General features: G+C 42.6%; 2 protein-coding genes across 5 annotated transcripts; one reads left to right on the forward strand and one right to left on the reverse strand.

Moving 5' to 3' along the window:
- The first annotated feature begins 792 nt into the window (after positions 1 to 792).
- On the forward strand, positions 793 to 62909 carry ncoa1 (nuclear receptor coactivator 1). Of its 4 annotated transcripts, none has more exons than XM_061707457.1 (22): positions 793 to 1295; positions 12443 to 12664; positions 23945 to 24050; positions 28523 to 28689; positions 29523 to 29629; positions 29745 to 29922; positions 32777 to 32956; positions 35164 to 35256; positions 36251 to 36391; positions 37030 to 37177; positions 38483 to 39464; positions 40211 to 40438; positions 44204 to 44552; positions 45608 to 45799; positions 46150 to 46264; positions 46345 to 46513; positions 47850 to 48167; positions 49249 to 49350; positions 50920 to 51325; positions 52008 to 52170; positions 52291 to 52480; positions 55706 to 62909. In XM_061707457.1, the coding sequence occupies exons 3-22, from the start codon at positions 23962 to 23964 to the stop codon at positions 55883 to 55885; spliced, it is 4497 nt and encodes a 1498-aa protein (XP_061563441.1). In that variant the 5' UTR covers positions 793 to 1295; positions 12443 to 12664; positions 23945 to 23961; the 3' UTR covers positions 55886 to 62909. The 4 variants fall into 4 exon arrangements, with proteins under 4 accessions (XP_061563441.1, XP_061563442.1, XP_061563443.1 ...); XM_061707458.1 differs by having other exon boundaries at positions 50923 to 51325; XM_061707459.1 differs by having other exon boundaries at positions 45608 to 45784.
- An 11076-nt stretch (positions 62910 to 73985) lies between these two features.
- Positions 73986 to 88215, reverse strand: unc93a (unc-93 homolog A). The gene is made up of 8 exons (XM_061746734.1): positions 87899 to 88215; positions 86017 to 86198; positions 84939 to 85168; positions 83102 to 83227; positions 82776 to 82987; positions 79583 to 79718; positions 79340 to 79471; positions 73986 to 74438 (listed from the first exon to the last, which is right to left on the reverse strand). Exons 1-8 carry the CDS (start codon positions 87986 to 87988, stop codon positions 74149 to 74151), a joined length of 1398 nt encoding a protein of 465 aa, XP_061602718.1. The 5' UTR covers positions 87989 to 88215; the 3' UTR covers positions 73986 to 74148.
- Positions 88216 to 120641: the final 32426 nt, after the last annotated feature.

Genomic DNA, 120641 nt, shown 5'->3' on the forward strand with positions numbered 1-120641 from the left:
TTCATGCATGCATCAGTGTAGATTCATGCATGCATCGGTGTAGATTAATGCATGCATCAGTGTAGATTCATGCATGCATCAGTTTAGATTCATGCATGCATCAGTGTAGATTCATGCATGCATCGGTGTAGATTCATGCATGCATCGGTGTAGATTAATGCATGCATCGGTGTAGATTCATGCATGCATCGGTGTAGATTCATGCATGCATCGGTGTAGATTAATGCATGCATCAGTGTAGATTAATGCATGCATCAGTGTAGATTCATGCATGCATCAGTGTAGATTCATGCATGCATCAGTGTAGATTCATGCATGCATCGGTGTAGATTCATGCATGCATCGGTGTAGATTCATGCATGCATCGGTGTAGATTCATGCATGCATCGGTGTAGATTCATGCATGCATCAGTGTAGATTCATGCATGCATCAGTGTAGATTCATGCATGCATCAGTGTAGATTCATGCATGTATCAGTGTAGATTCATGCATGCATCAGTGTGGATTCATGCATGCATCCGTGTGTAGGGAAGGGGGATTGTGCGCGTGTGCGCCGCGCGTGTGCTCGTCTGCTGCTCCACTTGCTCCCTATGGCGTCGTCAAAACATGTTGTTTCAGCGCGGATCGGCCTCCTGTGCGCGCACACGTCTCATTAAACACGTGCAGCAGTGAGTCAGATCTTCTTTCCATCAGCGCGGCCCGGGCCCGCCTCGGGGGCGCGCCCCCCGCGGGAGCGCGCCGCGGGAGCGCGCCCAGCCCTGTTTGTTTGTGTTGCGAGGTTTGGAAATGGCGGCGAGCAGGAGCAGAAACTAGAGCAGAACCGCAGCTCCGCCACGCAGGGGAGCAGCACCACGTCCCGGTCCCGGCCCGGTCTGCGGGACTGCTGCCCACGGACACCACTCACGCACGCGTGCGCGGGTGGGGGGGCAGAGCTCGGGTTAGCGGGCTAAGCTAGCGGTGCGGGGAGTGCGGGAGTGAGTGCGGGGCTGCAGCACGCTTGTTTGTCAACACCAGCGGACGGAAGTGCAGGACCGAGCTGGTCCCGACCAGGACCGACCAGGACCGACCAGCACCGAGCTGGTCCCGCGGGGCGGTGCGTGCTGGCGGGCATGAAGTCTGGCCCCAGTCCGGGGGGGTGAGGGAGCTGGGCCGAGCCAGGACCGACCAGGACCGACCAGGACCGACCAGCCGGGGACCCGAGCTCCTGCATGGGAGTCGCTCCTCCGCGGACCCGCGCCCAGCCGAGCACCAGAACCAGAACCAGAACCAGGACCAGAACCTGGACCACCGACAGGTAAGAGTCTGCAGACCCATGTCCGAGGGGGCGGGGAGGCCTGAGACCCAACACCGTCCTATCCGGGTAAACACGGGGCCGAGAGGGGGGGGGGACTCGGAGACTTGGAGACCCGGAGACTTGGAGACCCAGAGACCCAGAGACTTGGAGACCCGGATCAGGAGACTTGGAGACTTGGAGACCCGGATCAGGAGACTTGGAGACCTGGAGACTTGGAGACTTGGAGACTTGGAGACTTGGAGACTTGGAGACCCGGAGACTTGGAGACCCAGAGACTTGGAGACCCGGATCAGGAGACTTGGAGACTTGGAGACCTGGAGACTTGGAGACCCGGATCAGGAGACTTGGAGACCTGGAGACTTGGAGACCCGGATCAGGAGACTTGGAGACCCGGAGACCCGGAGACTTGGAGACCCGGAGACTTGGAGACTTGGAGACTTGGAGACCTGGAGACTTGGAGACCCGGATCAGGAGACTTGGAGACTTGGAGACCCGGAGACTTGGAGACCTGGAGACTTGGAGACCCGGATCAGGAGACTTGGAGACTTGGAGACTTGGAGACCCGGAGACTTGGAGACCCGGAGACTTGGAGACCCGGAGACTTGGAGACCCGGAGACTTGGAGACCCGGGGCAGGAGACCCGGATGAGGAGACCCAGATCAGGAGACCCGGATCAGGAGACTCGGATCAGGAGACCCGGAGACCCGGGGCAGGAGACCCGGGGCAGGAGACCCGGGGCAGGAGACCCGGGGGTGTGGAGCTTGTTTACCTGATCCATGTCTCTACAGCCGAGGGGGAGCAGGATGGGACTGGGCACATGTCACTACTCAGGACACAAACCTGCGTGTATAAACAGCAGCAGCAGAGACTCCAGCTGCAGCTGCTCATCAACAGCAGCGTTGCCCAATCCCCTCCTGGGGGGAGTTGGGCAACAGGCATGTGCAGATCTGGACCTGAGGGGGATCCGTGCATTCAGATCATCATAAACCCCCCCCGGGACTGGCGTGGTTCACCTGTGATCTAAACTGCAAATATGACATCTTTGCAATGCAAATGCCAGAGAATCAGCGTTGCCCCCTCCAGTCATTTGAATGGTTGTTGTTGGAGCTGTTTTATCTAAAACATGCAGGACAGTGGGTCCTGAGGACCGGGGCGGACCTACCCTGCTGTCAATAATACCACCAGATACAAACGTAAACAAGCAATGGCACTTTTTCACTAGTACCTACTCGACTCAACTTGGCCTGGTTTCTTTTCCATAACAATTCAGCCCCTGGAGCAGAAGTAGGAGGTTGGAGTGAAGCTGCTGTGATGTACTTGATTGTGTGATGTAAACGAAGAAGACAACAACACTAAAGATGTAGAACCTGGAGGAGATGCTGCTGGGTCTGTGGCTTGTGTTTGATATGAAGTTAAAAAATGAGAGTGAGAAGCTTCAAGCGGCAACGCTTTTTAATGTTTTTTAGCTTGTCTAGGCGCTGCTGAAAAGTCCGTTGGTAGCAGAGCAGCTATGAAGTGACAGAGCTGGTGGATCTGGTCGTTCCTTATCGCCCGTTTTACATCCCTTTTTAATTCTCTCCTCAGCCACCAGGTTTATGAACATCTGCACCTCAGAGTTGGATCATGAAACAGACTTTTGTGCTGGTGGAATAAAATGAACCAGAAGCCGCCGTCACAGTCGCTCTTTCGCTGATGTCACATCCTGACTCAGACGTCTGACGGCCCCGCCCCCTGGGCCTGTAGTGTGATGGCGTCAGATGCAGCCGACTCAGCCGCTTAGAACCATCTACTCGGCCCGTTAGACCCCTAGTGGACAAGCCCCAAACCAAGTCGAGTCGGGCTGAGTAGGTACTAGTGGAAAAGCTCCACAATTGTCCCTCTGAAGGAAGGTTATTCTTAGTTCAGTTTTTACTCCAACGTACTCGCTCAGATAGGTGGTTTACGAAGGTATCAAACTACTCAAAAAGCCTTGTTTCACTTGTTTGTTGATTGTTTTGTCATGCTACGAGACGGATCGCTCTTCAAGGCGAAGCCCGGGTCTGAAGTAAGAAGTTGAAGAGCTGCACAGACCCAAGGTGCTTTTCAAGGCAGCACAAATTAATTTCTGCAATATTTAGCTCCTGTCAGATGGGGAGGTTAACAGATTCACTTTTGATTGGCCTTTTGTTCAGTCTCATATTTCCCCCTCCTTGCTTCGTCTGTCATTACTCTTTTGAGTCTCTTAGTTGCCGTTGCCGCGGTGTCCATTGTGGCTCTTTTGGCGAGCTGCATCCTAAAGCCATTGTTGATGATGTCATCGTGTCGCCGTAAAGTGCTGATATCCAGTTGTTGTGATTGATGACAGGGACAGCGCTTCAAAGTTACTTTAGCTGGTTTCTTGAAACAGACGGCAGGACCAGGAGACTATGAGAGCTTTGCTAAACAACAATCAATCATTCCTTCATATGAAACTTAGAGTTTAAGATAGAACATCATGGGGAATGTTTGTATGATGAAGATCCCTGCTGAACTGTAGTTTTCATGAAGTGACACACTGAAACATGACTGCAGTGTTTACTGTGGGGCTTCACATGGAGGGCAATGAGCATGATTCATAATAGCCACCGTGACAGTTATACAGTTACAAAAGCAGTCCACATCTGTACAGTTTGATGCAGTAAAACCCCCAAAAAGTTAGAGGTGAAATCAGATTTGCGTCATGAAATTTGATGCTCCGGCTGTGGAGATGTCTATTGCAACATGTCCTCGACCAATAGTGGCTCTCGTCTGCTCTCGTCCGTGCAGCCAGCATATGGCAATATTTTGCCACAAGTTTTTGAGCATGAGAGTCATTACAGACCCACATTCTTACGGTTTCAGCATCTGTGGATGGGACTGACACAGGTGCACGTTGCTTTCCTCGTGTATATTGTTTTGAAGTGGACGAGAGTAGTCGTGTCTCTTGGCCTGGTGACTCACAACTTCAAGTATGATGTAATTTTGTCAAAGTAAACAACTGGACCTAAATGAATTGCTGGTGTAAAAGGCAGCAACGTGGAAAAGTTGATGTCTTACTTGAGCCTTGAAGATTATGTTTGAACATATTGCAGGATTTAGAAATTAGCTTTCCTTAAGCAGTAAAAACGTACATTGAGGATTTGTTAAGCTCAGGTGAGTGTCCGACCTGCTGTTTGTGTGGTAAAGTCCTTTCATTGGGGATAAAAAAGTGCTTCTGCGTGTCTGTTTCGGCGAGTCATCAGTGATTTTGGTCGAGCTGAAAGTACACATCTGAAGTTACTGAGGTGCACTTGCATGCTGTTTGCTCACAATGCCAACACAGTAACCATTACTGTGTTTGCACTTAGTTTTTCTGCCAGTTCATATAAAAACCGGGTTCAGCGTTTGTGCAAACCATCTCCAGAGTTTTACATTTTTAATGAGAGAAATTTCAGCCAATAGCCTTTTGTTTACATGTGACACAGAAGTTCTGCACTAAAATACGACTCTCGAGATTAAACGGCATGCAAACAGATGGCTTAAACGCTCACACCAGCGTGGGTCGGTAGGCAGGTAGGCGTTGCATCGATCTAGCAGAGAGCGTGAACCAAGCTTAACAGTAATCTGCTAATGGAGGTAGAGGGTGTTTCTGTGGTTTCCATTTCAACATGTCAACATCGGAGTAAAATTAGGAGTTTGTCACTTTAAAGGGAAAAAAACATATTTTACCACCCAGAAAATGACAAATATTTAATGCAATGGCCAAGTACTGTACATAAATTAAGTTTCAAAATCTTAAAAAAAGGGGCCGGTTCTTGCGTGTCTGCAGTGGATGCTGATGGATGGATATCAAATTAACTACTGTATGCTAATGGGGCATTTTAAGCCATTCAAACCACTTTGCTGTCACAAATGCATGCTGCGTCAATCTCATTGTGGTCTCCTTCCAGCTGAAGAATAGTTCTGAACATTGCTACTTTTCTAACCTGGTGGACACAGAGCCCACGGTCCACACGGTCTGCCCTGTGAGCGTGACGGTCGGGGTTTAACTGTTAAACGCAAAAACAGTGTGAACAGCTTCCACTCATTCCCGTAACTTCAGTTGTCTGATTGGATGGGCAGCCCTCTGATCTCCACGGTACATTTTTGCCTCTTTACATTATTGATCCATAGCGTGTGAATATGTGAACATACAGTCCCCAGAAAAAACAGCGGTGCAAGATTATTAACTTAGTCTCACAGTTCACCGAGCACAGTCTCTTTTAGGTATGTTTCAAGTTCTGTCTTCAAAGGTAAGGGGGACATTGTGGCATTCTGGGTAAAGGTTTTATAATAGAAAGCAATCTTCTTTTTTTAATCTAGCTATTACACACAGATAGTTGGGTAAGATGGGTTGCACCAGGCTAAATACATCATAGTAAGCCTATTTATAACATTATAGTGTTGGGGCAGAGGTCAGCCTCTAGTTGCCCTAAATACCTCCTCCACATCATCATGGGACTCTTATTATAGACCCACCCAAACATCCCCTTCAGAAAAACAATGAAAAGCTGGTAAACAGTTCGGAGTCGTTGAGCTTTTAAGAAACTTTGGTCTAATATAGCATAATATGAAGTCATAATAATGATAAAAATCTTGTCTAATGAATTGTTTTACTCTTAAGATTTTCCTTTTTCAATGTTCGAAAATAAAAAATGATAAAATTGCAGCGTCGTCGTAGCCGTTTATAATCATCACAGAAAAGTCATGTTACATCTTTAAAAAAACACATTTTAGTTGCTTTCTTTTTTCTTTTGAAAGCGTCAATATTTGGAGAATTTCGAGACTTTATTTGCTTCGAGCAGTTGTTTTTAAGAAGTGCACAAGAAATCAATGTTATATTCAGCAGTCAGACTTTTGTTGACATCGTTGCTTTGGATCTCTGTAGTTGGGTGTCTTTGTGCGCAGCGTAATGTAGCAGCCGGCCGTGTGTGTCACTCGGCCTGTGCAGCTGCACATGCGTTTGTGTGGTGTTGGCGGTGCAAACGACGCCTCGTTGGGAGTGAAAGCATTGTAGCGGGGCCTCACTCGGCTAAGATGCTGCCCAGATAAGGGATTGAGTTCAGCGCGGGCCTCAGTTACTGAGTTCAAAGTTTGTGTGGCTCCGCTGCTCTGCTGCTCTGCTGCTCTGCTGCTCTGCTGCTCCGCTGCTCTGCTGCTCTGCTGCTCTGCTGCTCTGCTGCTCTGCTGCTCCGCTGCTCTGCTGCCAGCACCTGAGTGCGAGCTGTTGGTAAACAACCAAACAAAAGGTTAGAAAAAGAGAGTGATAGGGGGACAGGTGTTCATTATTTTCCTCCTGTGGCATGTAACGCAGATAAAGAAGATATGAAAACAAATATTGTGCTTGATAAATATCCTTCCTCTGCTTCTGAAATGCACAAATATATGAAATAGCTGTAACAAGGTTTCTTCACAGTGTGATTTAAACAAAAAAAGTTTTTTTTTTTTTTATCTCTCTTGGAGATTACATCAGTTGACGAGGAAAAATGATCTTAGAATGTTGTTTTATACACCAACTATATTTACATAAATAATCAGTCATTGTGATATGTATCTTACGCTTGTTTCTGTGAGACTCTCTTTATCATCTGCAAGCAAACTTAAAACAACCCCCCCCCCACACACACGCACACACACACGCACACACACACGCACACACACACGCACACACACACACACACACACACACACACACACACACACACACACACACACACACGAGCTGAGCATTACGGCTGTATGGAGAACGAGCAGCCATTTTAACAGTCAGCAGGGCTGCAGCTTGCCTGCTTCTGTCACTGCTCTCCCTCCTGGACTCCTTCTAGGTGTTCATGCTGTATGTTTTGAAGTCCCCAGGATACGCCCGGCAACCTCTGAACACATCACTTTTTGCTTTCATGCCGAGTCTCAAAGTCGGTAATACCTCCTCACGAATGCAGTCTGGCCATCAAGGGTCACCTGCCGCTCTGGTTGGAAACTCCAGCCCTCAGTCCTCTCAGTAGTGTCCTGATCCTGCAAATAAAGGACACTGAGACCACTTCTTTTTTTTTGGGGGGGGGGGTCAATTCCTCTCCAATTCAAAATAGGGTACATGAGTGTAACTTCCTGCAGGCAGAAGTCTGTCCCAGGTGCCACCCTGCTGAAGACGGGGTGCAACCTGAACACATTGTTGGTGCTTCACGGGGCCACACAGCGACAAATGAGCAGCCATGCACATTTACGCTCACTCTATCACTGTATTGATCGGTTCAAGATCGAAATCCAACAATCTTCAGGAAATGCACTAAGGGTGCTTAGTTAGCGCATCTTACTGAAGTTGCAATTGGTGCATCTGTATTTCTATTTTAAGTCGAGGCAACTTATGAATGTCTCTGACTGCGTCCTCTGGTCATTAGTTCTCAGAGTCACCGCCCCGGGGATAGTTTCATATTATATGCTATATCTTGATATCTCAATCAGCAGATCAATACCCATCAGTCTCATTTCTTCCAGAAATGCACATTGTTTTTGGTCTGGGACGCAGTGATGAGTGATGTGTGTGTTTTTGAAAGAAAGTCTGAAAGTTTTCTTCATAAAGTTCAAGTTTCATTAACTCGCAGCTTCCAGTTTCTTTTTTTGTTGACTCAAGGCGTGTAGGGGAAGTCATACTTCTCAATGCAGTTTCCTTTAATAAAGTTGCGACGTTTTCATTTCTAATAGCTTCAGCGAGCACGGTGGGGGGCCTGGGTTTACATCATTTTGGAAGGTCGCTATCACAAATGAGAGGAAGTAGATTACGTAGTACAGCTCATCTCTGATACTCTGCAGGAGCTCTGGTTTCTGCAAGGCTGCAGATGGGGTTGCTCCCGGGGTTGCCGGTTCATCGTGTGCTGTGGTGTGTTCTTCGAGGCTGAGCAACACACACACATGCAGGCACACACACTCATGCTTACTGTCCACGGCAGGGCAGACGAGAATGCTTCAGCCCTTCCTGCTGTTGGTGATGGAGCAGACTCCCACCTGGAAGAAGGGCGTAGCTGCAGACTGTGAGAGTTTGTAAGAAATTAGATGGGAAAAGAGAGGTGAAGGCAAAGGACGAGAGAAACAAAACTATCACCTACAAACACAAGTTTTTGCTTCTGGTTTGGGATTCTGAAGAAAGGTGTGTTTACCAGAATGTCAACGGTGGTTTGGTTCCTGCTGGCCGGGAGAAACCGTCAAGTGAGGTTCAAAAACAGCTCTGTGTTTCTCGTGTTGGACATCAAGCAAATGATGTCTGATTTACATAAAGTAGCATAACTATGCCTATTCTATCTAATCTCCTATTCAAATGAATAAATCATGGGGAACTCTGATTCTCTAGCAGATGTTAATGTGGAATTTGCAGTCAGCACCAACATTTGGTATAAATATTTTACCCAAACCATCTAGCTAACATCAAAGCATTTTAGGAAATCTGGTCAGAAAAGTTTCCCTAAGTCCACTTTACCCAGGAGAATGATGAATTTAGTATTTCTAAACAGGATTTCTGAAGAAATCCGACATCTGTTCCTAAATGTAGCCAAAGATTTGAAGCATCAGCTGAGTGGGGATCATTGACGTTTCTTTCAGTTAGCTAGGAAGTGTTTAAAAAGAAAAGATGGAATGTGTTTTCATCTGGTTAATGCACATTAGTCATTTGACATGAAAGTGCAGCTAAAGTTAAGATATAAAGATTGTTAATTATTGGTCAACGTTGCATTTGTAAAACCAGTGATTAGTGATGTGAACTGTTAACGGACCATGCTGGTCAAAGTTAGGCCATGAACTCTACAGGCTGGTATAAACATACTTATTCTATGATACAATAATTCATAATATATTGGTAAACACGGAAAATACTGACGTACATTACCATTTTATCTGAAAAGTCACGGCAACTTCACAAGTTGATAGTTATCACTTTACTCATGTCATTTGTACATAACTGTTGTGTTGGCTGTTATGTTGTTCTGGGCAGGGATGGGTTTTCAAAATATCCAGGTGTGCATGATGAGGATGTTTCAGCTAGAGATGGGGCTGATCCAGCGGCTCGGGCATCTGGTGATGATGATCCTTGGCCAGGTTTTCCGGGCACGTCTCACTGGAGGAGACTCCTGGGAAGACCCATAGCACGCTGTAGGCACCATGCCTTACATACAGCATCTTCTTCAGATGAACTTATTTGAAGGGTTGGAGGATGTATGTGTTTAGTTTTTATTTGTATTTATTTGTGATCATTAGTGTTTATCAAGAAATACATCTTGGATTCCTATCAAAACCTCAAAGTAAATCAGTGCGCCTCTAATTTCAGCATATTCTTTCTTACTGACATATCCGTGGTACGTTCTATTCATTAATAAGTTATAGTCATTCATTGGCAAAATCGCTGTTCATTTTTCTTCTTTTTTATTTTGAAACCACAAACATTATCTCCTGTATAGTATATTTGGCTATGAGGTGAACAAGACATATATGAAAAGGATCAATTTCAAGGCAAATGGTATTTGATGCATTTTTTGAGAAACTATGAACGTTCTTCCCACTTTGCTGTAATATTTGCACGTTTTCACTTTTTCCAGACATGATACCCAAGACTTGTGCTTTTCAATAACCAAACATGATTGACCCATAGCTCAAGTTTTTTTTTTGTTCTTTCATATCTATATGATATAAGCTTTTTTTACTGGGTACAGAAGCCCCAAAGGCAGCAATTTGTAACACTGTGAAAGGATAGCAATTAAAGCATTTGGGACATCAAACTTAATTCAACACTTAAAATATCACGCTGCTGAACATGCAGCCATGAAGTCATGACGTTTACAGAAGCTAAGAAGTTAAAAAGAAATGTTAGCAGTGCTTATAGTGTGCACTTGTGCAAGACAGTCGATCACGTCAGCTCTAGACAAATCGTCACCCAGACCTTGTACTTCCTACAAGCGCTGATAGACGAGGCATTAAGACTGTCGCGCTGTTCCAAAACAAGCCAGCTTTCTCTGGTCAGCTGAAACTGAGATTGGGTTCAACAAATGTGTTGAAGGACAAATGATCTTGCTCTGAAAAGAAAAGAAAAATCTGTCAAATGCAACCTTAATGGACTTTAATGAAGTTAGATGGTTGAATACTTTGCTTTATCTGAAGTTTTTGTGTTGTTGCTAACTCATAGGACATTAAAAGAAGGTTCCCTTGGTCAAAACAATTGTCATACTTTGTCAGTAACTTTTATTCTTGGAAATCACAGCATATGCTCCACTTTATATCAGTTCACAGGCCCTTAAAGATCAGCCTGGCACATTTCTAGATTTTAGATTCAACTGTAAAAATGATTATCCCTTAACAAAATGTTTTATTTATTTTATTTTGGTCAAAACTGCAGCTGGTTTTAGTGCGCGCTTTCTCTAAAACTAGCAAAGCCTGAGGTTACTGGAAAGGACGCTCACTTCAAAATCCAACTTAAAATGAATTACACCGTCACTTTTTCAGTGTGTAAGGTGAGATACATGCCCCGTCCACAGAAATAATCTAGATTTATGGAAAAGAAATCTGCTGATTATCATAGATAATCGTTAGTTGCAGCTTTACTGACCCACTGATTCCTATTTTGGCTAATTCAGATTTATACAATATTAAGAAAATCCAATTTAAATGGCAACATAATGATAGTAGATGGTTGCCTGCCAGAGCTGATGAGCTAAAAATGAACCAATTCTGATCACCAGCTACTCCACCATCGTCTCCTAATCATGTGTCCAAAATTAAGCTGTAAAACGTTGTGTGTGGGTGTGTTTAGTGAAACGATAATAAAAAGGTTTGATAGTGGAATTTCTTGAGAAATAGCTTATTAAGTATTTCAGGGCTCAAGTAATGTTTTAAAAATCAAACATCTTTATCTTCTACTATGAAAAACAGCTGAGCATGTCACACTGATCTATCTTTCCATAATTCAGTGTTCCTTTATATAATTAAAATCACATAGGCTTCAGGAGTTATGACATATAAAAGATGATCTGCCCTCAGTTTTATTGGCTCTTCATTTATTGTTGCTACACTGAGGCAGAGATCTTGTGAATGGTACAGCTGAGGCGTATCATATTGTATGGTATGGACAGTAAGAGATGACGGGGGGTCAGAGGGAGTGCTGACTGGCTGCTGTGGGCAGGAGATGATGTACAGCCCTCCCAATGTCCTCTCCAAGTTCAAGCCTTCTCATGTCATTCATATTATCCTCCATCAGCATGTCTGCAAACCGGCCAACGAGACGAGCAGCAAGCGTCTCAGCTCCTTCATGTTTATCCTTCTAATTATCGGTTTGGCAAACAGCGAGGGTGCTGCATTGCTGCCACCAAGTGGCAGCAGCCACTTGTGTGGGCCAAAAGACTGTATAATGTTTATCTAGTTTAAAAAGGTGTCTTTTGCTTTTTCTTTTTTTTTCAAATGGCATGGAAATCAAAAAGAAATCTTTGCATTTTTTGCTATGGCAGTTGCTATTCAAATTAAAATGTGTAATAATATAAATGAATATTGTCTTCATTAGAAATCCACAGCAGTCTTGTTATTTGAGGATTAAGTGGATTATTACTTCTGCATGTTGCTTTGCTGCACGTAGCGGAGCTGTTTTCATGGAGGTGTGTCCCACCTGCCTCCGCTGGCTCTCACACTTAATCACATCATTAATGATTGACTGGACTGGTGACGACTGGAAGCAAAATAACATACCACATTTAGTTTTTCCATTTGGTGACAAATTGTTCTGATTAGGGGAAGGGAAGCTGTGGAAGTCTTTCCTACCTGCCGGTAGCTGAGTGCGCTCGTCTTGGCTGCTGTGAAGCAGATGTCATGTCAAGAGTTGTAAGCACCAGAGCCACATCAGTCTGTGTGCAAATGTTTGTGCTCTGTGGGTGTTGTAAATGCTGCTGCGCTCTTTCTAATTATGCATATTTCGAACATGTGTCATGTTGACTGCTCTATTTGCGGTGCAGGACCTTTGATTATTCCTCAGCCATGACAAGTTAACTTTCTGCAGCACAGCATAATTATTACAAGGTCAAGTAAAAAATGTGAATTATATAACATTGGATTTATGCGTGTTGATACAATTACCTGATTATTTTTTTTTTCTTTCTTTTTCCTTCCAGTCGGAGGCCGACGGGCTTCTCCCTGCATCTGGGATGGTACCATGTGACGGGGCGGCCCGAGAGCCATAACCCCACGACCAGCACTCCATCGTCTTGACTTTAAGCTGCTTGCCCACCACTGATTTCAGCCACGGTGTCCACTCCTTCCCTCCGCTTTGCTCAGAGCCCTGAACAAGGCCACCACAGCCACCACATGACTCCCCCACTGGAGCCCTAGATTAAGTAAGTAGAGCATCGCCGCTCAGCATTGTGTACTCTTTGTTGAATGCTGCCATATGTCTGATTGCAAACCATGAATGAATGAACGCAGTGTTGTACAGCAGCTCAGCGCCCGTCATGTGTTTAGTCTGGTAGATTGTAAATATATTGTTTTACATAGATTTTCTTATTGGCTTTTTGTATTTCATAGTTGCCTTTTGACTCTGTTGCCTTAAGTTCATGATTTATTTAGTATTTTAGTTTGTTTACTTCTGAGGCCTCTGGCCATTTGTGTTGGATTGCGGTGGTCGCTGTGAACAATCGATACGAAGAGAGAAGTAAAACAAGACACAACAACTAGTTTCTCTTCTGTATTACACCGTGTTAGTTTTGCTTAAAGGAGACCTATTATGAAAAACACGTTTTCTCTTGCTTTAACATATATAAAGTGGTCTCCCCTCAGCCTGCCAAAGAGAAGGAGGAAAGCAACCAAATTCTGCAGTGTCTGTACAGCCGCCCTTTTGTTACGTAACGACGGAGTAATTTACATAGGTTGGCCTCCGATGTGTGAAACCACACCCACAACTAACTCCACCGGCCGGAGCTTTCGCCATTTTTTCGTAGCGGTGTATCGCGTCATTCAGGCAGCCAATCAGCACAGTTCCTCATTATCATAGCCCCGCCCACTCAGAATCCTGCATAGATAATGAGGTTAGAGAATGGGAAGATAAAGACATGGCTCAGAGGCTGAATTTCTATTTTATTTAGCAAAAACAATCAAAAGCTTGTTTTTAAGACATTCAAGGCCTGTTTAAAATAGGTATTAGATGCCAAAATAGGTCCCCTTTAAATATTCATTCATGTATTTTGATTGATGTCTCGCTTGTTCGATTGTTTTGTAAGACAAACGGGCTGAATCACAAATTCATCCTACGGCACACTCGTAATCATTGGTGAAATGGTTCTTAAGGTTAGTTTCTTGAAAATGAACAATGAAAGCCCAGAGGAACGAACCTGAACCACTTCAGCAGTGAACTTGTGATTTTACCTAAAAAGACGGTTAAATCACGTCAGCTTAATAAAACACAAGATTAAGTCAATAACTGAGAATTGAAGAAAAAACAAACATTTAACACAAATGAACACATCATTCCCCCATGATACATCAAGAGCCAGCAAACCTCAGCCGATGGGTCCACCAGTGAAACAAGACAAGAAATTAGTAGAAAATGTAATAAAGGTGAAAATACAAAAGTTAACTTGATGTACAATAGAACAAAACTGTACAAAACTGTGTGAGAAACTAGTAACTCATATAAAAGTGTTGCTACATGGGCAGATAGAGCCGTCGCAGAGCCCAGTTTTCTGCTCTGAAGCTCCACACGTCCTGAGTGCTCTGCAGCCGGACTGTCCAGCCCCTGAAAACCAGAAGCTGCGGACAATAAAACGGTTAAGCCCTGGTCCAGTGGACAGCTGCTGTATTTCAGAGGAAAAGCAGGTCTTTGGAGAAAAAAAAGAAGGCAAAATGCTCCTTCTTGAGCTGTGTTTGGATATGCCGTGAATAAAATCATAAAATCAACACTGAACACTATCTAGGAACTTTGATTACGAGTCCCTATGTTTTACTGGATGTCAAACAAACAGATTGCGTGATTAGCTGCACACGAAAGCTATAGAGATGAGCTGAAATCAAGCAGCATACAGTCACGTCCCAAACTGCATCTCGACCAAGTGAGTTAAATAAATAATGAATATTTATGTGGAATCATCTCTCTGGCATTAAATGTGTTTACTGATTAAGATCTAATTAAAAATGAGTCGAGCAGTGAAACACTTTATAACAGAACTGAAAGTCTACGTGGATGATATGATCTTTATTTTTCACATTTTGCTCATAAACATTTCTGTCGTAGTTTTGTTACACAGTTGAGAACAATAACAGCCACACCAGACTGCGGTACACTGGATATTCTATAAACCAAAGCCTTGTAGTGTCTGCTGAGCTCGGAGCAGTCCAAGGTTACTTCTTACTTCTGGTAAACATCCTGGATCCTGGTGTACACAGATGGCGGGAAACAAAGGAGCAGAGCCTAACACGCTATTTATTTAGTACAGAAACAGGGATTCTTTTGAAGAATCATAACAGCCTTTTTGTCTTTTTAACTTTAATATACGAGCCATAATCTCTCTTTCTCAACATTTTTCCATGCGTTAAATACGTGAGAGGTAAAAGGTTACAGTTCAGTGCCGCGCGGTGATAACTGCTTTTAGTATGGGTGTAAAAGTTTAACCTCATCTCTGGTGGGAGAATGTTTGAAGAGGGACGTTGTTTTGAACCTGGGTAACGTTTTCATTTAAAAGAGCAAACCCGGTTCACGATGGAGACACGGGCTCGTAGGGAGCTGGGACCCGCCTCCCGTGTCCTACGGCTAATTCGGCTCGGAGAAATGATCCATGCACAAATGTTCACATGCTTTCCACAGTTTTGGAAAGAAAGATTGCAGCACATTTGTGTTAAATCCACATGCCCTTGAAATGTGAGCAAAGCGTGCACGGTGAATTGAAAATGTGACGTTTATGTCCCAGACAATTTTTCTGAACAATTGTGCAGATTTCCTTCAGAAACATGGGAGCTAAGTGACGGTAGCGTAGTTGTGCAAGGGCTGAGTCTGTTTGTGTTGTGATTGAACTGCGACTAAATCAACTCCACACCTGCCTTCATGTGGAAACCACGTGCAGGCGTCTTCCCACGTCACTGCAGCTCGGTTCAACATGTCAGGGAGATGGCTGCATGTGGGGAAACAGTGCACAACAGAAGCAGGCGAGCTGCCACTGAGGACACCTGTTTGTGCGTTTGTTCGTCCTCAGGCTGCACATGAATGAACTGCTGCCTCTGCCGGAGTCGTGTTTAACTCGAGCTGTATACACTCTTTGCTTATGTCCTATATTCAAGAGGGTGGGCCATAGCAACAGTGACTGAGCAGCCTCTCATGGGCTGTACCATCTCAGTGCAGGAGGGAGGGGAGGCCACACAGCAGTGGGGAGAGATGTGGTAATTCAGTGTTGCATTTAGCTTCATTAAAAGTATGAACTACTCACAACAGTGATAGTTACCACCTGTTTAACACCTATAAAACTAGCGGTCACTTCACTGTTTCCTTCATTTAATACAGCAATGCTTCCACGTTCAGTGGTTCTCCAATTCCACCCCTTTTAGATAATATCACTTATTTTAAAATGTTGTGCAATTCCTTTTAAAATATCAGGAGTTACTTTGAAATCTGACTAGTTTAAACAGTGTTTTGTTTTTTTATTGCTGAGCTTATAGAAACTAGTGAATAATATTTTCCTCAGGCTCAAAAAGTTCTGAAGCCTGAATAATGAAGTGTTATTTTTATATTGAAATGTTTAAAAGAAACCAGACATTTGTGCCAAGTTGAAAGGTTATTTAGTGTCTCTTCCCTCATGTACCTTTTCTCCCATCTACGTCCTTCCATGCAAGTCTCCATCTCTCACTACCCATTCTCCGTCCGGTGGTCTCTTCCTCACTCTCCCAGTGTGTGAAGCCAGCTTTGCAGAATAGGAGACTAAAGGAGGGGAAAGATTTGAGGGAGAAAACCTAAAGAGACGGCTGGCGGCTGTAATGGAGAGCCTGTGGAGGCAGCGGACTGTGTTTCTCAGAGGGCTGGCTCTGTGGCGCGGCTGCCGCGGCTGCTTTTTCTTCTTTCTTTTTGGCGACTGAAGGCTCTATTCTACATACGTCACATACAGAGCAGGGGGCGGGAGAGGTCACAAGGTGCAAGAGGCTGACCTGGTTTACAGGTGTGTAGGATAGAATGGCAGCTCTTTTGCATATATGTATTTATCTCCGTGCGTTTTGGATGACTGCGAGGCTGATGTGTGAGCGTGTGACCCAGGACGGAGGCTACGCTCACACTGCAGCTGTAACTAGTTATGGGTGTTTCAGTCACATGCAACACAGCCTAGACTTAAGTGCAAACTGTTAGGGCTCTCCTATGTGTAGCAATGCTGTGAGTTGGTTCGTATTCAAATGGTTTAGTGAAGAAATGTGGCAGCAGAAATGATTATGATTATTTCACAGATTGGTCCTTTTTTGAAAATCAAGATCTGTCAAGAAATGGTGTTTTGTGTTGCCAAGCTTGTTGTTTTGGTTTATGCTGACAATTTATAGCTTTAAAACGTTCTAGTCCCCCAATAAATCAGATAACTAAATCAGTGAGTGCTAGGGATGGACAAACATAAATGTTAAATTTAAATACATATATATATATATATATATATATATATATATATATATATATATATATATATATAATGTATATGTGTCTGTGTTATTGTTTTTTTAAACCTATAGTTGAGAGGTATTGAGTGATGATTGATTTGATTTTTAAGATCTTTATTTGTATTAGGGCTGCAACTACTGACTATTTTAATAGTCGACTAGTCACCGACTATTGAAACGATTAGTCGACTAATCGGATAATTAGTAATTTTTTTTTAAATTTAGTATGAGGTTGCTTTAATTATGTGGCAAATGATAATAAACACAAGAAAGATGGTACTTGAGCCCTGCTCTGTTTTCTTCATCCTGCTCCCGCAAAACTCTGAGAATGAATGCCCGCACGGCGCACAATAATAGAGATGCATTGATTTAGTGTCTTCTCCCGTCCCGCAAGAGAAATGTCTAGACAAATCTACCTGATTTAATGTTAACATGATCATTGTGGAGCTTGATGGATAATTGACAGTTCATAGGTCACCTGACTGAAAGTTAGATGAAAATCCATCATCGTCATCATCACACAAGCTATTTAGCCTTTCGCGCATCAATTATGATTGAGGTTATACCAACGAGAGTAAGCTGTGAGTGGCTCAAATAACACTAATAAATAACATGAAATAAACAAAATTAATGAATGAAACAAATTAATTTAACAAATGAAAATAGGCTTAATATTTTACCAAAGCAAGTCCGTTTCGTTCAACACTCCGACGTGCTTTCTCTTCAAATGCTCGTGCATTACCGACGTGCTCCCGTGAAAAGTAAGGTCGGCTTTGCAAACCTTGCAAGTCATCTTTTTATTCGCCGTATCCAGGCTAAAATGCTCCCAAACTTTTGAAGTTGCGCTGAGACGCTATCACGCATACGCGACTCTTGGCAGAGACTGTATTGAAGTGAGATGCCTCACTCCATTGGAAAAACACGTCTGCCGACAATTGTCGACGATGGAATTCATTGTCGACAATTTTGATTATCGATTTTTGTCGACAATGTCGACGAATCGTTGCAGCCCTAATTTGTATACTAGTGAAACACTGAAATGAGTCCTCTGCATCTAAGACACCACTAGTTGGACTAAGAGTGGGTGCCATTTTTCCAGGGACCAAAGAGGGTCAAGGATCAGTGGTCCAAAGTAGTTCACCTAGGATGCCGGGGACTTGAAAATGCATCCTCCCTTTTTTATTTTTTCAGAGAAATAATCTTAAAAAGTTTTTCTTTGGCCATTTTTTGTGGTCTTTGCATCATTTAATGCATTCTTCAACCCTGATAGCCACTCTATGCTAAAATGTTTAGTGTGTGTGCGTGTGCGTGTGGGTGCGCGTGTGCGTGTATGTGTATACACGCTGTACAGAATGAGACAATATCATTTCTAGTGTTTTACAATTCTGCTGGTAGAACCACCTGTTTCTCCTCTGGCTCTTCATCCTCCCACTATTTCAACCACTTAATGGCGGTTCCGAGGCTCACGCTAAGCTACAGAAGAGGCGATGATGAAACTAAAAACAGCTTTTTGGTGAATGTTCAGGTTACAAAGTGTCAGATGAGCAGCATTGAGATATTATTTGTAGAGAACAGCAGCATAAAGGGCACAGAGCTCATTAAACTACGTGCCTCACCCCTTGAAACGAATGATGGTGCTGACTGAGCGCACACACCGATGCTGTGACCAGACTGAAAAAGTGATAGCGGGGTTAAATTAAAGCAGCTGCCTATCAAAGACGGCGAGTATAAGTGTGGCTGTGATATCGTCAGGACCTGGCCTGTGGGATGGTGTTTCATCTGGTCTTTTATAGGTTTAAAGCTACGTTTTTTTCTGTTTGATGTGTTGCATGTGTGTGTCTTATATCGTGTGATTAAAAATTACTTGAAAGCTGGCTGTATAAATGATCTGAAGTCTTACAGAGACTAGGACGTTCTTCGAAGGTGCCAAGATGGTTGTTTGCAGGTTTAGAGGGGGAATGAAATGGAAAAACAAATTGTTTTGAAAAATTAGTTTTATTTTCTACCAAGTTTTTGTTTTGCTCTTGCTTGATGTCTGTAGTTGTTCCGCCAGTCGTGTGGTGATAAAGCATAAAGTGATAAAGCATAATATTTTAAAATACAGTGCGTTTTTAACCGTTACGTGGCCCCTGTATCACAGTTCTGTTTTCCATCCCGAGTTTCTTTCCCCAGACAGTTGTACCTCGCGTTCGTCACTGTTCTCCCAGGGCTCCATCCATTCTCATGCCAACAATCAACCCTTGGTTTTCACGTGAATTACAAGATGCCTGCAGTCTGTGTGTGTGTGTGTGTGTGTGTGTATTTCATGTCCAACTGGGCTTCTTAGTTATGTTGTGAATTAATTTGAAGGTAAATTGGAATCCCATTCAGCAAGAATTGTGTCCATAACTAAAAGAAGACCACAGTGATTGGAAGTGCAATAATTCCTAAACATCTGACACACAGATCTGTGGAGCAAAGTATAAAATTACCAAGACACTTTGCAAAAAACAAACATATGTTACGACTCTCAATTAGCTGTTGTCTGGGGAGATTGAGTCTTGTTAGATAATCTTAGACGATTCTGTACACGGCAGCACAGCTCAGAGCTTCTAGTCAACAACACAAATGAAGACATGCCTCCTCTCTCGAGTCAAAAGGACACAACTTCTCAGCTGGGTGCGTGCAGCCTGCGTGGGTGTGACTTAATAAACAGTCAATTGTGAACCATTTTAAGGCTTTCGTGGTCGAATGTACACACATGCAGCAGCCGGCTGGATGGAAGTGGGGAGTCAGCTAATTGGCCGGCGGCTCACGCTTGTGGGAAGTGCTGTAGTATTAACGTTTGTCATCACACTTTACAGCACGTTGTGTTTTTGTGTAGTGTTTACGTGTGCTTACAAGTGCTCATACATGTTTCAGCATTAGCACTTGACCGGCTGTCTCATGAATATGTGATACTGGTGTTTGCAGTTGTGCAACAGATGTTAGTTTGCCACCAATATCTTAACAACACAGGGAGTTGCTCATTATAAACAGGAAGCATTATTTTAGAAAAGGCCATTATTTTTCCTCGGTTTAACTAACTACTGGCATTCCTACCGAGCCTTTTGATCGGCATGTTGTATACTATCAATATGGGTAACTCCTCCTGCAGCTTTACTGGTATTAAATTAGATATGCCGTGCTTTGGAGGGGCAGACCCATAACAGGAAAGACTTTATCCGAATACTGGGTAGAAGTTCATGGTTGGCTCAAACTATGAATGAAGGTTAGATTTCAAATATATTCGTTGGATCATTTAATCATAGACGTCCGTTGTTAAACGGGGACGTATACCATCTGTGGACAACAGCACGGTTGGAGAGTTGCCGAGGGTGCGATACAGGTATGACCACTAATAAGTCCACATTTTCAACTTTTCCCCCCGCGCATTCTCTATAAAAGTCTGGGAGGGTAACCTGGCTGAAATATGTGCAAGACGGAAGTGCATGTCTTGACGAAAGTGTTTTATCAGGTTTTCAGAGCCATGTTTAGTCGCTGTTGATGGACAGCGTGTCTTTAGCCAGATAGTTGGTAATGGAGTTGGTTATCTCCCTGTCCCTCCATGTGGGGGTTTTGTACAGCTCCCTTATCTAAACCAAAATACTTATTTACAGCAGAAGTCTGTTGTAAGACGTTTTCTTTTTGATTACTGTTTCATCTGTGCTGTTGTGCTGGGCACTGGCCATTTCTCTGAGGACTGCAATTACCAGTACATTTAAGGCTTTCCTCAACAAAAGCGGTTGTATGAACTACAGCTGACCACAGATCTTGTAGTGTGAACACTTCTTCCAATAGTTAGAGGACTATTATTGATTCCCTCAGGTTTTTTCAATCATGAGGCATGAAAGCATCTAATATTGACTGAAGCTATGGCACAAGATAAGAAAGTGAAAGTTCTCAAGTTTTTAAATAGTGTCAGCTGGCACCATCTTGTACTTTCTAATAAACAGGCAAGTGGGAGCAACGCAGTCTATGCAGATGCTGAATCAGTACATTGAGTATGAGTGAAGGCACAAGAGGTAATGCGATAATGAATGCCATTATTGGTATCAATAAAACCTTAACAGCAGCCAACATTTGGTCTGTTTTTGTGTTTTCCCTGATCTGTGGACAACGGGAGTTAGAAGTATAAGAATAAGTGCTCCCACTAATCCATCTTGTTCTTTTCTGCATCATAACCATTTTAAATCATATATATATAGTCATATTAGCAATACGATATTTGAATAACAGCAGGAGACACATCTGAAAAGGTAAATCAGGTTTTGCCTGAGCAGTGGACTGTGTTGCACTGAGCAGTAATCTGCTGACTTCGAACACTTTGATCAGTGTCACGTTATTCTACGCGAGTGTGAGCATTGCAGGTTCCTTGTAGTAGACTGCAGTTCATCAAGTTCATCCATTATACATGTTTTTGATATTTTCTAAAATAGGATAAGATGTGGAAACAGGGCTGGATCACAGTTACAGTCAGCTCGTGTGGGTAATTAACATTTACCAGAGGGAAGTTACTGTTTTCCATGTTCACAGAGAAGGAGGAGAACCCAGGAGGGTTGTTGCTTCTCGAGCACATATGATGAACCTTTCAGCTGAATATACAAAAGGTTCACTGTGTGGAAAAATTGATTTTAACATCCGCTTTCACAGTAGAAACACGCAGCTATAAGACGTGCCTATATAAACGGATAAATGAAACCATCTGCGTAGACTTGGAGGGTGCAGAGTTTTTAATGGGTGTCTTTGACGTTGAATGATGCATTATCAGATGTAATTAATTCATCTTGTGTTCTCTCTGTGCATATGCGGATAAATACTGCAACAATCAGGAATGAGCAGAATTATTTGAGCAAGGACGTTCTGGAAAGATCTTTGTTTGCAAGCCTTGTCTCTGTGTTGTTAGTTTGAAGTGCGTCCGTGTCCTCGGTCATATTATTTCAACTATTTTTGATCATATTTTTTTTTCTAACTGTTGGATAAGTTATGTGGACATGTCTTCTTTGGTTATCAACAACTATGACGGGAATGTTGGTTTTTCTTTAGTTTGTTTTGTATCTTCTGTCAAGATTGAGTCAATTACGTGAAATAGCTCATAGTTACACATAAATAGGTGGTAAAAAGCAAATCATACTCAATGAAATGACATGTCAAAATAGATCAAACTCTATCATCAAGCCTAATTGGTTTACTGAAGTGCACGCAAGCCTGAAACCTAAAGATGCTGACACATATAAGCTATGGCCCGCTCTGTGATGTCTATGTAACCTAATTTGTCTTTTTTTACAGGGCAAATTAAAAAAAATATTGCTATTATGCTTAATATATGCTGAAATCCGCCTCCCAGAAACAAGGTTAATTTGTATTTTGTGCTGATTTGCAGTAGTGCTCTCATTCCTCACTTTGGCAAATGGATGTTTTAAGTGCTGCATGTTAGCAACACAAGGCGGCTGAGGGGCGATTTGAGGTGAAACAAGCTGAGTCGGAAAGGATTATTGTCCTACGAGGAACATGGCCTTGCAGCCATACCCACAATACTTCTGTGACAATGGCAGTTTGTCTTTGGTCTTTTCTTTGCCCATGGATTTAAACGGTTTCATGGGTGTCAGTTTGTGTGACTGTCCAGGCTTTGCAGATTTGTGGGTTTTTCTGGGGGTTTTCACGAGGTGGAAATGGCTTTAAAGATACTCAAACTTTAGATACTCTTTTGTTGTCGGTGCTTTTATTTTGCAGTCAGGATGTTTGGGTGAATCAGAAGCTTTTAGACATACAAACAAAGGTTGTGAAACATAATGGGAATTCATCTCTTATGATTAAGAATTGCTGTGACCCTCGTCATGAATGGTTCTTGGCTTATCTTTTCTGTGCCGAGCCGGAATCGTGCACTTTTCCCCTGCGTCACATCTGTATTTAGACTATTACCATATTACTGAATCTGATTTATCACGACAGTAAAAATGTTTCAACTTTAGTATTTGCCTTAATGGATCTCGAAGGAACTTGATTCCTGCGATTCAACAAATGTTGCAGCCGTTTTTGTTGCCTTGCCAACCGTCCTGATGAAGCCAGAGAGATGTGTTGTGTAGACTTTGCTGCGAAAGAATTCGCCAGTCGGGGACCACAGAGGAGGAATGTAACAATCACAGAAGGAAACGCAGCCTGTGATGCACGGGTGAGCTGCGCTCTCATTTGATGACAGCCTCAGCAGCATCAAGTACTTACGTACTTACATACGTACGGACAAAAACGCATGGATCAGTCAAAGAGAATCCCGAAACCACTGATGTTATGCGTTCTGGTTGTAAGTCAGGTTACAGGAACTCTCCAGTTTGGTGGCTGCTGGTTTTACCCACAGATGCAAATATCTGCTGGCATTTCAGTGCCATTCAGTTTGGTTGATTGTCCCAGCGCCCGTGACCCGACGAGGCTGTTCAGAACTGGACACATGTTGCCACCAAGGTGGAGCTCCAGCACCGTCTGCTCAGCGGACAGCACTTGTTGATCACTTCTTGACTCCAGCAAAGACACAGCCTTCACTGGCTTCTCAGTCGTCTGCCGTTTATGTTATGCCTTGTGAGGGTTGCTGCTGCTGCCAGATGTTCTCATCCTCCTGACTCATTTCTCTATCTTAAACGCTTGATTGTACATTTTTGTGAGATATACTATAGAAATAAAAAATATGGTGAAATATTGTGTTATATAATTTTCTTTCCTGTATTTACTCCAGCTAACCGACAGCTTTTTTTCAGGAAACCCAAATTCATATTCTGTTTTTTTTTTTTTTTTTTTTTTTTTTTTTTTTTTTTTTTAAATACAGTATATTCAGTAACTGTTCATTTGTAAAAAAAAAAATAAAAAAAATGTGTTGCTGCTTGTGGTTTCATGGGTTGAATAGATCCTAATGAAAGCTTTAACTCGAGGTTTTACGGTAATCGAAGTGTTTAGCCGTGTTTCTGATGTTTATCTTTGCCGCTTCTCCGTAGATCAGTCTAAGCTGAAAATGAGTGCAGTAGGGGAAAGCCCCCTGGACGCTGCCACGCCAGAGTCACGGAAGAGGAAGGTCTCACCATGCGACACGTCGGGCCAAAGGTAAATACCGGGTGTTTAATTTATTACAATACTGAAAAAAATTACACCAGTAGTGCAAGGGACACTGCATAGGTAAAACAGAAAGATCTTGCATTTACATTTTACTTTTCATTTTTGATGAAACACAAAAAGTGAATTAAAACCAGGAAAACTGAAGATTTCAGTACTCCCATTAATGAAAATCTGGGTTAGCATTTCAATTATAGCACTCCATTGCCTGTTATTTTCAGAAATCCCAGTGTGTGAAATTCCTGCATACAGTCACAGCAATTGAAGAATGTTAAGCCAACTTTGGCTGCACAGAACTAAAACGGATCAGCTTGCGTCCTTGAGCATGTCTTGCCAAACCGCTCTCCCACTCATGCTCCGTGCAACAATATCATAGTCGCGCTTACCACAAATTTTAAGGCAGACTTTTTTTTTTTTTTTCATCTGAAAAGAAGTCAGTAAAGAAGTCGGTGTGATTCGTTGAGGCAATCTTCTGAAATGTGCTGTGTGAAACACCCATAAGTGCATATGCAACTGGACCACGTGGAAACATTGCTGTATGCATCCCTTTACTGTACCATTTTTAATAAATACCCAAACTAAGGCATCTGTCTGGGCTGTAGACTCTCACTTTTATAACAAGTGGGCAGTGCATGCTGCGGGAATAATTTATATATCCAGCCTATTCTTGTATAACGGAGCTAAATGAATAGAATTGTAATTCATAAGGTGTTATTGCAGGTTCAGTTAAAAAATATCTTGACTGATGACACTTTTAATTTCGTTGTTATATAACGATGACTAATAAAGATTTAATCTTATGTTGTAGACGTATGTGTGTGTGTGTGTGTATGTATGTATATATATATGTGTGTGTGTGTGTGTATGTATGTATGTATGTATATATATATATATATATAGTATATCTATATATTTTAAACAAAGCAAAGGAGAAAATGCTGTCAGCTTTCTTCATATTGTTATGATCCTTTTAACAGGAACGTGTGTGTGTGTGTGTGTGTGTGTGTGTGTGTGGGTGTGGGTGTGTGGGTGGGTGGGTGGTCGGTCGGTCGGTCGGTCGGTCGGTCGGTCATGGAGAAGTTGACCGGGATGGTTTGTTAAAGGAGGTTTTTAAATTCTCACACTCTCACCTTGTGGTCGTTGGGAGGCAGAAAAAAGAGGTGATCAGATTTTACGCCTTTCCGGAATCCCTCTTTTACATACAGGCACCACGATGGATGGATCAGGGCGTCCGCTGGGTTTTAAAAAGTATTAAAAGGTGACCAATTTTAAGGTGATAAAAAATCTTAAATGTGGTTTAAGAGGTATTATTTTTTTGAGAAACTGGTATGAACTTTTTTCAGACTATGTGGTGTCCTATTCTGATTGAAATTTTATCCGCTATATAAGTTGGCGTTAGTTCGTTTAAATCTGGGCATCAGCATATATGGGCACATAAGATTTCTCATAAATTGCTTACAGTACACAGATAATGCAGCAGTTACACTGTCATGACTGTGTAAGATGTCAGATTGATTAAAATCTTATTCTTGGTCAGATCAAGGAATTTTAGCTTCAAGCGAGAGTGTACTCTAGTTCAGCAAAGGTTAAATAGACTCATTCCTCTTTGAGTGTATGTGCAAATAGATTTGCAATCATCAGCAAAGCAGTTTAAAAGCAATGCCATGCCATTTTTGAAAAACGGGGGCCAAAGGAAGCATATACAAACAAAAACTATTTGGACCCAGAATCGAGCCTTGTGGTACCCCACAATTAAATCGCTTAGGGGGGGAAAACTGGCCCAAATAGACAGAGAAACTCCTGCCTTCCAAGTGAGACTGGAACCAGCAAAAACTGTGCCAGTGAGATCCAAAAATAGAAGAAGAGAAGAGCAGAGCAGACAAAAGCATGTCAGTAAAAAAACTCTAAGCAGCACGGTTGCTATGCTGTGAAACGATTTAAAACTGGAATTTCTCCAAAATGCCATTACGGTCGAGGTATGACTGCAATTGGTAAAAAAAAATAACTACTTAAAAACATTTTACGGAAAAGGAAGTTTTGAAATTGGCCTGTAGTTTGAAAGAACAGAAGTGTCAAGATTAGCGTTTTTGAGGCGGGGCTGCACGGAACACAGCCTGACCTCCAAGAGGAATTGATCAGGTCCACAACACATGTCCCGCTGCTATAAAGAACATCCCCAAAGAGCTGAGAGGGGACGCGTATCAAGAGGGCAGTTAGAAGGCCTCAGGTGCAATAAAGGGTAATGATGAGAGAGACTCCTGCTCAAAATTCTCATAGACCAAATTACCAGTAGGAAAAGATGCAGGTATCCAACAGCAGAGAAGGGGGACCTGATAGAAGCAATCTAAGAAACTGAGCTTTGTTAGAACTTTTCAATATAACGTTAGATTAAAAAAAAAAGAGAGCTCGTTAGTACTCAAGTAAACTGTTTCCAAAAATCTCTAAAGAGATTTGAAGATTCTTTTTTTAATATTTTCTTTCAGCGCATCTGCATCCACGAGTGCGGGTGGCCTCATTCAACCACAGCTTTGTTGTGGGTTTGGATTGCTTATTCCTAAAAGGGGCTACTATGTCCAAGACATCAGTGCATGTAGAGTTGAAAACGGTTGCAGATTAATCAGGCCTTAAATTACCATTGTGATCCCCGAGAGTACGGAGCTGCCAAAAGCTGCAGAGGACTGAGATGTCACAGCGCTCCGGATCGCAGTGTTTGACATGAGGGCACGTGACACAAAACAACAAAATCTGAAATGAAAAACGTATTGTTTTTCATTTCAGATCGTAGATTCATGTATTTCAGAAAAATCTGAAATACATGAATCTACGATCTCATTGACACACACGTCCAAGCCAAAGGACAAAACAAGCTCCCTGAGGTCAGCACTCACAACACACATGGATATTAAAATTGGCGACTATTAAAAAGTCATCAAAGTCCTCAGTCATGCTCGCCACCAGGTCTGGTGGACTATAGATCAATGCATACGTGATGGGAGAGTCGGAGTTTCTGATAAGAGCTGGAACATCTTGGTCGGGGAAAAACATCAGCATTTTAATCTGGATTTAAAAATTGACGCCAGCTTTCTACCTTTGCCAGAATGGACCGGACTCACCACGATTGTAACAACATGTAAAAAGTTGGTGAGACAATAAAAACAAGTCCAAATACGCCGGTGAAACGGTCAGCGAGACGGCCATCCTCATCTTGATATTTTCCTCCTACAGTCCAAAAACTGTTTGGTGGGTTGGCAGTTTTATCTGTAGGCATAAAACTGCACCTGTAATTTGGTTCATTATATTCCTAAACAGCAGAGTTTTTCTTTTTATTTCTTTTAAAAAAGAAATGAGCAGGTCATTACAAAAATCTTAAATCCAAATTTGGCTCAGAAAAGACGAGTTGTGCATCTGTAGTTTAGACTTTTCAGTGTGATTTATCTGTTTCCCTCTCTCTTAGCTGCGTGTGACGTCACTTTAGGGTAAATGAGGGTAAACGCTTCGGCGTACTTGTGTTTTTGAGTCTGTAAAACCCCCCCAAAATTGTAGGCTTATATAAACACCCAGCATGCATTTCTACGGCATCCGCACACATTCGATGACCTGTACATTTCACACAGCAGCGTCCCGCTTCCCTCAGACGCCACGCCTGTGAGTTCTGGCTGGCCGGGAACAACACTGACCTACTTTTGCTGTTGTCGTTTCACATGCACGTACTCTCCCATACACACATTTCTTTGTCTCCTGTTTGCCACATACCTATCTATTACTCGTCACTCTGAATGTATATTGTTGGAATCTGAGACGTGGGCTGCGCGGGTCTTCAAAGACGACAGCTAAAGGTTGATTTAGGTTATTTTGTTACAGTGTAAACATACCAGTGTATGGAAAATGTCATGCTTCCACATAATGGAAACAAATCACAGACAGTTACCACAGCTGGATGGAAAACCGCTTAAGTAATAACACATTTTAGCATTAGCATTTGCTGTTTTGAATTAGGACATAGAAATAAGGGAATACAAATAAGAAGTAGCTTACATTTTTATGAGGCAGTTCAATTCAATAATACTTTATTAGTCCCTGGAGGGGAATTACCATTTATGTCTCTTTGAAGGGTAAATGCTGTGGTCTGTAAGACAAGTATCAATAGTACTGTAAGCTACTTATAATTTTCGCACAAAAAAAGCATTGTGTTACGATACAGTGAGTTGAAGATCAGAGTTTAAACGTGAGATTATATTCATTATTGATTAATCCAACAAATACACCATCAAAAACGTTAGACCACCGACAGGATTCAGTACACAAGGCAGGAGTCTGTAAGGCCTCACATCGTGTATGACATTTCTTTAGGGTAAATGGTGGCTAAGAGATAAACTAGCAGGGCTAATATCCGTAAACAACTTTGTCCACTGTAACATATATCAATAACAAGCTTCTGGCTTCACGATTGTCTTCGTCTGCAGTCTGGAGAAGCGAAGACGGGAGCTGGAGTGTCGCTACATCGAGGAGCTGGCTGAGCTGCTGTCATCCAACATGGGCGACATCGCCGGCCTCAGTGTCAAACCTGACAAGTGCCACATCCTCAAGAGTACCGTGGACCAAATCCAGCAGATCAAGCGACGTGAGCAGGGTGAGGAAACTGTTGCACAAACACACCGAATCAGTGTGAAGACTCGTTCATGTAGACACGTATGCATGAGGTACATTTCATGTCTTCAATCTGATTTTATTTTCTTTTTTTTATCATTTTATTTTTCTGAGAGAAACATACAGAATAGCTTCAACACAACCATACTTTCACAGCAAGGCAGACAGATATGTACAGTTTGACTTATTTCCCTCTGTGACTCTTTTTTTTGTTATATGTAAAATATAACATGAACATATGAACAATGGATGTCACACTTCCTTTCCGATATCTGCAAGTCAAAAATCTGGTACTTCAAGTCATGAACAAAGGCCGATTGTAGCCTTAGAGCACATGTCAATTTCTCCATAGTATAGATTTCTTGAACAGTTTTTTGCCAGTCTTCCAATGTCGGTGCATTGGGTTGTAACCACTTCCTTGTTATGGCCTTCTTCGCTCCAATCAATAACATCTTCATTAGATATTTATCTGCTTTCGCTTGAGTATGCAATGCCATGGTACCAAAATACATTATGCTGACATCAAATTGTACAGTAATTTGAAATATGCGTTCCAGACAATCATGAATGTCATGCCAATAAGACAGGAGTTTTGGACAATCCCAGAATAAATGATAATGGTTAGCTAAATCTGAACCACACATCCTCCAACAACTTGTTCCACTTCCTAGGTGTCTCTTCTGAGCAGGTGTTATAAAAAAAATCTCATGAGGTTTTTCCATCCAAATTCACGCCAGCTGTGTGAATTTGTTGTTTTCCACTGTAGTTTACAAATATCTGCCCATTCTGATTTTATTTTCATTCCCTTTTTGACAGAAAAAGCAGCTCTTCTTTCTCCAGATGACGAAGTGCAAAAGAGTGACATCTCTTCCAGTAGCCAGGGGCTGGTGGAGAAGGAGGCACTCGGGCCCGTGCTGTTGGAGGTAGACGACACTTCCAATCGCTGCTGTCATGTTAATTTCCCGTAACACACGTACTCAAGCCAAAGTCATCGTGCTCCTTCTTTGCCTCCTCTTCTTCCCGCGCCTGCTCACGCAGGCCCTCGATGGATTTTTCTTTGTGGTCAACCGCGAGGGTCGCATCGTCTTTGTTTCGGAGAATGTGACGAGTTACCTCGGATACACTCAGGAGGAGCTGATGGCCTCCAGCGTCTACAGCATCCTCCACGTTGGAGACCACAATGAGTTTGTTCGGAATCTGCTGCCAAAAAGCCTCGGTGAGTGACTGTGAGGGACTTTACTCAGAAAACTCTGACAATACCATTCAAACAGCTATTGTACAATTAAAATCTTTAAATGTGACAGATTCCATGTTAATGCAAAAAAAGAAAAAAAAAACATTTGGAAGGCGCTAAACAGCAAAATATTGTATTGAATCCAGATAATCAACTTGGTTTATTTATGCATAACTACAGAACTAAAGTGAATTTGAGGCATGAAGAAGGCAGATTAAAGGACTGAATTGAAAAGCATTTTTGTGCTCCGCGGGAAGCTGCACAATTTGTTTTGAAGAAAAGTTTGGTGGAGTGAGTGAGTGAGTTACTTTTAAAGAACAACCTTGAGAAGGGATGATAATGAAAATGGAGGGGGATGAGGTTTTCTGTTTAAGGACATGAGATAGAGTACAGTCGATGACAAGGTCACATTTTTGTACTTCCTATGAAAAGTGTTATCTCTGCAGCAGCTGCAACAGTTCTCTGGAAATATATTTAAAGTATAACATTTTGCAGAGAAAACTTAAAAATAAGATGTGTTTTTACCAACTTACTCAGGAGGAAACATCATACTGCAGTATATTATTGAAGGATATTCTGAAATCACTTTTTTTAGTCCAGATCTGCTGCTATAATACAGTCTTATCAAGTAGAAGACTACACCGAGGTTTCAGAGATAAAACTCGACAGGAACTTTCCGCCGCAGCTGAAAAGTGGATGCTTGCTCTCATACGCTATATATTTTGTTCGTTTATGGTCGAGGCTCTGAAATGTTGAATAAGCAAATAGAAATGCAGATGTCCAGATGTTAAAGCAATGGCGGCAGTTTCAGGGTTTATACGATATCCACGTTATGCGGTTCTGGAACATTCTGCAGTCGGCTCACGAGCAGGTTACAGGTGAGGGTGGGTGTGGACCGGCTGTGGTTAAGGAACAAGGAAGTATTGGTATATTATGCACTCAGGTAAAAATGGTTATTCCCTGTGAGGAGACCTTTTTTTTCTTCTTTTTTTTTTTTACATTTTTAAAAATAATCAGCATTAGATTAACAAAATCAGGTGGTTCAACATATCACATCAAACATCTGTCCTCCAAGGGCTGTGGAACATCTTCAGTGATGTTACCGAGGTTGTCGGGTCTCAGGTTTTTTAGCATAATGCATCCTGGGAAAGCCGACCCTGGCCCAGCAGCACCGGGCCACGGCTCGCTACTTTGCAGTCACAGGCACCTGGAGGCCGTTTCCACTCACTCCCCTCCCTTAAACCCCCCAGTATGAGGAGGAAAAAAGAAAGGTGGTTGAAAGGGTGCTTTTATACTGTTTTTCTGGTGTTTTGACCACAACATGTCACAGAAAACGACATAAAAAATGTCTTTGGAATGCAAGTGAACCAACAAGTGAACTAACGGGGAGCAGCAGTTCCCCGGCACCGACGAGCAGTACGGCTACTAGTACCAGTATTCATTAAAGTCATACGTGTTCCTGCTGGGGGAGAAGGTTGTTTTAATGTCAGCAGCGTTGGAGACATAGACTTGACATGCACATGTGTAGAGGTGTAGTGGAACTTCAGAAATCAAAGCAGCATGTTTCTCTCTGTGTGTGTGTGCGTGTGCGTGTGCGTGTGCGTGCGCGCATGCACGTGTGCGTGTGCGTGTGTGCGCGCATGCATGCGTGCGAGGCTGTCCTGTGTTTAGCTGGGACCTCATGGTGCATCATGAAGAAGTACTCCTTATTCCTAAATAATTATCACACAATGAGAAATGTGTTTTATGCTGGCATCAAATTCAATGTTTACGTTGTAGTACGTTGGAGCTCGTCATTGCAGATGCTGAACATCATCTCATATGTACTCCTGTTAAAGAAATGTTCAAATTAATGAACAAATCTCATATTTATATTTTACCTGCACTCTTAGGGCCCGATTTACTAAGATCCTAAATAAAGAGTACTAAATTGCGTGTGCACTGAAAAAGTTTGCGCGTGCTGTTGTTGTGTGTTTTGCGGGTGATCAACTAAGATTGCGTGCACAATTGATAACACGTGCAAACAGCAGTATTTAAATGAGGTGTTGCGCGTCTTAAGGTTTCCGAGCGCAAACTTTGCGCCATGGAGAGTCTGGATGAATCCGTGTATCATTCGTTCTTTCCATTTTCAATTGCCAATCAAAAACCAAAACATGAAAAAGTGACTGGTTATGTTGTTATTAGTTTTTTATTATAACACAAAAAACGGAAAAACGACTGGTTTTTCATATTTCAATTTTAGGCACAGATCAAAAATACGAAATCGAAAAACGGGCCACAGGACTGAATTTGATTTTAATATTTAATTGGTCGGGTTTACGTGACCCGGCGGTGCTCGGCATGATCTGAGGAGAAAAAGACATCAGACACAGAGCTGGAGAGCGCTTTGATTCATCTATTTATGAGTTAAGTTTTTATTCAGATGGCCACAGTATATTGCAAATATTATATATTATATAGCAAACACTGACAGTAAATGTGTGACAGACGGGACCATCATATGACCGAAAGAAGAGAAGAGAAGTGTTCAAAACAGCACAGAGCGCACACTAAAGGCTGATTTATGGTTCCGCGTTACACTAACGCAGAACCGACGGCGTAGGCTACGCGGGTTTGCACAGGTTTTTACACACGCAAACCTTTAGTAAATCAGGCCCTTAATGTTTCCAGGAATAGTTTTTATATTTCATTAAATTACATATTTGTCAGTATTTGCTCTATTTCAAGACCCCTCTTTGCCCAAACTGTCACCTGAACTGCAAGGCTGGAAATAAAGAGACTGATTCTGGTGGAAGTATTTCCTCCTCACCGATCAATGTTTTCTGTTTGTCCTCAGTAAATGGCGCCCCATGGCCGGAGGAACCTAGTCGCAGGAACAGCCACGCCTTTAACTGTCGCATGCTGAAGAGGCCACCAGACGAGGCGGATTCAGAGAACCTCGAGGCCAGACAGCAATATGAGATCATGCAGTGTTTCACCGTGTCCCAGCCACGGGCCATTCAGGAGGAAGGAGATGGTGAGTGCAGACACACACGCCTTCGGGCATTTCCTGCCCCGAGGCAATACATTGTCCAGCTTATATACATACAGTATGTATGTATGTATATAGCTTTGTAACAAAGCTATATATATATATATATATATATATATATATATATATATATACATATATATCCACACATATAAACATCTGGTATCTGGATTTATCAAAGGAGTTTCCAAAGTTTCCATCAATTTTTTTTTAAATGTTTTGATCAATATCGTTCCAGTTATTCCAAGTTTTAAATCTGCGCACGGACATTTAAATATCTCTTTAAGATTTGCAGTAAAAGGACACATTTATTTTACATTTTCATTGTTTCATTTGTCCCGTTCGTCTTTACATGCAGCAAGTTGACCTGATGAATATCCTCTCGAACAATTTTTATGTTATGCAGGAATGCTAGTTTTTATATTTTTCCTTTTTTCTGTAGGTGTGAGTTGTGACAGAATTTCATTTGAGATAATAATTGGTTTGGAGCACAGAGAGATAAATCTTTTGATGGAAATTTTCTTTTTTTTTCTTTCTGGGATTCAAAGATTCAAAAGTTTTACATCATTCTTGGAGTAAACTCATGATTCCCTTTTACACTGGCGAATACCCCGCGTTTAACACAGGAATCTAGCGTGTCGCCCTTCCTTTTCACATTGACTGACACAGGGTGGTTTGTCGGCCTGGCCCTGTGAATAACTCGTTGTAAACTTATGTAAACAGAACGGAGGTGGGGTGGGGGGTCTAGCCGGGTGGCGTTAATGACAAGAGAGGATGTCTGGCAGTTCCTCATCTTCAGAGCGGTGGATGTCATACCTCTTAGCTGGTTACAGAACCGTAATCCACTAAAATGAACAAACTGAAGAGACTCAGAAAGAAGTTATTTGTGATCAAGGAGCATCAGCAGGAGTGGCCAGGGGAGACTGAACAACACCATTTGGGGGAAGTCCTGCTGTTACCCAGCATGGCTCCCCCACCCGTCCATCTCCTACGTCATCCAGCTAATCTTACGTTGGTGGGGCCAGGGTTTCCCCTGGACAGGTCGCCAGTCTATCACTAACCCTGCGTTCACACTGAAAGCGTTACGGGCGTCATAGGCGTCCGGCTGCCATTCATTGTCTATGAAAACGCGCGTCGAGAAGCGGCGGGAGCGGCGAGGGCGGCCCGTCAATTTGAAGTTGAAAAATCTGAACTTTATGCAAATGAGCAGCGGCGACGCCGAGGCGTCGTCCAATCACAGACCGGGATTCCCGAAGCGAGAACTCTCAATGCAGATTGTACTTTCATGTAGACACAAACGTACACTCATTCACATGCGTACATGAGCAGAGCTGTTTTTACCTGAACTGATCATGTGAAACACGTATCTGATGGGTGAGGAACTGTATGGTCCGAACTATTTTATTTGCTACATTGATCCAACGAAAAATAATTAAAAACCGTGCTTATTAATCACATTACACAGGTTAAACATCATGACCAAATCCCATGACTGCAGCTTCGCCTGAATTATGGTTCCGCGTTAAATCGACGGCATAGCCGACGGCGTAGGGTCGCGGTGCGGTGTGCGTCGCCGCGTACCCTACGCCGTCGGCTCTGCGTTGGTGTGACGCGGAACCATAAATCAGCCTAGGCGGATTTATGGTTCACCGGGAGTGGGCTCTGGCGGTTGATGTTGATCCGCGGACCAAACTTGTTAAGGAGCATCAAACTCACTCTTATCTACGCGGATATAACGCTAAAATATAAAGAAGGCGTCCCAAAGTGTGATCTATGGTGAAATAGGAAACAGAAGATGTGTACGCTATATGTGTAGGCTGTTCCGAATGTTCCCTCCAGTTCTGCAGCGCAGCTTTAGCCCCGCCCACTGCAGCTTTAGCCCCGCCCACTGCAGCTTTAGCCCCGCCCACTGCCGCTTTAGCCCCGCCCACTGCAGGCGTCGACAGTAGCTGCCGCTTTCAGTGTGAACGCTCCAAACAGCGAGATGCTGGCGTCTGGAGATTTTTGACGCTTTCAGTGTGAATGCAGGGCTAGCCCAGGTATTAGCCTGGATCCACCTGTGTGGTGCGATGACACCGCAGCACACAGCAGCTCGCCTCAAAGCTTCAGTGTTTAACATGGAGGGAGCTGTGGTGACAGAAATGCAGCATATTCATAACTGCATTCTGATTTTTACCTCCTCTCTTCTTCAGACCTGCCGAGTTGCCTGATTTGTATCGCCTGTCGGATCCCGCGTGCTCAGCCCGTCAGCACCGAGTCTTTTGTGACGAAGCAGGACCCCACAGGTGAATCGCACACGCCGCTTTGATGACATCACATCTCCTGAACAGTTGTTTTTTTTTTACAAACAGACAAACAAAGCAGTAAAAAAACAAAACAACAAAATCAATGTTTTTGCTCAGATTTCTTCTTATATGTGGGCGTGTATGAGTATGATGGTTTTCTAGAAAGATGGTTATTTTAGGAGAGAGACAGCAGCAAAAAATAAATAAATGATAAATAAAATAAATAAATAAGGAAAGATTATAAATAAATAATAATAATAAAAAAAGGTTAAAAGGGGGAGTCAGTATTATCGCAGGAAGAAATGAGAGAGAAAGGGATGATGGAGGAGAGAAGAGAAGAGAGACGAAAGGAGAGACAGAGAGAGAGAGAGAGAGAGAGAGACAAAGGGAAAAACAAACAAACAAGCAAAAAGTGACCATGGTCTTGGGGGCGTCTCCTGAACAGTTTTGATATGAAAACGTTTCTGGAAGTGTACTCTACTTTGTTAATGTCAGAAAATGACATGTTTATCATTACAGCAGCAGAACTGACAAAAAATAAGGTTTTGCAAACTTCTGCTTGTATACTATGGTTGATCTTAATGTTTATTGTTGTTGTTATAAATGATGTGGAGTCCTGTCATGTCAGATGTTCACGCATTCATGCACACAACTTATCATGTGACAGAATGAGTTCAGCTAAATCTTTTGAGAGAAATGATCGATCTTTATTTATGATTTTCCCCTAAAATATTATCATATAATCTCTGGGGGCGTTTGCTCACTCCCGTAGAAAATGTTATCATGGCTGGTTCTATGATAAGCAGTTCATGCATTTGTTTCCAAATAAACCAAAAATACAATTCTCTTCAAAATGACGGCAACACGTTCAGGCGGTTGAGCATTTTGCCGAGCCTGCCAAGAGGGCTGGATTTGTCATGAGCGTCTGAGAGGGAACGGTGTGTGAATGAAGGCTTGAAGGCTGACCGTTTGTGTGTGCGGTGCTCTGATCCAGGGAAGATCATCTCCATAGAAACGAGTGCTTTGCGAGCGACAGGCCGGCCTGGCTGGGAGGACCTGGTCAGGAGGTGCATCTATGCGTTCTTTCAGCCACAGGGGAAGGAGCCCTCCCACGCCAAGAAGCTGCTGCATGAGGGTGAGCAGCCTGAATTGATCGTTCAGTGCATCTTCCAAAAAAAATCACTCACATGTTCCTCGCCGTTCTTTTCAGTGGCGTATGCAGATTTAAAAAGCAGAAAGCGCTGCAGAAAATGTAAACAGAAATAGAAAAGTGGGTTGATAGTGCCTTAGGGATGCAGCTAAAACTGAATTAAGTATTAAGAGTTATTGTTTGATTTATACTCGGTCATAAAATTGAGAATTTGTCGGTGTTTCTACAGAGATGAATGTCTTATTTTTTTTACCAACTGAAAGTACCAAACTCTTGAACTGAACTTATGGTGATGTAAATCAAGACACATTTTCACATTTCAGAGGCTGTAACATCACTCTGAGAGCGGTGGCGATGAATTAGTGGATTATCTGACAAGATTTTCCAACTAAAAGTATAGTTTTCCAATAGCAAACTGAAGTAACGTTGGACTGTGGTGAGAAGAAGGGAAGACTGCTAACGAATCAAGGAGTACACATCTGTTATTGTGCATCTACTCTTCTACAGTGATGTTTTTTCTCCTTTCTTCGTGATGTACCGGTAGTCGGAGTTCTACAAGTCTGGATACGTGTGGAAACCCAAATCTAACCTCTCCCTCTTCCTCGCGTGTCCTTGTTTTCTAGTGATGACCCACGGCACCGCTATCAGCCCGCTGTACCATTTCACGTTAAGTGACAGCACTCCGCTCAGCGCTCAGACTCGCTGCAAGTTCTGCTGCCCCCCCAACCCGGATGTACAGCCCTTCATCGTGGCGATTCACACTATTGACAGGTACTGTGGCGAAAACAGGCTCAGATCCACGAGTGTTTGTTTAAAAACAGTCCATGCTTGAGCGTGTTGCAACAAACGTGTCCGGTAGGCTCCTTGGTTCTACGACTGCACATTTATGTCACAGCATTCGGCAGCATTTTAGTGTCTTTAGAGAAAGCACCCAGCAACAAATGTAGAAAGCATGCACTGCCTTTTCCTTCTGCAAACACTGGGATTACAGTCGTCGTGAAAACTGCTAATCTAATATTAGAAACAAGTTGCAGCAGACTCGACTGGATCATTCCAATAAGTGGCAGAGAACAAGCAGCAGAGCAGCTCACGAGGCGTGCATGTGAATGAAACGGCTCTCATGAAAGCTTTTTATGGACTGTAATGAAAAAGGTGCAATTTATAAACTGTAAATATACATGTGGCTCCAGGATGGCTCCAGAATAAGGCTGGAAATCAGGGTGGTGATGATTGTAATTAGAGCTGGGGATCGATTCAAAAGTCAAGAATCGATTTGATTCCGATTCTTAAGATTCAGAATCGATTATCACCATTTGATTCGATTCGATTCGATATTGATTTGGATTAGTGTTGCCTGGATTATATGACTGTAAAATAACTATTGAAATAATAATTTCACAATAATTATTGTGAAATAACTAAGATATAAATAACTCAAATAGGCATTTCAATATCCATTTAAAGTTCAAAAAAAGAAAGAAATTGCAACAGCTCAAGCAGTAAACAAATTATTTTAGCTTGTCTGATTTATTCTGTCACCAGACACAGCTTGCCATGAAGCACCCGGCATTTTTCAGGTATTTCATGACAAACCGTGTCCGATAACAGAGAAACCAAACAACTATAGTAAATATAGATAATATGAACTTCATTAAACTAATATAACATTTAGAAATTTAAGCTGAAATGTCCAGCATGTTCTCTAAAGAAAAGTTCATTTAGTTTAGGAGTTTTCAAAACTACTGGGACTACTGGGATTAAAGTTCCCCAGGCAAAAATGTAATGATAAGAAAAAAAAAAAAAAAATATATATATATATATATATAATTTTTTTTATATATATATATATATATATATATATATATATATATATATATATATATATATATATATATATATATATATATATATATATATAATTTTTTTTTTTTTTTTTATCAAATTTTTTTTTTGATCTTTAGACATACAAATTGATTTTTAGGAATTAATATGAGAATCGATTTAGAATCAGAAAATCGATTTTTTCAACACGGGCTTAATTGTAATGTTGCCGTCTATTTTCATCCTTCTGCTCAGGGAACACAACACTGCTAGCTCTCAGGAAAACACTAACCCCAGCCTTCCACTGACCCCCGGCAGTTTTGCTCCGACTCCCTCCCAATCCCCATCGCTTCCCCCTGGCAGCAACTCCAACCAAGGCGCAGGGCTTGCAACCTCAGGCCTTCCAACCAACAACAGCAATGCCTCCTCCCTTGGACACAGCCCAGCGACGCCCACAGGCTACCTGACGCCCAGTCGGACTAATTGCCCCCAGCAGGTCAGCAGCCCCTCTCCCCTCAGCAGCCCACACACAGCCACCCCTACCTCATTTATGTCCCCCAGGATGCCCCGGGCCAGTCCCGGGCTCGGCGGAAGCCCTCGAGTTCCCGGGAATCCCTTCTCTCCCTCCACGCCAGGCCTTCATTCCCCAGCCGGGGCGGTGAGCAGCGGAGGCAGCCTCAGCAGGCAGCCGTCTGGTGGCGATTGTAACAATGGAGCAAACGGAGGAGCGTCAGGGTCGTACTCCCTGTCCTTACCCGGGCTTCAGAGACAAGCCAGTGCACCCACCGGCTCCACTGCGTGGCCACTATCAGCAAAGCCATCGGATGGAGAGGAGGAAGGAGGAGAGTACTTTGCGAAAGCCCCTCTTCCTTCGGCCTCCCAGCTGTGCAGCCCCAGGCTCAACCAGCTCCTGGACGGCAGCGGGACGGGGGTGGAGCCCCCCAGCGGCCTCCACTGCACCTCATCATCTCATCCTCCCAACCCCTCTCCTGCTCCTCAGTGCCCTGCCTCCCACAGCAGCCTGACGGAGCGGCATAAGATCCTCCACCGGCTGCTCCAGGACAGCAGCCCCAACGACGCGTCCTCCACCACCGAGGACGGACTAAACAAGAGCAAAGTCGAGATCAAGAAGGAGCCGCCCGCTAGTCCGGCACTGAACACGGCTCCTCACAAGTCCGGCTCCAGAGAGCCACAGGACCACCAGTTACTTCGCTTTCTCCTGGACACGGATGAAAAGGTGACCCTTGAATGTGTTTATGTGACTAATTTGACACAGATTTTGATGAATAAATGCCCGTAAATATTTATATTCAACCTAGGGCTGGGCGATATGGACCAAAAGTCATATCTCGATATTTTCTAGCTGAATGGCGATACTCGATATATATCGATATTTTTTTTTGTGCCATAATTCGGGTTTCTCCCAAAGCATTATAGCATAGCATCTCTGTTAGCATCAAACCCTTAAAAAAACAGTCAGTTTTAATACAAAGCCTCGTGCCAAATGTCACACAGGTTCCTTTATTAACGGAGGTCTGCACAATATCAAAATGTATAAAACAAATGAAACAAAAATAAACTGCCTGCATATATAGAATAAAAATGCTTCTTGAATAAAATAAAACAAATATCCTTTTCCTGCATAACAATTAAATTAAAATACACTGTGCAATTAATACAATGTAGACAGTAACAGGCAGACTTTTCCACTGAGGTTGACAGTTGTGCAAATAACAAAAACTTTGTGCAAATCTAAAATAAAACATTCAGGTCAATTTTTCACAAAATAAGCTATATCAAAATCATTTAAAAAAAAAGAAAAAAAATGTTTTTTCTTTTTTTTTTCCGATATAAACGATATTGTCTCGTACCATATCGCGTTTGAAAATATATCGATATATATTAAAATCTCGATATATCACCCAGCCCTAATTCAACCTTCACTAACAGCAAGATTTGTGTTTTTCTCTCTTCCATTGGAAGGACTTGGGGGACCTGCCGCCCCCGTCAGCGTTGAGTCTCCAGACGGTCAGGGTGAAGGTGGAGAAGAGAGCCAGCGTGGACGGCCTGCCCTGTCCAGGGGCCGCCGGGGCAGCGGGATGCGCGTCCAAGGCTGCCGGAGTTTCCAGCAGCTTGGCTTGCATCAGCCCCAAGTCCAGTCCTATAAGAGAGAACCGCCCAGACACCCACAAGGACAGCAGAGACCCCACGGTACGGTTAGGGTGATCTTCCTTTTCTGAAACCAGTTCCAGATCAGTTTTGTAGATTAGATCCCGCTATAATCGCTGTGCGTTAGTGCCAAGATTTATAGATCAGACAGGTGTAGTTTTCAGAACGAGAATGGATGAACATCGGGATGAGTGTGTTTTGGCCGGGGTTTGCTTCTTGCTAAGTCCGTTTTGTCATCTTTGTGTCCAATTGTTGAAATAATGGACCATCATCCTTTGTGGTTCTGGACAAACCCCGGTTCATGTCGTCCTCGGCTCCTCGGCTGAGCAGCTCACGGATCTCCTCGTCTCTCCAGTTACTCATCTTGCTAATAGAGATCCTACCTGTGACGTCCTGCAGCTGCTGTTACTCTCATCAGCTGTTTCCTTATTTTATAAAATAATAATAAATACATGAAAACTGAGGTCACATGATCTAAAAACCCCTTCCCACAAGCTGCCATGTAAAAGGGGCTGCTGTCTTTACAGGGTTTCCTGTGTTGATCATCTCAATTGCAGCTCTTAACAGATAACTCAGCATCACTACTCCCACGTTTAACTGGTTTCAAAACATTTTCAACAAAGATGTGGCAGCTTTATCATCTATCATAGCACCACATTTAATGGCTCATATGTAGCATATATGAAGCCCTCTGGAAGCATCCAGAACTTAAACGTCCCAAAGCCTCTACTGAGGTGCTAATTGTATTTTCAGTGTCTTTTGCATGATGGACGAGATTCTACACGATTTCTAACAAATGCTCTTTGTCACATTTAATGAAAAACTCTTCAACATCTGCCATCTTGTGAGAAAACCATTTAAAAAAAAAAAAAAAAAAAAAAAAGAGGGGGGAAAGGTCTTGAGAGAGCTCATGATGGGTTGTGTTTTCTTTAATAAAGACTGGAGGGAGGGCCAGGGAGGAGTAAGTGCTCCATGTTTTTTTTGTTTTGTATATTTCGTTTCTAACGTCGGCTGATGCGGCACCCCCCCCCCTTCCCCTCTCATTACACTTCAGCTGCATTAACTCACAATCTGTTATTGTTCTACATCTAATGAGGATCTTGTTGTTTAGGATAAATCTGAGATTCATGTAGAGTTCATTGTCGTTTTTCCTGAATTGTTTGGATTTTGATACCAGAGTCGTAAATAGTATTGGGTCTGAGGATGTACAACTATTCTCCATTTGATAACTTTTATCAACAGAATCCCTGTGCATCTCTGCCAATCTAAAGCCAGCACAGGAAGTTACACAGTAGTTCAGGCTGATACCTGAGCCCCAGGTTTCAGAATGAATATCAGACAGAAACAAAAACCATCCCTGCTTGTCTGTCAGCAGCATTGTCTCTGTGTTCCCTCTGAGCCGTTTCAGCTGTTATCAGCTGACGTGAACGCCTGTACTACAGCTGTATGTCTTAAAACGTTATAGCAGCAGCAGGCTGCAGATGAAGAAGAAGAAGATGGTCCAGGTTTTATTAAAGAAAACACAACGCATCACAAGCTTTCTCAAGACCTTTTTTTTTTTTGACAGCTCCACTCTAACAAGTTTGAAAAAAAAAAACAGTGAAGATAAATCAAATACTGGAGCAAATATTGGACAAGGTGTGCCTGGTGACATGTATATACACACTGCAACAAAAAGCGTTTGTCCGCAAGGTTATTGGACAAATATTTGTCCTCTCTGTGAGGAATGTGGCCCCTAAATGGTCCCTTACTTTGAAAAGTCCTAGATCTGCCACTGACGAGTCGTGTCCCGTACCGCTAACACCGTGTCTGCGCCAGCTGAGGTCTGTCTTAAAAATCATCTCTGTGCTCGTTTCCAAGGCGCTCAGTGCAGAAGACTCTCCCACGTCTTCTTCCAGGTTCATACTCGCGCACCCTTTGCTCAGTCGCTCGGAAGTGACCGGTTTACTTTACACCACTGACCTTTTTAAGGCGATCCTGTGAGGCTATTTGACACTATATTTAAGCCGGGCATACACTGTGCGATTATCGGCTCGTTTTGAGCCGATTTTCCATTTGTGCGACAATTTTTTGGATCGGGACGGATTTCGACCCAATCGTTGCTCGTGCCTCGTGCAGTGTACGTGGGGTAACGACGAGAGATTAACACCTCACGACGAGCTCCCGATCACAAATCGTGAGGTCGCAAGAAAATCAAACGTGTTTGAAATCCTCGTCATGCTACGACCAGATTGGCCTCATCCTTTCGCAGAGAGCATGCGCAATTTCTGATGTCACGTCAAAAACTATTATTTTTAGTTTAAGTGTTACAAATTCACATTACAAATCATGTTTTAATGGCAGAAAAAAAGACCGTATTTCCATGTACGGTGCGGGTCGCCGCGTAGCCTACGCCGCAGGCTCTGCGTTGGTTTAACGCGGAACCATAAATCAGCCTTTAGTGTGTGCTCTGTGCTGTTCTGAACACTTCCCTCTGTCGAGACACAACTTTTGCGGTATGCGTTCATTGTTGTCTAAAAATGATGCGCAGTGCCCACACGATCAGAAACAGTACAGATATTTGGGGATTTTTTTTATATATATAAAGAAATGAAGGATCCCCATAACCTTTGATCGGGTGGGCAGGACGCACATTTGGGCACAGCCCACCCCTGCCCCAAAACCGGCCTCGAGTTCCAGTACACAGAGGTCCGACGTGAGGATTATGATCGTATAGTGTGAGCAGACGGAGCATCCGAGCATCGGGTCGTACAGTGTGAGACCATAAATCGTGGGCTGTGAACTTTTGAACTCTGCGATCTAGTCGTGCAGTGTGAGATGGGGCTGAATCAAACGATTTAAAATATTGCACAGTGTATGCCCAGCTTTAGTTAGTAGTTTAACAACATCAAACTTCTCATCAGACCTCACCTGTAAGCCGCTCTGTTCGGCAGCACATTGTTTGTCTGCATCTCTCCTCCCCCCGTCGTTGTTTCACTGCTATGACAATCACATCTACAGCTCAAACATTCAGGTAGGTGGCGCTGCATCACCTTGGTTGTCCAGATGTTCAGTCTAACTCCCCGTTATCAGACGGCCTCCATTTGTCAGACGTGTCCGGAGAGGAATGCAGTCATCTTTTATCGTAATTATCTTAAGCAACTAGTGAATTAATGAAGTGAAACAAAATGAGATTGGACAGCACTCGTCAGCTTGTCTGAACAAATCTTCTCAGCTAATTTTAGAAACCTCTGGAGCAGTTATTGTTCCTGTAACCCGCTGGCAGCTGGGAGTCAATAAACGGAGCTCTCTTGAAAGCAGCATGTTGGCAGCGATGAGCTGAACGCCGTCCAGTTTGATCAAGTCAGTCCAACACTTTATTGTAGTCCTGATGACTCTGTCTTCACCCCTGATGGAGGGAAAGTGATCAGTCATTCATGCTGCTCTTACATTAACATTTACAAAGTTGCAGTGTCAGAGAAAAACATCTTTTGTGGAGCTTTAATGCAGCATTGGCGTTTAGATCGTATTTACTGGGCTGTATTTAACTTTGTAAACTTGAATGCTCTTCGTGGAGCGGATTGTGATGGCTCTTGTGAATATGAATTGGCGCTTGCTCGAGAGCTGTTATAAGCCAAGTAAAATGTTTATTGTGTTGGACTTTGTCTCCGCCGTATGCTACCAGCTGCAGCCTTTGAAGCTCGCTGACCTTTGACCCGTTCTCTCCGCTTCTTTCGGCGCTGCCCACTTCTTTACCACACTTTCACGTTGCCTTTACTTTTTCTTCCCTGTTTTTACGCCGCCCTCTCTCTCTCTTCCTGCCAGCAGATATCTGCCGGCTCTGTTGACATGGACCCCCTGAACCAGCTGAAGCCTGGCACCAGAGGCCCGTTTGGGGCCAAACAGGGTGCTGAGGATCCGGTAAACCCGGGAGGGGTCGCCCATCAGCAGTCTCCGGCCACTCAGCCCCCGGCACAGCTCCAGTCCCCGGTGCCTCAGCTCCAGTCCCCACTATCCCAGCCCCAGGCCCTTCCCCACCTACAGTCTCCATCACCCCAGCTCCACTCTCCTTCCCCCCAGCTCAAAATCCAGTCCCCCACACAGCTCCAGCCCAGTGAGGCCAGCACTCCCCGCAATGTAAATGTGAAGAGAGAGCCCCCCGGCACTCCTAACAGAGGTACGCTTTCCTTTCAACATGGAAGAGATTGAATATCTGTTTGTGAATTGTATGTCCTGCAATTTGTCTTTCTTTGTATTGTTTGCAGCAATTGATGTGGTACGACATGTGGTATAATCAGTACTCAAGTTGTAAAAAACAATCAGGGGGGATGGTGGATTTTATCATATGGTGACAGATCATTTGTGCTAATTACAAATAATATAATATATTACAAATAATAGCAGTGACCAAAACACCTGCAGAAATACTGCAGGAATGACATAGCAGCAGTTAAATGCAGCCTTCTGTAAGCTTTAAATATCCACTGGGCTTACATCAAATACATCAAAACACAACAATAAAAAACACTTTTCTGAACTTATCAATATGACTCTGTCCTTCACAGGATAAGTAAAATGGATCACTGCAAAAACTCTAAATCTTATCAATAATATTTGTCTTATTTCTAGTTAAAATGTCTCATTTTAGTAAAAAAATCTCATTACACTTAAAACAAGACTCATCATTGGAAAAAACAACAATTTTCACCTGTTTCAGGTAGATTTTCACTTAAAATTAGTAGAAAAATCTGCCAGTGGAACAAGATTTTTTTGCTTGTAATGAGAAGATAAATCTTGTCCCACTGGCAGATTTTTCTACTTATTTCAAGTGAAAATTTACTTGAAACAGGTGAAAATTGTCAAATAAGTTATTTTTCTGGTGTTATTTTTCTGGTGATGACTCTAAATGTTGAAATATCAGTAAAACCACATTCATTGATGAAATGACATAAGGGATGGAAAGGGGGGATGGCAGTTTTACAGGGGGGATGATTTTGACCATTTTTATTTCAGGGGGGATGCCATCCCCCCTCATCCCCCCTCAACTCCAGTACTGGGTATAATCTGGGAAATACCTTCTGTTCATACAAAAATGTTACCATTTTAATGCCCTCTAGTGGATATTAGGGGGTGTTGCAAGTATATGCAGCATCTGTCCTCACACTGCAGAATGGTGGGTTTGGGGGTTTAGAGACTGACCCCTTGCCTCTCATCCTCGTGTTTCTGTCGCAGGGCTCGGTGACGGCGGCCCACTCTCTGGTTGCAGTCTCCAGAGTCAAACATCCTTTGATTTTTGCAATCCTGCCACTCCATGCCAGCCCCAGGGCCAGGGAGACCCCTTCCAGACCTCCAAGGACAGCAGCCCATTCCCGGAGGCGGACGCTGTCAACCCATTTGGTTCGAGCACTGGTACACAAGACGGCAGTATGTGGCTGCAAGCTTGTCTTTACTGTTGGAATCGGGGCTCCTTCATTTCTCATATTTCTGTTTTGAAACAATAAAAAAGAGACTGGACATTGTGAAGCAGTAAAGCGCCAACCCCAACCCTCTGCTAGGTTACGTTGGTGACTCAGAAGGATACAGTTTTCCACTTGTCTGAAGAGTCGCTCCATGTTGCATCGACTATTATCTGTTAATTTAAACCTACTGAATCATTATTTACTTCTATTGTACATATGTATTAACCGATCACATTAAAATGTCTCAAGGTGAGAGCTTCACAAGTGGAAATAATTAAAAATCAAAGGTGATAACATTTACAAACTCCTTTTCAGACCTAATGAAGATGGACGTGGGAGACTCTCAGTTCCAGCCTCTTGCTCTGTCAGACACGTTGTCGTTTGGTGGACTGGGAAACCCCTTACAGGCTTCCTTAGCATCGCCGCAAGAGTGAGTACGACTGCTCAGTCTGCGCTTCTTGAAACCTGTCCACCCGTGGGAGTGCTTAAGAAGTGTTTTTTTCTGAGCAGGCAGCGTGTGCCGTGTACGCTGGACGAAGTGCTCGGCCCCCCGACCACGCCCGAGGGCAGAAGCGACGAGAACTCTCTGCTGGAGCAGCTCGTCACCTTCCTCAGCGGGACGGATGAGAGCGAACTGGCCGAGCTGGACAAGGCCCTGGGCATCGACAAACTGGTACAGGTGAGGATGGTACAACGGCTGTACTTGAGAGCAAAGGGAATCTTTTAATAATATCAGGATCCAATCATGAGTTGTACAGCGGTACTGCTGTTGAGCTGAGGTGTGGTCGGCCCACGGCGTTTCACTCTGCAAATAACACCTGAGTTTAGCTGTGTTGCTAATGTTCTACCTGTCTGAATGCAGAAAATACTGTATCGACCTGAATATACAAGAGTTTTCCTCCCATTTGAATAAATGGGAAAGTTGGGTCGTGTGTATTCCTGTAAACACCTGCATCGGCAGCAGCTGGTGGAGCCGTGCCCGTCACAGGGCTTTAAACATCACACAGCAATAGTCCAGGACGGTGTACAAGAGAGGGCCTGGGGAGACAGATGAGAAGTTGTTTTGATTCTCAGTTTAGTTTAGTTTATTTATTTAGCAATATAAGACAAATTGAACAAAAAATGAAAAACAATAAAATAATATGCAAGGAAAGGAAGTAGCCTGGTGGCTTATATAGAATCCTTTCCATTTATGAATAAAAAACAAAAGCTACACAAGGGGGAGTAAAAAAAACACAAAATAAAATGTAACTCAGATCAAATAATGAACATTACAAAGATGAAAAAATAAGAAAGTTCTTTAATTGTTTTTTGAATATTGGCAAGGATGGTGATGATTTAAGAGATTTATTGAGTGAATTCCACAAGTGGGGGCCTCTGAAATTGATGAAAGATTGATGTTTACATGTTCTACAAGACGGTAAATTAAAATCATCTTTGTGTCTTCTGGCATAAGAATGAATGTCGGAATTAACACAAAAGAAATTATGAAAAGAAGAAGGAAGATCTTGTATATAATTTTCAAATTTGAACATAAATAAACATGTTTGAAAAATGTTAATTTTATTGACGGGAACTGTATCGAATCTCACTTAAAGATAATTGTGATGAAGTCGCCAAATGGCTGCCAGGCTTAGAATCAGGTGTCACACGATGCAATACGTGGCGATTGCGAGCGTTATTAAAGAAAAAAGCCCTTTCTAGGGGAACCAGCATGTTGCTGGACATCAGAGATCAGAGCTCACCTCCTGCCAGAGTTTCTGTTGCGTTGGCGGAGGCCGAGGCTTGTTTAGTTCTTTGTTTGGCAAGGGCCTCATTCCTCAGTCCAGCAGCACAAAACACCTTTCTGACAAGTGTATATACATTTTTATTTGGCACACCTTGTTTAAACACTTTATGTGATGTAAAGATTCTGTCAATGCTGTGATTGCTTTTGCTTGTCAGGGCTTTTTTAATCCTCTCCTTTCACACTTGAAATACATTCACTCTTTTCTCCTTTTTCTCCCTCTACCCAGGGTGGGTGCTTTGACCCTTTGCCACACAATTTCCCAACCCAGCAACCCACTGCCACCCCGGTTTCCATTGATGCTAAACTCCCCACCTACTCTTCTCAATTTACATCAGCTCCGCAGGCTCCGTTCCTCCCAGAGCTGGCCACGGTGGGGCTGCCGGGTCAGGGCTTAGGAGCCCCTCGCGGGGCTTTCCCAGGGGGGACCGTGACAGTGGGCTTGAGGCCGGGGATGACCAGAGCACCGGGGATGGGCACCCAGCTCAGACTACAGCCCAACCAGCTGCGCCTACAACTGCAGCAGAGACTTCAAGGCCCCCAGCAGGTGGGGACACGCTGCCTTTTATTCGTCTCACACTCGTTGCTCTATCCACTAGTGATGCACCGATTGTTCGGTAACTGAAATTGTTCGGCCTAAAATAGCAAAAAAACACTTTCGGTGTTCGGTGGAATAAGTGGGGGAAAAAACAATTAATAACAGCGTGTGATGACACAATCAAACAGCGAACAGCGTGGAGTGATGGGCGTGCGGTGTTAAATGCAGCAAACATGTCAGCATGTCAGCATCATTACTGGGATGTTGGGAAAAAGCAGAGGACACGAGAAATGATCCAGGCTGAGTTGGATTTGGGAAACGGCTTGGTGATGGAGACGGTGATGGGACGCACGGCGCAGGAGATCGGGGAGAGAGCGCAGAGAAAAGGGCCCGTACCACCGATGCGGTCCACGAACCCTCACTGTCTGATATGACGAGATCCTCCAAGAAAATAATCCAGATTTTTACAATTATACAAGGCTTCAAATTGCGGAAATCAGGCCCGCCCCACCGTGACCCGATTAATTGGATTTGAACGGGAGAAAATGAAAAAGGATTATGAGAAAAAATACAATAAGTACAGTAAGACAAATTGTGACTGGCAGGTATTTCACTGCACATTTATTTGATTTATGCAATGGTGACATGTATATACACACTGCAACAAAAAGCGTGATGAAATGAAAAAATTGGCAAAATAAATGAAAAACTGCGAAGAACGATTGTTCGGTATTATTCGGTATTCGGCCAAGTGTTATTTGCCATTATTATTTTTGGTTTCGGTTTCGGCCACAAATTTTCATTTCGGTGCATCACTACTATCCACTTTTATTATCCACGTTTGAGAGTGACCCAGTGCTGTTATTGTGTACGATCAATACTGTGGTTGGAAGCCTGGGTGGTCACATGACAGAGGTGAATACACGTACGTGAATACAGCGGAGGTATGTTCTCTCTAACACATTGATTAGTTGCCCTCAGACCCCCAGAAATGTTTTTGTCAGTTCTTTTTTCTCATTTAGTTGCCGTCATGCCTCCCTTTGCCTCCCCAAACCGCTGTCTGACTGTTCTGTCTTTCATCCTGGCTCAGCTCCAGAACAGGCTGGCAACCCTGAGCCCGTTTCCTGGAGGGGTCCAGAACATGAGCGTGGGTATCCGTCAGGGGCTGCAACAGCCCCAGACGCCCCCACAGGTGAGTCAACACGTTTGTTTCCATGGATCTGATGATGTTGTTTAAATATCAGAGCTAGGGACGTCCCGATCAGGTTTTTCTGGCCCCGATCCGAATCTGAGTCATTTGATTTTGAGTATCTGCCGATACCGAGTCCCAATCCAATACTTTCGTTACACATTAAAAAAAATTAACAAATGCAAAATAAACAGATCCAGGTTGTCTCCTATTTTTATTTTATTCACCTTATTTTATCATTTTGCACTATTAACTAGAAAAAATAGTGCAAATTTAAACATAAATTTGAATGAAATAAAAACAGCAGCTCATCTTTAAATACCCAGCAGGCATGTAAACAAATAAGCAAATAAAAGTCTAGCAATGTCATAAAGTAAGGCAGTTATGGTTTTTAGACCGTACTCTTACTGCTTACTGTCCTTTTCTGGCTTAAATAAAAATAAATTAAATAAAATGTTTGTGTTTGAAGTGGCCTACAATCTTCCTCGCGTTACCCAGGGTGTCCATGACACTCGTGCGTGCAAAGTCGGCAGGAATGAGCGAAACAGAGGCTTTGTTCGGTTTTCAGTCACCGTTGTAACTTAAATGTGCAGACCACCACAAACAAACAACTTTATTGAACTCACATTACGTGACTGCTCACACTCCGCCCTCCACCTCCCCCATAGCGTTCTTCATATTAGCAGCGTTGTCGCGCAACATCACGTGGACCTGTTGCTTGGTTGTTTTTTTTTGTTTGTTTTTTATCCCCGATTTTTACTCTAAGTAACAGTCCTGGGCATTGCCATCCTCTACCAACCCCGGAGGGCCCTCCACTGAGCTCAGGTCTCCTCCTTAACCTGAGGAGTGAGCAGGCCGCATCTTTTCACCAGACAGGGTGGGGCTTCTGTGGCCGGACGTAGCGCGTGGAAGGATCACGTTATTCCGGCCAGATCCGGCGCCCCGGTTGGCCAGAGGGGGCATGTATAGCCCAGGACTGTGTGCATGTTTTTGTGAGAGTAGCTCACATTAGCCACCAAGGGAACACGGGGAGAACATACAAACTCCACACAGAAAGATCCTTTCACCAACCCCACCCAGGGTGTGGGTGCTGAAGTCATGGGGGAACTAACACGCATTCAGCGCACACCTGTTGCTTGTTGATACACCGGTTGTTTGGCATTTTTCCATCATCTGTTTGATGTGCTGATCAAAATACTGAGAATAAAATATCTATCTGATCCCTGAATGGGATGCAACGTCCGATTTCCATCAAGTCTGGAACAACGTGATCGGGCCCGATTTCCGATCACGTGATCGGATCGGGACATCCCTAATCAAAGCCTCCAACAGCTGGATCAGTGACGACCACTGACGAGTTTATCGTCTCTAGTTTGTTTTAGCATCATTTTCATAATCTTTTACAATGCCCACAACTTTAGTCCCTTCAGTGCTTTCACAACTGTTTGTAAGGACTGTATTTGTTTAATGTCGGACTATTATAGAAGTGGATTTTTATGGTTTGTTCCGATTTAACTTGTGATTTCTGAAAGTGGAGTGTGTTCTCTGTAACCGGCGGTCTCGTCCTTCCAGCAGCCGCCGCTGAATGCCCAGATGGTGGCCCAGCGTCAGAGGGAACTCTACAGTTTCCAGCACCGCCAGCGCCAGCTTTTCCAGCAAAAGGTCATGCTGATGAGACAGAACATGGCAGGCACGCCCACCGGGGCGGCGGGGCCCCTCGGTAATGCCAGGGTCCCAAAGGGCCCTCCCACCACATCTCAACAGCAGTTCAACTTCCCACCAGGGTACACCCCCATGACGGGAAACCCCCCTACCTCACCAAGTCACTTCAGCCCCCTGTCTGGGGGCCCTTTAGACAGCAAACTGTCAGTCCGAGTTCCCCTGAACAACCAGACGATGGGGGGCGTGCAGGGCCAGTTCGACAGCAACATAAACTCCTCATTGCAGCAAGGACTGTTTCAACAGTTCGGAGGGTCTGGTGAGTTCAAGGAAAAGTGCTTCAAAGTTAAAGGGGACCTATTATGGCATCTAATCCGTATTTTAAACAGGCTTTGAATGTCTTAAAAACAAGCTTTTGATGCGACGCACGCCGTACGGTGTAGGCTCTGCGTTGGTTTAACGCAGAGCCATAAATCAGCCTTTACACCGTGTCATAACTGCATGCGATGCGAGCGAGCGTCAGCGACAAAATCAATTCCATTGCTTTATTTTCTATTGGACTGTCCTAACTGGCCGCTGCGCAGCGTGACGCGGCGCGCTGTTTTGAGCTGAACATTTGTCGGACAACCTGCTTCTATTTTCTTCCTGTCGCTCGCGTTGAAAGCCGGTTGAAAGCGCTGTAGGAAACAGTCATGGATAGGGAACGACTGATCCAGTTAGTTGAAATGAGAAGTTATCTCTATGATTCCTCCTCATTTCACTACAAAAACCTCAATAAAGTGGCAGCTGGCTGAAGGGAGATGGACAGAGAGCGTCCGGTGTCCAGACACTGTACAGACACTGCAGAATTTGGTTGCTTTCCTCCTTCTCTGAGTTGGCAGGCTGAGGGGAGACCACTTTATATATGTTAAAGCAAGAAAAAAACGGTTTTTCATAATAGGTACCCTTTAAAAAACATATGATGTCCAACAGAATACAAATATTAATATTCTTTAACACAGCTGTGGTCCAACAAGAGCCACCGTTTCCTCCCGAGATGAGCCCCACCAGTCCGTTGTTATCACCTCAGAACTCCACCTCCCAGAGTCCTCTGCTCCAGCAGGCCCCACCCCCGGGCTACCAGTCACCAGACATGAAGAGCTGGCAACAAACCGGCATGGGCAGGTAGAGAGCGAGTTTCTATCCCTTCTGCCTCGGTGGTTATTGATGATTAATCCATTGGACGATGTGAGAGACGTCAGGACAGGTTTAAGTGCAATCTGTGACTGCTTCTCTGCGCCGCAGCCTGTTCAGTCAGCCGGGCCAGAGCGCGGGGCAGGTGTTCAGCCAGCAGGGCGTTTACAACAACATGAGCATCACCGTGTCCATGGCCGGAGGCTCGGCTAGCGTGGGCTCGTTGCCTCCCATGGGAGCGGCAGCTGGCATGAGCAGCACTAACCTCAGCAACGTCAGTTCAGTGTGCAGCGACCAGCAGGTTAGTAAAGTCGATCTGTCACTGGGTCACTTGTGCTTGTCCTCGCCGACTTTGAAAGGCTGCCATTTTTTTGTATAAGTACTAATATTGTCAACATATGTGTTTCATTACACCCCCGCTGCTATGACTTAGCCCCTGCATTGTCCTTTGTCTTGTTGGGTATAAAATAAAGGGCTGTTGTTTAAAATGTAGGCTCTAATGTATTTCAGATTCAGACAACTTTATTGATCCCTTTGGGAGAAAATGACATCTCCATCTCACACACACAGACCTGTCATATACAAGAACCAAGAAAGGAGAAATAAAACACCCCGAAAACCAACACCCATATAAAAGATAAAAAGATAAATAGAATTATATGAATAGAAAATCAAAAATAGAATAAAAATATATGTGCATATACGTGTTTAAATATACCGGAAACATGTACAATATAACATATACTATATATATATATATATATATATATATATATATATATATATATATATATATATATATAAATAATACAAAAGCTGAAAAGACAGATCGTATGATTGTAAACTAATAATTGCAATATATAATTTACTCAATGCTATAGTTATATAATAGTAGTATAATATAATATGATACATGTTTTCCACAATATCTGTTATGCACAAAGTTATTGCACAGTCTGGTTTGTTGGTCAGACTGACTCCTCACAGTCCCTCTGTTCTCTTCATGTATATATATATATGTATATATATATGTATGTATGTATGTATGTATATATACATATAATTTCAATGTGTATACGTGTGGTTGTGCTTCCTCTTGGTGTCGGGGGCAGCTCTTTACATGCGTCACATGACACGGATCAGCTGGTGCGTTAATAGTCTCAGCACACGCACTTAAAAATATCTTCTAAAGACATAACAGCAGGAATGTGAATCAATAAACATGTGAAAGATAATCAATTTAATATAAAAAGAAGAATTGGAGGACATGGTTCCTGTCTCTGATGTGTCCCTGTCCATCGTCTGTTGTCCCGGCAGCCTGTTGCCGACAGAGACGTAGGAGCTTGGTACGTCGGTACTTCGGGTCGAGCGTGACCACACCAAGCTGCATTTGTTGTTACAGAACTAAAAGGAAACTGCTCAAAATGCCTAATTTTCTTAGAAATGTATGTCTAACACTTGTTAGAAAAAGCCGTTACACGCAAACATGAGCACATTTATCCGTACGCTTACGTTCAAGAAAGGAAAAAACTCACAATGGTCACTGAAAAACTAACTAAAGTAATGATGAATAATGCAATGAAACAAACTAGTGAAAACTATGTGCTTTTGAATTGTGGTTCATCAGAACAAGCGATGACCCCTAACCCTCAAGAAACTGACCTTTTGAGTCGGTACCTTTTTAAATTACCGTATTTTGAGGACCATAAGGCGCAATATCAATGAGGCGCACCGGGAAATAATGCGCATGATAAAACATATATAAAGCGAAAGTAAGGTAAGGTAAGTCGAACTTTATTCAGCTGATTCACAATAACTCGGAATATCGTTTAGTTATAACAAATAAAGAAAAATACACTGATTTTTAAATCATTGGTCTGCCACAAATCCACCAATAAAAAGTGGAGGAGGTAAGCGTGTTACTACGTCCTGTTCTCTGATTGGTTCATCATTACCAGCAATAGAGGACACCTGAAGTTAGTGTGAGGTTGGAACAACATTGTATTCAAATATTTGATTATAATTAAATTATGATACAGATTTGAAAATTGGGTTTAAATTAAAAATCTAACGTTGGCTTGACGTCTAACTTTAGTAAGGTTACATTGACTAGATGTCGGATGATGGTTGCTTGCCAGCGCTAACTAGTTGTCTGACGTTGCAACCCGTATCCAACCGAGGACCAACGTTAACGTGTCAGCTGAAGGTCTGACCATCAATCAATCCTGTCCAAGAACAAACTGCTCCAACTGTCTCAGGTTTGAAGGGTTTTTCCTCTCCAGACTTTATGTTTGACCTTTTGCCACAGATGTGCAATAGGATTTAGAGGAGGACTTCAAAACAGTCCGATGTTTTGTTTGTAACCGTTCTCTGGTGTTTTGGGTGGTGATCCTGTAGCGGGACACGTGTCCTGTGACTGAGACCTCTCACTACAGACGTCTCACTACAGACGTCTCGCTACAGACGTCTCGCTACAGAATGCGTGAGATTTCATTGTATCTTCACAGAGTCGAGGCGCTCTCTGCCAGACGTGGTAAAGCAGCCTCTCGACAGAACCGAGCCTCCTGAGTGTTTCAGATGAGGTACCGTGCCCTGCACTCTGGCACAGACGGTGCCATATGGGACATCAAACTACTTGAAGAGGCTCTCGGAGCCCTGACTCTTAACATGCTTGTCTAGAATGGGTTTTTTTTTTTTTTTTGAGTTAGTAGTTTATTTAATCACTGAAACCCCTTTTACTGATCAAGACACCGAAACAACCACTGGAACATATTTACAGCTCAAAATCCTCAATCCGTTTGTGTTTTCCATCAGTAAAGTGCACATCCATCCAGAGCTGGGTTTTTTTTTTCTTAAAACCCACCCAATTACAGTAAGAAAACAGGGGAAAAAAACAAATAAACAGAAAAAAAATATACATTTCCACCAGTAACTCTCAATTTAGGCCTTTAAAAACATCTCTGCTACTTTTAATTTAATCCCTCGCAAATGAAGACATGCTGTCCAGATGTGTTGAAGTCTGACTGGAAGTTATCCACATTTAACAATAATCATTTATATATTAAAAAAATAATCACCGTCTGGAAACAAATTAATAAAAGACCCCAAACATGGACCCCTTTCAGCAGAAACGCAAACATTTATGAGGCAAAAACTGGTTTTAGATGACAAGTTTTTCTGAGTCTGTCAGAGAAATTTCTAGAATGGGTTTTCTGACAGACAGACCGGCTGCAAGATCGCAGACACCCGTGTTACTTATTACAGGACACACTTTAGTTTAGTACTTCCTGTCCAGTCCTTTTTATACCAACTAATTTGTCCCAGCATGCTTTCAAAGACTATGCTGACCCACAATGCAAAGCAATGTCTGGTTTTGACTATTTGACTTTCAGAAAATTATTATTTATTATTATTTTTGTCAGTTTCAGGCACCATGGTGGGTTTTTCTTTCTTATTTTATCGTAAGGGTACTGAAGGATGAACCACCTGCGCTGCGAAACCAACGTTTCTGCTTCTGCTTCTGCAGGTGCAGCAGGTTCAGGTGTTCGCGGACGTTCAGTGCACGGTGAACCTCGTGGGCAGCGACTCCTACCTGAACCAGAGCGCCATCGGAGCCCCGGCCCCCCAGAAGGGCCCCGGCGCGCCGGGCTCCCAGAACAACCAGGCCCAGCAGAAGAGCCTCCTCCAGCAGCTCCTCACCGAGTGACCCCCCCCCTCCTCCACGCTGGCTTTCCTGCTCCCTCTATCTCTCCACACCTCCGCCCCGCGGGTGGCTGCACCAGACCCAATGCTGTCTCCGTCTCACCGAATGAATGAAAGGATGGATGTTCCGAGGGCCACAACGTAAGCTCAGAGAGGTGCGGCTGTCGCTGGAGCAGCCTGACCACTTCTTTGCGGGGGGGGGGGATCCCGGGCTGCTTGTTTTAACGCCCAGTATTTAAAGAAAAGTCAGAAGGAGCAGCAGTGTATTTAAACCTGCCTGTCTAATCTGTCTGACAACCTGTCTGTCTGCCTCAGCCTATTAAAGGCAGTGTTGTCTTGCTGCTCATTCCTCTGTGACCTACTTCCTGCTTCCTGACCCAAGAAAACAACTGCGACGTCATTGTTGATTTGCCAAGTTGTCGTAACTGTCAAATCAGGGCCGACCACCCTTTTTTCTTTTTTTTTTTTCTTTCTTTTAACCCTCTTTTTTCCCCGATCAGACGGTTTTCGTCACGCCGTTGCAGCAGTATCTTGGGAGCATAAGTTGCAGCTCACAGCTGAACTCAGCATTCACGTGTGAGAGTATCTCGCACTGTAACACCTCTGGCTTTTGTTTTGGGTTGTGTTTATCCTTTATTTTATTTTTTTGTTCTCTACCTGTCTCTCAGCGATGTGGGAATGTTAAGATTTCAGACCTCTGCGGCATTGTGGGATAGGAGCTCAGTATCAGCTGGTTCTGTGACTGTTCCTCCCTATCGGCTACAGTGCCTGGTGGAAGTGTGAGTTTTTCCCAAGCTCTGCTTCTTCTACTACATGTTATTCTATTAAGTCTTCTGTTAATTTTTTTTTTTGTTTGTTTGTTTGAATTGTTTAAAATTTTCTGCTCTCACCGTCATCATCATCATCGTCATCATCATCTTCATGATATTCAGAAGAAGCTTTGACAACAACCAGAACGGATGCGTCGATGGGTGGATGGGAGACAGACGGGATGCTGCTCAGTTTGGAACTTAGATGTCTTCCTCCCTCCGGGAGGAGATTTTATTTTTTATTTTTGTCAAAGTATGATATAAAAAAAAAAAGACTTTTATGATTATTTAACTGTCTGTCCATCACATTTTACCCTCACTTCAGCAGCTGTGAATACAGAATCCGATGGGTTCTTTCTCTCTTTTTCTCTCTCGAGTATCTTCATGCGATCTCTCAGCCTATCAGTGTTGTTTGCCATGTGCACCATGCAGGTGGGTAGTATTGTACATTACAGAAGGATAAAGACTTGGAGATGAGCTTACTCTTCTCTTGTACCTGCTTTCCTTAAAAAAGAAAAAAAAAAGACAAAAAAAAAAGTGTAATTAATTGATTACAGCAAAACTCTGTATAGTATCATTTGATCCAGGTTAGTTTCCTGTTTTTAAAACCAGTTCTAATAATGTGAGCTCTTGGTTTTTTGAGATTATTGGCATATTGTAATAAGGCTACATGTTGCAGTGGAGGAGGAAGTTATTCCAGCTTCTGCAATGTAAAAAGAAATTTTAAGAGATTTGGTAATTAAAAGTTAGCTAGACCTCACTCCTTCTGGCGTCCCGGCCGCGCTGCAAGCAGCCACTCTGAAAAAAACAAAACAAAACGGTATTTATGGCTTTGATTTGTCTTGTGGTTACCAGGGAACCAGTTGGCCATCTTTTGTTGCTTTCTCCTCTTTTTTTTTTTTTTTTTTTTTTTTTTTATTGTCTTATTTTATTTTAAACTCCAATGTATGGACAATAATTTTAAGCGGTTTTCAGACAGTACATGTGTTTGTAACCATTGCATATAAAATGATAACACCTAAAGCCATGTTCTTTGCTGTGATGGACGGAGCCACGTCAGTATTGTGCCTGTAGTTGCAGCAAACGACAAACTTTCGGTTATTGTTCCTATATATGACATTTAAGTAGAGGCTTTAGTAATAGAAGTTCCTAACAAAGATGTGATGGATGATTAATTTAAAAATGTTGTGAATTTGAAACTAAACAGGAAGGGTTGAGTCAGAGAAGAAAAAAAAAGAAAAGCGGACTTTCTTCGTTTCCTCCTCACCTTCTGCACACCTGTGTTGTTCGCGTTGAGGGTCACTTTCTGGGGCTCGGCCCGGCTCTCCCTCCGTCTCCGGTTTCCCGATGAAGACTTCACTCCACTCACTGGCTACACACACACGTACAGTTCTCTGTTGACTACTGTTGCTCAGTCAGACACTGTCTCTCTCCGTCATCACAGACCTCTTTTCAAGAAAGCAAACACTTCGTCATGCTCAGAAACCCTGCCGGGACGTTGCCTCTTAATATTCTTTACATGAGTAAATTTACACAAAATATACTCATGATCTCTAAATTGAGTGTGAGATTTTTCTAAATTAGCTGGAGGACGCCCCGTACTGCACCTTTATCTTAACAGCGACTGATTGGCCGTCCGTCAATTGTTCCTCATGGAGTTTCCTCCTGACGTATCTGCCGTGTTCTCACGTCAGCACGAACTCGGATGACCCGTGGCTCTTTCTGTCTCGTGGGAGATGGCGGGGTAAACGCCTAATTGAGTTTCAAACTACTTAACTCATGCCGGCCGTTAGGTGGACAGGTCTGGCGCTGGTTCTGCTGAAGCAGGCTTCTCTGTGTGCTGCTTCCACAGAGACTCTTCCCCGTCTGCCACGGTGCCCAGATGATGGAGAGATCAGTCAACATTCCGCTCAGCCGCTCCTGCAGCGACGCCGTGGGCTCTGAGAAGCGCTTTCCCGCTCAGCCACAGTGTCTTACGTGTATCGATGTGCGTCGTGGATGCAACCGGTGGCTCCCAAATAGCAAGAGGGTTTAAACCGGATTTATAAATGCAGGACAACCACGTGGAAATATTACCGCAGGCTTTTGCATGCGCAGAGTGAGTTGTCTGATGGTTTGGAACCATGTTTTCACACTGTGAGCAGCTTGTTTTATTGCTGTTTTGACGACGCTCTGCATCAGTATAGTCCCCTCCAGCCGGTCATCTTGTGATGGTAACGCAGGAGCTTCATGCCTCCCTCGGCGTTTGAAACGGTTGTTTCTGATCCAGGCTCGACTCTGAAGCTCTGAGATCAAACATCCGGGGAGGTTTTTCACCTCCGATGTGATCATGCTGCGTCTGGCCCTGATGAGATACACGGTTGATCTTCTAGCTTCTCTGGTTGTTGCCAAAAGCCTGAACTGTGCCACGTCCCTTTCGTTACAAAGTCACGTAAAAGCCTCCAGACACGCGCTTTTGGCTGTTGAAGTAAGCATTCCTGATATCTGGAGCAGGAAGAAAAGCTTCTTACAGAAAAGGCTGGCATCTGAGTTTGGCATCAGATCAGAATAAGTTGCTTCTGCACTCGTCCAAGTCGGCTGAGATAAACTGAGATAACGCAACCGTTAAATCCAACTTCAAAGCAGGACAAAAAGGTCCAACTATTCCTTTAAACAGCAATGTAAAGATGAATGAGAAGTCGACATTTATCCCAGTAAAAGGGTTGAATCCAGAAAGGCCGGCGCATCTGTCCCTGATCAAACACTGACACATGGCAGAAGAGTGCAGAAAACTTCCTGCTTGGATTTTTTTTTTTTACCCGCGGCATCGAACACCCGCTTCCTTTTACTTTACCGCATGGACTTATGTACGTCCTATGTACATGGTTTCCTGTACAACTCTGTTCAAATGGAGAAGCTCAGCAGCAGCAACTGTCCGCTTATCCTGCAACAACTACCGTTAAAAAAACCAACAAAACATGCCAAATACATCCGCTGCATACGTGAGATGTTATTATGCAACAGCCATTCAGTGGAAGCAAGAGTCCCTCCCTTATCACTACAGTCAACTGGTACCAGGTTCACCTCTTTTATAATGTTTGTTTCATGATGTTAACATATTGTAAATAACACAGAAATGTGAAAATGTATTTGTTCAGAATCAACGAAAAAGTAGTGCTCCGAATTTGTGGTAAATAACTACTCGCCTCTGTCATGTTTTTATTTTGATTTGATTTTTCTACTTTTTTATTTTTCTGATGACTTGTGTGTGTGCGTGCGTGCGTGTGTGTGTGTGCGTGTGTGTGTGTGTGTACGTGACTGTGAGCGCGCATGTGACTAATACTGTATATGTGGTGTTCTCTGAGATGAAACCGATGAAGATGTCCTGTTTGATTCTCCTCTCTGCCCTTTAGACCCTACACAGTACCTGTGGGTGTTTTCACGTAACTATGCCAGAGAATGATTTAGCGACTGCTGAATGTGATTTTACTGAGAGAGAAGCAGTGTGGACTGGCTTTTTGTACGGGTTAATTTAAAAAAAAAAAAGGAAAAAAAGAAAAAAAAAAGAAAGAAAGAGGCCATATTATTTAATTTTCTCTTGTCAGAGGTTTAAGCAGATCGGAGAGAGTGGAGCCTTGGTTTTGTGGAGGAGTGTAGGTGAGCGGGGTGTTGTGTCCTCTTTCCTTTCCTCATCTGTCCGACTGACGTCACCTTGTTTCGCATCAGTCAGTAGTAAATGACCAAAGCTTCAACACGTTTGATGGAAATCATATGCAAACCTCATCGTCACTGGGGCGAGGCGTGATGTAGCGCCCTCTGCTTCTCTCTGTCTCGCGCGGCGGCGTGCATGCGCGTTCCATCCCTCCCCACCCGACCCGTCTCGGCGTCTCAGCACTCTCCGTTTTCTCAGCGTGGCCTATGAGCAACAATCTCTGTGATGTATCCAAAGTTTGGTCGGTTTTTAGACTTTGCCAATGAGGTCTTCTGAGCCTGAAGTGCTTATCACTCGTTTACAGGAACAAGGAAAACATTGCAACCGTTAGCTATGCACCTTACTGAAACAAGCATTTCCTCTCATGCATGCAGACGTTACACCGGAGCGACCGCAGGTCACTCATTTGGAGAAATTTAGAGTTACTTTACAACAACAATGGAAAGAAAAAAAAGCCCCCGCAGTGGGATTATTCCTGCCGACGACCTCTATCAGCTCTCAATTTCATTCTTGAACAAAAAAAAAAGACTATTTCCCCCCCATTTACCCGATGATTTATACCAAACTTGAGGTGCCTCGTGTATATACAGTATTTTATGCAGTAAAGATTGCTCCTTTACTGTTCAACAGTAATGACCTTGTTAACCAGGGTTGGTTTTTGTTTTTTTGTTTCTTTTTTTAAAAGAAAAACTTTTTTTCACCTTTTTAAAGAAAAAAAATAGTTTACTGTACAAATGACTTTTTTACACACGTAGAAGATTAATCAGATTATCCCAGGAATTTGCAAATACAATCTAATTTTGCACTTTATAACACATCCATTGGGAGTGAAAAGGCCATCAAGACTCTTGTCTCAATATGTTCAGCTTCTGGGTTTTTGTCCCCTGAATGTACCGAGAAAATGTTCGATATTGTCATTTAATTCAAACGAAATGAATTGTTTGGCTTCTTCATGGAGACTTTAGTAGATACCCATCATCCAAATGACTGCGAAAAATTGTACACACTTTAGCTTCTTTGTAATGTAATATGTATGTGTGTGTGTGTGGTTGTGTGTGCGCGTGCGTGTGTGTGTCTTACACTGACCGATCCTCAGTATAAGTACTATGCTATTCTTCTTCAGGTGACATCCCTCCCTCTTCTTTGCGCTGTCTTCTAGTACCAGATGTCCCGTTAAAGACTTCCAGCTTGAACTCTGAACATTCCTGCTCACAACCATTTTAGCAACCGCAGACACTTTGCCCTCCAGCCGCCTGGCCTTTGCTTCCCCGTCACACAGTCGTCTTTCCTTTCTTTCTTCTCTTCTTAAACCCGAGGCGGTGTGCCGCTCTGTGTCCGTCTAGAGGCGTGCTCGTGTGAACCTTGACCTCTGCCGCCTGTCAGAGCCGTGGTGCGCCGGCCCGTTGGACGTCGTCTCTAGTGTTTAGTGGTGCACGGATACCCGGCCCGGGTTGGCAGCGGGAGCAAGCGTCCAGATAAATCACGAGTCTCACAAACTTTTTCACGAAGCAAAAACCTTTTTTGATCCGCCGCGGATCCGCCGCGGTATTCCTGCACCACTGAGACCCGTCGGCCTCTTCACGCCTCCGTCTCATTCCTGGTCCTCGTGTTCAGATCCAGAACCCGCTCCGTGCGACGTCCACCGCAGCATCAGTTGTCAAGTTTTTATAAGTGCTTCCTTACTGGGACTGAGGTTGGATTTAGGTCATGGATTTTAAAAGAAGGCTTAGTATTTACTCACCACTGGGTGTGTCCTTGTGTTTGAATGTGTGTGTTTGGGTTGGTGTTTAACTGGAGAACTCAAGGAAAAAGACCAAGGTTCCACTTTCTCCCTTGTACAAATTAATATAAATATACAAACACATATATATGTGTATATATGTATGCATATATATACATATACATATATATATACATATATATATATATATAATATGAATATATATGATGCATTTTACTCATTTTTGTCCAGTTTTGTATATTACACTCATGTAAAGTTTGATTTTAAAGAGGCATCGGAGCAGCTATTACAAGACAATTTGAGTGGCAATGTTAATTGGGGAGAGTTTTATGCATGTTATATTTTCTTTGTTTTTTCTCTCTCTCTCTCTCTCGTCTCTTTTACAAACCCTTCAACCGCCCCTGTTCAGGTGTGTAACGTGAATATAAAGAAATCTACCTTTTCTTTGGAAAGTTGTAGACAATCAGTCTCAGGCCTGGTCCAGTCCCTGTGGGGAGTGAGAGCCCTGTAGGCTAACAGACAAAAACAAAGCTCTCTTTATTGTCATTTACTGGAAGTCTAAATTCAGAGGTTTGCTCATTCATGTGTTTGTGGCTGCTCAAGTTTACACACAAAAACACACACTTCTCTACTACACTCAAAACACAAACACCTCGTGCATTTGATCCCTCTGCTTTCTTTCCAAGGTGAGGATGCCAACCTTGAGGAAATGATGCTTTGACTAACAAATCTATAACATCTATGAATGTGGGAATGCAACACATTGCAATAAAAAACACCATTTGAAATGCAGCACGTTGGTCTCCGTGGTCTTGATTTACTCTCCAAACCCTCATCTCATGTAACCATAGAGATTAACTATAGAAGGGATGTATTTTCCAGGTGTGTCAATTAAATGTATTGATTAAAAGGTGTTTTGCCGACATAGAGCATTGCAGAACAGTTGACACAATGCAAAGATATCAGTAATGGCCCTGCAATCATTGCTGCCCATCGATCAGGGAAGGGTCATGGGCATTTCCAAACAATCTGGAGTCTGTCAACCGTGAGAAATATTCACGACTAGAAAACATTTTAGATGGATGCTCATCTTCCTAGGAATGCAACATACGATATGTATAATGGTATGATTTGGTATGATGCTTGTTGGGAAGGGCTGCCAGCACAAACCACCGCTCTAGAAAGAACGGCAGCAAGATGTTGGGGTTTGCAGTGTCGCACTTGAACGGGCTGCAAGACTTGGCCCGACCTCCGGGCACAGATGAGACTAAAAGGGAAGTGTTGGAGGCCAATTTTGGTGAAAACCAGCAAATTTGCACCAAAATCTCGTACTGGCTGCCCGGCACAATGGTAGAGGACTGATGATTTGGACTTGTTTTATGCATCTTGCATGTTTTGAGTCCACCATGAAATTATCTTAAACTAAATTCTTCTAGATTTAAGGCAAGGCAAGTTTATTTATATAGCACAATTCAACACAAGGTAATTCAAAGTGCTTTACATCGACATTAAAAGCAGCAAGACATAATTAGACAGTAAATAAAATGAAATAAAATTATGAGAAAAGAAGTTAAAATAATAAAAAGCACAAGTTGCTGATTTAAAAGTACGCTTAAATAACAAATGAAATAAAATGATAAGAAAAGAGGTAAAATAAAAAGCACAAGTTATTTGAAAATAAGGGCAGTAGAGTACAGCAGGTAAGTATTTAATTTAGGAGTACGCTTCAGTAAACAGTAATGTTTTTAGGCCTGATTTAAAGGATCTACAGTTGGAGCAGACCTCAGGTCTACAGGAAGTTTGTTCCACCGGTGAGGAGCAGAATAAATGAACGCTGCCTCACCTTGCTTGGTTCTTGTTCTTGGGAACCACAACAAACCAGATCCAGATGAAGCTCAGGGGTCTGGGAGTTTCATAGGAACTAACAGATCCAGCATGTATTTTGGTCCAAGACCATTCAGGTCTTTGTAGACCAGCAGTAAGATTTTAAACTCTTTCCTTTGACTCACTGGAAGCCAGTGTAGTGATTTCATGACCGGTGTAATATGGTCCAGTTTCCTGGTGTTTGTAAGGACTCTGACAGCAGCGTTCTGGATCAGCTGCAGCTGCCTGATAGATTTCTTGTTAAGGCCTGTAAAGATGCCATTGCAATATTCCAACGTACTGAAAATGAATGCACAAATACGTTTTTCCATGTCTTGTTTAGACAGAATCCCCTTAATTCTAGCAATGTTTTTTAGGTGGTAGTAGGCAGATTTAGTGATAAACTTTAGATGGCTCTTGAAGTTCAGGTCTGAGTCAATAATTAAACCCAGGTTTCTGGCTTGATTCGTAGCTGTCAATGACATGGAGCCAAGGTGAGCGCTGATCTTTTCCCTTTCATTTTTAGGGCCAAAAATGATCACCTCTGTCTTTTCTGAATGTAGCTGGAGAAAATTCTGGCACATCCGCTCATTGATTTGATGAATAAAGTTACTCAATGAGAGTAGGGGACTGTAGTCATGTGGTGACACTGAAATATAGAGCTGTGTGTCATCGGCATAAGTATGGTAGGAAATGTTATGATGTTCCATAATCTGAGCTAGTGGTAACATATAGATGTTGAATAGAAGCGGTCCGAGAATGGACCCTTGAGGAACCCCACATGTGATCTTGGTTCTCTCAGACTCATGGTTTCCAATTGACACAAAAAAGGCCCTATCTTGCAAGTAAGATTTAAACCATTGAAGCACAGTGCCGGTAAGTCCCACCCACTTTTCCAGTCTACTGAGAAGAATGTTATGATCAACTGTGTCGAATGCAGCACTGAGATCCAGTAATACCAGAACAGAGGATTTGCCTGCATCATTATTCAGATGAATATCATTTAAGACTTTGATTTGAGTACAGTCTCAGTGCTGTGGTGTGGCCGAAATCCAGACTGAAATGCGTTAAAAAGATTGTTTTGCATCATAAAAGCATGGATTTGCTGGAAAACGACCTTTTAAATGATTTTCCCCAAAAATGTTTTATTACTGCAGTTTTCAAGGCCTGGGGAAACTGGCCTGTTTGAAGAGAAGTATTTATTATCTGCAATACATCCGGAGCTATGCAGTGAAAAACTGTTCTAAAAAAGTTTGAAGGCAGAATATCAAGACAGCATGTTGTGGGCTTTAATTTTGAAACCGTTTCCGTTAGGGTTGTATAATCTAAGAGGCAGAACTGTCCCAGCTTTACTAGAGGATGGGAAGGCCGAAGTGGTATCATTCCTGAGGTGGAGCACATTGCTTGTCTTATCTGTAATATTTTGTTAGTGAAAAAGGCAGCAAAGTCATTGCATGCCTTTTCAGACATCAGTTCAGGGGGGATTGAGGCTACGGGGTTTGTCAGTCTGTCTACCACAGAAAACAGTGTGCGAGCATTATTACTGTTTCTATCGATAATCTCTGAAAAATACGATTGCCTTGCATTCTTCAGTTAATGGTTATAGTTGCGAAGACTCTCTTTATAAATGTTGTAATATACCTGAAGTTTGTTTTTGCGCCACCTGCGTTCTGCTTGTCTACATATCCTTCTCTGTGCTTTAACCAGTGTGGCGTTTCTCCAGGGTGACTCTTTCCTCCCGGACAGAACTTTGGTCTTAATTGGGGCGATAGAATCAATAACAGTCATAACATTGGAACTGTAACTGTTAACAAGGTCATCAACTAGAACTGAGGAAAGGGTTAGTGCACAGGTGTTATCATTTATATAACGCTTTCTGATTACCTCTGTGACATTGTTATGTGACGTCTACAGGTAAAGCACAACCTGGAAAAAAACAGCAACTTTACGAAAAGAGAGAGGCTTAAAAATAAAAGAACTAGTGTGGCAGGACCCAACAAATACAACCGATAGTAATCTTGCAGAGCGATGTTTAAAACGTGCATGAAGAAATTTATAAACTGGAGAAAAATGGGTCAAGATAATGTGAGATAAAGATTAGTTAAAGGAATTGCTGGCAGGAGCTTGTTTAAGTTACTGGATCATATGATTTTCTTACTTTTTCAGGCAGTGCTTCTGTATTTTTGCTTGGTTTAAATCAACGATTACTTATTTTTTAGTTTTGTTTTAAAAAACTAGTCTAGTCCTGTACTAACCTAGTCTAGTTCTGTACTAGTCTAGCCTAGTTCTGTACTAGTGTAGTTTAATTATGTACTAGTCTCGTTCTGTGTTCAAGTCTAGTTCTGTACTGGTTTAGTTTTGTACTATTTTAGTCTAGTCTAGTTCTGTACTAGTCTAGTTCTTCTGTACTAGTCTAGAGTTTTTACTAGTCTAGCATAGTTTTGTACTAGTCTAGTTTTGTTCTAGTCTCGTTCTTTACTAGTTTAGTCTGGTTCTGTACTAGTCTAGTTCTGTACTAGTTCAGCCTAGTTCTGTATTAGTCTAGTTCTGTACTAGTTCAGCCTAGTTCTGTATTAGTCTAGTTCTGTACAAGTATAGTCTCGTTCTAGTCTAGTCTCGTTCTGTACTATTTTAGTCTAGCTAAAATATGCCACATGTGCATCAAAAACAAATATTCAAAAAAGTTAAATACTTCTTAAAAGAAAAATGTTGCGACAACTTAAAACAATTATCTCAATACTTCAGTACCAGGAACAAGGGCCTGAAGCTGGTAGTGTGCTTGTCTGCAACCTTGCCTTTATTTTCACTGTTCTTTGTAAAATGGGGATGGTTAATGGTCATGTTTATGATTAGCTGCTAAAGCTAACTGGTTATAATAGACCAGCTGCAGAATAGGCCCCTCCCATCCAAACAAGGAATACATTTACAGCAAGACACTGTCAAAAGATTTATAATCGACAAAGCAGTCCTTGAAATATTAACATATTTACATTTAATTGTGACGGTTTTAATACATGATGATTAATAAATGTACAAAAAGAAAAAGAACCACTGATTAGCAGCGTAGCTAATGTGAAGGCAATCACTGGGGATATGTTTACATATATGTCTGGGCGACAACCTCATCTATGTTAGAACGTTGAACTGAACGCAACATATTTACACATAAAGAACTTGAACGTGAACTTGTTCATTCTGCAGATCATGAACTGGAATTTGAACTGTTCAGATTATGTGAGTTGCAGCTTCACCGTTTAGGTCCAATTATTACGGAATAATCCTTCTTATTTCACCAGCGGGCGGCGCACACATTTAAAGTACTCGACGAGCCCGGTGCAGTCTTTATGAATGTAGGCTGATTTATGGTTCTGCGTTACACCAACGCTGAGCCTACGGCTAAGAGGTCTGATTTCCCAGTAACAGGTAGACAAATTGATAATGCACTACAATGTTGGAGATTTACAGCCTCTGAATAAAGTTGAAACGCCACTAGGACAATACTGTATTCAGCAGGGGTCTCCAACCCTGTCCTGCATGTTTTAGATGTGTCCTTGCATCATCACACGTGATTCTATTAATGGCCGTCATCAGCTTGTCATCCAGGTCTGCACAAGTCTGTTAATGACAGTCATTTATATCAGGGTTCTGAGGGGAAATATCTAAAACATGCAGGACAGGGGGTCCTGAGGACCAGGGCTGAAGACCACTGGTATACAGTGAACAGTTTTAGGATAGGGGGACTTTTCATTCGTACTTCTCACCTAAAAATATTGAAATGAACTGAATTTGAACTAGTTCAAAATGAAAATGGTGAACTATGAACGTGAACTGTTCATTTTTAAACTATGTGAACTGAACTTTGAACTAGTTCATGAGAAGTATGAACTTGCACAACACTGGTGGGGTGCTTGTGCTCGTAGTACTCCACTATGGGGTAAGTGATGACGGTCAGCACCAGAACAGCGAGCAGGATGTATAGTTTGTATTCCAGGCACAGAAATGTGCTGTAGCCAAAGGCAATGACGAAACCCAGGGACTCCCACATCTTGTAGTTGGCAAACGCTGCCTCTTTGTGCCTTGGGAAGAGGACTCCGTACAGAGCTGCGAAAGAAAGAGTGTGAACGTTACAAGAAGGAAAAGAGCAGCCTTTGTAGGTATTTCCGTCTCGGGTGTTCAGACAACAGTTGAAATTAGACGATGCAAATGAGCGACGAGCAGCAGTTTGTTGACCTTCATCAGCTTCTGAGGAGCTAATGAAGGTCAAACAACATTTGTCTTTGCAGCGGAGGTCATCTTATATTCTGTCCAGCGTTCAGATTTTTACAACATTGAACCATAAAGAGCTTCAACTCAGTGTCTTTTACATGGACTTTATTCTCTGCAAAGTGTGTCAACTCATGACATCATAATGCTGCCATTCCTTCCCACGACTCTTAAAAGGCCTTCTGGCACTGATGATGTCCAGTGATGATGTGTTTCTGTTGTTATTGTAAGTTTCAAGTGCGCAACAGTTTGGGGTTGTTGTTTTTATATTTCCATTTCAAAATCCCACACATGCTCTACTGGGGACGGGTCGGGACTGCAGGCAGGCCAGATGTTGTACCTCACCCTCTTCACTTATACTGTACCTGAGGTATTGCCCTGCATCGGTCGACACATGCGTGGACATGCGTGGACGTCCCCAGACAATATGTCATTTTGACTGCGGCGTATTTAGCTCCAAAGCCTGGATTAGGGTTCTGCGTTAAGGCTGGATTATGGTTCTGTGTTAAATCGACGTTGAGCGTGTGCCGCAGGTTGCGCCGCAATGAGCACCCCATGGCGCACGCCACGCCGTGCCTGACGTGCACCTCCCAAAAATTGTAACTACGCGTCAAGAGGTTGCAGACCCAACGCAGAGAGAGAGGGCTGTGATTGGTTCGCTTGGTAGCAACGCATTTCTGGTACCGGTTTGTGAAGCGGTCGTGAACTTTCAGCGCTCTTTTCTTCGTGTCTGTGTGATTTTTTTTGTTTTGTTTTTTTGCACAATAGTTGTCCAATTGTTTTCGATTGACTGTGACCGGAAAAGTCGGATAAACCATTCAGGAAAAGATCGCACCCCCCTAGCGCCCGCGGGGGGTATTGCGCTGCGGCGAAATGGAGTGACAGAGAAGTCCAAAGGATTCACGACGGCGTCACGGCAGCGGCGTGTGCTCTGCGTTGGTGTAGCGCAGAACCATAATCCAGGCTTTACAAATGCGTTGCTACTAAGCAAAACAATCACAGCCCTCTCGGTCTGTGTTGGGTCTGTAATCTCTTGACGCGTAGTTACAGTTTTTTGGAGGTGCACGTCAGTCACGGCCTGGCGTGCTCCATGGGGGTGCTCATTGCGGCGCAACCTGCGACGCACGCTCTGCGTCGATTTAACGCAGAACCATAATCCAGCCTTAAAGGTATAGTCCGTGATGTTGGAGAGCTAGCAAGATTTGAAAGTGGCACCTCCTCTAAGCCCCGCCCCCTCCTCCCCCTCCCGTCAGCACTCCGTCCTAAGCCACGCCCCCACAAACTTTGGGGAACGCGCATTTGCAGGAATCGAGTTTTCCAGGACATTTTGGACAGCACATTTTCAACAAAACTACCCCATGTCTCATTCACCTGTAAGCGAGGCCGGTTTTAGGGGGGGGGCAGGGGTGGGCTGTGCCCACCCAAATGTGCGTCCTGCCCACCCAATCAAAGTTATGGGGATCCTTTATTTTTTTTATAATTTTATTTTTTTATAAATATAAAAAAATATCACAGAATATCTGTACCGTTTCTGATTGGGTGGGCACAGCGCATCATTTTTAGACACAACAATGAACGCATACCGCAAAAGTTGTGTCTCGGCGGAGGGACCCGACGTCCCAGCAAAAATGAGCACAACAGAGAAGTTCAGAACAGCACACAGACTGAAGGCTGATTTATGGTTCCGTGTTACACCAACGCAGAATGGTGCGCGTTGCCATGTACCTTACGCCGTAGGCTACGGCGTACCCTATGGCGTAGCCGTGGCTCCAGAGCCTGTACAGCACCGCAGCGCACCGCCACCCGCACCGCCACCCGCACCGGCGCTCTCTACCCTCGCCGGCATGGAGACGCCCCCATACTGGGGGTCTGTGGCAGACCCCCAGTAGCGGACAACCTGCACCGCAGAATCGCACTTTGGGTTTCTTTTTTTAGCCTTTTTAGCAGGGCGAGCCGTTACATTCGACGTGACCGCCCGACCGCGAGCCGGCGGTGAAGCCGGGAGCGTCGGGGGCCCTCCGATGTCAGGCCGCGGTTGCCAGTCGGTCTGGAGGAGCGGGGGGGGGGGTCACACTGGGACACTGAGACACTGAGCCGAGGAGGACCTGTGGGAAGTGGACACGGGGGGCTTGAAGCAGAGAGACGTGACGAGTGCAGGCATGGGACAGAGGGGGCGTGGGCGGGACTTAAAATTAAGGCATCTGATTGGTTCTTTCCCCCCTGCCAATCCTCCGGTCTCTCTGACCAATCTGTGCCATTCGGTGCACAAAAAACAGATTGGTCAGAGTTTTTACAGGATTAAAGCTGTCAGAAAGGTCGGATTTTTTTCTTTCCTTTTTCTGAACACATTATTCACTGGCTACTCTCAGGATGGAAGGACCATTTCACCCAGTATAACAATAAATGTTTTTGAATACGATTACAGACTATACCTTTAACGCAGAACCATAATCCAGCCTTAAAACATCAGTGTGTGAGACCTGAGCTCAGTGCGGGGCCTCCCGGGGTTGGTAGAGGGGAGCAATGCCCAGGACTGTCACTTAGATAGAGCACTGGGTGATCAGTGTTGTGCACGAACGCGTTCAAATGAACGCATTCATTGAACATGTTCATAACTGTAAGAACGTTGAACTGAACGCAACATATTTGCAAATAAAGAACTTGAACGTGAACTTGTTCATTCTGCAGATCACAAACTGGAATTTGAACTGTTCAGATTATGTGAGTTTCAGCTTCACTGTTTAGGTCAGAATACTTTAATACTTTAATACAGAATACTTTTCACCAGCGGACGGCGCACATTTAAAATACTCGACGAGACGCCGACTTCACACTACATTACCCACAATGCAGCGCAAACTAGCATAACAACGGGCACCAGCTCCATGGCAACGGTGGCCCGAGCCCGGTGCATCTTTACATGACCAGTGAAGAGAGAGACGATGCAGACGCAGCGTCAGCGAGCCGTCAGATGATGATCCGCTTATGATTATCTGCAGGAATTTACACATCGTCTCTTAAAGAGTCCGACGGTAAAAATCTAACCTTTCTGTGCAAATTATGTCCACCTGCGCTGAGAAAACAAGTCTGAGCGTCTGCCTCGTCAACTTCACATTTGAAACGTCATGTGGAGTTAAAGCATCCGTCCAGTGTGAGAAAATATCTGCAAGTCCTTGACAATCAAAAAAAGTCATCAGGAAAGACCAAGAAGACCCGAACGACCCCATTCCCACTGCTGCACCTTCAGGGGGTTGATTTCCCAGCAACAGGTAGACACACTGATAATGGACTACATTGTTGGAGATTTACAGCCTCTGAGTAAAGTTGAAAAGCCACTACGAGAATACATGATTGTAGACAGCAGGGTCTCCAACCCTGGTCCTCAGGACCCCCGTCCTGCATGTTTTAGAGATGTTTCCTTGCACCATCACACCTGATTCTAATTAATGGTCGTCATCAGCTTGTCATCCAGGTCTGCACAAGTCTGTTAATGACAGTCATTTTTATCAGGGTGCTGAAGCAGGGAAATATCTAAAACATGCAGGACAGGAGGTCCTGAGGACCAGGGTTGGAGACCACTGGTATACGGTGAACAGTTTTAGGATAGGGGGGCGTTTCATCTGTACTTCTCACCTAAAAATATTGAAATGAACTGAATTTGAACTAGTTCAAAATGAAAATGGTGAACTATGAACGTGAACTGTTCATTTCTAAACTATGTGAACTGAACTTTGAACTAGTTCATGAGAAGCATGAACTTGCACAACACTGTGGGTGATATAATGGGGAAAAAAATCGGGATAAAAATATTTAAAAAAAAAACAAAAAAACATCAGTGTGCTTTTCTGTGCTCACAGAAGGGAAACGACCCTCGCCAAGGACACTGATGCAACCCCAGACCATCACACACACTGGAATTTTGACTTTTTGCACATTGAGACTAAAAGGGGAGTGTTGGAGGCCAATTTTGGTGAAAACCAGCAGATCGGCACCAAAATCTCGTACCGGCTGGCAGGCACAGCGGTGGAGGAGTGATGATTTGGACTCATTTTATGCATCTTGCATGTTTTGAGTCCACCATGACATTATCTGTTAAACTAAATTCTTCTAGATTTAAGGGTGACAGTGTCATGTGACGTCCACAGGTAAAGCTCGACCTGGAAAAAAACAGCAACTTTACAAAAGAGAGAGGCTTAAAAATAAAAGAACTAGTGTGGCAGGACCCAACAAATACAACCGATAGTAATCTTGCAGAGGGATGTTTATAAGATATAAGATTAGTTAAAGGAATTGCTGGCAGGAGCTTGTTTAAGTTACTGGATGAATCATATGATGTTCTTACTTTTTCAGGCAGTGCTTCTGTATTTTTGCTTAAATCAATGATTACTTGTTTTTTAGTTTTGTTTAAAAAAAAAAAACTAGTCTAGTCCTGTACTAACCTAGGCAAGGCAAGTGTATTTATATAGCACAATTCAACACAAGGTAATTCAAAGTGCTTTACATCGACATTAAAAGCAGCAAGACATAATTAGACAGTAAATAACAAATAAAATGAAATAAAATTATGAGAAAAGAAGTTAAAATAATAAAAAGCACAAGTTGCTGATTTAAGAGTACGCTTAAATAACAAATAAATGAAATGTAACCCCTGCCTCTCGCCTGAAAATAGCTGGGATAGGCTCCAGCAGACCCCCGTGACCCTGCAAAGGATAAAGCGGGTATAGATAATGGATGGATGGATGGATGGATGAAATAAAATGATAAGAAAAGAGGTAAAATAATAAAAAGCACAAGTTGTTTAAAAATAAGGGCAGTAGAGTACAGCAGGTAAGTATTTAATTTAAGAGTACGCTTCAGTAAACAGTAATGTTTTCAGGCCTGATTTAAAGGAGCTGACAGTTGGAGCAGACCTCAGGTCTACAGGAAGTTTGTTCCACCGGTGAGGAGCAGAATAACTGAACGCTGCCTCACCTTGCTTGGTTCTGGTTCTTGGGAACCACAACAAACCAGATCCAGATGAACCTCAGGGGTCTGGGAGCTTCATAGGAACTAACAGATGATTTTCAATTTCAATGATTTTCCCCAAAAATGGCAGATTTGATATTGGCCTATAGTAAGTGTTGTAGCATCCAGATTAGATTTTTTTTAGAAGAGGTTTTATTACTGCAGTTTTCAAGGCCTGGGAAAACTGGCCTGTTTGAAGAGAAGTATTTATTATCTGCAATACATCCGGAGCTATGCAGTTAAAAACTGTTTTAAAAACGTTTGAAGGCAGAATATCAAGACAGTGTGTTGTGGGCTTTAATTTTGAAACCGTTTCCGTTAGGGTTGTGTAATCTAAGAGGCAGAACTGTCCCAGCTTTACTAGTCCTAGTCTAGTTCTGTACTAGTCTAGTGAAGTTCTGTACTATTTTGATGTGATGTAATCTTGCTAGTAAAGTAGCTAAAAGATATCTCATGTGCATCAAAAACAAATATTCAAAAAAGTTAAATACTTCTTAAAAGAAAAATGTTGCGACAACTTAAAACAATTATCTCAATACTTCAGTACCAGGAACAAGGGCCTGAAGCTGGTAGTGTTCGTGTCTGCAACCTTGCCTTCATTTTCACTGTTCTTTGTAAAATGGGGATGGTTAATGGTCATGTTTATGATTAGCTGCTAAAGCTAACTGGTTATAATAGACCAGCTGCAGAATAGGCCCCTCCCATCCAAACAAGGAATACATTTACAGCGAGACACTGTCAAAAGATTTATAATCGACAAAGCAGTCCTTGAAATATTAACATATTTACATTTAATTGTGACGGTTTTAATACATGATGATTAATAAATGTACAAAAAGAAAAAGAACCACTGATTAGCAGCTTAGCTAATGTGAAGGCAATCACTGGGGATATGTTTACATATATGTCTGGGCGATGATCTCATCTATCTTTGTGTTGCTGGTTTCAGCGTGTCTTTGGTAGAGTGCGTCTTCGATGGGCTCTGTGGGGTGCTTGTGCTCGTAGTACTCCACTATGGGGTAAGTGATGATGGTCAGCACCAGAACAGCGAGCAGGATGTATAGTTTGTATTCCAGGCACAGAAATGTGCTGTAGGCAAAGGCAATGACGAAACCCAGGGACTCCCACATCCTGTAGTTGGCAAACGCTGCCTCTTTGTGCCTTGGGAAGAGGACTCCGTACAGAGCTGCGAAAGAAAGAGTGTGAACGTTACAAGAAGGAAAAGAGCAGCCTTTGTAGGTATTTCCGTCTCGGGTGTTCAGACAACAGTTGAAATTAGACGATGCAAATGAGCGACGAGCAGCAGTCTGTTGACCTTCATCAGCTTCTGAGGAGCTAATGAAGGTCAAACAACATTTGTCTTTGCAGCAGAGATCATCTTATATTCTGTCCAGCATTCAGATTTTTACAACATTGAACCATAAAGAGCTTCAACTCAGTGTCTTTTACATGGACTTTATTCTCTGCAAAGTGTGTCAACTCATGACATCATAATGCTGCCATTCCTTCCCAGGACTCTTAAAGGGATTGTGACATGAAAAACACATTTTTCTTGATTTTTTGTGTTTTGTTGGGTGTCTTGACATCAATTACACCCAAAAAAAACGAACTTTTAACATTCGGTGTATTGTGTGCTTTCTGGGAGTTTCCGCATAATTATGCAAAAACGGCGCATCTGGTTGGGTGGCGGACCTATACGTATAGGTCCGCTAAATCACCGCCCCCTCCACCCAGCTCCCTGCCCATCACCTATCTTCTCTCCGCCCACAAGACAAATCACCCGAGCACTGAGCCGCGGGCTGGAGGGAGAGAGACGTCTAAGTCTCTCCTCTCCACCCGCGCTCTCCTTTTTTTTCCGCCTACGACCTCAGATCAGACGAGACAACCCGCTGAATTTAAGCATATTACTAAGCGGAGGAAAAGAAACTAACAAGGATTCCCTCAGTAGCGGCGAGCGAAGAGGGAAGAGCTCAGCGCCGAATCCCCGTCCGAGCGGTGGGCGTACGGAAGACCGCTTGCCCGGTGTCGGTCGGGGGCCTGAGTCCTTCTGATCGAGGCTCAGCCCGTGGACGGTGTGCAAGACAAAATCACATACCATTGATCCACTGTCTGCTGTGTGCGTCGTGGACGAACTTGTTGTGGACTATCTTGAAGTAAAAGATCTACTTCGGGATCTGATTCGGGGTCGAATAAATGCGCATTAGCCGCCATTGTATATATAAAAAAAAGTTTTGGAATAAATAAAAACTATTGCCGTGTCCTTCGGTGTTGCTATGGCAGCGTGAGATGCTGTGAGGAAAAAAACTAAGTTTTCGTTCATCTGAGGGGGGCGGGGAGTTTGGGGGAGAGGAGGAGTGGAGGATGGGGGGGTTGGGAGGAGGAGTGGGGCAATGATTGACAGGAAAGGGGGAAAAGGACGCGTTTTTCACTGTGCAAAAAACACCGTCATAAAAAAGCCAGGCATGGAGTACTGGAGGGAAGTTTTGCTTGTTACACCTTTTTAGACACATTTGAGGGATATTGGCCAAGACTTTTAATAGTGTTAAAAGCATGTTAAAAATTATGTCACAATGCCTTTAAAAGGCCTTCTGGCACTGATGATGTCCAGTGATGATGTGTTTCTGTTGTTATTGTAAGTTTCAAGTGTGCAACAGTTTGGGGTTGTTGTTTTTATATTTCCATTTCAAAATCCCACACGTGCTCTACTGGGGACGGGTCGGGACTGCAGGCAGGCCAGATGTTGTACCTCACCCTCTTCACTTATAGACAAGTTTTATGCGCCAAGACCTGGGCGCAGCCATTACGCTACACAAATGCATTTAATTTCCGCCGTAAGTGATTTGCGCAGCGTCTACCGGTGTAAACACAGTGGCGTGGACGCTAGCCCTAAAGCAAAGACTCGCTGCTCGTGAGCTTTTAATGTCGACAACTATGTCATTGCAGGGGGAACACGGTTCTACTACTTTGACTGGAGATGGCGTTACTCTCCCCCACCCGAATTCAGTGAGGAACTGGGAGGAGAACATGACGCCGCCGCCCAGCATAACGTACAGCACACAAGCACACACACAAGCACACGCACACACAATCATCATCACAACAGGCTGCTACATTGCATTGTATTTATGATGTAGACTAACACACACACATACACACAATTAATGTAGCTATGGTGGGCATTGTTTGTTCCATCTCCAAAACCATCAACTGCCTTAGCAAAATACCAATAGCAATGTTAGTGTATGACAACTTCTTCATGAGTAACAGTATTGTCAGCTTCATAGCTAAAGTTGCTGAACTTACCCTCAGATTCAAGTGTTTGTTTCTCTGGGGGGAGGCAGCAGATCCGCCGGGTGAGTTTACGCCTCTTTGGCTGGGGAGAGCGATTGTAACCCAACCACAACTCAGGGAAAGGATTATCCTTTGTTGGTTTTTTGTCAACAAAGTGATGCGAACAGACAAAAATGTTGCAGGGTGTTTTTTTTAGCTTCAATACCTTCAGCCAGGTCCTTGATTCTGAGTCGGTATCAGGCTTGCGAAAAAAAGTCAACAACGGAGCGCATGGACATTGCCTCTTCGTTGCTGGTTTGTGGTCGTAGCACTCTCCATCTAACCACTCGTTCAGGGGCTTTCTCAAGTTCTTACAACCAACCACCGCACACGTCGTTCCTTTGAAATATCCATGTAGTTGCTATATCCTCTTTGACAGAGCTATGTCGGCACTCGGCACAATGCTAGTCCGCCAGAACGGAAGTGGATTGCATTGACGGGAGGACTTCAGGAAGTAGAGCGGAAACGGCTCAAAAACGTGTCTATACTGTACTTGACGTATTGCCCTGCATCGGTCGAGACATGCGTGGACATGCGTGGACGTCCCCGGACAATATGTTATTTTGACTGTGGCGTATTTAGCTCTCAAACATCAGTGTGTGAGACCTGAGCTCAGTGCGGGCCTCCCGGGGTTGGTAGAGGGGAGCAATGCCCAGGACTGTCACTTAGATAGAGCACTGGGTGATCAGTGTTGTGCACGAACGCGTTCAAATGAACGTGTTCATTGAACACGTTCATAACTGTAAGAACGTTGAACTGAACGCAACATATTTGCAAATAAAGAACTTGAACGTGAACTTGTTCAGATCTGCAGGTCACGAACTGAAAATTTGAACTGTTCAGATTATGTGAGTTTCAGCGTCACTGTTTAGGTCCAATTACAGAATACATTTCACCAGCGGGCGGCGTGCATATTTAAAATACTCGACGAGACGACAACTTCACACTACATTACCCACAATGCAGCTCACACTAGCATAGCAACGGGCACCAGCTCCATGGAAACGGTGGCCCGAGCCCGGTGCATCTTTACATGACTAGTGAAGAGAGAGACGATGCAGACGCAGCGTCAGCGAGCCGTCAGATGATGATCCGCTTATCATTATCTGCCAGAATTTTACACATCGTCTCCCAAAGAGTCGGACGGTAAAAATCTAACCTTTCTGTGCAAATTATGTCCACCTGCGCTGAGAAAACAAGTCTGAGCGTCTGCCTCGTCAACTTCACATTTGAAACGTCATGTGGAGTTAAAGCATCCGTCCAGTGTGAGAAAATATCTGCAAGTCCTTGACAATCAAAAAAAGTCATCAGGGAAGACCCAACAGCCCCGAACGACCCCATTCCCACTGCTGCACCTTCAGGGGGTTGATTTCCCAGCAACAGGTAGACACACTGATAATGGACTACATTGTTGGAGATTTACAGCCTCTGAGTTGAAAAGCCACTAGGAGAATACATGATTGTATACAGCAGGGTCTCCAACCCTGGTCCTCAGGACCCCCGTCCTGCATGTTTTAGAGATGTTTCCTTGCATCATCACACCTGATTCTAATTAATGGCCGTCATCAGCTTGTCATCCAGGTCTGCACAAGTCTGTTAATGACAGTCATTTTAATCAGGGTGATGAAGCAGGGAAACATCTAAAACATGCAGGACAGGAGGTCCTGAGGACCAGGGTTGGAGACCACTGGTATACGGGGAACAGTTTTAGGATAGGGGGGCGTTTCATCCGTACTTCTCACCTAAAAATATTGAAATAAACTGAATTTGAACTAGTTCAAAATGAAAATGGTGAACTATGAACGTGAACTGTTCATTTTTAAACTATGTGAACTGAACTTTGAACTAGTTCATGAGAAGAATGAACTTGCACAACACTGTGGGTGATATAATGGGGAAAGAATCGGGATAAATAATATTAAAAACAAAAAAAAAAAACAGTGTGCTTTTCTGTGCTCACAGAAGGGAAACGACCCTCGCCAAGGACACTGATGCAACCCCAGACCATCACACGCACTGAAATTTGGACTTTTTGTTTTTTTGCTGGTTAAAAGTCTGAATAGTCCTCTCGGATGGCTCATGTTTAGTGCACAGCACATTGTGCCCATTTCCTTCATCTCAAATACTGGCTCGTTTGACTTGAACGCGCATGTGGTGGTCCACTCCAGACCCCTGCAAACCCTTAACCGAAAACCGCTTGAAGCGGCATCTGTTAATTGTTAAGATACTGTAAGGTTTGGTTTTGGCCTGTAGTTCTATGTAACACTTGTGAATGTAGCTCTGAATTATGGTGCACTGCAAGCATTCAAAGTACTCCTCCTTCTAGTGGTTGTATGAACTATTGGAGAACATTGTCTCCATAGGTGTCCAGCCGAGACTTGCGCCCTTGCTCTTCACGCCAAGAAATTCAAAGTTCTGATGTTGTCTGTACTTATTTCCTCTTTAAGATGCAGAAAATACACAAACCTGGCTCTCTTAAACCTAAACAAAAAGGATAAATCCAGTTGATGAGCGAAACCTTGAAAAATATTGGGGTTCTTTTGATTTTTGTTTTCCTCTATAACCAAACCTGTTGACCATGAATATCCAATAGTTGTAACTATGTAATCTGTTGTGAAAAAGCATGACTACGTCAACATTTATATTTGTTCTTGTGTAGTATCATGTACCTGGATCTTCGTGTAAGCAGTGAAGCAGTGAATTATGGGTATAATGGTGATATATTGTGCATGAAAGGGGGTTACAGAATGCTCTCACCGTTAGTCTGAGTTTGCCAGATCGCGTCTGCCATACCCCACAGTGCAGGAAACACAAAAAAGATGGGCAGCTGGTCAGGATGAGGCCTCCAGTACAAGAGAGCGATTATGCACGCAAAGTTGGCCGCAGCAGCTGAAAATGAGCAGGTAAATATTAAAATGTGAATGATGTCCAAGCTGGAGGATAAATTATCTTCTACATTAAATGTAAATCTTATCTCTTTGTAACTGTAGGAGGTTTTACCCAGAAAGAAGAGCGGGGCTCGCCCAGAGTACCGAGCAATTTTCCCAAACAGGAAGGAGAAAAGAGAATTTGAAGCTCCAAAACACATCATCACGAATCCAACGAAGTGGATTCCCAAAGCGCAGGTCACATAGTTCTGCAACAATAAAACATGACTATCATCATGGTAATCCTAAAATATGACGATTATTTCCAGCTAATTTTCTTCTGAGGACATTAGTCACGAATTCAGAAGAAGACACCCCTCTTTAACGATCGCACGCTTCCTATCATGTGAACTAAACCCCATCCACCCCTCCATCTACACCACCATCCACCCCTCCATCTACACCACCATCCAAACACCATCCACCCCTCCATCTAGACCACCATCTACCCCTCCATCTACACCACCATCCAAACACCATCCACCCCTCCATTTAGACCACCATCTACCCCTCCATCTACACCACCATCCAAACACCATCCACCCCTCCATCTAGACCACCATCCACCCCTCCATCTAGACCACCATCTACCCCTCCATCTACACCACCATCCAAACACCATCCACCCCTCCATTTAGACCACCATCTACCCCTCCATCTACACCACCATCCAAACACCATCCACCCCTCCATCTAGACCACCATCCACCCCTCCATCTAGACCACCATCCACCCCTCCATCTAGACCACCATCTACCCCTCCATCTACACCACCATCCAAACACCATCCACCCCTCCATCTACACCACCATCCACCCCTCCATCTACACCACCATCCACCCCTCCATCTACACCACCATCCACCCCTCCATCTACACCACCATCCAAACACCATCCACCCCTCCATCTACACCACCATCCACCCCTCCATCTACACCACCATCCAAACACCATCCACCCCTCCATCTACACCACCATCCACCCCTCCATCTAGACCACCATCCACCCCTCTATCTAGACCACCCTCCACCCCTCCATCTAGACCACCATCCACTCCTCCATCTAGACCACCATCCACTCCTCCATCTAGACCACCATCCACCCCTCCATCTAGACCACCATCCACCCCTCCATCTAGACCACCATCCACCCCTCCATCTAGACCACCATCCACCCCTCCATCTAGACCACCATCCACCCCTCCATCTAGACCACCATCCACCCCTCCATCTAGACCACCATCCACCCCTCCATCTACACCACCATCCAAACACCATCCACCCCTCCATCTAGACCACCATCCACCCCTCCATCTAGACCACCATCCACCCCTCCATCTACACCACCATCCACCCCTCCATCTAGACCACCATCCACCCCTCCATCTAGACCACCATCCACCCCTCCATCTAGACCCGTGATTCCCAACCCCCGGTCCCCGGACCGGTACCGGGCCGTAGAGCTGTTCCTACTGGGCCGTGAAATTGGCTTGTGTTCCGATCATAATTAGGGCTGCAACGATTCGTCAACGTTGTCGACAAAAAGCGATAATCAAAATTGTCGGCAATTGTCACCAGACGTTTTTTTCCCAATGGAGTGAGGCATCTCACTTAACTTCACCTCACCCTTCACCTCATACAACCTGCCGAGAGCCGCGCTGCACGACAGCTCAGCGCAGCTTTTTTTTTTTTTTTTTTTTTTTTTGCGTCTCAGTGCAGCTGCGGGTAACAAAACTTCAAAAGTTCGGGAGCATTTTAGCCTGGATACGGCTTATAAAAAGAAGACTTGCAAGGTCTGCAGACCTTGCTTATCACGGTAGCATGTTGGTAATGCACGAGCAATTGAAGAGAAAGCACCTCGGACAGTTGAACGAAACGGACTCGCCTTGGTAAGATATTAAGCGTATTTTGGCTTTAAAAGAGAGCTTTAACGTTATGCCTGACTGTGCCTGACAAAAGTATTTTAAATTAAATGCATGCAGACCGATGAAGAGCCAAGAAGCAGACGTGTTCCTGCACCAGACGACTGCGCTCACTGATCAATACTGCAGCTGATCTGTGATTTGAGGCTCTCCATGGTTGATGGTGACGGGTTTGAACATACCAGTTCAACCCAGAGTACGTCCTGCCATCCAGAACCAATTTACCCACTTGATGGAGAAGACGTTTTATTTTATTTTATCATTTATTTTTTATATCACACAATTGCCTGTCCTTAAAAAATGAAAAATAATGGACAGAGGTTTATTTATTTATGGATTCATGTCTATACTGACTGATCACTGTGCTTGTCCTTGATTTTTTAGTACGACATTATGTATATAAAATATGGATTTGTTGAAACACTCGCCAACGAAGCAATGAACCCAACCAAGCTTCAAAGACACTTAAATACAAAACATCCTTCTCTCAAAGACAAACCAGTGGATTTTTTCGAAAGGAAAAAACGTGAGTTAGATTTGCAGAAGCAAGTTTTAAAGGCCACAGCATCAGCTAACGTCGCTGCAACGAGGGCTTCATATCTCGTTGCTCACCGGATTGCAAAAGCTAAAAAGCCCTTTACAATTGGAGAGGAGCTAATACTGCCCGCTGCAAAAGACATCTACCTCGAACTTTTGGGGGAAAAAGCAGCTGGCAAAATGTCGCGGCGGTCTGGCAATTGAAATAGGCTGTTATTTTTGTAAAACGAGTCGCCACCTGTTGGTGGATAAATATATGCACCTGAAACCATTGTAAAGTTAGTAAAACAATGATAGCCTGCATTTTAAAATGCATTGTTTTTTTCTAAAATGTTTATTAAAATTGACATAAATTGTCAACCGGTCCCTGAGCTTTTTGTTTATACTTCTGCTGGTCCTCGGCACAAAAAAGGTTGGGAACCCCTGATCTAGACCACCATCCACCCCCTCCATGTAGACCACCATCCAAACGCCATCCACCTTCTCCATTTAGACCACCATCCACCCCCTCCCTCTAGACCAGTGGTCCTCACTCCTGGTCCTCGAGAGCCGCTGTCCTGCATGTTTTTGATGTTTCCCTGCTCCAGTAAACCCTGATACAGATGTGTCACCAACAGAACTGTGCAGACCTGGAGGAAAGATTGGTGATGACCACTAATTAGAATCAGGTGTGTTGATGCAGGGAAACATCAAAAACATGCAGGACAGCGGCTCTCGAGGACCAGGAGTGAGGACCACTGATCTAGACCACCATCCAAACACCATCCACCCCTCCATCTAGACCACCCTCCACCCCCTCCAGCCCCACCTTGGTGTACTCCCCGGAGAGGAAGCTCTGCTCGAAGCCGCTGTACATGGTGAGGGGGATGAGCGTGAGGAGCCTCCAGTCCTTCAGGAGCCGGAACGTGGCCAGGAACGTGTGGCAGAACGGTTCCCGGTTCTCCCGGAACTGGCTGGTCTGCTCCTGGTCAATGTTGTCCAGGAAGATCGCCACGATGAGCATGGCCAGCACACCCACGCCTAGCACGAGACAAAGCACACGCTGACCATGGACGTTTCTTCTCACTTATGAAAAGTTAGGATCAGCGTCAGGAAATGGCATGGATGTGTTGGGACGGTGGACTGTGGTGGTACCGATGTAGCAGCCGACGAGCGTCCACACCAGCTCCTGCGTGGGTCTGGTGGAGGTACCGCTCGCCGACACGTTCAGACCACAGTCGGCGGCTCCGCAGGTCTGCAGGATCTCCTCGGGGATGTCAGCTGTCACAATCAAAGGCAAAGGCAAAGGCAAATTTATTTATAAAGCACATTTCACATTATGAGCATGGACTCAATGTGCTCAAAATACATAAACAAACAAACAAACAAAATTACAAGTTTACAATAAAAGAAATAGATAACAAGGAAGTATGACAAGAGAAAAAACAATAATAACAACCATAATTCCATTTTATCAAAAGTGGGATCACCCAGCCAATCATGTAGAGTTTAGTCAAACGCCTGTGCAAAAAGGTAAGTTTTTAGTCTGCTTTTGAAAGTGGGCACTGTTGGAGCAGACCTTAGTTCCTGCAGAGAGTGTAGTAGTGACTGAAAGCACCATGAGCAGATCTAGTGTTAATTCTAGGTATGATGAGAAGACTCTTATTTGATGATCTAAGGGATCTGTCCGGTATGTATTCAGTCAGCATGTCAACCATGTAGGAGGGAGCTAAGCCATTCATAGATTTAAAGACAATAAGAAGTACTTTAAAATCTACTCTTTGTTTAACAGGGAGCCAGTGAAGAGAGGATAAAACAGGAGTGATGTGTTCATACATCTTGGTTTTGGTTAGAATTCTGGCTGCAGCATTTTGAATAAGCTGGAGTTTATGTAACACTTGCTTTGTCAGTCCTGCAAAAAGTGCATTGCAATAATCTAATCTACCGGAGATAAAGGCATGAACCAACTTTTCAGAGTCTGATTGTGACAGAAAGCATCTTACTTTAGATATATTTCTAAGATGATAGAAGGCAGTCCTGGAGACATTAGCTATATGTGTTTCTGGAAGTCAAGATCAGCATCTAACATAACACCCAAGTTTTTGACAAGTTCACAAGGTTTTACTGACAGAGTAGTTAATAAAGGGAGAATATGTTACCTCAGAGCACTTGGACCAATTAAAAGAATCTCTGTTTTTTTCTTCATTTAGCTGTAAAAAGTTTGTTGCCATCCAATACTTGATATCTGTAATGCATTGAATGAGGTCATTGACTGGGCTCAAAAACTGGATTTAGTAAATAGAATGTAGCCTATCCGCGTTATGCATAACAATTGTTGTAATATTGATAGCTGTTAATTTAAAAATTGCACGGTGGGTCAAATTCTGGGTTTCTGGAAAGAATAACAGACATGTTGTTGGCAGAGTAAAATGATTAATTTATGGGTAGACGCATAGGCAGCAAGTCAGCAAGGGCCCGCCCCTGTAGAGCCTGATAAGAGTTTTAAAACTGTACTATGAAGTCAACCTGGCAGTATCATCCATGCACCCCACCCTCTCTCCACCCTCCCACTGACTGAACTGAATGCCGTAAAAAACGAGAAGTTTGTGTCCTTCTACACCTTCTGATGTTTTTCCTTCCTAAGCAAATACACTTTTGCTTTTTTTTTTTTTTAAACTATGTTTCAAAGTAAATTTAATTCTATCTGTTGTGAATATTTTCTAAACATTATAACAGATGGGACATGAGCATCAGTAAGGTTTCACCTGGGGCCAAAGCCTGCGTGAGCCCACACCTAGAACCACCCATGGACAGCTAACAGACATCTGGACCTTTAATTCAGCCCAGCGAGAGAGAAGTTAAACCACTCCTGGCGTGGTTTCATCAAATTATACCTGCCTGCATAATCTATCAAAAGTGGAAACAAGTTTACAACTTTACCACTGAGCTTCCAACATGCTCCTCTGTATATTTCAGTTTCAGTTCTGCCCACCTATATTGGTGTCCTGTCCAAAGATGAGCGACGACATGAGGTTCCCCCACACGGCAGACGACTGGAAGATGAAAAAGAAGATGCCAAAGTAACTGTTGATCACGTCAGAACCCTTTTTGCCGTCTTTGGCGGCTTGCAGGTTCCCAGAGATGGTCAGGTATGTGCATTTAGCCGACCACAGAGGGGAGCCGCCCAAACCCAGGATCACCGAGGTGGGCATGAGGGTGTACCTGTGTGAGACAGCAGACCAGAATTCATCTACACTTGATAGATCTATTAGGCCGTGCTCGTCACATTTTTTGGTTTTAATTTCATTTTATGAGTTCCAGACATCTGAGATTGTTTCAAACCAAAATTTCAACAAACACGATTTAGATTCTGACGCTGTCACCTATTAAATGTGCCTTATTTAAAGGGGACCTATTAGTGCATCTAATACCTATTTTAAACAGGCCTTGAATGTCTTAAAAACAAGCTTTTGATTGTTTTTGCTAAATAAATTAGAAATTCAGCCTCTGAGCCATGTCTTTATCTTCCCAGTCTCTAACCTCATTATCTATGCAGGATTCTGAGTGGGCGGGGCTATGATAATGAGGCACTGTGCTGATTGGCTGCCTGAATGACGCGATACACCGCTACGAAAAAATGGCAGAAGCTCCGGCCGGCTGAGTTGTTGTTGTTGTTCCGGCCAGAGTTAGTTGTGCGGTGGTTTCACGCATCGCTCCCGTCGTTGCGTAACGAAAGGGAGCAGAATCTGAACGGCTCGTAGAAGCCACATCACACTGGATGGCTCATCCGGGCGGCTGTACAGACACTGCAGAATTTGGTTGCTTTCCTCCTTCTCTGAGTTGGCAGGCTGAGGGGAGACCACTTTATATATGTTAAAGCAATAAAAAACGTGTTTTTCATAATAGGTCCCCTTTAAATTAAACACACAAACAAACTCAAAGTTATGATAAACTGATTTCAATTTGAGTTTAATCAACATCTAGACTTTAAAACGTACCAGAATAATCCAATAACTAGCTGTTAAAAACAAACAAACCGCTAAGACAGCCCACATGAATGTCAGTATTACCATCCAGGGTAAAGATTTCCAAAAGAGTATGAGACGTAACAGGCCATCCCAGCGACAATGGTCCATTTACAGCCCAGGTTCTTGATCATGAGGGGAGGCAGGAACATGGAGGAGACGATGATGGCGGCATAGATCACACTCAGTGAGGTTACACCCATCCCCTCCTCTGCATTCAGACTGCTCTGTACAAGAAAGAAGTTACCGTTCAAAATACAGCCGGTCCTGATTCTTCTCTTGGATTCTCTCGAACTGGAAAAAACTATTTGAAATTGCAGTAAATTAAAATTGTAATTTACCGCAAATTTGTAGTTCTGAGAAAGTTAGTAAAGTCTGTATGTAAATAGACATGTACATACAAATATATATGTGTGTATATATATATATATATATATATATATATGTGTATATATATGTGTATATATATATATATATATATATATATATATATATATGTGTATATATATATATATATATATATATATATATATATATATATATATATATATATATATATATATGTGTATGCTGAGTGTAAATGCAAAATCATTATAAAGGAAATAAAATGATCGTAACTTTAATGTCTAAGGTTTTTATACAGAAAGTGATGTAAGACAGAAAAAAATGTAAATGACACATTATTTAGTACTAAAAGTGGTCTTAAATGTATCACTTAAAGAAGGAAATTCACTTCATTTGCAACTTTTTTACTACTTAAATGATTAATTAAATCTGTCAATCAAACTTTATTTGTATAATCCTTTTCTTTAAAATAAATGTATACACTCATACATATATGTGTATGTAAATAAATCACAATAAAAGTCAAAAATATTCTTAAATCCTAGATTAAGAATAGCAAACAGTTAATTAAAAGTTAAATTAAAAAGATGAGTCCTGAGACCTCCAGCTGCTCTCAGGTCCTCACAATAGTAAAAGAAGGTTGTTTTTTTATCATAATTTTTTAGTCTATGGTTAAAATGTTCCACCAGAAGACCTGAGAATCCAAGAGGCTCACAAAATGTAATTCAAATCTATTAAGAGTTTTATAATCTGGTAAAAGGATCTTAAGATCCATTCTAACGGAAACAGGTAGCCCGTGCAGAGACTTTACAACTGGGGCAATATTAGTCAACAAACTGAGCCGCTGAATTTTGAAGTATGTTTCACAGTAAAACCAGAAAAAAGAGCATGTCAATAATCCAGTCTGCATGTAATAAAAGCATTAACCAAAGTCTGGAGAGAGAAACGACATGACTCCGGAGAGGTTTTCCAGGTGATAAAAAGCCTTCCTGGTGACTGTTGATACGGGCATTATACTGTAAGTCCAGAATGACAACCAGGTTCTTCTACTTGATTTCTTTGACTCGGTGCTGCGGCCAGCAGGCTTCGTTAGATAGACGACTTCACTTAGCATCTCGGCATCAACCAGGACAAAATTCTTCAGGGTTTCCTCACGTGAAAAAAAGGCTTTCTGGGAACTTAAAATCCAAGCTCTGATATCGTACGAGGCTTGACTGAATAGCAGCTATTTTATTTGTGAATTGGACTGAAAAATGTTCACATTTGGCAACAGAAGTCTCCCTGGCTGAGATTATAGGAGCGGGAATAATACAACTTCAGGATTGTTCTTACGGTCAGTTCCTAGTCTGTGTGAGTCTGTCTTGCATCTTTAATTGCCTCATTATAAATATTGAACTTTTCAAGGAATCAATGTATCCATAACTTATGTTTTCACCATCTTCGACACTATGTATTACTTTACGTAGTAAGTGGTAATGTGAATATCTCACTCTATAAAGCACCTCTTAAACAGAGCTCAGACCTTTTGGTGTTTTTGATCAATAGCAGTGTTTTTCCTGCTGACTGCAGCTCTTTCACCTACCTGTAAACTCTGTAGGCCTCCATATGCCGTGAACAGGGACAGGAACCCAACGGAGACCACCAGCACGTTCTTGAAGTTCCGGCTGATCATGGCTGCTTTTAAAAATGTATAATGATAATAATATAACAATAACAAAACAAAAAAAAAAACTCAACCGACTCTCAAAATATTGGGAAAAATAGAAGTGTGTAGTTGCTGAGGTTTGAAGTGAGAGGAGGCTCTGTCTGCTGAAAGGGTTTCTGGTAAACGGATATAGCCTACTGTGAACATCTGTGGTTAAAGTCCACCCATCACACGCACACACACGCAGCCTGCAAGGTTCAGTCGGGGAAGGGTTGCATGGACAAATCTTTTATCTTTAAATTGGTCATAACAGCTTTACTTCCTCCTCTCTGAGTCATTAAAGATATTTTGACCAATAAGATGATCAGACTGCATTGCTTTATTTTCTTTTTACTCCACCTACAGATGGGAGACCTTGCGTCCCATCTACAATTATATACATATTTGTATATATGTGTATATATATATATATATATATATATATATATATGTATATATATATATATATATATATATATATATATATATAGTATATATGGCATGCCGTTCAGGAAATTAATATTTGAATATATTGAATGAAACTCCGAATATATTGAATGAACCCCGGATATATTGAATGAACCCTGAATATATTGAATCAAATTTGAATATATTGAATGAACCCCGAATATATTGAATCAAATTTGAATATATTGAATGAACCCCAAATATATTGAATCAACTTTGAATATATTGAATGAACCTTGAATATATTGAATGAACCCCAAATATATTGAATCATCTTTGAATATATTGAATGAACCTTGACTGACGTCATCATTACCGCCATCTTGTACATCATATTTGCTGCTGATTGTTAGAACAATAAACGTTTCACGTTTATGTACTATTAATCACGTGATACGTTTGTTGTTTTGGCTGGAGTCGGGCCGAGCTGAGTCTCTGTGACATGTTCCGGTTGTGAACTGGCATCACCATGACCCAAAACATGGATAAAGTTACTCCACTGTTGAGCTTTCTACGAAATCGCGGTGTACCAGAAGAGTTCCTCTCACGCATGGAACAAGAACATGTAAGTGTAGAAAACTTCTTGTAAAAACTCTATTTCACTGCTGTCAAGGCTCAGTCATGCAGCTAGTATAACCTAGTTAACTTAGTCAGCCAGCCAGGGTTACCGTCATTACTGAGTGTTAAGGGGTTGAGTTGCCGCGCGGTGACGCAATTCTAGCAGGGATGCAAAACTCGGTATAACACCGGTGCAGTTACAACAATTACCAGGAAAAAGAGATGCTGCTGCTTCAGGTCCTCTGTATGAACCGAACTGAACCTACATTCAACCAGAATGACCCAATTTATACAAGAAACCACATCTAACGTTACGTCAAAACAATCAACAGTTATTGGGCTATTTATAAACTGTTTATCCCATACATACAGCCCAACATCTGCCAAGTAATCTGTCAACTATTTAGCACTTTTAAAACAATATTACAAAGTGCACAGATTTAAGCTTTAGGCCCCAGTATAGTTGTTAAAGGTAGCCGTGTGTGTGTGTGTGTGTGTGTGTGTGTGTGTGTGTGTGTGTGTGTGTGTGTGTGTGTGTGTGTGTGTGTGTGTGTGTGTGTGTGTGTGTGTGTGTGTGTGTGTGTGTGTGTGTGTGTGTGTGTGTCCATAAGAGAGCATATGTCTGCATGTTCTTACTGGTATTTTCTTCTACAGGAAGAGCTGCAGCAAGGTGCGCATTTGTGGAATACCCACATTATCCGCAACAGCAGAAATGCAGTAGCTCCAAGTGGACGTCCAATTCTTATGTACACCATCCCTCGTCTATTTGGAGGACAAGATCACCTGAAAGAGGTCTCTCAGGAAGCAGTGGAGGCTTGTAAACAAGAATGCCAACAAAGAGGACCTTATCCTTGTGATGAAACTGTATTCAGCTTGTGTTGCCTTATAATGGCAGATAAATTCTTACACCCTTCCTGAGAACATACATTAGCCTTATAAATGTGTCTGGAAATCACAGACAAGCATTCTGACCTGCTGACTGAAATCAAGTGTACTGGTTGTGCAGGAGTGTGTCTATGTTCCCACAGCTCTATATTCTATATATCCTAAATTAATTTTTTAAAGACATCTGTTTCTGCACTATCAATCACAGGGCAATAAACACCACTGGTAATGAAAAAGACACAAATACCAGTCAAATTCCAAAGAAATTATCAACCTTAAATAACCATGGACATTTGTTTGTTTACAAATATTTGCATTAAGTAGGAAAAAATAAAAATTGGGTGACAACACACTTGCTGTCATATGCAACAACTTGCTGATAGACAGTTTGGCAGATGGAAAATGTATAAGACCAGTTTGCACGCCCTAATCTGTGCAGAAAAAGAGAATATCTAAATGGGTTTAACAAAATATTTTGCCTGCACTGCACATCTGCTCACTTAAAACTATCAAAAAGGGGCCGGGCTCCTGAGTCCCACGCGGCAGTAGAGTTCATACAGTGCTGTGTCCTGCTCATCATGAGAAGAGGTTCTTCCTGCCCAAACCCTGAGACTGTTGTGTTGTTTGTATCCCTTTATTTTTTCACTGTTGATACCAAAAACATTTGTCAACCTTCATGTTTCCAATGTGGATTTGTTTTTAATCTTATTTGGATGACAATAATCAGTGAAACTACTAACACTCACTCACTGACAGATTTGTGTCAAATGCCAAAATATGGAAAATGTCAAAATCATAAATAAAGAATAAATAAAACGTGTTAGATCAAGTACATTTGTCATGCACTTGTCATTATTTCCATTCATATAGAACAAGAGAGGTTTTAATTTCCTGAACGGCATGCCATAATACTGTGTATATATACTGTATATATATATGTACTGTATATATAAGCAATGTAAGAAATATGGGGATACTGAAGTCACTGTGATTATTGCTGCTCTCAAAATGAAACAAACTTTGTGGTTTTCTTCAAATCATCAAGTATCTGCAGACTGAAATCAAACGTGAAGCGTTTCACTCGGGCCCAGTGCTGCGAGTGCTCTCGCTCCGGCTAACAAGAAGGCGTTAATATCGCCAGTGAACCTTCAAGATAAAAAAAAAAGAATTAGATTGCACTTTCAAAATCTGAGAAGTGCTTGATCTGGTGTGGTGATGACCCTCTGGAGCAGCATCTGCCCAGCTGTGCAGCAGGAATCCTCCAGGAATCCTCCAGCAGAAGTCCTGGAACCTGCTGATGATCACATCATCAAAGGGAAGCGGTAAGGGGGTATATGATATTGCCCACACACTGACTGATAGCAAGACTGGAAGACACCTGGAATGTTAATTATGTTAATTACTTTATTGAATTATTTTCAAAGTGTAGCAAATATTTTTTTTTCGGCCAGTTTCATTGGTTACTCTTTTTTTTTTTTTTTTTACAATTCTCTTGCACCACAATTCAAAAGTAATGTTAAGATATGAAACATATGTTCACTCACAAGTGAGGAATGTTTCAAGAGGACACTCCTTTCTGGAGAAGGGAGATGGTCCGGTCCACCGTCTGTCGGCGTCTCTGGATCAGGGGACTCAAACTGAAGCAGTTTGTGGGCTTCCTTGGCTACTTTTAATAACTGTATTTATGTAAATTTGAATTTCAATGAACTGGAGGAAACAGAACTATAAGCGAATGTAAGCTAACACATTTTATTTGATTGGGATATGACTGGATTGAATTAGACTGTATTACATTTGTTAAATTTCTGTGTGAAAGGCCTAAATGACATTTGTTGTGATTCGACTCGATACAAATAAAGTGAATCGTAACCACGGCCGTGGACCATTTACCACCTACCATGATATACTTGGCCAAAGTACAAAGGACATTGACACCGGCAGCATCATAAAAGTGTTAAACCCCTCTATGACAGGATTGCTGTGTTTATTATTCCCTGACGTTTCCTAATGGTTTTAGTTCATGAAAACTAACCAATGTAAATTCTTTGAAAAGGGTTTGCACACCACTGACAATTTTAGAAAACGTCTATGACATAGTGACATACTTTATTCAACTGGCTCAATAAGTAACAACAAAACACTGAGTCTGTCATACATGCGGAGCTGTGATTATCATAAAACAATAACTAACATCATCACTACGATATCTATTTGCAGAGGGGGAAAAGTATGATCATGTATAAAGATTATTCAGAATAAACCATGTTGTTGAGTAGGACAATAAACTGATATGATTTGTGTTTATGCATCACCCACTGAACTTTAGACTTGCATAAAAGCATTACCCCCACAGAAACTATTAAAACTGATGATCATATATGGTGCCATATACTCTATTTTTATGGACTGCCCCACCCTGCTGCTTGGAAATAGTGTGGTGTGGCTGTGTAAGTGTTCTCTTTTTTTTTAAATCAGTTTCCTGATATACACATGTGATGTCATGTCCTTGAAGACCTACTGGTTGATGACAGCGAAATCAGCACTGATTGTAAACTGATTTACGTATGAAATGATAAATGATCAATCAACTTCTGTAATGTTTGCACTATAAGGCACTTAAAATCCTGAATTTTTCCTCAAAAACCGTCAGCGCGCGTTATAATCAGGTGCGCATTATATATGAATACTTACTGACCTCAAACTAGTTTTATGTGGTACACTGCTCAAAAATCTGTTAAAATGTTTTAGTGTGACTTTGGTAGCCACAAAGCCGCTCTGCTTAACTGATTGTCGGACCATTCAGCTGACACTTTAAAGTCGGTCCTCGGTTGGATATGGGCTGCAACATCAGACAACGTTAGACAATGTTAACTAATTACTGTAATCTTTCTAACAATCGTAGGGATTCCCATTAACAGTATGCTCAGCTGCGTCATCACAAAGTCTATTGTCATCTGAGCCATTGAGTCCAAGGGAAGGTCTTGATTACTTTGGTCAAAATACCTTCAGGATGTCACATAATGACACTGTTTTCAGTCATGTATTCATGTTGTTTGCAGGATTGATGCAGGATTTGCACTCTGATCTACATCTGTGATGTCACAGTGGTTATGCAAATCTGAAACGCTCACTGAATTACATTACATTATTTTTTTGCAGGAAAATTATCATTGTTATTATTCCCCCAACCAATTAAAATCTCACTCAGAAGTTATAATAAACTACAAGTGCTGCGATGCAACACCGAGTGTAACCTGATGTGAGGTGTGTGTGTGTCTTGGACGTTTGGCACGTCCAGCGTGTGGGTGAGGAGTTTCAAAGATGTTTCAAGGGTGTGGAAGTTATTGGCTGTTTACACATTCAAACATAAGCAGTGATAATGCGATACACGGCCATAACTCTAGATTACACTAATGATTACCCTACAATTGAACTTGAACGTAAACTATTGTAGATAACTGATATGACAACCTAAAGAAAGATATGGGAAAACAAACACACAAGATAGCAGTTTAAGATATACAGTAAGACTCCTTTAAGACAGCTGTGGCACTGAAACAGTGAAGCTTTACATACGGCGTCAGTCAAATAATCTTATCAGCTGTCTTGAAATATTTTGCCTTAAATTGGACAGAAAATTGTGTTTAACCACAAGACAGAGCAGAGTATTTAGTTTAGGCTGTTGTACACAAACCGTTACAGTATCTATCCCACGTAAACAAACTCATCTCACATAACTTCCAGTTCTCAGTTGTTCTAATGTTCAAACTGCACCCAAAAGGCTCCTCCAGTTATATTCTACAAACCGTGTCTCCTCCCAGCAGTCAACAGCCTTCCCTCTATTTTACTCCCTGTACCTCCCACTTTACCGGTTCCTAGGGTTTTGTAGTTTTTGCAGTTGGAGCTCCATCACAAAATGACAGATGTATTTCCTTTATGCTCTCTACAATGAAGGTTGAAACATTAAAACATTGATAATAATAACAACAACACCTCACAAGAGTCAGAAGAATGAGCGATTAATCACTCCCCTTAAGGAATGCTGTATCTATTTAAGAAGAATTTAAAAAAAAAGCCATGCATACATTAATACACATGACAGAAATGCAGTTCACAGAAGTTCACTGTGCACGCAGCGGTATTTGTATCTGACATTCCTTTGAGATGACTCAGAGTCAAGTTAACACAACAACAGACATCTGACCACAGTTAAACAGAGACTTGCTGATTGGCCTCTAAAGCTGCAGATGAACCCTCCCGGCATATTTAGTGTATGAATAGCTGGACAGCGCTGCAATAACGCCACCTGAAGTTTTCTATTGCCTGAAACTCCAGACAAAGCCGCCACTTTCTCACTCTTAAACCAGTGTGCATCTTCATCATGAGTTATTGAAGTTTAATGTAGCTGCATGGTAACTTTGTAAAACATATTAATGACTCAACAACATTATTGATTCAAGCACACAGACGTGCACTTTTCTGGGCCCACATGCAGAGACTTCTGGGTATTAGAGTGGCAGACAGGCAGGTATGTCTGGCCTCCTCCAGATATCAGCTGAAAGCTCTGTGAGCAGACCAGCTTAAAGCACTTTAATAACACACTTCCTTGTGTGTGTCTCTGCATAGAAGTAGTGTGTGGGTTGGGGGCGGGGGGGAAATGTGTGTGTGTTTGTGTGAACCACTAGAGGACTCTGTTGAACACAAAATAAAGACAGATTGTTTGACATGAAAAGTCCCAGTTACATTAACAGTCAGTTGTGTGTTTAATGTCCCAAAGAAACATATTGTTCAAAACTTTTTCCCTCCTCAAATGTTAATTACTAATAATTCATATGTTTTCTCCATAGTCTGAGATAGAGAAACCAGTAGTAAACCCATTATGTTGTAAACTAATATTTTTGAACTGGAAGGGCGGGATTGGGAGGAACGACCATCCAATCTGAAGCCAGTGGTGATGTGAGTCGGTGGAAGGAATAACTGGAAGACCTCCTCGATCCTGCCGACGCAGCTTCCTTCCTTTGAGGAAGCAGAGCCCGGGGACTCAGACATGGGCTCTCCTGTTTCTGGGGCTGAGGTCACTGAGGTGGTTGAGACGCTCGTAGATGGCATGGCCACAAGCATGGATGAGGTTTCCCCAGAGCCCCTTAACCCTTCAATCCTGCTTCTCTGCAGGAGTAGGACTCTGGAGAGGAACGGGTTACGACTTTGGATGTTGAGGGGCTGTCTCGGTTGACACGCCTGTTCAACATTGGGGACATTGGGGATAGTGCCTCTGGATTGGCAGACGGGGGTGGGACTGAAAGGTGGATCGGAAGGTGATCTCCAACTACAGAGAGATCACACTCCTCAGCCATCCTGGTAAGGTCTATTCAGGGGTTCTGGAGAGGAGGGTCCGTCACATAGTTGAATCTTCAATCCAAGGGGAACGGTCTGTTTTTTGTTCTGGTCGTGGAACGGTGGACCAACTGGGCGCCTTCAATAGGGTCCTGGAGGGGGCATGGGAGTTCCCCCTGCCAGTCTAGGTGTGCTTTGTGTACCTGGACAAGGCATTCGTCTGTGTCCCTTGCGGGACCCTGTGGCGGGTCCTCTGGGATTATGAGGTGCCATAATCCCACACCTTGGTCCGCATTGCTGGCAGTAAATTGGATTTGCTTCCAGTGAGGGTGGGACTCTGCCCAGCCTGCCCTTTGTCACTGATTCACAGTGGAGGGCTGGAGGGGGTCCGTTTTAGTGACCTCAGAATTGGGTCTCTGCTTTTTGCAGATGTTGCTATGGTTCTGTTGGCTCCATTGGGCCATGACTTGCAGCTCTCTCTGGAGTGGTTTACAGCTGAATGTGAAGCGACTGGGGTGAGAGTCAGCACCTCCACGTCTGAGACCATGGTCCTCAGAGGGAAAAGGGGTGGAGGGCCCTCTTCGGATCTGGAATCAGATGCTTCCCCAAGTGAAGGAGTTCAACTACCTGGGGGTCTCGTTAACGAGTGACAGGCAGAGTTGTGCATCACTGTGGACGCTGCATTAGTCATGGTAAAGAAGGTTTACCAGTCGGTCTACGTTCCCACCCTTGCTGTTGGCCACTACTGTCGGTAGTGACTGAACAATCTAGACCACAGATACAAGCTGCCGAGATGGGTTTCCTCTGCAGGGTATGTAGGCTCTCCCATAGAGATGGGCTGAGCAGCTCAGTCATCTGGGAGGGGCTCCGAGTAGAGCCGCTGCTCCTCCACATCAAGAGGAGCCAGATTAGGGGGCTTGAGCATTTAATTCAATTCAAATTCAAAAATACTTTATTAATCCCCCAAAGGGAAATGAACTTGCAGGTTAAATATCTTCAAAGAGTCATTGTAAAGGTTTATTGCTTTGGGCAGGAGGGATCTCTGTTACAGCAGGTCTGAAGAAACCTCGTACTCTGTTGCTGAATCACTGTGTCGTGAAGAGGATGCTCATGGTGTTTCATGATCTTCTTCAGTTTATAAAGTATCGCCCTTTGTACAATCAGCTCCAGAGCCTCAAGAACAGTCCCCAGAAATGAGCCAACTTTCTTTGTCAGTTTCTTTAGTTTCTTTGAGTCACTGACTCTGATGCTGCCCCCTGATGCTGAAAGACCTAAGCTTCCTCGAGAAGTACAGTCAGCTCTGTCCTGTCTTATAAATAGCATCAGTGTTGTATCTCCGGTTCAGTCTGTTGTCAAGGTGAATACTGAGGTATTTAAACCCCTCCACCACCTCCACTTCTTCTCCCATAATGGAAAATGAATTGGACTTCATCCTGGCTCCACCATCATCTGCCTCGTCTTGTTCACATTCAAGATGAGATGATTGTTCCCACACTCTGCGACCAAAAAAATGTATATAGCATCAATTACAACACTAGTTGTCTCTAGGCACTTTCCAGAGACCCAGAACATGACCCCCGAGCAATTATTACATAAACATAACATAAACAATGGCAGGTAAAAATTCCTGTAGTGGAAGAAAAACCTTAAGCCAAACAGTGGTAAGGAAAAACTCCCCTTTAAGAGGGAAGAAACCTGGACCAGGACCTGGATCATAAGGGGGGGCCCTACTGCCTGCATCCTCTTTTTTTCCTGTTGAGGAGATCTTTCAGGTTATCCAGGGTTTATTACTTCGTTAAGTCGTGAACTTTCAACGCTCTTTTCTTCGTGTATGTGTGATTTTTTTTTTTTGTTTTGTTTTTTTTGCACAATAGTTGTCCTTATCTCTTTGATTCACTGTGACCGGAAAAAGTCGGATAAACCATTCAGAAAAAGATCGCAAATTAGCGGTCACGGGGGATATTGCACCGCGGAGAAATGGAGTGACGGAGAAGTCCGAAGGGTTCATGACGGCGTCACGGCGACAGCGTAGGCTTTGCGTTGGTTTGACGCAGAACCATAATTCAGGCTTCAGTCACACACTCAGTGATGGCATTGACTCCATGTCATCTGGTTAGGTTAGGATCTGGGGGGAGACCCAGAACACACAGGAGGGACAGTGTTTATGGGCTGTCCTGGAAACACCTTGAGATCCCTCCAGATGACCTGGATAAAGGGAGCAGGAAGTATGGACTTCCTTGCTTGGGCTACTGTCTCTGCAACCCAACCCCACATAAGCAGTAGATGAATGTGTATATTGTGAAGAATTTGGTGTCTTTTTTTGGGGGGGGGAGGGCAGAATTATACAGTGCTGTTGAAGATGGTGAGGGGGGGAGTGGCGGTGGGTTTTTCCTGAAGTCCACTGTCATCTCCACAGTCTTGAGCGGGTCTACTTTAGTGCTGATGGTCCGGGTGCTGGATGTGATGCTCCCCAGCCTCACCTGCTGCCTCCTGTCGCTCAGGAAGCTGGTGATCCACTGACAGGTGGAGGCAGCACGGTGAGTTGGGTGAGCTTCTAGTGGAGGATTAGTCAATGAACAGGATCCTCCCGTAAGTCCCTGAGGTGTCGAGGTGACGCAGGATGTGGTGCAGTCCGATGTTGACTGCGTCATCCACCGATGGTGAGGAAGAGGACCCACAGAAGCTGTAGATATCGCATACATTTCTTTTTTTCACATTTTTGACTCATGGAAGCATGCATTCCTAGTTTTAGATATCGCTACAACTCTACAGCCCGGTGAAAGATGCCACAATCCTGGTCTGAGGAGCTCTGACTGGTATTTTTGTTGTAGTTTACCACTGGTTATTTCAAACAGTGAATAAAGTGGCTATGTAATGTTAAAGTTTCCTAATCACAACTGCAGCTTAATTACAAGAAAGCTGCAGTTTTTTCTTGTCTTGAGCTGTGCATACCATTTAGAGATTAAGAATATGATAACGATTATAATGTCTTTTGATGTTTCTGCGCGAAAGTTGCTTTGTAAAGGTGACATCTGCGAAAGGAAGAATTCATTACTCCTGACTGAGCTGGGTCGAAAAACACACACACACACACACACACACACACACACACACACACACACACACACACACACACACACACACACACACACACACACACACACACACACACACACACACACACACACACACACACACACACACACACACACACACACACACACACACACTTTCTTGTTTCTGTTCTCACCCAATCCCAGGGCTGCCTCCAACAAATCCCTCCTGGAATCTCAGACCTGTGTGTGAACTAGACTGCGGTCTGGCTGATATGAGTTTTTAAAGACTGAGACAAATACTGATCCTGAAATATACTCCCTCCACAGCTGCACACCACGCAACCACCATGACTAAGCAGTATCTGACATCCAACTAGGCAAAAACTAGACAGGGAACAACCTGAAATGAATGTTGATTGCAATTATCAACAGCATATTCTGTACTTCGGTGTGTTATCAGCTGACCAAAGTTCCCGTAACACAATAAGTATGCAGTGATTCAAACGGCATCACTTTAGCTGTACCAGAATGCAGCGGGTCACGTCTGATTGTTTATAAACTTGGTATTAACCATATATAATGTATACACACCCTCACCACACAGACAGAGGATTACTAATCAATAATTAGGGCCCGAGCACCTTCAGTGCGAAGGCCCTATTGTATCTGTAGGAATTTTTTTTTTTCTTTTTCTTTTTCTTTTTCTTTTTCTTTTTCTTTTTCTTTTTCTTTTTCTTCTGACAAAAGGAAGGCCTTTTTGCCCCCCTAAACGTGCCCAAAAAGTCAGCAAATTTTGCATGCAAGTCAGGCCTGGCGAAAAATTTGATATTTAATGGTTTACATTAATGGGCGTGGCAAAATGGCTCAACAGCGCCCCCCGGAAAACTTTGTGACTCAAGCCCCACGATACGGTTTGACGTACATGCACGAAAATCGGTACACACCTGTATCAGTAAACAACTTAAAGAAAAGTCCCTTGGCGCCATGGCCGAAACCGAACAGGAAGTCAGCCATTTTGAATTAATCGTGTCACTTTGGCGCAATTTATACCATTCCTTCGGCAGTTAATACGGCCCGAACCGTAACGTGCACCCAGGTGTGTTATACATCAAAATGTGCGTCTCCATCCTGCGACTACACGCATTACTTTTCTCTTTCAAAAGCGTTACCGTGGCAACGCTAGACGCCAAAAAGCGCGCCCACCCTTCATCTGATTGGTTCAGACCGAAAAAACTTTGCGCCTCAAGCCCCATAATACGGTTTGACGTACATGAACGAAAATAGGTACACACCTGTATCATGTCGCAACTTAAAGAAAAGTCTCTTGGCGCCATGGCCGAAACCGAACAGGAAGTCGGCCATTTTGAACATTCTGAATTAATCACGTAATTTTGGAGCAATATATGCCATTCCTTTGAGAATTAATACGGCCCGAACCGTAACGTGCACCGAGGTGTGTTATACATCATAATGTGCGTCTCTATCCAGCGACTAGGCGCATTACTTTTCTCTTTCAAAAGTGTTACCGTTACCGTGGCGACGCTAGACGCCAAAAAGCGCGCCCCCCTTCAACTGATTGGTCCATATTTGATAGTTCCCCAAAAGTCACCATATTTTGCATGCAAGGCAGGCCTGGCGATAAATTTGATATTTCATGGTTTGCATTAATGGGCGTGGCAAAATGGCTCAACAGTGCCCCCCGGAAAACTTTGTGCCTCAAGCCCCACAATACGGTTTGACGTACATGCACGAAAATCGGTACACACCTGTATCCATACACAACTTAAAGAAAAGTCTCTTGGCGCCATGGCCGAAACCGAACAGGAAGTCGGCCATTTTGAATTAACTGTGTAATTTTGGCGCAATTTATGCCATTCCTTCGGCAATTAATACGGCCCGAACCGCAACGTGCACCCAGGTGTGTTATACATCGAAATGTGCGTCTTAATCTTGCGACTACGTGCATTACTTTTCTCTTTCAAAAGTGTTACCGTGGCGACGCTAGACGCCAAAAAGCGTGCCCCCCTTCATCTGATTGGTCCATATTTGATAGTTCACCAAAAGTCACCAAATTTTGCACGCAAGCCAGGCCTGGCGATAAATTTGATATTTCATGGTTTGCATTAATGGGCGTGGCCTAACGGCTCAACAGCGCCCCCTAGAATACTTTTCTCTGCCATAACTTTTGAAAGGTTTGACATAAAGAGTCGTGGGTGGTGTCATGGGACTCGGTATTGAGTCCTTGACCATGATTGGTGAAAATTAGCCCCGCCCCTTCTTCTGATTGGTTGTCCCGATTTTCTGCTATAACTTTTGAATGGTTTGACATAGAGAGTCGTGGGTGGTGTCATCAGATTCTGTATGGAGTCCTTCACCTTCATTGGCCTGAATTAGCCCCGCCCCTTCTTCTGATTGGTTGTCCCTTTTTTCTGCTATATCTTTTGAATGGTTTGACATAGAGAGTCGTGGGTGGTGTCATTTCTGATATGCTTATGGGGGGCGGTGGCCGTGAGTGCGAGGGCCCGTTCATCGCTGCTTGCAGCTTTAATTGTTTATGAAATCGGACTTGAATCGTAAAAGCTTAATTGAAAAGTTTTACTGCTGTAGGACAATGTCTGCAAAGTCGGATGCAACAGTCTAGTTTTGCAGGTTCAGATCTCTTCAGAAAGAACTGGCATGTCGTATAAACACTATCAGCATGAAAGGCTTTGTTTAGAGTCTGCGTCGGCTTATCGGGTTTAAAAGTGCATTCCACAGGGAGAAAGGAGAAAAAGAGACCAGAGGTGAAGGCAAAGGTCAAAGGTTATCGCTTAGAGAGTGGCAGTGAAGGGAAACAGAGAAACATTCAGGTTTCCTTCCTATACTACAACAGAGCGTGCTCGTGACGGCCAAAGATATCAGAATGAAATGAGCAGAGATTATCATCACTGAAAAGACTAAATCACTGAAAGATATTGTCTTTCTGGCAGATACTTTCTGATGTGACAGAAAAATACATGAGGATGAAACAAAAATCATACTTCAAGATGGTGAATGTACGTGTCAATTTTACCTGGATGATATTGTACAGTTGATCATGCTTATATTGAGCAACCTAGCTACCTGACTGTGTGTGTCAAGTTCCTCTCTCATGTACCGGTAGCTGAACCTGGATCAAAAAACTGTACAGTTAAAAAAATCAAAATCAGGATGCTTGCAGCAGAGGTAAATGTTTAAAGCGTATATCCCTGCAGAATCCAGTGATTATCCAGACTAATAATAACCTGGTGCTGCTGAATGAGCAGCCAGCAGTGGCTGATGGGAAGCTGATTCAGTCAAACACATGCATCATGGTCCGCTACCTACGTTCTGATGCTGGTCTTTAAAGAGCTCTGAATGGTGCAGGACCAAAATACATCAGTGACCTCCTGACCCAGTATGAACCCTCCAGACCCCTCAGGTCATCTGGATCTGGTTTGTTATCAGATCCCAGAGTCAGAACTAGACATGGAGAAGCTGCGTTCAGCTTCTATGCTCCACATGTCTGGAACAAACTCCCAGAACGCCTCAGATCAGCTGAAACACTTAGGGCCTGATTTACTAAAGGTTTGCGTGTGTAAAAACGTGTGCAAACTTGACAGCACCCGCAAACCAATATGCAAGCTGATCTACTAACAGCGTGCAAAGAGGACTGCGCCTCTCAAATGAGCAAAATAGCACACGCTGTTCATTTAGTACTTTTGCCCTGATGAATAATCAATATGGGGCGTACCCGCCAGAAAGCGCTAAATACTGAGAGGGGAAAATGCAAATAGGTTCATTTACCACACGCAATGAGATTTACCAAGCCCGAAAGTAATTGCGGGGATTGTGATTGCGTCTGTATTTAATACGTTCGAAAGGAAGGTGCTAATCTGCCCAGCATTACGCACCGATGGCTGCTGTTATTGTGGTGTTGTGCCGTATTCAGCACCCCTGCCGTGAAAAGCACCCCCTCATACACATTCACACAAGCACATACTTAGGAGTTTATATTATATATATTTACAAATATTATGGAAGACAACACAGTAAGCAGGCTATTAATTAATGACATCAATAACCATTTACCCGATTTTTGTTATCTGTGACTGTGATTGTGGGAAAGTATGACTATTGTGGAATCCATGAGCGCATTTAAACATGAATCATTAACACAAAACTGGACGCTAAACAGAACGTGACACGGAATGAGAATATCATTTTTGTCATTGTGTGTACGTTGTCATTTGGAGTAAATTAAACATGAGCATTTAGTCCTTTTTGACATTTACTCGTGAATAAGAGATCTGTGGGTAATGTCGACGAGGGGGTGCTTTTCACGGCAGGGGTGCTGAATACGTCACAACACTTTTGGTAATGTTTAAATTTCTTTGCTGTAGTTCATGAATGTGTTTATTTGCCTCTTCCACTAATATTTCTAACTCCACCGCGTCAAATTTCATTTTGCGCTTGCGATCCTGCTTTCCATCCAGACTCTCCATGGCGCAAACAGACACGCAACACCTCATTTAAATACTGCGGTTTGCGCCTGTTATCAATTACGCAAGCATTCTTAGTTGATCACCCGCAAAACACACAACAACAGCACGTGCAAACTTTTTCAGTGCATACGCAATTTAATACTCTTTATTTAGGATCTTAGTAAATCGGGCCCTTAGTGTATTTAAATCCAGGTTGAAAACTCACCTGTTCTCAGTTGCATTTGAGTAAAGCTCCAAATCTGCAGTCCCAAAACAACTGATTTTATTTAATATATTGTTCTTATTTCTTTTTTTTTTGTTTAAATTTTAAATCGTGCTTTTTATTCATGTTTCAATGTCTTTGTAAAGCACTTTGAACCACCTTGTTGTTAAACCTCCAGGAGCAGTGAACGGTTTTATGAGTCTCTCCACCATCTTTTTCATTTTTTTTAAATCATGGCAAAAGCCATGATACATCCTGAACTGTCATTATTTACTCATGATTTATTTTTTCAGGAAAGTAGTTTAGGTAGTCAAACTATGCCAGACTATTAAACCAGATGCATAAATGTCCCATGTGACTCTAGAGAACTTGTAACTCCTAAACTGTTCAGCTGCATAAGCAGATACTGAGGAGCATTAAGGCAGGACTCCCAAAAAACATGGAATAAACATGATGACTAGTTTTAATAACAATAATAATATTATCTTTGGAGTTTTTATTATTACAGTCATTTTGTAGATTTTATTTTATTTACTTTTATTTACTTTTGTAGATTTTAACTTATTTTACCTAATGTTTTATCCTGCGTGTGTATTAGAATGAGTGTGCAGCAAAAACAACATTCAAATCATCAATGTCAACTCAAGTGTAGGATGTATGGAGGACCAAAACTGACATAATTAAAAATAATTGCCCTTTTTTTATATGTGCATTCCTTGTTTTTACATTCCCTTGTCTCCTCTTTTTAATTTACCTTATTCATTTCTGCCTCATTATGCAAATGAGGAGGGCTGCCCTTCTTGGTCCAGCTCCTCTACTATTGGTCAATAAACAGGAAGAGAAGACGAGGGAATGTAAAAACTTCTCACATATATATATATACATATTTCTGCTTTTATTTTTAATTATGTCAGTTTTGATCCTCCATAATGATGCACATTCAGTATGTGAATTATATATATTTAAATCCACATAAAATTAGTTTTTAAGAGCAACACATGGTGTACACAATGTCACTTATTTAACAACAACTATGCCAAAATGCAGAATTGTTGCGTGCGGCATGTATATTAACCTTAGAGCTTGTGGAACCACCTTTGACAGCAACTCGGCGTTAACATTTTCAGTATGAAGTTATTAGTATAACTTTGTCATGTAGGAACTGTGGCCCACTTCTCTCAACAGCATTGCGTTACTGTATTTCCTCACGTTTTCTTTACAGCTCTTTTAATATCTCGCCATAAAACTGCAACAGAGTTGAGGTCTGGACTTTGGACAATGTCGCTCCCTTTTTTATTTTTGGCCCTTTGTGGCAGATTTATTGGTGTGTTTGAGATCATTTTCCTGTTGTATGATCAGACTTCAGCCAAGTTTTCACTGTGACGGCTTTGTGTTAGATTGATGAGTTCATGGGTTCATGGTTGAACTAACTACTGCAATGTGCCCAGGTCTTGTGGCTGTAAAATCGGCCCAAATCATCATCCTTCCACCACCGTGACTTACCGTTTCTATGAGATGTTTTTGCAGATGCTGTGGCAGGGTTTCAGCCATTCTAGCATTGTGGCCAGATATCTGTGGGGTTGCCGGTGGCCTGGGTTCCGGGTTCTTCCATGTCGGCCTCTGGTCTCGCGGGTGGCGGGGTTGCCCCCCCCCCCCCCCCCCCTCCCCCACTATAGAAACACTTCAGGTGGAACTTTGTTTGGTTTATTACACACACACACACACACACACACACACACACACACACACACACACACACACACACACACACACATAGTCACTTAGTCACACGCATATACACACACACACACACACACACATGATCATATACATACACATACACACACACACATAGACATACACACTGGCTTGTTCACCTGCGTGCTGGCTCTCTAGTTTTTGGGTTTAGGTAGCGGTAGCGCTAGCTTAGCTCAGACTGCAATCAGATCTCAAGATTTAGGTTGATTGCTGTTATTGTTTTGGTTGGCTCCGTGCCGGTTTCGTGCTTTGTTTGTGTTTTTTTTGTTGCAGATTTCCAGTGCTTGACGTGTGTTTCCGTGTGTTCCTGCTTCCCGGATTGGCAGTGGATGTCGTCACCCCCCCCCCCAAAAAATAAAAAAAAATCACTGGGTTTGTATGTGTATATTTATGTATGTGTACACATATGTATGCGTATATATAAAAAAAAAAACCTATATCAAAGGATATCTTTACAGAAACCTTGTGGTTTGTTCAGATATAACACTGGAAGCTTAAGCCGTGTTGTCATGTTCTGTTTAGAGAGAAGAGGCTTTCTCTTGGCAACCTTCCCAAACTAGTTATACTTGCACAGTCTTTTTTTCTGATAGTACTGAATGAACTTCAGCATTTGGCTTGCTAACTGAAGCGTGTAGAGTTGGAGATGGGCTTTTTGATTCTTTTCCCTCTGAGCCCTGTCAGTCTGCCATTGGGATGAACCTCCAAAGACATTAATTCCTGGGAAGATTAGCAACTGTCTTGAGGGTTTTTCAATTGTGAATGATCTTTCTCTGTGTTGAATGGTGGACTCCAAATGGTTTTGAAAAAGCCTTGTAACTCTTTCCAGATCGGTGGGCAGCAACAATTGCTTCTCTAACATCATTACTGATGACTTTTCCTCCCTGGCATTGTGGTGAATATTAATGCTCCAGACCAGCAGACTAGCAAAACACACGGTGTGTAATGTCTTCCAGTGCAACAGAAAAACGGTGTTGTCAACTAAAATGCACCCTTAGCAATAAAATATGAGTTTATACGGACATCAAAGACTTTTTAAAGGTAACTAAAGACAACATAAGTTTGTTCATGTCTTATGGTCATGGCAGAAATCTGTTTCACCAGTTAATCTGGAATAGGCTTGACTCAAACAAGACTGTGTCATATTTTTATTTGAAGGTACACAGTCTACTTCCAAGCCTGACTTTCGCTTTTTGTGCAACGGAAAAGCAGAAACAAGCCTAAGATAGCCTGCATCTGCTTCAGGAGTATGTGTATTATGTTTGCTTTGTATCCCTGACAGCATTACTGACAGCGTACTTTGCAAGTACGAGTCCACTTCTTGTTTTTTTGTGAGCTACATATTGCAAGCAGGCTTAGTGTTTTACACTGGTGACAGCTGGGAGTTACTTCCAAAACATCTATTGTGACTGTGTTTGTGTGTTTGTGAGAAAGAGAGGGAGAGAGAGAGAGAGAGAGAGAGAGAGAGAGAGAGAGGGACACCAGACGATCCATTGTTATGTGTTTGCTGACATGGTGCATCATCTGCAGAGCTGCTACTGTTGCTTTCCCAGCAGCACAATGAGCAGGCAACACAGAGATGCTGAGCCCAACACTGCGTGGCTTTATTTAGCTGAATGACACACAAACACACATAAACACACACAAACACACACAACTCTCTCACACACACAAAATACAGCAGGCAAACAAAAAAGAGAGCAATGTGAAGCAGTGAAAAAAGGTTTTTCTGCAGAAGCAAACACTTTCTTCTTCAGCCAAGACAACAACTACAAATACACACACACACATGTATGTATATATATATATATATATATATATATATATATATATATATATATATATATATATATATATATATATATATATATATATATATATATATATATATATATATACATATACATATATATACATATATGTTCAGCTGGCTGCAGTGGTGTGAACAGTGTGCTCTGAGTCCAGCGCTGAGGGTCACTTACAGCTGATGCCAAAAGTAGGAAATGAGGAGAAAAATGTGGCCGGATTATAGAAACCTTCATTGTTCCACGTCTGCTGTCTTGTGGTTTCATTTTTAAGAGAGAATAGATGAGACAATTGAACCTTGAACCAGATCAAGGTTCAAGAAGACAAGAACACAGGGTTTTTTAACGGTAACACAAGACGGTTGAATTTACAGGTTGATATCGATCACATTTATAGTATGTGCACTGCTTTGTCCACCAAGTTTCCGTCTTAATCAGTTAAATCTGAAAAAACATTAGCTCCTTTCTCTAATACAGGAACTGTTAGTGTAAATGTAAAGATTTAAATATGCAGATAACAAACGCTTTTATTAATAATTGTGGTTCAAACAATGACATAGCCTGACTTCTAATTACACTAATAAGCCAAAAATAGCTGCTCCGAATGACCAAATACAAACCTAGAGGGAGAAGTCAATCCTCCTAAAACCAGGGACACTGAAGACTTAATAAATGCTGGGATGAAGAAACCTTGGTTTAGTTTTCATGGCTGTGGGTTGCAATCAAATCTTTATCATGTCCAGCCCATCCATCATCATGGCAGTTCTTTTATCTTTATTTTTTTAAATCTTTTTTAGCACCTGCGTCAGAGCAGGAGATTCCCCGACTTTTTATTTACTCATTTACTACATTTATAGATAATATCACATTTTAAAACCCAAGTTTTTTTCCTTTATATTTATCTATTACCTGATTAGGCTTGTGAGTTTCAGCACGGTGGCTTGGTGATTAGCACTGTTGCCTCACAGCAAGAAGGTTCCTGGTTCGACTCCCTGGCCCGGTGGGAGTCTTTCTGTGTGGAGTTTGCATGTTCTCCCCGTGCTTGCGTGGGTTCCCTCCAGGTACTCCGGCTTCCTCCCACAGTCCAAAAAACATGCATACTAGGTTAATTGATGATTCTAAATTGCCCGTAGGTGTGAGTGTGTCACACCTGTCCAGGTGAACCCCTGCCCCTCACCTGAAATGAGCTGGGAATGGCTCCAGCAGACCCCTGTGACCCTGCAAAGGATAAAGCGGGTATAGAAAATGGATGGATGGATGGCTTGTGAATTATTTGCTTCATTGGACTGCGATGAAACTTGCTGACTCCTTTTTTTCTAATTGTTAAAGGAGCTTGAGGCTCCTTTTAAGAAATGAGACTCTCTAGCGCCACCCTTCACCACGACGGCCGTTGGGGGTACTGCAGCCAACAGTGAAGCCGGCACGGGAGAACGGGGAGAACGCACATGCAGCGTCATGTGACGTCACATCCGCAGCCCAGCGCGGGAAATTCGGGACCGAATTGCAGCACATTTTGCAGCACACAGCCTGTTCAAGGCAAAGGAGAGATACACTAGAGGGCTCATTCTTTTGGGTTTGGAACGCTTCTTCTGACATTATTACTAGAAAACTTAAAATGTATACGGATTTTTTTCATAAATCTTGCCACAATCCGGCCTCAAGCTCCTTTAACTAAAATATTTTTTTTACATCTTGTGTTATTGATCTGCTTTAAGTGTTTGGACTGGTACGAAGGAGCAGTGGAGTCATGGTCTTCAGGTCTCATCTTCAATGAAGAAAAACAGGCCACCTTCTTCCATGCAGCACTGAGTCAATAGAAACTCTGTTATCAAAGTTTGAAAAAAAAAAAGTTCAAGAACATGGTTTCTTTGCTCTTCAGTGAGTGTGCAGTGGAGATATCCAGAAGAGATGATGACTGAGAAAAGCTCCAACAGAAAAAAAAACTCCATGAATTATTCAACTCTTCCTTTGTCTGCTCTCCATTAATCTCTCAATCCTCTCTTTTTCTCCTCTCTTCCAAGGCTGCTACACTCTCTGAAAGCTTTATTGTCACTGCTGGAAGACTCTGAATGTGTATGTGCGTGTGTGTATATGAAACTCAGTTCGTATTAAGATGTGTGCACACTGCGTAAGTGTTGCATAAAAGTGCCATGTGTCCGCCCCCACCATGAAGATAATCTTACCACCACTTTAAATGGTCTGCTAATTAGACAGGCAAATTACAGTCCTTTCTGCCTGCCTGCAGCTGAGGACTGTGGGAAACGTAGGCAGCTTAAGTGCCAACTTTAATGCTGTGATGACAAGAAAGCAGACGTATTTTTGGATTTCTAAAGGCAAAGAAATGAAAAGTAAAGTGGAGTTGTTAGGAGTTGTCATTATCACTAAGGAGGTTCATCATGTTTTTGTGCAGAACAGACTTCAAGATACACACTGATAAAATGCTTGTTTACTGATGCTGATGTACTCTGAGAAACTGTGTGTTGGGGCAGTAAAGGGAAAGATTAGTAGAGGTTTTAGCGCTAGAAAGATTAGCATTCTTTTTTAATCAGTCTTTTCTCGTTCTCGAATTGCACGGGGGTTTGGTTCTGGGTCTGGGTCTCTGGAAAGTGCCTAGAGACGCTATATAAATGAAATTGAATTGTCAAGGTGTTCACATACATCCACATAAATACAGACTGTGAAAGAACCACCGTGCTGGTATTATTGGACCTCAGTGCAGCAATTGACATGGTTGACCATGCTACATTACTAAAGCCATTGGAGAATTGGGTCGGACTTTCTGTCACAGTACTCGACTAAATAGACTCTTACTTAAAGGACAGAGACTACTTTGTGTCGATAGGTAACTTAACATCAGAATTGACAAAAAAAATGACATGAGGAGTTCCCCAAGGTTCTATCCTAGGACCACTCCTGTTTAACATCTACATGCTTCTGCTAGCTCGGTTAATAATAAACAACCAGATAAGTTACCATAACTGCGCAGATGACACACAACTTTACGTTACAATGTCACCAGGTGAGTAGATGCATGGGACAAATTAATGAGTGGATCTGCCATCATTTTCTTCAGTTGTACGCAAACAAAACTGAAGTAGTTGCTTTTGGACCAAAAGAAGAGCATTTAAGAGTCAGCACACAGCTTCAGGTATTACAGCTACAAACCACTGATGAGACCCGGAATCTGGGTGGAGTCATGAACTCAGACCTGAACCTTCAGAGACACATTAAAACAATTACAAAGGCTGTGTTCTATCGGAACATCTCCACGATCAAAGGATTAATGTCTCAGCAGGACCTTGAAAAACTCATCCATCAATTTATCTTCAGTCCAACTGATTACTGTAACAATGTCTTCAGAGGTCTGCCTGAAAAGTCAATCAGACAGATAAAACTGATCCAGATTGCTGCTGTCTGAGTTCTCACCAGAACTAAGAAAGTGAACCGCATCACTCTGGTTCTGAGGTCCTTACACTGGCTTTATGTATCTCAGGGAATAGACTTTAAAATACTTATGTTAGTTTATAAATCACTGAATGGTTTAGGACCAAAATACATCAGAGATTTACTGTTGCCATATCAACCAGCCAGACCTCTCAGCTCTTCTGGTCAGGTCTGCTCTGTGTCCCCAGAATCAGAACTAAACATGGAGAAGCTGCAGTCAGCTGTTATCTTCAGTTCTTCAGTTTCAAAAGCAGGAACATTGTCAAAACAGATGCATGAAAAAAACTACAATACATTTTTTTTTTTTTTTTTTTTTCAAAAATGTGTAGTGGAGTTCAGTATTTAAGTCATTTCCATCTCTTTTTCTCTCTGTGTTTAGTTTGGTCTTAAAATGAGCAATGATGTAAATATTTTCATACATGCTAATGGTGACAATTGTTACTACACTTCTAATGAAAAAGGATGTCAAATAGCAAAAACAAAAGACTTCGTATTGTGCAAAATCTTTTAAAATGTCATGAGATCACCAAACAAGATGATCAAAAATGGAGAGAAATAATCGTTAGGTTCAATCAGAATTAGTTTGTTAGGGTATTATTAATGTCATTATGATAAATTATGCCATTGAAGAACAATTCTCAGTTTCACTGTAACTAAATTCAGTAAATGTTAACTTTGAGAAGAAAGAGAACAGGAAATTACTCATAATCCCTCTGTTTAGAACAAGCTGACCAGCTGGTTCTGCACGAACTGGTTTCTGTTGCTTACTCACACATACAAATACACACAGTTGAGTTGACACCATGCAGGAAGGTGGAGCAGCATTCTCACAGAGCAACCTTTTATCTTTTTAGTTTGAATATTTAAAACTGGTCTAACCGGCAGTGCAGCTCTCTGTCTTCCTCTAAAACCCACACATACCCAGTCAGCTGATCCAGTATTCCCACAGTTGTTTCCTTCTGCTTTCAATAGACCTTATAATGGAAAAAATGACTATCTCTGCACTGAATTACACACAATGACATTAAAAACAGGGAATGCTAATTACTCTTTAGCTTCCACTGGTACCAGGAATCAAGCCTTCAAGCCTTGCTGGCAAAATGGAAAGAATAAGAGATCCACACATTTGAGTTCACCTGACCCTTGTAAAAGATCTGCTTAATGTCCTTCAGGAGTCGGGACTTTACCCCCGCTAGAGATGTGATACCTCTAAAAGTGTCATTTTAAGTGACAAAATGATCATTGAACCAAGATGTTCCATGTACCTTTTACTCAAAACCACAAGTACATATCCCTTCTTTATGAGGTAATTTGATACTTATCTAGCAGCATATCAGACTTCACATTTCCACATATTTTTTTTCCAAAGGTCCTTTCGATATGGATGTTGGCTGTTTGAGACTTTCTTTTCTAAACTGTTCAGTTTGGTTAATTTTTACCATGGACATGTAATCTCAGGGTGTTTTGAAGGAAAAAGGATCTACAGTATAGATCTATTGTAGTTTTATAAAACCAATTCATAAAAAGCATTCTGACCGTTCATGGTCCAGCAGCAGAAAGGAAAAACTCTCCTTTGACAGGATATCCTCCCCAACAGAACCACTCGGGAAGGATGACAATTGGCCTCAACTGTTGTGAAGTGACAGGACAAGAAGTAGGATAAATCGAAGACAACCCAAGTCTTATCTGTGTTCATTAGCAGATAACAAATAACAACCATCCATCCATCCACCATCCATCACTGTTTAGTAATAGGAAATTCTACAATGCTGTCAAACGTTAAAAAATATATGAAGTAAAAGTTTTAATTATTGTGAAATATATCGGATAAGTCTAATTTAAACCAGTCTGATGCAGTTCTTTAATCCCAATAATATGTTCAAACCTCTGTAATATAATGCTGTCAAAAAAAGGGGCAGCCTGTATGTGCAGATCCACATCAACTGACATGAGACATGAGGTATGAGAAGACTGTTGGTGAAGACCCTGTGACACCTTGACGATTAAGCCAGCATATGCCAACGTAGCAAAATTTCTCTGAAACGCTGGTATGAGCTGAACTATCTTCGTTTTTTTCTTGTTGTTTGTTTTTTTCAATTATGGGCGTATACATAGTTCAATTCAATTGAATACAATTCACTTCAATTTTATCTATATAGCATCTATTACAACACACGTTGTCTCTAGGCGATTTCCAGAGACCCAGAACACGACGCCTGAGCAATTATTACATAAACAATGGCAGGTAAGAAACCTTGAGCAGGACCTGGATCATAAGGGGGGACCCTACTGCTGAAGGCCAGCTGGGCAGAGCAGGAAAGAGAGAACAGCAAAAGAAAATAAAGAACAGAGAAAGAAGAGACGCGGATATATATTGTCAAAGATACAAAAGGCAAGATATATTAGTATTAAACATCCGTGAGAAAGAGAACTCAAGAGTTCTATGTACATATGACTGATACACGGTTAGTTGATGTACTACAGAGATGGCTATATAAACAGGTGCAGACAGCAGACACCAAGGCGGTCAGAGGGGGGGACTGCAGTGCAGGATGTAGCTCTGGAAGCTTTGACCTGCAAACATGTACAGAAGAGGAAAAGAGGGGGCAGACCAGCACAATCCTTTGCAGCATAGGTCTATAGCAGCATATCTAGGATGAAGCTATGTTTAAGAGGAGCTGCTCTAGTCTGGTCCTGCAGCTGCAGCTATGACTACTGGCCCTAACACACTAGAGTTTACACTAACTACAGGCTTTACCAGACAGAAACGTTTTAAGTTTGGTTTTAAAGGTGGAGGTGGTGTCAGTCTCCTTAACCCAGATTGGAAGTTGGTTCCATAGTGATGGTGCCTGAGCTCTATTAGGAACTAGGTATTGTTCGGCCTCTGATCGGAGCAAGAATTTGGTTCGCATTGCCGGCAGTAAGTCAGACTTGTTCCCAGTGCATGTTGGACTTCGGCAGGGCTGACCTTTGTCACCGGTCCTGTTCATAATTTCTAGGGACAGGATTTATACGCGTAGCCAGGGGCCGGAGGGGATCCGGTTTGGGAACCACAGGATTTCATCTCTGCTTTTTGCGGATGACGTTGTCCTGTTGGCTTCATCGGACCGGGACCTTCAGCATGTGCTGGGGCGGTTTGAGGCCGAGTGCGACGCGGCAGGGATGAGAATCAGCACCTCCAAGACCAAGGCCATGGTTCTCCACCGGGAAAGGGTGGCATGCCTTCTCCGGGTGGGTGGAGAAGTCCTGCCTCAGGTGGAGGAGTTCAAGTATCTCGGGATCTTGTTCACGAGTGAGGGAACGATGGAGAGTGAGATTGACAGACCGATCAGTGCAGCGTCCGCAGTTATGCGGTCGATGTACCGGACCGTTGTGGTGAAGAAGGAGCTGAGTCGAAAGGCGAAGCTCTCAATTTACCGGTCAATCTACGCACCTACCCTCACCTATGGTCATGAACTTTGGGTAATGACCGAAAGGACAAGTATCGCAGATACAAGCGGCCGAGATGAGTTTCCTCCGCAGGGTGGCTGGACGCTCCCTTAGAGATAGGGTGAGTCGAGCCGCTGCTCCTTCACATTGAGAGGAGTCAGCTGAGGTGGCTTGGGCATCTGTATCGGATCCTCCTGGATCCTCCCTAGGGAGGTGTTCCAGGCATGTCTCTCCTCCCTAGGGAGGTGTTCCAGGCATGTCCCACTGGGAGGAGACCCCGGGGAAGACCCAGGACACGCTGGAGAGACTATGCTTTGCGTGTTTCCAGCGTTCACTAATAATGCCTAACGATAGTCTAAATGATCCATAGCGCATGTCAAGGTCGCAGACAATCACCGGTCATAGATTATAAAAATGTTGCGGCTCGAAGTTCCTGTAGACATCACAGAAGTCGCAGTATCAACATCAATATCCAAGTGCGAACACAGTACTGGTTGAGATAATATAGATTTATTGAAGGAGATGAGGTGGCTGAGCAAGGACGGGCAGGTAGATAGGTGCGGGGCCAGGGATGAAGTACGGGATGGTTGTCGGACAAACTGTAACTGCTGACAAGACAGAAGAAGGAGAAAGTTACGAGGTAGGTCAAACGTAGTTTTCAAAATACTGAAATGAGCATGGGAGTCTGAGAGCGTACCACAATGGGAAAACAACAATCTGGCGCCTGTCAGGAGATCTCTGGAGGCTGAAGTAAAGCTGAAGATGATGATGATGATGATGATGATGATGATGATGATGATGATGATGATGATGATGATGATGATGATGATGATGATGATGATGATGATGATGATGATGATGATGTGGAACAGGTGTGCGTGGCTCTGCAACTAAGACACGTCCCACGGCTCGTTGCAGCTGATGAGTGGAACAGGTGTGTGTTTTGGTCGTGGGGGAGCACTCGTTGGCCCACAACAATATGCTAACATACATCTCAACTAATGCAGAACCTTCCCAGAACCTATTCAACGTACTCCAGCATACTTGCCAAATTTTTCATACGTTTTATACGCTGAAGCTAGCTGGCAGTTAGAAAAATAGAAAAAAAATTATGTATATCCCACTTTAGCAAACAGATTAAAGGTCCCTAATCATCTTTTTTATTATCATCATTACTTATCTCAAAGTATAAGAGCACAAAACAGCTTATATTTTTACTTTAATGTTAATGTACATAATTGATAAGTTTATTATTAATCAAATCTGTCATTTATATGTACAGTACATATACATTCCTCCAATGACAAATCAATTAAAAAGACAGGTTTATATGCCAGCTATTGCCTTTGTGAACCTCAGCCGGCACATAAACTGCAACTATTGGATGTACTCCCTGGGTAGAACATAAAACAAAGAGTGTACAGATAACAGGAGAGGCGGGTAAACGATATCACTGGCAGTGAGTCACCTCACAAGTATGAATGTATCAGTACAATCAAGCCTTCTTTTTCTGCTTGTTTTGCTCCAGTTGCAGAGACATACTAGTATTATAGATCTATTTACATAGTTGCATTGTGGGAACCTGTCTCTAATATAAGGAAAAAAACATATACATATCACTAAAGCGATTGTATCTTTAGTTTAAGACTTGTTTTAAGTTTAGGCAAGAAACAGGCATAGCTTTGGTTAAAGCATCCAGGAAATGAATGTGAGTCATTGTAACGTCCTCCAAAGTGAAATGTTTCTATTGATGGTCTCTGAGTCACAGTGTGCTGGTGACAAAGGCTGACTTAATGTAGTGGTGCTGAGTGGTGGAGCCTGTCACACTCGCGCACTCCTGCAATTAAGCTATCACGGTGACTTACATTTATTTCCTGGTGACCTATACCCTAACTGCTACTTGTCTGGCCCTTATTTCAACCACTTTTACAGTCACATTTACACTTAAGCTATTATTTAGTTAAATGTTAACGTATATTGCATTGATGCAATATTATTTCCATATATGCAGGTGAGCTCTCCTGCGAAGCTCAGAATGCTCAGCATGAGTCAACAACTTACTTGACAGGTTTATTGACAGGTTAGTTTAGATTCAGTCCCCACAGGTTCTACATAACATCTTATGTCCAAATATGGAAATGTGAAAATAATAATAAGAAGAATTGTTTTGTTAGAATCTTTTTCTAGTTTTCCAGTAGTTGGAATATTAACTAAAGGTTGCAAGCTTTGTGGATCGGAGCCCCATTTAGTATTTTGCTGATCATCCTAATTGGAAGGTTTTCCGTGTAATGATCAGAGTAAAATGTCAATATGGCTCTGCAGCATCACTACACTGGGGCAAGCTGGCATTGTGCTGACTGGTCCAAATCTGCACGGCAATTAAAGTGAACATCAGCTGCCCCACACACTGGATGCCTCACACAGATCATGCTGCAGAAGCAGCATCTATGTCCAGCGCTGAGGCTTATATAAAAAAAAAAGCAGCAGTGATGCTTATTTGATGGGGGGGGGGGGGGGTCTGAGAGTCAAAAATCGGATTAGATTTTTAATGCACTTTTAAGTTGAATAGACATTCGTATTTTATAACAAGCATGGAACAAATTAAGTAAAGTACAGCTGTGAAACAACAACTCTGAATACCCTGGAAGCTAATGCAGCTTGTGCATCGCAAGAACACACAAAAAAAAAGAACATGAGGGCTTTTTCAACCACAAAACGCTCTTTCTTTATTGAGTATGTTGTTTGTCCTTTCTGGTAAACATGGCGATTGAAACACTGTAGCTTAATAATCAGTCAGAGAAGGGAGGCTGGCAAGACGGGATATATTTGAATACAAACAATCCAACTGAAGATAAAGAAGTCACAAAAATGTCATAGTTGTACACTTATAAGAACATGATAATGGAAATCCCGTCACATTTCTTGTAACAGATTGTAACAGATTACATGCTGTAATTTTCCACCCGTATTCATAAAGAAAAACAGAAGTACGGAAGAATTATATGCGGATGAAAACCCGACGGAGTTCTTCTATTTGTTGCTGCAGTTTATGGAAGGAGCTAAAAGAAGAGCAGAAACCACCCACACGCTCTGTTCTGGGTTTAAACTGCAAACATAAAAGACGTCAGCCGGAGATGGTGTAGTTAGAAGCAAGACGTCTGACACATCTGCATTATGGGGGATGAGCGTCAGCATGTATGGAAGTAAAAGCTGCCTCTGTCATTGTTGTTATGTCTCACCCAGTAAAACTACACTTACAGCTCATCGAGCCCCTCAATGAGGTGGCTGTGTAAGTCCTGGTTACTTTCTCAATCTTAATGCGTTTCATGCAAGAACTTTCCCTTTATTGTGAATGTTTTTGTGGTTTTAGTGACAATATACAGTCTATGTGCAGCAACAGAGGTGAAGGAGAACTCCACTGAGATCTATTCAGAATTAATTGAATAGCTTTGGTCTGGAATCGGTCCAGTTACACAACAGGAGAGCAGAGAGCCAAGAAGGAGCTGTGGTTTGTTACTCCCCGCTACGACAGCTGCACCTGGTTCAAACCAGGACCCTTCATATTGCTGACAGTGAAAGGTGCTGCTCTGCACGAAAGAAAAAAAAAACTGGCATGAAGGAGTTGAAACCATGCACTCTTTTGTTTTTGTGTTTCTGAAGGTAAAGATACACAACAAATCATCCAAATAGAGGATTAGTCTTTATCCCAGTAAACTGTTGCAATCATTTAGCTTCTTTTTTTTTAACCAGCTCTGTCAGTAGATTTCCGTCAAATAAAGTGTGGCTCTTCCAGCATCCAGTGTTGTCACGTAAATTCAGCCAGTTTCTATAGAGCCATAAAGAGGGTTATGCATATTATCTTTTCCTTGTTACCAGTATATGCAAATAGGCAGTCAAGGTTTCCAGAGCGGAGAATATTTACATTTTACAAGGCAAATGTATATGTATATATATATATATATATATATATATATATATATATATATATATATATATATATATATATATATATATGTGTATGTATATATATATATGTGTATGTATATATATATATATATATATATATATATATATATATATACTGTATATATGTGTATATATATATATATATATATATATATATATATATATATATATATATATATATATATATATATATATATATATATATATATATATGTGTATGTATATATATATATATATATATATATATATATATATATATATGTGTATGTATATATATATATATATATATATATATATATATATATACACACATATATACAGTATATATACAGTACAGACCAAAAGTTGGACACACATTCTCCTTCAAACAAATGGGGAAGTGTGTCCAAACTTTTGGTCTGTACTATATATATATATATATATATATATATATATATATATATATATATATATATACACGTATATGTATGTAATAGTCACTATTACCATAATATTGTTATAATTTTCTGTCCTTTTATTAAATAACGTTGTGAAAGAATAGCAATATAAGGGGGCCCGACACAGGTGCACACGCTGCAGCTTCACAGCATGTCAGGCAGTTGTAATGTGTGATGACAAATGACACACTCACATTGTGCTAAGCTGCAGTCCTGCAGAGTTGCAAAACCTTCGTTTTGCCTCAGCTGTGATGGCCAGTTGATACAAACCATAATGCCTGAGGCATTTTTGTTTTAGCCTCTGCTTAGTTACTGACCTAAATGAAGTTAAAACGGACTCTGGGCTGCAGGCTGTCAGTGCACAGCTGATTTTTACATTGTGGCCTGTTGGCCAAAGTTCTGGCCACAAGACGTATACGTTTCACTCCTTTGTTCTTTTACCCTGAAAGTGGAGCTGCAAGTATAGGTCACATAGCAGTGCCAATTTTGCTCATGTTTGAATAAATGTAATTATAATCTTTACGTCTGTTTTTTGATATGTGACAATGCTCATTCCCACCCACATTCACACCAAAGATCCTCAACACATAAAAGATAACCTTTTTAAAAGTCTGCTAAAGTCATGAAATAATCCAGTCTCTGACCTGCTGAAATCCTGTGCACATTTTATAGACAGTTGAATGTAGCATGTGAGGGGATGTAAGTGCCATGTATCTATCTCACATCAAATATTTAGTGTTTTCTTTCTTAAAAGCATTCATTGTGTGAACAAGCCTTCAAAGAATGTGCGACTGGGCTCAAACATTTCTGGGTCTTTTAGGATGAAAGAAAAAATGCCAGTTTCACAATAGATTTTCAAAAGATGTGTGGTTTATTGAAGCGAGAACAATATTTCCCTTGTAGCCTGTGGGGCAGGAAGAAAATCATTTTTGACACATTTTTGTGACTCCCAGCATATTCCTCCTGTTGGCCAGCACACTTTCACCAGGTAGGTTGTCATCTGGATTCAAAAACATGACTAACTTTTGGAAGAAAAGACAAAAACACGGTATATATCATTGATAAAGCATTGTTTTCCTGATCCTATCCCAATTGTTGTGATGACCTAACCAGTTACTTAAGTATCAGCAGTTAATGAAGCAATTATTGAATGTGAGATTAAAATGGAAATAGAGCAAAAGAAGAATATGAAAAACAGCTTAACCAAGGTTGGTTTGCAACACCTGGGTTCGCAGGACCTGTAACACTTCTAACACCTTATCAGGAAAAGTTGGCATTTGGAAAGTTCTGCGCAGTTGTGGACCAAAAGTCAAAATGTGCAGTGATATGCAACCATATCGGTATCTTTGAGAAAGGTCATTTACAGTTTTGAAATGGAAGCATTAATGAATAATAATACATCAGAAATTCCTTGCATTTTTCAACAAAACAATGCAAAACCTTGCTGCATGCATTACAAAGCTGTGGGTATAAAAGAGGGTATGTGCACGAGGCTGCCCTACCTGCATTCCTTGACCCTTCACCAATATGTGTGGAGAATTGTGAAAGGAAACATAATTTAGAGTTGGTGCAGCTGCTGCATCCGTCACTGAGATGACACCGAGCAAAACGCAAGTGAACATTAATCCTTCTGCCTCAAGAAGTCATGCTATGGTCACCAGGTGAGATGAAAACTGAGCGCATCTAAAGGGAGGTTAGTGTGAGACAAGATGGGAGTCAAAAAATGTTGTCAAAACTAAGGAGAGTATTGGGCTCAAAAATAGATATAGTTGAGTCTCCAGGCTGACGGTATGTATTTGCACGTCCCTTGAAATTACGAAAATATAAATTGTGCTTAGAAAATACAAATTCAAAAAGGGAATATTTCTGCAAAACTGCAATGGAAATGCACCTTGTGTGCAGAGAATGCAGATTCAGTCTAATAGGCGGGAGCCATTCAGCCATACAAAAACACTAAATGATTTAAAAAATTAAAATTAAAGACCTTGAAGGGATTGATATCCAAAGACAGGGTTCAAACATAACTCCAAAATATGGCAGACATGAAAATTAGTTTGAAAGAAAAAAGGAAAATTCTGAAACAAATCTGACTGAATGCAGTGTATTAAGGAGAGTAGTGACTAACTTGCATGTGTTGCCGTGAGTTACAAAAGCCATGTGTAAAACAGACACAATGCAACACTAAACTGAATGCACAAAGAAGCATGTAGATATTTTTGTCTGCTAAAAGTCATATAAATACTCCCTTTGCAGTTATTTCACAAACTGCACCAGAATTGTATATAAATACAAAGGTATAAAAGTGTCTTTAACTCCTTTGAGGCCATGTTGGAATTAAATTCTTCTCTTAAAAGCCCAAGCTAAAGGCAACAACATGATCGTTTGCTTTAGTGTTTGTTTTCTTTAATCCATATTTGCACTTACCAGATTGTCCAGAACTCTAACATGCTTCAACCCCAAACAGCACTGCAGCTGTTTTAAGAAACCACTCTTTGAATGGAATTCTCCATCCTTGTCATCACAGCAGCTAATCTTCTTTCCAGATGTCTGTCAATGGCCAGTGAGCCCGGTCCAAGCTCCCCAAGCATCTGTAAAACTCAGCTCCTCTTTTTAGGTTTGTCCTCTCCTCCCCTACAGTCTCTCTCTGTCTCTCTCTCTCTCTCTCCTGATTGTTTCTATCTGACCTAAAACGCCTCCATTTCCAGTATGTTCTGGCTGCTTTGAGACTTAATAAGCCTCAGCAGATTGCAGCTGGTCAACACAGTGAGGCCAACACAAAGATATTCCACGTACTCTCTGT

The sequence above is a fragment of the Cololabis saira genome, chromosome 18 (genome assembly GCF_033807715.1).
Source record: "Cololabis saira isolate AMF1-May2022 chromosome 18, fColSai1.1, whole genome shotgun sequence".
Lineage (NCBI taxonomy): Eukaryota > Metazoa > Chordata > Actinopteri > Beloniformes > Belonidae > Cololabis > Cololabis saira.

Excerpts from the sequence above, each read along its gene's own strand:
- unc93a (XM_061746734.1), bottom strand. The coding sequence starts at position 87,988 with ATGATCAGCCGGAACTTCAAGAACGTGCTGGTGGTCTCCGTTGGGTTC. Across the intron at positions 86,199-87,898 it reads GAGGCCTACAGAGTTTACAG|AGCAGTCTGAATGCAGAGGA; the intron begins GTAGGTGAAAGA and ends TTTCTTGTACAG. Across the intron at positions 82,988-83,101 it reads GCTCGTCGGCTGCTACATCG|GCGTGGGTGTGCTGGCCATG; the intron begins GTACCACCACAG and ends GTCTCGTGCTAG.
- ncoa1 (XM_061707457.1), top strand. The coding sequence starts at position 23,962 with ATGAGTGCAGTAGGGGAAAGCCCCCTGGACGCTGCCACGCCAGAGTCA. Across the intron at positions 29,630-29,744 it reads TCGGGCCCGTGCTGTTGGAG|GCCCTCGATGGATTTTTCTT; the intron begins GTAGACGACACT and ends CTGCTCACGCAG. Across the intron at positions 45,800-46,149 it reads CACTGGTACACAAGACGGCA|ACCTAATGAAGATGGACGTG; the intron begins GTATGTGGCTGC and ends ACTCCTTTTCAG.